Genomic DNA, 144,179 nt, shown 5'->3' with positions numbered 1-144,179 from the left:
CGCTTGAGAAACGTGTGAAAATGAAGTCAAATCGTCCTCAAGGGGGTTAGTTCTGGGTCGGTATTGGTATGCACCTAGTCTCCATTTCGAGTGTTAGGATTGTTAACCTTTTGTGTAGCAAAAAAGAGAACACCGATCAAATTGTTTGTTTGATGTTTGTACGTTCTGGACTACTACTGCTACAATCTACCCCTCAGTCCATATGGGCATTGGTTTGATCTAAGGGCATATTTGACAGCTTCATATCTCAAATTGTTGAGAAAATCTGAGGTTTTATAAGCTGCGGATTTCATACATATTTATGGACTTATGCTTATCATAATTGGCAAACTATCGGCCTGACTCGAGAATCGCTCAAACCAGCTCGGATCACTTACAAATCTCGCAACTAGTCAAGGTTTAGGCGAGATAGAACCTGACTCGCTCCTCACTCAATTCGACTCACCCGAAATTGTTGCTTCGGCTGCAGTAAAAGTACATTATAGTTATTTGAATACTCGGCCTAAGTCGATGAGTCAACTCGCTGACTCAATGACCGGACGAGTTTGAGTCACAAGTTTGCTGCTTCTGATTTGTGCTTCTGATTTGTAAAGATATATGAAGTCAGATCTCAGGGTTTAACAAGGGGCGGACCTCGTAACCATGACAAAGGGTATGAAATTGTAAGGAAGTCGGGCTCCCCAGATTCGTCTAGGAGATTCTTGTAGGAAGGCATGGCAGAGCCCTTGTCTCCAGATAACATGCAGCGAGCACAGTGGGAGAAATAGCCGGCAAGAGTCCGGTGAACTGATCGGAATATATGATGCCCCTAACTAAGATTCGAGGTAATCAAACAGACGCTTAAGTCCTTGAGTTCTAAAATTCATATTTGTACAACAAGCCTTGTCCTCTTTAATTTTAGACACAGCTGGTTGACTGTTATGTCCTAACAAAGAACAATGTGCTATCAATTACAAATGACAAAAAGAACTTTGTTAATTAAATGAAAGATTCATCTTCCTATAAGAGTAAATTGATTTTTTAAAAAATATATATATTTAAAATTACCAAAATGTCCCTTTGATAAATCACTGGAACATATCTTCTCATGTTAAGGTGAGTTTTAGATATTTGATATTTGTATTTTTGAAACACTATGAATTATTGTGGTTATATGGACCACCATGGTACACAATTATATGTGAATAAGGATGTGAGGATATGGCAGAAGTGACTAAAATATAGATTTTCTTTACTAGTGCGTATTTGTTTTATGCATGGTTGTTTTGTTATGCTTTTTTACTAAGCTTGGGTACCGTGTCGGGCTGCTGCTGATTACCTGGTACTTAGTCCGATTCGAGGCCGGTCTCGTAAAAAAGAAACTCGGGGTGGCCTGATAATTTATCGGGCGGGCCTGGGTGGGCTCCGTAATGAGTTTTATAATTTTTATTAATTTTTATTTTTATTTATAATATTTTATTATACTTAATTATATTTATATATATTTTTTATTTAAAATTATTTTTAAATTTAATCAACTCGAATTTTTCAAGCCAAACCAGATCCAAACCCAACTCATTATGAGGCCGGGCCGGTCCGACTTAAATGCACCGGCCACATGAAATGCACTCCAATACACCCCTGGCATTCATGCAGATCCTTGTTACAAATAATTTTTTTTCCAACAAAAGATGACAGTTTTCTGGTGAATATCTCACAAAAGAAGCACTTATTAATCATTTAACGTTTATTGTGGGTTTATTTTGTTGACAACAGCTGTACCCAAGCTCCCACTTTTTTATGTTGTGACGTTGTCGCTGAACTGGCTTGCACGAGCACCAGGCCCTGCATTTCATTTGGCTCCTTCGTTTAATATGGATTCATCAAAAGCCACCCAGGCTAAGCAGAAATTCCTCAGGCAAGTAACTAAAACTTGGATTCACATCCAGCAAAGTCGACATTGGAAGCCGAACAAGATGTTCCGGTTCACAAACCGATACGGGTCGCAATGACAAAACAGGAATAGGCCCGTATCGGAGTTCTTTTTTTTTTTTTTGAAAAACAAAAAAAGATCATTAAAGAGAAATTCAAACTATTTAGAAAACGAAAAGATATTTTTTTTCTTTAAACTAATAGCATTTTGAGGACGGAGCGATCCACACGATTGCGGGCTTGAAATTTCTTGTTTATGTTGGACTTTAGATTTCAGGAACAAGAGTCTATGAAAGCCATATTTGAGTGCTTAATTGGATTTGAATGTCTTTTATTGGAATTGTGGAGCTAAGTCAGTCTGTCTTTTTGCGTCCTTGCGCTTAGATTGAGGATGCGACTGAGTCCATAAGTTTGAATTGAGTTTGGTGATCCATACGGTCAAGGGTGTGCAGGCATGATATGGACGATTGCCGATAGAGGCGCACAAAAAACTCTTCGAAACTTCATTGCAGTTTTCTTTCATTCATTTATATACAGATACCATTGTATAAATAGTGTCCCTTAGCCAGAATTTTCTGTCTCTACCCTACATATGACATATGATATCCATAGTTGGGACACTCCGGAATTGGAATCGGATTGGCAGCCAATCGGGTCAGTGGATCGACTCGGTGACTCGGCTGAGTCAAGTGCTAAAAATTGGATTATCGACATGCAATCGAGTTGTCAGACTGTAGCTCTATTTTTTTTTTTTCCGGAATGATCTAATTAACTACTCAATGGTTAAAGACTTGTGAAATCACTAAAGTGTAAAAAAAAAAAAAGTTATGTTTTGTGTTGGGACGACCACCTTCGATGCATCAAAGAGAGAAAGAGAGAGAGATCAATGGCCAGACTGGTTTAGGATCTTGAGCTTGCTGAAAAGGCAAAAACCCCCAACAAATGGGTCTAACTTTCATTGTAAAGGATATATATATATATATATATATATATATATATATATATATATATATATATATATATATATATATATATATATATATAGAGAGAGAGAGAGAGAGAGAGAGGGGCAGCGAATTCGGCCGCCTCCTCTTTTTTCTTTTTTTTTTTGTTTTTTCATTCTGATTCAAAAGAAAAAGATTAAATTAAATTTTTATCATTAATTTAACTTTTTATCACCAAAACTCACATGGTGTTTGATTTGGTTGAGTCAATCGAGTTTTGGCCGAGTCAACCAAGTCAGCTGATTCTCGGCCAAGTCAGCCGAGTCTTGGCCGTGTCTCATGTGGATCACTAGGCTCCTAACCCCTGACTTAGTAAAGGAATAATCTCGATCCCACACGAACGATTCCCGAGTCAGATCACCGGGTTTGCCAACTGTGATGATATCTGCTAATAAGTATCGGCTTCCTATCAGATTTTTTTTTTTTTTAATTTTCAAATCTGGCATTTTTCTTTATACATGCTCAAGTGAATTTGCTCTCCTTTTGAATATTCTACCACAGCTGGACCACATATTGCTTTGGGGTTTGGATACTTGGATTGACTCAAAAAGTATGGGGTTAAATATTATTTTATGCCTACAAATAGACTCACATCTACATGATGGTTTTGCCAGTCTTCTATTGTATCCATTCTAATTTGAATTTTGACTTCTAATGCATTCACCTTTCCTATATCCCACAATTTTTTGTGTTTGAATATTTATAATCAAGTTAGAGGAAGTAGCACAATACTCCAAAACAAAAGGGACTTGGGGGACCTCTGGACCTCTTTTTTGGATGGTTTATTGTTTTTTCTTTGGAGCATAGCTAGAAATGTTTTTTTCATGGGCTACTAAATATATAGTTAACAAATTTTCAATTGACTATGGGGCAGCGACTCGAATCTCGTAGGGCTACCCTATATTCCTAGACTCAGGTTCACTTAACATTCAATACTAAATTAACTTGAGTGGGTGCCCCATGCCCCATTGAGACCCCACCTGCCTATCCCTTGTTGTCTCCTACTCACTTGGAAGTTAAAGGAAGTAAAGCCTATGGTTGTATGTTGCACCTCACAACTTGGGCTATGTATCACTTTTAAGTTACTTGTATCATCTAAAGGCATTAGAAAAACAAATTTTAATTACATGTACATATTTCCCCACAACTTGGACTATGTATCTCGTCATGCTAAGTTATGAGTGTCTGCATGATAAACTGTTATCAACTGCTCCATAAGTCTTTGTTTCTATTTTTATGGGCACTATATACACAACAAGGACCTCATTAGCCAAGGCTAAGCCTCGGCTGGGCCAGCCAAGCCCAATAAGGAGTCGGCCCAGGCTGGCCAGAGACTTAAAACCCGAGTCCAGCCTGGGCTCGGTTTGATTAAATTAAAAAATATATATTTAATATAAAATAATATATAAATATACTAAATCGTAATAAAATATTATAATTGTATATAAGATTAATAAAATATATATTCAAAAAATATTATGGGGCCCGCTTGAGCCTGGGTTGGGCCCGAGTTAGGTCGATTACCAGGAACTGCCGAAGGCCCGGTGCCCAGGCTTAGCCAAGGCTGTGATGAAGTTGGTTAAGCCATGAGAAGCAACCCAAAAGCCTCCAACAAACGCTCTTACTAACGCAGCTCTTGATGGTGGTGGTGGCGGCGGCTTGCGGCTGTGTTGAAAAGCATTCTAGAGACTTGAAATGCAATTTCTCCACTAAATGCAAAATGAACATGACAATCAACGTCTGCCTGATCGCCTATCTGCAATTACCAATCAATGGCACACTAGTGCTCCAATTTTTCTCTCCCTAAAGGAGAAGAATTAAGAGTAGATGATAAAAGGATGAACAACTCTCTTGTTCCTGTTAAGTCAAAGGCTAAGTTTGAGGCGAGAGTGTCTGATAAAGATAATGAGTTGGAAAAGGATAACAATATCAAGGCTCATGTGAAAGATATTGCTGCCAAGGACAGCATATCTTCTCATAAATAGAAATACCAGATTTTTCTCTATTTTGTAACTGCAAAGCCCGACGGAACGTATATGTAATCCTGATCACAATCCTTGTATATAACAAAAATACATGTAACAAAAATTTTGCTATACTATTTATCTGTGTTCTCCTTTTTTATTGTATCAGAGCCTTGTTATAGTCTCTCGCAGACCGTCAATTAGGCATGGCGTCGTCTTCTTCCACGACTCAGTGGAATGCCGTAGCAGCACTGGCATGGGAGGGAGAACTAAATACTGTGGAGGAGTCAGCAATGCTGTCGTAGGATCTCCGCAAGTATGTTGACAGTATGCTGCCTGCTACAATAGAATCAGTGACCAAAGACGGGAAGACAGAACTCAACCCTTAGTTCACCTCTTGGCGAAAGTCGGATCAGCTAGCCCATAGTTGGACCAAAACGACGGTGTCAGATGCTGTTCTTGGGCAGATTGTGTGCTTAAAATCTGCGCAGGAAGCATGATCAGTCTTGGGAAAATCTTACGGCTCTCAGTCTCCTTTGAGAGTTATGTTGTTAAGAAGGGAACTTCATTTTACCAAAAAGGAAGAGTTGAATATAAAAAAGCAAGCTTATCTGGAGAGAAGTAAATATCTTTCGGACACTACTGATGTTGCTGAACATCACACAGATGACAAAGACTTGGTTCAAATTGCCTTAAATGGTCTATCACTGGATTATGAAAGCTTTGTCACCTCAATGGTAACTATTCAAATGCTGCCTTCTTAACTTTCATTGAAGTTTATGATCTTCTTCTCACTCAATAAAAGAGGCTAGAAATTCTTAAGCCTAAGGCACAAAAGATACTAATGAGATTCAACCAACCAGCATTGTGTCTAATCAAACTGCCTTCAACACCTTTAGAGGTAGAGGCAGAGGCAGAGATTGCATTTATTATCGAGGGCGTAGTGGCAGAGGTCAAGGTCGTGGGAACCAGCAACAGTTGGAGCAGAAATCTAATAACAACAACAACAATGGTGGTCGACATCCTCCCATTGAATGTCGATATTATGGCCGCAATGGCCACCCTATACGAGGACCTGCTATGATATTCCTCGGGTGTTTTCTGCTATGTCGTTTCAAGAAGCCGGAAAAGAATATTGGTACACTGACACCATTGCTACCAATACTATTTTCAATAGTGACGAGAAGATGGAATCAAAGGCATCATATAATGGTGCTTATGGGTCTCGACTTCACATTAGTCATACTAGAAATTTATGCGTTCAATCTAATGGCAGCCGTTATTAATATTTGCAATGTGTTACTTATGCTTAATATCACTCACAACTTTCTCTCTGTGGAAAAGTTTCCTCATGACAACGATTGCACTTTTGAATTTTTTGCCTCTGAATTTATGGTGAACGATCAGGACGGACAAGTGCTTCTTTGGGGGCCAAAGACGTGTGGTGAATTATAACCAATCAAAGCATCTAGAGCTGATGGAATAGGAGATCGAGTAGCTTTCAGTTGCTGGTTTACCGAAAATAAAGGGCATGGTGCATCCTTCGATGATTGGCAACGGTGAGTAGGGAATGCTAACAAGAAGATGGTTTCTTTTCTTAGTTTTAGCAATTTTTTTCAATAGAATCTCCAGTAAATAAAGGAGTATGTGAATCATGTTTCGTAAGGAAAGCTCATAGACTGCCTTTTCCGAGTTCTAATTTTATTGCTTCTTTGGTACTTGAATGTTACATATGCTACCTCTAGAGAGGGGTATAAATTTTTCTACTTAATTGTTGATAAATATCTAGAGAGGGGTATAATTTCTCTCGTTTCGGGGCTAAGAAGAAGTGTATGAATGTTTTTAAAGTATTGGTTAAACAAAATTTGATAAATCTTTATCAAAGCTATCCAATCAGACAACAGAGGAGAGTTTTGCAATCTAGCTCTCAACTCCTTTTGTGAAGACAATGACATTGTGAATCGGTTTTCTTGCTCCTACACTTGGGAGCAGAACGAAATAGTGGAACACAAAAATTGGCATGTCGTGGAGATTGGTTTGTCTATGCTTCATGATGCTCGGCTTCCTTATTCTTTTTGGGCTGATGCGCTTCACATAGTGGTTTACATTTAAATCGGTTGCCAACTCTCAAATTGAAGAGAATATATTCGAAATGGTTTTTTCTAATGCTCCAAACTATGACCATATGCTCATCTTTAGGCTCTAAATGCTATCCGTTGCTCATTCTCTCTAATTTGTCAAAATTGGAGCCCAAGAGCAAGCATCTATATATTTCTAGGCATGTTATTTTTAATGAAGTCTTGGAGGAAATTGGAAAAGAACAACCTATCGATGAGATTAAAAGATTTGCAGATGGTGTTCGGTTATGGTCTTCCATCTCTAGTCTACCCTTAAATGATGAAGGAGATTATTCTTCAAAGTCTAGATTTAGTTGATTTATTTCAACAGCTGAGTCCACCCCAACATCTCCACCATTAATGCCACAAAAACGTGTCTAATGGCATGCATTTTATTAATGATTCTTTGAAGACCATCATTCTTCCAAGGATGTGGTGCCATCTCACTCTTCAAATCATTCTATTGATACCACACATTAGGTATGCTCCTTCAATACCCTTCTTTACATATGGAGGATAGATCAAGTGAGATTGCACTGCCTCAAGTTGAAGAAGGCGTGGATCGGTCCTCTCACCATGTTCATATGTTTACACGTTCAATAACTAGGTCGCTTAAACCTAGTGCTTTTGCAGTCAATTTTGGTAGAACCTATTTTTTTTCAAAAGGCCATGTCTAACAATTTTTGAAAATAAGCGATGCAGCGAGAGTTCAACTCCTCTTCAACAAAACCAGGCTTGGCATCTTGTTCTGTGGGATCTAGGTAGGGCCGCACATGAGCGGAGCCGAGCCCGAGCTTGGCCAGCTCGAGCTCGACTCGGCTAAAAATACTTGAGCTTGAGCTCAGCTCGCGAGCCGAGCTTCTTATAACAGGCTCGAGCTTGATTCGACTACACAAAATCAAGCTCGAGCTTGATCATTTAGCTCGTTTAGGCATTTAACTCATTTAGCTTGTTTTTTGGTTCACATTGCTAATTGTTTGATGCTCAATTTGCAGTTTCTTTAGCCATATTACAATGGGATGCAAGGGTCAATATATTAGTTTGGAAATGGATTTAGACAGCACGAATGCAGCATACTCACAAATTTGCAGATTCATGCTTAGAAAATGCTGAATCTCCCTGCTCAGTGTTTGTCTTATTGGCGTTGTTTTCGTACTCGGACAGCAGATCCATGAACTCATTGAGAAGTTGCTGCACTTTTCTGCTTGATGCCATTGTTGAAAGGATGTCTTCTCTAAGGAGTTTGGGCTTTTTCATTCCCTTCATTCACAACAGCAAAAGCATCAAGTAGGCTGTAGTTCTAGAAAACTTGCATCCTGTTGCATACATGTGCATGTCTGCACCTGTTCATGTGTGCCTATATGTGTCTGTGAATGCCTTGCCACATGTGCACATGCATACATGTTTGATAGGAGACACATAAACAGAAATATTGGTGAATGATGTTTTACAAGCACAACAGGATCCCATGCAGGGTTTTGCAGTATAGAAGTACAGAATCAACCATGCTAGCGGGAGGACCAAGAAATTTCTCACATACTTCTCTCAATCGTGACTCATCTGCTTCCCTGTTTGAAAAAAAAAAAAGCCATAAACAAAAGAAGTGCAGAACGTTCCCCAAACTTTTCCTCTTTCTGTTAGAAAAGCAATTCTCTTGTAACAAAATCAAGATGGAATAAAGCTAAGCAAGTAAAAATTCTATGAAACATAAGCACCTTTAGGCCTTTCACACACATCCATCTGTAATGTAAGATATCAAAAGATGAAGGTTAAAAAAAGAGGCAGGAAGGACATACAATGAAAACCAGTCTCTCCACTTAGGAAACTAATGGAAAACATCTAATAGGCAGAATACATCCACAACTAAAGCAAAGCATTGCACAAGAGAGGTCCAAGATATAGAAAAGACAACTTGAATGATCTGCACTAATAAAAAGCCTACCATCCTTTGGCAGATACTAGCAAATCACTACCAATGCAATAGAGGTATAACAATGGTCACACCTTTTCTTTGTAAGACCACAACCCAAGCCAGAGTTTGCAGTATGCAGAATATCATTAAGAAAATATAAAGTTAAACCAAGCCACACGATATTCTTTTGTTACCATCTTGTGAGCAACAAATAATTATGCTCTGATCTTAGAAAATATAAGCACATCTCTTGAGAAAAACAATCATCCAACCACTTGTCCTCCAGCAATCTATTTTTATTTTTTAAAAAAAGTAAGAATCATGGACATTTGAAGGGGACCACGGCACAAGTAGCTTTGTCAAGACGAAATTCATTTTAATCCTGCAGTAAGATATACGCAAAGAAAGTTAGAAGCATCGATAACATCCTTCGATAGTTATACAAAAGTTTGAGGGTACCAATTTGGTAAGAGTGACTAGGAAAGGATAACAAGAACAACCACCAGATGATCTAATGCATGAAAAAGGGTGTACCTTTACATGAAAAGAAACATTCAAAATATAAAAATGGATAACAAAGTAATAACCTCGCAAGAAATCAGATATAGGAGAGGAGGCATTGGCAATACTCATTAGGTGATTTCAAAGCTAAGGAAGATGCAAGTGTGCTTCCAGGTGTGCCCTGGTCTGCACACCATCATCGGTCAAAGTTTTGTAACAATCATTTCATATCATATAGATATCAAAATCTGATGTTAAGTAGGGAGTCTCTAGACTATCTATATTGTACACACATTGCTAACAAGATCACCATAGAGACAAAGCCATTAATCAACGACATCAACTAAATAACAGGATACAGGAATATAGTAGTAACATAAAAGACAATATTTGGCGCTTATAAACCCTTCCTCTTCCCAAATGCAGCTCATAAGACAGCAAAAACAGAAACCAAAGCACTCGATCTTACCTCCGGAATGCCGGTGGGCTGGTGGCCGGATGCGGGATGCCAGATGGTGGTGTTGCCTTGCTTGTGCAGGCCATGTGGGGGTGAGCAGGTGAAGAGCCTAGAAAGGTGGTCATCTGGTTGATGGAAGAGGGAAGACCCCAGACGGGAAGGAAGATGGTAGACGGGAAGAGACTAGAGATGGAACATGGAAGACCAAAGGCGAAGGATTGTCGTCTCTCGTCTGGTCGTTGTGGTCGACAGAAGAGGGAAGATGAGAAGTCGAGAAGAGAAAGAGCAAACGGAAGGGAGAGATTAGTTTGAAAGACGGAAGATAAAGACGTATATATATGTTGGCCCTCGGCAAACAGTTTCAACCCTAAGCCGGTGAACCGATTTGAGAAACCGGTTTATACGATTCAGTTAAATAACGAGTCGAGTCGAGTTGCAAGTTTGTAGTTTCAAATTTAAGTGTGAGCTCAAACTCGACTCATTTATAAATGAGTCGAGCTTGAGCTGAGCTTTCTCGAGCGAGTTCGGGTCGAGCCCGAGTTGGCTCGACTCGTTGTGCAGCCCTAGATCTAGGACTTAATGTAATCAGCTCTAAGTGGGTTTACAAGTTGAAGCATAACACTGATGGGACTATCGCTTGGCATAAGCAGGATTAGTTGCCTAAGGATTTCTTCAAGAGCCCATAATTGATTACAGTGAGTCGTTTAGTCCCACAGTTAAGCCAACAATGGTTTGTGTATTGCTTGCTCTATCTACATAAAATGGATGGCCTCTCCATCAGTTGGATTTTGACTGTGCATTTCTAAATGGCTTTTTGAAGATGTATATTTGTCCCAACCTCAAGGATTTATTGATTCTAGATTTTCAAACTACGTGTGCAAACTTGACAAGGCCATTTATGATCTCAAACAAGTGCCTCAGGCATGGTACCATTGACTAAGTTGACATCTTCAAAATCTCAGGTTTTACATATCTCAGATGCATCCAGGGGCGGAGGGAGGGGGGCGCTGCCTAGGCCATGGCCCCATCCCAATGAATTAAAAAAAAATTACATTGAAAAAATTGAAAATTTTTAATTGTGCTGGTATTGGGTTCAGTTTGGCATCACCCAGATCCAGAGGTTGGATTGTTTGGCCTGCCCCTGAAAAAAATTCTAGCTCCGCCCCTGGATGCATCCTTGTTTATATACTCTTCAGGGGCTCACATCATATATCCTCTTGTGTATGTTGATAATCTTATTATTACAAGAACGTCTTTTGGAATAATGCAACATATTATTGATCAACTCCATTTGGCAATTTCTATCAAAGATCTTGGAAACTCATCATACTTTTTAGGGGTTGAAGTTCATTGGCAAGACAATGAAATTGCTCTTTGCCAACAAACATTCTTCAAAGAGCTCACATACAAGACACCAAACCCACTTCTACTCCCATGCGCATGTCAAGATGTGACAACTTGTCACCACTATCGTTTGAGGACCCATCTTTATATCGAAGCATGGTGGGGGTGCTTCAATATGCCACGCTTACTCGTCTAGATATTATGTTTTGCCATCAATCGAGCATGCTAGTTTTGCATTCTTGTAGTGTCGCTCATTGGGGAATGGTCAAAAGGATACTAAGATATTTAAATGGCAGTAGTCACTATGGTCTTCATTTTGAAGTTTCTCTTTCATTGCAGTTACGTGCCTTTGCTTATACAGATTGGGTGGGTAGCTCGAAAGATAGGTAGTTGACAGGACGTTTTGTGACTTTTCTAGGTAATAATATTGTATCATGGAGTTCACAGAAGCAGAAAAAGGTTGCTCAGTTCAGTACCAAAGTAGAATATAAATGTCTAGCATGCACAACAACATAACTCTTATGGCTAAAATCACAACTGCAAGAACATATACTGTCGGTTTCTAGTGCATCGGTACCATGGTGCGACAATATTGGTTCTTTGTATCTAGTTGCTAATCATGTCTTCCATCCTGGCACCAAACATATAGAGATGAATTTCCATTTTGTTAGAGATCATGTTCATAGAGGAGATATTCAAGTCAAGACTATATGATCTTCCGAGCAAATAGATGCCGGTATGACCAAACCCTCTGGAACTAGTTCATTCATGTTCTTGAGAGACAAGCTTCATGTGGAAAAACCCACATCAAGCTTGAGGGAGTGTGTTAAGTCAAAGGCTATGGTTGATGAGAGAGTGTCAGATAAAGATAACGAGTTGCAAAAGGATACCAATGTCAAGGCTCACATCAAGGATATTGTTGTCAAATAAAGCATATCTTCTCATAAACAAAAAGATCACATTTTCCTCTATTTTATAATTGTAAGATAATCTCTTTGATTTCTTTCTTTATCTGTTGCACTTGATGTAACGTATATGTGATCCTAATCAACAATTTTTGTATATAACCATTGTCATACTACTGAATACATGTAGCAAAAGTTTCTTTCCACTCTTTATCTTCATTCTCTTTTTTAGTTCCCACTATTATTGGACCTCACTACAAAATTGAAGCCCAAAGGTCTATAGTGATGGATCAATGCTTCACAATTGAAGGCATTTTTTTCTGGCACAGATGGAAACCTGCCGCTAGAAAATGGCAATTTTTGGCATTTGTGTAGTAGCCACCATAGTAGTTTGGGGAGTTTGACACTCATTGTGTGCCATTGAAGAGGCACAATACATGTGATGAGAAACAAACACCATTGAAGAAAGCATTAACACCAATAGTAAATAAAAAAAAATGGCACTATAAACCTCTTTCTCAATCTTTTTCTCCCCACCTTCTTCAGCCTTCCTTTTGTTCAGAACCCGAACTATGCACACAATTTCATTTTCTTCAACTTCTTCTTCACTATGCCAAAGTGGACTATCACCAATGGGAGTAGCACGGTGGGAGAGAGGCTGGAAACCATCATAATTGAACATGATCAGGAGAGCACACATGTTTAGCTGCTGGACCCATGGTTGATAGTCAATGGAGCCCAAAGCATCCATAGAGGAGGACCTATACTAGGTTTATTAGGATTTCCTTGCCCATCTTTCCTCCTTCTAGGGATTTCCCTAGTTCAAAGTATGAGACTCATTGCTTATGTCTCTTCTTGGGCTTCTTTGATATAAAATTACTTTAATCAGCAACTCTTAGCTTATTTTCTATCAAAGTGATCATCGAGGCTACCATGATCCCATGGGTGTTCTTCTCTCCACCAAATCAATCCCTAGTTTACAGCTCCAATGGGTGGAACCCTCCTTTCCCTAGGTTCTATTTTCTCAGCAAAATGAACTACGCCTCTTTTCCCACTATTTTACCTTGTTTCTTTTTGAAGTTGTCATTTTATACTCATTTATGTTTGATTTGTTCGATAAGCTTTTTTCCCCTTTAGTTTGAGGATAAATGGTGAAATGACAAAGAAATTGTAGATTCTATAGTTGGTTTTGGATTGATTCTTGGATAGGACTGGTGCCTTTCTAAATTCTAATGTTCTTTAGGGATTGTTTTGATTTCATGTTGTTCTAAAAAATGACAATGGGTTACATTTGCTTTTGTTGAACTTCTATTAGTTTTTAAACATTCATTATTATTTCTTTTTCTAAAACTGAGCTGAAGACTTCTACATATTTGTTTCAACTTGGTCCTCATTCTTTTTTGCTTCTTTTTAGGTACTCTTGTGGCCGGAACTCCATATGGATTTTACATGATTTAAAACATTTGGATAATAGTCTTTTGTATGGATTCTTACATTGTTCAGCCATTCCAATGTTAACATTGATTCAGCTAATCAAGTTTTCAACTATTTAGAAGCTCCTCATCTCATATATCCATGGTTGGTTGGACTTTCTAGTTAGAATTTAGACAATACTTCTTTTCGTTGTGATAGCGGGTGTATTTTTTAGTGTTTCTCTATATTCTTATACAATGAGTTTTTCAACAAGAAGGTACAAGTTTTGTAAAATGTAAAGGTCGGATTGGTTGTAGGGAGATGCTGCTGCCACTTATTTATATAGAAAACTTGGAAACGAGCCTCCTTTTATATTCTTTTTCAAAACACCATCCTTATTCTATTTGATTTTTTTCATTGATGCTCATTTGGTTAGGAATCATAGTCTTTTTCTTCCATGTAAACACCAGCCACTTCATCTTCTCTCCAATAAATTCTAGATGACAAGCTCATTCTTAAAGGATTTATTTAATTTTTATTGCAGGTTGAAACCAACAACTGGGTACACAAATTTGACTCTCTTTATATACTCAATTTACTACTCATTCTATCTTCAATACAAAACTCATGATTGGAACTACTTCAGATATCTAAATTTGGTTTCATTTGTCTAGATAGTGTTAGAGGTGGTGGCTATATTAAATTCCTTAGGATGTGATTGTCTTTAGTTATTCAATCTATGTCTTGTTTTGCTTGTGTAGTATCCTAGCAAGACCAACTAATCAATTGCACGTGCTAAAAGTTTGATTCAAGGTTGAACACCATATTTGGTATCCATGTAGGCATTATGATCCTTTTTCAAGTAAGCCAATGTGACAATGTGCAAATAAAATACCAATAGAGGTGATATGTTCTGGTTGTAATACCACTTCTTACATAATTGAAGATTAATTGCAGATTTACAATGTTTTTGTTTTGCCAAATAGTTGGAACCAAACAATTAAGCACTCATGTATACTATGACAACTGGAATTTAGTCGGTACTCATGGTGAGGTGACTGAGTACACTAAGTCTAATTATTATCATTGGTTACCTATCCAATCTTTTAGTGTAAATTTGCTTGCTATATGATGACTATAGATATGACTGTTATAGGAAAGCCATGGTAAGACATAGGGATGGAGATTTCATGGGACATGATTCAGGCATTTTCAATTGATTAATTCATGTGAAGGTAGCTAGTACTCATGCATATGAGTTTCACTAGGTTAGCATATTGTTGGATTAGAAGGTGAACCATGTTTATCATTGGCATCATTTTTTGACAATATATGTTTGAACCCCTCTTCCTGAGTGAGAAAAAGGAAAATAATGATATGGATTAGGAATTTGGAAAATGATTTGATAAGAGATATTTAATGAGAAAAAGCATGTGATTTATCATTGCAATGTCAAGATTAGACAATGCTGTTTTGCATATGCAATAGATTACAATGTTTTCAGACTAGATTTTGATCCTTAAGTAAGGTTGACCAATGGACAGGTATCTTCCCACCATTTGGCATAATATGGACTTATGGCTGAACCAAGGACAAGGTAGATGTGAGTGAAATGCCCCTATTATTATTAGGCTAGGGTTTATGATCCATACCATTCTAGAGTATCTAGCTCATGCTCTACGATGATCTCTGCGGATTGGATCTCATGGACCTGCCTTTGTCGCTGCAAGAATTGATAGAGACAATGCTTTGGATGGTGCTACACTATGAAATAGGGTTTCAAGAGTAGGATCTTTCATTTTAAGAGTAGGAACTTTCATTTTAAAAGTAGGATCTTTCATTTCATTTAAGGAGATAGCACTCAATCTCTTTTTAGAGACAAGAGGCTATGCTTAAGTGCATTGGGAGCATGAAAAGATGAGAGGATCTTTCATTTCATGATTGAATCATGCTTTCTCTTTTATTAAATATGGCATCGTTTTCTTTTCTATATTTTCTCATCATCTTCATCTCCATATGGCTAAAGAAGGTAGCACTCAATCTCTTTAGAGACAAAAGGTTATGCTCAAGTGCACCAGGAGCATGGAAAGATGAGATGATCTTTCATTTTAATCATGTTCTTTCTTTTCATTAATACATTCTTGTTGTTCTTTTGCTTCCTCTTATTTTCTTCATCTTCATCTCCCTATGGCTAAAGGAGGTAGCACTCAATCTCTTTTTAGAGACAAGAGGTTATACTCAAGTGCACTGGGAATATGAGAAGATGAGGTGACATATCATTTCATAGTTACATCATGTCCTCCCTCCTAATTGAACCTTGCACTTTCCATCATCCTCTTTCTTTCTTTCCTTCCTTGAATGTTGTCTATATATTATCCATGCATAGTTGCTTGGTTTGCTACTTATATGTGAATGTATGGTGGGAATGAGAATGTGGTTTGTGGACTCTTTATTTTTATATTAATTTTTGAGGTTGGAACTTGTCCAACCCGGGATATACCCTCACGAAAATGTACATGTTAATATGTATTTGCATGTCATTTTGCGCTAGTTTCCTTCTTAATCATCTCATTAGGAACCCTAACGAGTGTCTCGTTATGTTGCTTGTTTTCTTCCATACCCAACGGTGGAAGAAATATATCCCTTATAACAAACTAAATAATAACATTCTATGCTTATATAAATCTTATTTTCCAAAACATTTTCAAATGGAACCTTCTAACATGGCCTTAGGGACTTAGCTTAGACTCTTGCATGAGTCCAAGCTCCCCTCCGGCCCACATTAAACTTAAAGTTGGTAATTTTAAGTTGTTCCTTGATTTCTAATCTTGTGAAGGTATGGATGTATATACATGTTATATACATCTATGCCAACATGATGACCCTCCATCTTTCTCTCTCTATGATTTCACTTTCCATTTTATAAATTTTGATATGTGCATGAATACATATGCACATATTTCCTCTCTTTCAAATATTTATTCTTCTTTTCAAAACAAATATCTTCTCTTATAAAATTTCTCATACCCATATATGCGTATGATATTTTTTTTTCCCTCTAAAATCTCTCTTTCTCTTCAAATCAATACATCTTGATCTCTTAAGCTTTCATATATGTATATATGTGATGGTATGTATACATGTATGCATGTCTTTCTCTATCTCTCTCTCTTTCTTTCATAAGAGTGTTTTATCTCTTGTATTCTTTTTAACATTCTCTTCTCACGAACTTTCTATTTACCAACTTCAATAAGACCACAAACCAAGTAATGACCTAATATTGGAATCATGCTTGATTGTCTACAATTTTTATCTTTTTTCAAAAACTTTTCCTTCTTATATACAATAATTATAACAACGAAATCTTAGATGTATGTTGTGGTAGGAATGACTTTAGATGAATGTTGTGGTAGGAATGTTTTACATTCTTTCAATCATATAGGGTAAATGCATTCATGCATTCTCACCCACTTTATTTCACTTATGATCACAAACACCTTTCCAAAAAAACTTAAGCAAGAAGGGATGTAGCTATAGCTAGGTGGTAACCGAATTAGAGCAAAATCTCAAACCTACTTAAAGTCTTAAGAGAACACTAAAGTGATTTCAAAATGATTTCACAAGTTTTTCAAATGATATTTACTAGTTCCACTTTTTCCGCAAAACATTTCACATTTTCAAGCAATTCTTCAAGAACCTTTTCAAAAGTTTGAAACTTCAAACTTTCAATATTTTCTACACCGCATATAGAATCAAAAAGATGTTTAAGTTAAAACGAAATGCATCAATGAAAAACATAGTCCTTGGGTGGATTACCCCTGGTAAAGGCGCCGGGAATGGTCGATCCTTGTACCGACGGGCGAGTCCCTTTCTTTCCTCTTTCAAAACAAAAACATCATTTTTCTAGAGCACTCCAAAACCAATGAAAATTTTGGGATGCAAACAGACATCAAAAGCCTTCAACGGTTTTTAGGATTAGTAAACTATGCTAGACCATTTATTAAAGATCTAGAAAAAATGGTTGGCCCATTATATAGTAAACTCGACCAAAATGGGGTTAAGACCTTTAATATAGAAGACATGAAACAAATAAAAAAAAGTTAAGGATGCAATAAAACACTTATCAGAAATGTGTCTACTCCTAACCTCAGATTTCGTAATAATTGAAACTGATGGATGTATTAACGGGTGGGGAGCAGTGTTAAAAAGGAAACCCAACAAGATGCTTCCAAAGTAACAAAAGTCGTCTGCAGATATAGCAGCGACCGATACAAGGAAAAGGGACTCTTTAGTAGTATAGATCAGGAAATTCTTGCAGTAGTATATGGGCTCAATAGTTTTCACTTATTTTTGCTAAATAAAGAAGAAATAATAGTTAGGACCGATTGTAATGCTATTGTAAAATTTTATGAAAATAAAAATTCTAAAAGAATAAAGCTAGAGAAGATGGATATCCTTTAAAGACACCCTCATGAACCAAAATTATAAAGTGACATTTGAACACATAAAAGGAGAAAACAATCGTCTAGCCGACATGCTAAGTAGACTTCTAAAAGATGAATAGAGACATTGATGTTTATGAATCCAAGATAAGAAGACTCAATAAAATTATAAGTTATCTTGACCAATCCAGAATAAGATTACATGACCTTGACCGTACTTTCTCCATCGAAATAAGAAAAGTTAGTGATAATCTTTTAGACATTGTTTTAGGTATGCAGTAGTTAGTTGCTGTCATGAAACAAGTAAGAGTTCGAGCATCTTCATCTCATTCTTCTCTCGATTTTAGATAACATCATTTGCACATAGACATTAGTCACGATAGACAAAATAGAATGTATTGTTTCACTTGATATTTTTCTTATTACAGGATAAGATGGCCTCTACAAACCAGTTGCCCTTTGACCCAAACTTAGGATTACCAATCTTCCCACCTCATTCAAAATTGGTCTTTCGAACTCTCCAGGCCTCATCCTTGATCTAAAAGATCATGTCCTTCTAGACAACCTCTGGCAAAACAAAAGAAATCCCTCATACCCAAAAATCCTTTCTTTGTTAGCCAGCCATCTAAACTTAAAGAACAGGCAATTTCAGTCCAAAACTCTGCCAGAACTCTCCATGGATCATATACCCTTCCGACCTCAAAGTTTGGATGTTTATCTGACCCTAGAAAGGAGCCTAAAAGCAACTCAAGCAGAAATAAGTTGGTGGAAAAACTGAAAAGAAGAGCTAAATGAACAAATACAAGCTCTAGAATCAGAAAACAGAATCCTCAGTGAACATGTTGAAAAAGAAATCAGAAAATTAAGAGAAAAAAGGGAGCAGTTCCCCCAAATATTCCATTAGCAAGGAAGATCTATCATTTGGTGATGAAAACAAAAAGAAAAGAACAAGTTGACATGCAGAATCTATTAAGGACAATGACACGAAATTCAAAAAGAGAAAGCCTGGCTTGGAATTCGCCCTACTGAGACACAGACACAACCACCATGAAGAAAATTCTTTCTGTGAATGTGAACAAGGATTTTCAATTATACAAGTCACCATTAACCTTAGAAAGTGGCAAGACCAAGAGATCCAGGAAATAAAACTTTCCCCCAAAACTCTTCCGGAACAAGGATTTTTAAAAAGAATCCTGATTACTAAAGAAGAGTAGGTAAAACATCTTGATTTCCATTGGCGATTGGCATAGACGTTAAGAAAGATGTTTAAACTTGGAGATATAAAGCCTTATAGCCATGTTAACTTAGACATTGAATCTATTCCTCCTTATCCTTATGAAGCAAAACAGGAGATCACGATCAACATATACACTTCACTCTTTCCCCTGCAAACCTGAATTCCTGAAGAAACTCTTAGAACTCTTTTAATTGAAGAAGATATATATTCACAACTGAAGCGTTGGAGAGCTTAAACAATTGTTGCAGACCAACATGTCCGGTGGATAAGAACTACTTGTATGGTAGCTGAAGATAGAAATACACAAATCTTCCTAGCAGATAGTTAGCTTAATGGGAAATTTTACATTCCTTTCCAAAGTATCTTACAGATAAACCCTGCCCTCTATGAACATTTCTACCAAATCCACGACAGTAATCCTACAGAATGGATAGGTGATGATCAAAATGTTGGAGCAGTCATTCATAGAGACGACAATGAAGATAAGTGGAATGTTGGTGATGACGGAGGATGGGATAATAATGAACAATACGAAGAAGAGATCATAGAAGAAATAGGAAACAACTGAAAGAAGTATGGACGAAGTTGCTGAGTCCTTAACCCTGCAGCCAAACGTTTGTCAAGATCGATAAAACTTGGCCCTTGCAAGTTATGGTTAAACTTCCCATAAGTATAGTGCTTTCCATGTAAAACTTAAGCATTATCCGTTTGAGAAGAAACGTGATAAATTTCTCTTCGAGAAAATCCCCCAAGTTAAAAATAAGATTTGCGTTGTAGATTATTGCCTCAAAATCTACCCTGGAAAAAACCCTCTAGGATAAATATGAGTTTTACGTTTGTAAATTTTTGGAATAAAAATTTACCCTATGATGCACCCCACAGGATAAGCACTGGGTCACATCCTGAGGCAAATCATCTCGATGAGCCTCTAGAAGATTAAATTTACCCTATGACGCACCCCACAGGATAAGCACTGGGACACATCCTGAGGCAAATCATCTCGATGAGCCTCTAGAAGATTGTTGTAGTTGCTGACTTTATTTATGTAATATAAAGCAACGTTGCGTGAAGACAAAAGAAATAAAGACGAAGGAATCTCACACGCGTCAAAAAAGTAAAAGTAGCAAGACACACGACTTCTCATTGAGAAAAAGCGAAGGCGGTTACTGTAGTAGTCACTGTAGCACTGTGGCGGACACTGTAGCACTGTGACAGACACTGTAGCGTACTGTAGCACTTTTTTTTGACTTTTTGGACACGATCGACTGCCACGTCATCCAACACACGACAACTGTCCACCTTCGAGTTCCTTCGATTGTAACTGCTTTTGTTTGTTAGTGTTTAGCTTGTTCGGGAAGGAATCATATTTCTTTTTCAATTTGTAATTTGTTTTGAAGTTCGACGCCTATATAAGCACCACCCCGGCGTTTGTATTCATCATCCTCTCGACCATCCTCTCACCCATCCACCACCGAGTACTTGTTTCTAAGTGCTTGAGTCCATCTCCCTTCCTCACTCCCCCTTCCTTTTTTTCTTCTCCACTCCTTTGCCTCCCATGTTGTTGTAAAAATGAACTGACGCTTTTGTGCTTAAATCCGGCCCCTTTTTTGTTTATGTCCAAACAAACAGGGTTTTGGGTAGGCTTGGGAAAGAGTTTGAGTTGGCTTTATGTAATTTGGTTTTGTGTATTCTTTGTGCTAAGGTAGGTTGCCATGATACTGAGGACTTTAGAGAAAATTGGTTCTTTTTATTGTGCCGGAGATTTATCTAGTAAAATATGGTCTTTTTGGCCAAGGGTCATGCCTGGCAATGTTAAGAATGTAAGATTGGAGTCCGAGAGGGGGGGGGATAGGCAGACCTAGGTTTAGGTCTATTTGGACAATATGGGTTTGGCTAAAAGAGGTCATGTTTTCTGAAACAAAATTTTGTGTTAGAAAAAAGAATGCATTCTACTTTGACTACAGTGGCTAATGTTTAAATCTATCCTATATGATCTACCAAACATTATTAGTCATCATTCATGTTATCTAACATATATTATAGGTTGGTTAAAGTGGAAATTTTATTTGGAATTCTTCACCATATTTTCTATTTGATTTGAGTATGTTATGGCTCATGCGACTATCACTACAAGGTCGGAATTATGATCATGAAATGATTCGTCTATAGAGACAATACTATAGATGCTTTCAGTATCGCTAATATATTCATCTAAAGCTAATACATCTTCATTTACACAGTCAACATGGATTGAAGCCTTATTGAAAAGATTTTTTCGTTTTGAACAGTCTCTGGCTAAATGTTCAGGACTGCCACAAGTGAAGTATGTTAATTTGTTTTTGTAATCCCTTTGGGTATTATATTTTCTAACATGTCTATGTTTGTCAAGATAGGGTTTTCTAGCATTAGATTTTCGAATGTAGTATCTTCGTCGTTTATCTTTATCTTTTATCTTATAAGTTTTTTGGCGTCTAGGTTCTTTATCATATCTTTGTGGTATATAAATTTGTTTACAAAAACTATATTCTCCTTTTAATTGTTTGGAAATGGTTATTTCAGTACATTTCTTTACTAACTCTTCAATAATGAATTGGATTCTTATGCTAATGTTATCTAATTGAGGTATAGTTTCTTTTTCTTTGTATTTTTTATGAATCTCAGAGCCCAATGGATCAGGTAACTTAAGAAATAGGCTTTCTCCTATTTCCTTATTATAAAAACATCCTGCTAAGGAATTATAATAAAAGAAATCCTGTAAAAAATGTTTTATATAACGTCAATCCTTAATTTGGAGTTGTTCTAATTTTCTAATCGAATTTTACTATTGTTTATCAAATCCTTCATCTAATAGATCTTTCCTGTCTAAGGTTTTTAAAGGCATCCTTCATCTCGCTCTTTATATTCTACGTAAAGTCTTTTAGGAAGTTGTCTAGGTGAATAGAATACTACGGGGGGAGTTGATGGGTGTTGGGTTTGTGGTTGATCTTGTGGTGATCTTCCAGTAGTAATCAAGGAGGATTCTGGAGCATCTATTTCCATAAGGTTTTTTGAGATATTCATAGGTTTCTGTATGTAATTATCTTCTAGCCTATTTATCCTAATATTTGGGATCTATATATTGGTTATCTTTTTCTTGAATTTTACCTTCTTCGACTAATTTTATTTCTAGTCTAAGGATGTCTTCTTATGATAAGTCAAATCCCTTAGGAAGTAGAATACAATAATGCGTTAAGCTTCCATCAGTCTTCTATTTGGTTATGAAATTCTTCAGATTCATTTTCTACATTAGGTTGTTTTTCCTTATAGTCTAGAAATCTCACAGTATAACTACCATCGGGGTTTTTAAACATTAAACTTTCTTTAGGAATTTTAATATTAGTATTTATTTCTAAATTTTTACTAATATTCCAGTCCAATCCTTCTAATTCTTCAGGATCAATAGCCATAGATTTAATCGTTCTTATACCTTTACTCGTCATAGATTGAATGATGGCTTTTGTATCGATTTTATACTTTGTAGTAGTATTATTTGTTAATTTTCCCAAAAATCCTACATTTATAAGTAAATTTGCTTTTCATGTAAATGTTTCATATCTTTTAGTTTGAATTCTTACGACAATATATTCTAGATCTCTTATGCTTAGCAAGAAATCAGGAGCACAATAGAATATTCTCTTGTTATTAGACATGTCAATTTCCATACTTGCTATAATAGCTTTTCTAACATCATTTGTTCATTTTTTGTCTAGTAAAGTAATTAAGACTTTTGTTCCTAGATTTCTTATAGCTAAACCCTTAATTCCTATGATTATTAGTCCAAGATGAATGAATCTATTATGGTTTCGTAATAATTGTTTAATACTATCTTGACTAACGATGTCAATGTTTTGGTGTTCAGTAGTTACACAAACTTCTTCTTCTCTACTTATCTTAACTAATTGTGGGTTTATACTCCAAAACTTTGTCCTATATAAAGTCCTAGGGTTTAACAAAGAGAGTTGATGATTATTGTAAATTTCTAAGTCCCTGTTTACATCTATTATTTCTTCCAATGTTCTAGGGGTAGGACTTTGGGTTCTGATCATTCTAGTTAATAGATTTTCATCTATTCGCCTTATTTCATTGGTATCACTGAGACTTCTACTGACTAGAAAAGGAACGCCTTACGGCCATTATCTTCTAGAAAAAGCTATACTTTTAGAAATAGGGGCAAGGGTAAGTTTGATCGCTCCATTTCCTATGTTTAGGTTGTCTGGGCTTGTTGTTAGTTCTTCTAAGTTTTTGCTGTGGTTCAGGTTTTTTGCCTATAGCTCGTTCGAGTTGGCTAATTCTTTGACTTAATTTTGTTATCATAATAATGATCATGTTTAGTTGTCGTACTATTATTTTATCAGAACTACTAGGTGGATCATATGTGCTAAGTCCTTCTGTATTTGGATAGTAGGTTCTTGTTTCTTTCAAACTTTGTATGTAGATGTCTTCTTTATCACTCATAGAATAAGTATAGTAGAAAAAGATATGTCTGTAAAGTTTGCTAGTTTTTAGGGTCTTATGTTTTGGGTCTATCTCAGGATTTAGATGTCCTAGTCTATGTATATAATAATATGAAAGAGAATAAAGTAAAGTAATAAAACTACTACTAATTTTGGCTAGTATAAGAGTATTAAATATTTTGGATTTTAAACAAATGCACTTTTTCGAAATCAAAGGAAGGGTCTTATGTTTTGGGTCTATCTCAGGATTTAGATGTCCTAGTCTATGTATATAATAATATGAAAGAGAATAAAGTAAAGTAATAAAACTACTACTAATTTTGGCTAGTATAAGAGTATTAAATATTTTGGATTTTAAACAAATGCACTTTTTCGAAATCAAAGGGTACAAGAAACAGTTTTTCGAAATCAAAAGTTTCTTGAGTCTACTAGGTACTCATCTCTTTTTATCCCGCAGTCCTATGTCATCATTCATACAACTTCACATTCTATTTATGAGTCTTTTGTTTTAGGTTGGAAAAATTCATTTCACAGGAATATGTTTCTACGAACAGATAACACATCTATTATAAAAAAGAACAAACTAGAACATGGTAAGCTTATGCAGGATAAATTTGTTCGTAGGCAGAAGAGTGGAAAAGAAGAAAAAGAAGGGGAGTGATGAAGGGAGATGGACTCAAGCATTTAGAAGCAAGTACTCGGTGGTGGATGGGTGAGAGGATGGTCAAGAGGATGATTAGTACAGACATCAGGGTGGTGCTTATATAGGCACCAAACTTCAAAACAAATTACAAATTGAAAAAGGAATAGGATTTCTTCCCGAACAAGCTAAACACTAGCAAACAAAAGCAGTTACAATCAAAGGAAGTCGAAGGTGGACAACTATCATGTGCTTGATGATGTGGTAGTCGATCGTGTCTAAAAAGCCAAAAAGTGTTACAGTACGCTACAGTGTCCGCCGCAGTGCTACAGTGACTGCTAAAGTAACCGCCTTCGTTTTTCTCAATGAGAAGCCGCGTGTCTTGCTACTTTTATTTTTTGATGCGTGTGAGATTCCTTCGTATTTATTTATTTGTCTTCATGCAACGTTGTTTTATATTACATAAAGAAAGCCGGCAATTACAATAATCTTCTAGAGGCTCCTCGAGATGGTTTGCCTCAGGATGTGACCCAGTGTTTATCCTGTGGGGTGCCTCACAGGGTAAATCATATTTATCTTAGAGGGTTTTTTTCATGATAGATTTTGAAGCGATAATCTATAACACAAATCCTATTTTTAACTTGGGGGATTTTTCCAAAGAGAAGTTTATCACGTTTCTTCTCAAACGGATGATGCTTAATTTTTTCATAGAAAGCACTATACCCATAAGAAATTTAACCATAACTTACAAGGGTCAAGTTTTACCGATTTTGACAAACGTTAGGCTACAGGATTAAGGACTCAGCAGTTTTATCCCAACCCATAATATATACGACTTATATACTTCCTTTTCAAAAAATAAGTTTTAAATTATATTGTAAGTGTTAAGATCTTGCAAAATCAGTAACCAATAATGGGCCGTTTTTTAATACTTGAAAATTTATTGTTTTTAAGGCCAACAAACATGTTTTAAAATGCGGGCAGTTCCACTAAATTACACAAGGTGTTGAACGGTTCGGGTCGTCCATATATCCAACCCGAACCTGTAACCATTCGCATTTTGCTCTGGTTTCTTGGCTCCAAAGAAAGAAGGGGAAAAGCAGACACTCGAAAGGCAACACAAGGGCGAAGACGGACATCTCCCTCTCTGTGTTTGTAGTTGTCTGCGAAGCAATGGCGCCGGTCGAAGTGGTGCAGCACGCGAACTGGAGTCCTTACGATAACAATGGAGGGTGATTACTGATTCTCCGTTTCGCCCTATTATTTCCTTTTGTCTGTTCTTCCGCGCGAGTTTGCGGGGCTCCATTTCATGGTGAGGTGATTCTGATCGATTTCAATCGTGCCCTATTTGATTTGTTCTTTGGCATGTCAGGACGTGTGTCGCGATCGCGGGATCGAATTACTGCGTGGTCGCTGCGGACACGAGGATGTCTACGGGCTATAGCATCCTCACCCGTGACTACTCCAAGATCTCCCAATTGTGCGTTCTCCACAAACCACTAACCTAGCTTCCTGTTGCTTCTACTTTCCATTAGGTCCCCATATTTTAACTAATTTCTGTTTTTTGAGTTATTCGTTTCTTGAATTTGTTGGTTATTCGCCTTCTCTGGTTTAGTTGCTTTCGGACTCTGTCATTTGACCGATTTGTTTAGATGTTTGAATGACATCCTCTGCGTTATTCCATGTTGAAATTGGAGCTGTGAGTGTTTGTCTTTCTGGCTTGACTAAGCGTGTATTAGCTAAATCTGATTTCTGTTCGTAAAGTTTTTGATCTTTGGCGTATGATCAGTACCGAAAAGGCAGTTCTCGGTGAAATTATTTTGGTTACTTACGGGGCAGGTGCTCCCGTTCAATGGCAAGTTGGTTCCTGTTGTTTTTCTTGTTTCTTTTTAGAGTAACTTTTCTCCCTTCCTTCTGATTTTAAACCAGTTCGGGTGCGTTTGGATACACCCTCACAACGAAGTTTGAGAAGAAAAACAGCATTTTGCTTCCCAAGTGTCATTGTGTGGGTCTTTTTCACCCAAAACGACGTTGTGGCTCACATGGAACTGTTAATCTCATTTTCGTTATTAGTACAATTTAAACAACCTTTTGTAAATCTTGTTATCGTTATGTTTTCTCATTAATGTATCATGGTTATCTATGCCATAAAGTTTAATGGTTGCCTATGCCATAAAGTTTAATGCATTTTAACATCGTGATTTTTAATTCCTTTCTTACTAAATTAATTCTCATATGTGTTTTATTGTTGTCTGAATATTTGAGATGGTTTTATATATGCCTCACAGCTTCAACTTCAATAGAAGATCAAGTTTTCTTTTGGCAAATAAATTATTCATGAACTAAGAACTATAAGTTGGACTGGCCCCTGGCTGCCCAAAATCTAACCAGCTGTAAGAGACCCAACCATTTTACAGAGTGGAATTTTTTTCTGGTTTATCATCGTTGTTCATTGCTCAATGCAAATGCTATTTGGCATGTCTGCTGCTTCAGTGAGCAATTCATGTCTCATGCGACTTGCAGATATTTGTCTGGTTAATGAGCCAAGTGCGTATCTAAACTCTGAGCTGTGTATAGTGCCTCTAGCATCAGTGTGGAACCTTTCAGCTCATTTTCATTTCTTTTATCCTTAAATGATAATAATGTAGACTATCTTATAGATAATATTTAATGGTCTTATATAGTTTTTAAAAGCACCATCTAAAACTCAGTTTTTGTCATACAAACAAAAACTAGGTTTTAGAAAGTGAAAACCTGGTTTTTATCATCTCATCCAAACAAGCCAGTTTTTCAAAACTCATTAAAAGAATTGGTTTTTACGAAACCAAGTTTTCTCAAATAACATTTTTTCAAGGTGCCATCCAAACAAAACTGAAGGTATTGGTTTTCTTTGCTTCTTCTCCGGTCTTGTTCTCCATGTCGTGTTTTACATACTTGGACTTCACTTCGCATGACAGAAAGAGCAACTCTACAACTTCATGTCCACAGAAAAGCTTGTGCCGAATGGTTTGCAGTTTTTCAAATTTATTTATTTTAAAATGATATTTGTTTATTTTTTCTGCCTGATTTATCATTTGAATTTCTTTGTCATGGTGATTTCAAAATCAATTTTCAATAATTAGCTTTTCATATATACATATATATATATATATATTGTTGAGCACAACATTGCCATAATACATGCTTATGTCTGTGTATGTCGAATGGTTAGCAGCTTGCTAATGCGTTTTTCTGCAACAACGTTTTATGCTGAGTACATAGAGTCTTGTAGAACGAAATATGATAAAAGTTTTGTATACAATGTAGAAAGCTGCAGAAAAGCATATTCTTAGTTTTTTTAAACAACCACTTACTTTAGAATACTAATCAACAAAACGATTTTCATTCTTTGATGCGATTGGTGGATACCTATTGGTCAGAATTCTTTCTGTCTGTCATCAGCTGGGGCACAAAATTTTTCATTGCAGTGTGGTTTAGAATAAGAATGTGGTATACAGGATATCTTGGATGTCTTCTGTCGCTTCGTATACAATGCATGCATGGGAATTATATATGTCCTTGTATGTGTTGACACACACCAACCCTGCACGTACAGAGGGAAAGGGCCCATCTGTATGATGGGCTGCACAAGGTATAGAAAGTTTAAATTATTTTTTCAACATATACTTTGTCCAGCCCTGCTGACAATGGTGCATCAACCAGATAAGAGTGTTCAGGCAACATGGACTGCACGGATGTGATGCCTTAGTTGTGATGTTGCTAGTGCTTCATTCTCTTGGCTGTATTGCTGTCCATGTGAATTTCATTTAGGTGATGGAATTAGAAGAGAAAGAAATAAGTATGAGTACCTACGGGATTTCTTTGTTTAAGTTATTTGCATCTTGCTGGCTTTTCTCATTCAGCCTATTCTGTTGGTTCAGAAGTGCAGATGATTGCATATTGTTATGGAAGAGTAAACTTATGAATGGAATAATCCTTTTCCCTGTACTTCTAAATTTCTCAAGAAAGACCAGCAGGGATTTTAGCAGCTAAGAATTATTGTTTAAAATCTGGTGATTTTTTGAATCAGATAGTCTGCTTTGAATTGTTGATAAAGGATTTTATATTTCACAAGTACAGATCTTGATCGAGGTGTTTCAGTTTGCCCCATCAATTGGTTGCAGATTACTGTTGTACAATAAGGATGTGTTCTTCATTGGATTAGTAAAACTGATAAGCGGTACTTGCTGTGTTATAATTTACTATTTGTCTCCTGATGAGCATTTTGCAAAGGTTAACATCGGCATTTTTTCAAATCAATAGGCATTTATTTTTTAGTATCATCAATTATGTATCTTTCCCTTTCTTCAGAAAGGCACCAAAGTCAACTCATTAGTTCTAATTTAGTGTGAGTGCATGCCTTCTGCTTAAATTGAAGCAATAATTGTTATGTGTCCTTTATATTCCAAGTATGAGTGAGCAGAATCCCTACAATCATCTTTCCTGGGCTAAGACATATAGGCAAAAACTTTATAAATCTTTCATATGCATTTGTAATCTACAGGTTAGTTTGTACACATCCATGCTTCTGTAGTGGATTAAAACAGCCTCCTAAAACTTGGTAGTTGATGTAGAATAGCATGGTTTTCATTTTATGTTCAAAATGACTCCATGATGGTTTCTTTTGTTATTTCCTAAGAGGTGCAACTGATATTGATTTCTATAGAATAAGTTAATTTACGGAAGAAGATCTTTACAATGGGAGGTGATTCTTTTATAGAATAACTAGTGCTCTTTTGCTACTGCAGAGCAGAAAAAAGTGTGATGGCCTCCTCTGGATTCCAGGCTGATGTTAAAGCTCTTCAGAAGAACTTGGCTGCTAGACACTTGGTCAGTAATTAGAAATGCATTGTTTCTTCCGTGGATGGAAACTAATTATTTTGACATTCATTGCTAGATATGCATCAGTTGAAGATTTAGGACTGTGACTAGGTCTGTTGCATCCAAGCCTATGTTACAGGAATGTGGCTGAAGATACAAAGATACCACCATTTTGTCAAGTTTCTGATGTGATTTTCACATAAGGGGATATGGAGGATGGGTGAAAATAAAGAATCTCTGTGACATAAAAAATCTGACCTTACGTGATATCTAGAGCCAACCTCACCTGTCCCTGTCTGTCCTTATCCCATGATTTGTCACCTTATCCTGCTGTTGACTTATTAATTCTATGTTTCATGGGCATTGTCATGAATGTCTTTATCCGACACTTTACATGAGTGCCGGACATGGCAAAGACTAAACAATACGCTTAGAGCCAATCTGAACCAACTCAACCTGTCCTGATCTTGAGCCCTTGATTTTGCAACTTTATCCCAGTTAGTTTGTTCGCTTATTTCCAATGTGGACACTGATACGAGTGTTGATATCTGATGCTATGTGACATGGCAAATACTGCAATTGCAGGCACATAGACAGAGCTATAGTCACACACCCACACATATGTGTATAAACACACACACACACACACACACATTGGCAAATATGACGAGAATAAAAGAAAAGAAAAATTTGTATATTCTTTCTTCCATTTATGTAACCAAAAAGGAGTTAAGGAGAGGTCCCACACCAACCCATGCCTTCTATTTTTTTCTAATTTGGTAGAAAAGGAAGAGCATCCTTTTGTGTAAAAAAAAAGAAAAGAAAAAGAAGGCACAGTCGTTAAGATGTTTGAAGTTGTTTATATGTCTAGAAGTATTGGACAATTCTTCATGCTTGTGGAAGTGTCCATGTGACAGTTATTTCATTTTATTTTGAAAAAAAAATTCATATGCTACAAAGGCCCCGAGATGGAACTTTAAGCTGTAATTGTTGTGATTTGTCATTGTTCTACTAGGACAATCTTCTCAACTAAGAGTGTAGGTCAGGCTACCCAGTTTCGGAGCTTAACCATGTGAAAGATCACCAAGACCACATGATTCTTAGTTGGTGAACTATCATCAGTACATAGAGAAGCCTGCCAGCAGCATATGTTGGTCCTCACTGCATGTTGTATCAAACATCAAACGACTTGAACTCAATTCCTCAAGAAGCCATTACTGCTGATCCTCTTAAGGTCTGGTAGTTATTGGAAAATCTGATAGGGTTAGCAAGTCTCACAGACTCACAGTATATGCTCAAGTTATTGTTAAATCAGTGCCTATCTTTGAAATCACCTGCCATACTTTCTACAGCATGCCTGTTTGAAATTAAGGAAGCGAGAACTGATCTTCAGGTTCATTATTTTGCTCATATACTTTGCCCTTTATTTTCTGGTTGATTTGCTTTCATTGCATCTGGGTATGTTCCATGACTCCATCTAACTTGGGTACACTGGAAAGAAATTTCAGTTCTTTACAGACAATTAATTTTTACACTGAGGAATATGTGGTTCGTTAGACAAATGCTGTTTGGTTAAATGTCTGTAGATTTCTCTTTTTTGTCAACTTTAAGTATTTGGCTGTAGTATGTGCTTTCATTTTCAGGACAATAGTAGGAAAAAAATTTCAGAAAGTTCCTGGAGAAAAATAGTGAAAGAGGAGGAAGGTCCATCTCTGAAATCAAGCTTGGATTTCTGGAAAAATAATAAAAAAGTTTTGTTAATGGTTATCCTCAAAAATCTTGAATGACTTTAAGGCTGTGGTTATCACTTTTTGTTTGTTTGCCTTTTTTTTTTTGTGTGTGTGTATGTGTATGTCAACTCACTTTAGAGATCACCAGCTTCCAGAATATCATGATTTCCTTGTGATGCAAACACTTTTATATTTGATACTTTTCTACTGCTAAGATTATTTTCTGTTTCATTTCCATGTCTTCATGAAATATACATGCACACTGATGTAGCATCCAAGTTTTATAGTATGTTCCATGTTTGCCCAATTTATATATAGTAGTTTCCCTTGTCCTTCCCGCCTTATGGTACTCATGTCATGCGTGACTAATTACATTGTGACTAATTACATTACAGTATGTGCTATGTGCATATTTTACAGGATATCAAAGATGTTTGAGAAGAAGAATCCTCTCCTTTTTGTTATGGAGATGCATGTTTGCTGTTGCTAGCATTTTTTTGGTTACCCTTTCTATGTTTGTTTTGACATTTCTGGAAGTTTGAGATGCATGAGTTTTCCTATATCAAAGTTTTGGTTTTCTCTTACCCTTTCCACTCTACTGCAGATATATCAACATCAACATAACAAGCAAATGAGTTGTCCCGCAATGGCTCAGCTTTTATCTAACACACTTTATTACAAGCGTTTCTTCCCTTACTATGCATTTAATGTCTTGGGTGGCCTTGATAATGAAGGTAATGCTTTTTTATGGTGGAAGTTTAAGACATATGACCGCTTTGTCAGCATTTCCTTTCCATGTAAATGTCTATTCATACCTGCAGGAAAAGGCTGTGTCTTCACGTATGATGCTGTTGGTTCTTATGAACGAGTTGGATATAGTGCCCAAGGTTCTGGCTCAACTCTTGTAATTCCCGTTCTGGATAACCAGTTGAGGTCTCCTAGTCCTCTGTTGTTGCCTCCAAGGGTGAGAAAATTCAAGCCTTCCTTTACAGCTTTTTCCCTAGTGCTGCTTTTTTATGGGAATAGAGACCTTAGATATTGTGTTGGCACAGGATGCTGTGACCCCTCTAACAGAGTCTGAGGCAGTTGATCTAGTGAAAGATGTTTTTGCTTCTGCAGCTGAAAGGGATATCTACACTGTGCGTCTCTCTCTCTCTCTCTCTCTCTCTCTCTCTCTCTCTCTCTCTCTCTGATGTTCATGCACACGCAAATAGATTTGCAATTATGGCCATATGTTGCAAGAGATTACCTTTCGTGCATCGAAGTACACCAACATTATTAGTAAAGTTCTAAGCTTCTGTTTTCCAAGCGCCTTGTTTGCTCCTAGCTAATTAGACTGTGATGTGCAGGGTGACCGTGTGGAGATTGTTGTCATAAATGCAGGAGGCATTCACAGGGAATATATTGAACTTAGAAAAGATTAGCTGCTAGAGATTGTTCATTTGAGCGTTTATCCCCATGTATTCTCTTGTTCGGTTTAGCATTTTCACTTTTCTGCGGCGTATTGGTGATTATGCTATTGTCACTTTCATTGAAGACTGAGACCTCTTTTCAAGAATCATGCCCGGGAGAACTCTTGTTTTTATTTCCAAGTGAGGTTTCCTGGTTTCACCAGGGCCAGCACATCCACTTTGGATGGGGTTGTCCACCAGCATTTCTTAGGGGATCTACATACCCACGTAAGGTGACTTATCATATTATTAATAGGTATTTTATTCTTAAACGCAACTGAGAGCCGAATTCTGTCGAGGGATGTTTGGCTGCGAGATAATTTGTCCCTGCATAAGGTGTCTACATTTCGAAAGTGAAATGTCTTATCCCTTCTTTTTAAGGACAAGTGGATTAGGTACACATTTTGGAGGTATATATCTTCCTTTTGACCAAGCGGAGAGAAGAACCCCAGGAGGGCTGCGATTTATCTTGGAGGGCCTCTCTCCCACTGGACACTGTTGATTTTGGCACAGTTGGAAGAGGGTTGTCCCTACGTTTTGTAGACCCTACGTTTTGTAGATGGCTCGTTGATGCGGGAGTACTAACTCAGTTGACTCTACCTATCTAAATTGAAGTCGACCCCCAGTTGGCTCTACATTTATAGATGGAGATGGAGACACCTTGAAGAGGTCGAAGACATTCCCTCTTGAGTTCAGGCACTGCATTAGGATCTGGAGGGATCTAGATAACAAACGAAACAGTCGTGTTGCTATTTGTAAATGGCTTGAACTTGGGAGTGAAGAACTTCATTTTTTTGTTTTTTATTGTTAGTATGCATAACCTGAAGCCGTTTGCTATTACAATGAAGGGGGGATTGGACTGGTGCGCGAGTTCAGAGTTTTGTTGTTTACCTTTAATATGGTACAAGGCCCCTGTCATGCTTGGCTGCGCGAACGTTCCTGGCATTTTAAGATAAAAGGCCACCAGGTGGGAGTTTCATGCTAGAGATCGTAGATGTAACGAGCGAGCTTGGTTGCCCATTGGCCGGAAATTATTTGCTACTTTCTTTGGGGTACATGTACAGCTCCCAAACGAAAGTTTGAGAAGCAACCAGATGCATGCATTTCCCTACTGAAAGTAAATAGTTTTGTGCCTGATAAATAAAGTTTCTTCCAATCAAGTGGTTGATCGAAAAGTCCTAAACCCCAGGGCCGATGGAAACAAATAACTGCTTCTTTCTCTCGAGACAAATAAATGGCTCCATTTACCAAAGCAGATTTCGGGAAACCACTACATTCATGTTCTAGATGAGGAAGTAAATAGCTCGAGCCTGTGCTGAACAAGTTACTAAGAAATTAATTAGCTGAAGCCGGTGATGAATGAGGTTTCTACCTTGAAGCGGTTCACTGAAACCAAGTTTGGAAGGATATTAAGACTGCATATGCCTGAGTATCAATCTGAATTCCAATCTATTTAATTGGGTCTGCTAAAGAAATTTGGATTTCATTATTAACTGCATTCGAATTCAGTATGCAAGGATTGAAGATATTAGTGCATGACATGTTAACAACCAACAATCCTGTCCCAAAACTGTTGAAATAACACCCTCAGCTGAACTATCAACGCCATTAGGAGAGTAGCACCTACAGTAATCAAACAAAAGACGTGCTCGATGCGTGCCTCCTGCTTACCAGCTGTGCTATATTTTAGGTGGGCTCACCAGTTGGTTTTGCCTATAGGAATCAAACAAGAGATACCCCTGATATTCACCTCCTGCCATCCAGCTATGCTACAATTTGGGCTTCACCACTTGATTTTTAGATTGGAAACTCTCGGAAGGTCATGGTTTTTCCGAACTATTCTTTGTCAAGTGACTTTCATGTCTAGAAACTCGGGAAAATTTTGGTACTGCCGCTTGCTGGGAAGAACAAAAGATATTGCAGCCATTAAATACTCTTCTGTTAATTGGGGTACAACTATAATAAAAAAAAAAAAAAAAAAAATTGAATTAGGAGTTTCAGATTTAACCATGCTTAACAGGTCATGCATTCCGGGACACGGTACTTGATTATCTCACCAAAAGATTGAATGGCAACTGAAAAATTACGAGATAGATGATGATGCAAAACCATTATATGATAGTTCTGGTCCATTAAAATTCTAAGATGCATCTAATGGTGTAGAATTATGCTGCTATGCTGTGCATACGCCAACTTATATGTTCTGCAGCTATTGCTGTGCATAGGCGGACTGGGCTGAGTGAAGGGGCCAACCAGTCTAGAACCGTCATAGTACATAGATTTTGACCTTAAATTCCCGGGTAAACTCACCCAACCTCAAAATTTTAATGCGAAATGTCAACAATTATTTCTTGCATTTGTATCATTATTTATAGGGAAATTAAGTATCATAAATTTAATATACTTTGCCAAAAATATCCGTAGAAACAAGAAAGCTAACCCAAAGAGCTCAATCATGATTCATTCTTGCTTACGCTTAACTAAAATTGTTAACAAGTAGGATCTCCGCAGTAGGATTTCAAGAATGTGGATGCCCAACTCACTCTGTTTCATACTTGAAAGGGAGCATGTGATGAACTCAGTGATGATGATCCCAACTTTCCAAAAGATAATTCTCAGGAACCACAGAAAATAGACACACACACACACACACACACACAGAGAGAGAGAGAGAGAGAGAGAGAGGAGAGAGAGAGAGAGAGAGAGAGAGAGAGAGAGTGGTAACTATTAAGTATTCAAGATCCAATTGTATTTGACAGACATTACAAGGGAAGCATGTATGTATAGGTGGAGGAAATTAACAGAGACGGACATTGGAGGAAGAAGAGAACAAAGTAAGAAGTGGGGCAAACACTTTCACACGCAAAAACATAACGAGAAACACTAAGAAATATATATGAATATAAGAGCGGATGTGGACGATCGATAACGGCAACCGAAGATCTTGTAGAGATCACATGATGGTGCACCAGCCGGAGCTGCTGTCCTGTTGCTGCTTCTTGCTGGCACGGAGGTTTCTGAAGTAGGAGCCAGGGTCTTCCTCAAACTTGTTCCTCGGGATCATGTGTCCACCGGAATTTCCCGGTGCCTTCATCATTTTTGAATCACCGGCCGAATTGCTTAATACGCCGCCCATGCCTACGATGTACACGGCTGTTCTCTCTTTTTCTCTCTCGTTCTCCCTCTTTCCCCTCTGGTAAGTCGCTTAGAGCGTCTGATCAAGCCTTTTTATAGATGAGTCGGCCAATCAGAAATTTCGGTGAAAGAGCAACAACATGCAATTTTCTTAATTGAAAAATTCGACGTTGAAAATGGCAAACCTTTGCTATTTTTTTTCAAATTTTTACGCTTTTTTCATGTTACTGCACACATTTTCTTAAATGTCTGAGAAATTGCACAACATTTTTATTTTTGTATTTTTACACTGTCTATCGTAAAAATGTAAAAAAAAAGTAATAAAATATTTTGACATCTCACAAAGGTAAAAATTCGAAAAAGAAAATTTGTGCAAGTTATATGAAGAAAACGTAAAAATTCGAAAAAGAAACAAAGTTTTGTCAAAGGAAAACAAAGTCCTTCACGAGAAGGTGATTTTGGTACCATGGAAAAGCGTAAATAGAGCTTTCCTTAGTGACATGCAAGCCCCTCCGCCCAAGGATAGACACAAAAAAAGAGGAACAATACTAAAAAAAAGTTTGTTCTTCATATAATCTTCTGTCTTCTAGAAAAAATGACATTTTAAATAATTCCATTTTCTTTTTAACTTTCCACAGTTAACCTTTACATATTAGTGTTCCCTTTATGCCCGCTGATCTTCTACTTACAATGTAACCTGCCGGAGTTCCAAATGTATCAAGTGCTTTTATTTTTAGATTTTTTGAGCTAAAAAATAAAGATAAAAAGTATTTATCAAGTCCTTTTATTGTTAGAGTTTGGAGCTAAAAAACCAAGTTTTGAACCTGGGTTTTGCCTTGTCATTCAAACATGCAAACCAGGTTGTGAAAATTCATTAAAAGACCAATGTTTAACGAAACCAGGCTTTGCGAGAGTGTCAACCAAACGCCCTTTTAGGAACGTCATTTGTAGTTTCTAAACTTGTTTCATAAAAGAAATCGAGCGGTCGAACGGCACCCGACGCACAGGGGAATCATCCTGATATCAATCTGTCAATAAAGGTTTCACGAGAACAATGTCCAACTTGAGGTAAAGATGTCAAAATTAACTTTATTTCATTCCTTCTTCTCCTCCCCTTTCTTTCCTGTGTATAGGAATCTATGCTTGGGACGATACTGACTTGCCTCACACTGTTCGTCTTAAAAGAAGAGAACCAACGGGAATATCGACTGTCCTTTTTCTCTAAAGTTGCAAGATTTTCGAAGCCAGCTAGGTGCTCTCTTCAATTCACGCCTCTCACGCCCCGGGCTTCTGGGTAGATTTCTCTTGTGCAAGGACTGCCTCTTGCCATTCCAGCTTGCACTCTACAAATGGGGAACTACATTGACTCTAGAGCTACCAGGTTGCGAGCTACTTCCGACGCTACTCATTGCAATCATGCCTCCCCTCCTCCTTGTAAAGCAGGCCTTCAGTTATAGGACGTTTTCTAAACATTGAACGTCTCTCTATCTCCAGATATTGTGTTGCAAAAAGAGTAGTTCCTTACTGATAGATGTGCCTCCATATCTGCAACCTTGTGCACCTCTCCATTCATTTGTTCTTCCTCCTAGTCGGTCTGGTCTACCCACATCTTTCTGCACCTAACTCACAAATCCTCCAGAGTTAAGAAGCCCAAAATTATGTTGGACTGAGCCATAAAATTAGACTACTGGAACATCAGGGGCTTAAATTCTATGCACAAGCAGATGTTCCTTGCAAGATGGATCAAGCAACAAGGCATCCATATTATGGCTATTGCGGAAACAAAAAGTGGAGTCTATGGAATTAAACACAGTTAATCACATCTGTCACATTTTGTTTCAAAGTAGCAGATGGGCATATGTCGGTGAGATTCTTGTTTAATCAAAGCCAGATCTGGTCGTTCAGTGAGTCGACATTGGCATGCACTCTATCACAGTCCAGTGTCTGTAAAAGTTTCGCAAACAGGCATCTTCACTACGGTCTGTTGGTCCTGTCTATGACTCCAGATGTCCTTTTTGGAATGGGTTTTTCTGACATTTCCCAGCTTCCATATAATAGTGCGTGATTTTAGTGTTTATTATTTGCAGCTTACTTTCACCAGGAGGCCCACCCCAACTTGTTCATGCTCACTTTCCAAGAGTTCATTGCATCCCATCGTCTCTGTCCACTTACCATGGTCGATCGAATGGTAGGATCATTCCATCCTTGCAGCTACTTGACCGCATTTTAGTCACCATGGATGTTATGAATGTCATTCCTCTTATCTTGGCATCCATTTCTACCAGGTCTATTTCAGACCACAACATGTTTCTCATCTCATGGCATTTTAGTGTTCATCGTCACCCACTGCTTCTTTTCTGAGTTGTGGTGGTTGCAGGTACATGAATTCAAGGAGTTATTTGTGACTGTCTGGAACACTGAACCTAAGGATAAGTGGGTTGCCATGAAAATAATTCAGAGATCCAGGCATTAGCAACTCAAGTGATGGCTTGGGTTAGGTGCAAGAGGCTTAATAAATTCGACCAGCCCTGCACTTGGGAAGCAGAATTGTTGCATCTTTCCTGTCTACAAGCTGAGGACATCAACCTCTCTCCAATGCATTGCTGTGATTTGGCAAGACACATGACTAATCTTTCCTCGATGATTCAGGAGTGGTGCACCTCGGGGATGAAATTTCTTGGCACACGAGATCCTGTGTGACTTGGCTATGCCGGCAACAACCAATTCTTCCATGTCATGGCCTACACGCATCACAAGAAGAATATTGTCAAGGAGTTTATCGTTGATGGTGTTAGGTATAGGGGCGAGCATGGACTGCATATTGCCACAAGTTACTTCAAACAACTACACTCCGAGCCCATATTGGTAAACTCAGCTCTATGAATTATTCTTCTCTCTCCTTACAGTGGTCTCTTGCCTTGCAGGTCCCATTCATGGAGGACAAAGTTATGACGACGTTAAAGGACTTGTTGAGCTGGATGATGGCAACTCTTGAGGGGGGGTGCATGAGGATGTGTTCCGGATTTTTTTGGGACACCATTTGTGCTGATATGTTGCAGTCTTTTTTTTTTTTAGAGTTTCATGGTAATGAATGTCTGCGACCTTCTTTAAATGTTTTACTCATCACCTTTATTCTAAATCCTTGGAATCTGGGGATATATCTTCTTTCTGGCCTATCGCTATTTGGTATCTTTGTACCCTATTTGAACCAAGGTGCTTCCTACCCGTCTTGTACCCCTCATGTCCAATATAATTTCTACTCAATTTGCCTTTATAAAAAGGTCGACGAATTCAGCAATGGATGCTAGTTTTCATTCTTAAGGTGCACTTTGCAAAGGTGTACAACTCTGTTTGATGGCAATTTATTTTCCAATCATTGTAGTACATGGTATTCAAAATAGATAGAGAAATTGGATTCGGGAACTTGTGACTAAAACATAGGCATGTATCTCTATTAATGGACATATTGGAAGCCGATTTCAATGCTACCAAGGCTGTGCTCTCATTTCTCATGCAATGGTGTTCTACACCCATTCAAGTGCACGGCTTCAACGGTACTTTGATAAAGTATTACACATCTTGCTACTTGGCTTTGCCACTCACCAGTAAATGAGGATGCTCCGTGGACAAATTCGCACATTCTCCTCACTATTTAGTGAGTATGACGAGATCATAAATGGTGATGAAGATCTCCTTCAGGCAGCCGAGTCCATATTTAAGCATTGCAGTGAGCTGCATGCTAAGTATTTAGGTCTACCTTTGCAACTTGGCCCCATCGCCGGAATAGCTTAGTCCCCAATTATTGAGAAGATTCATAAAAACTGCAAAGTTGGAAGAGTAATTATTTGTCCCGTGCTGGCTGCCCTCCTCATGCAACATGTTCTTGCAATGATTCCAACATTTTTTTATGTCGGTTCACATTATCCTAGCTAGCATTGAGAAAAGGATTAACATTATTATTTGAAGATTCTTATGATTTAACAAAGTTGAAAACAATTTGGTGGTCTTGCCGTTCCAGCCTTACGGGAGTTTAATGCAGTTTCAGGTGTGGTTACACTTCCTTATTGTTACTAGGTGTTCAGATATTATGCACTTTGAGGCATGAGTTCTAGATCAAGATCAAGTACCTAGCTAGTGTTGATATTCTAGAAAATTTCTTTGAAATCAATTAGTGTTTCATTGAAACCTTAAATAGGTTTGAGATATTGCTCTAATTCAATTATTATCTAGTTAAACCTCCATTCCATCTTAAGTTCACTAAGGAAGAACTTGTGATCATTGTGAATTCTATAAGTGACTATGAGTACATGAAATACATTAATTCTATATGCTTGAAAATAAATTATTCATTTATACCGTAATATTTATTTAAGATCATTTAGACCATCACATACATCTAAATTTCCCATACTTGCTTATATATTTTCTATCATTTTATCATAAATATTTTTGTAAAGAACAAAAAAGTTTTTTTAAGTATAATGAGGTTGTAGACCATCAAACATGAAATTTTGGAAAGAAAGAAAGATTTTGAAAAGATAGATATACACATATGTATATATGTATATAAATAACATGTGTGCAAAGAGAAAGGGAGAGAAAAGATCTTCGAGAAATATTCATGTACATATATATGTGTATATATTCATATACTTATATGAAATTTAAAATCAAGAGATAACTTGAAGCACTTTGAACTTCGATTTTTCTATGTAAGGCAAAGAAGACTTTGCGCTTATGCAAGAGCATAAGATAAGTCTCCAATGCTTTATTAAAGAGGGTTATTATTTTTGAATTATATGAACATGTAAAACCATATGTATTTCTTATATAATAAGGAAACATATTTCTCCCACTATTGGGTATGGTTGAAAATCAACTATCCATGAAATAAGAATTTAATAATGGAAGAAAGTTTTCCTTGAGTTTTCTAATCGGATGATTAATTGAAATACTAAATGTAAGAATGTCATGAAGATGCATTATTAACATGTATTATTTGTGAGGGTTTTTTCAGGTTAGACAAATTTCAACCTTAAAAATTAACATAATAACAAAGAAATCTCAACCCAATCACTCGTTCTTGCCATTCATTTACATTTAATTAGAAAATCCAATCAACTTATGCATGAACATCATCTCAAATGTAAACAATGCACACATTCAATGAGCAAAGAAAATAAAGAAATATATTTGATCCTAAAAATAAAAATGACATTTTATTTCACCTTGCTTATGTTCATGTTGCACTCAAGAGTACCTCTTGACTCTGAGAAGAGATTTTAGAGTTACTTTGTATGGCCATAAGAAGATGAATAAGAGAGAAACAAAGAAAAAGAAAATGATAGAGATATTGACTACATACTTCCAAATAAACCTCCAAGGTATTGAGGATGTCTCCCCAAGAGGCCTCCTCATGTTCCATTGGAGAGTAGAAGTTGAAGAAGAAGAAGAATGAGAGAATGAGAAGAAGAGAATTTGAGAGAATTGAGGGAAGAACTTCCAAAATCTTAAATGGAAAAACTCTAAAAGTTCTCCACTGGTTAGCTCATACCCGAAAGAGAAGATGTGGAGAGTATTTATAGGGTGTTTTGAAGCGAAAACTCAAAATTTGATTTTTTTTTTTAATTTACAATGTTTTCATGTGAATTTCTTTTTTTTTTTTTGTTAATTAATTGACCAAAGGGGATTAGCCCTTAGCCATGCGAACACCCTTTACGGGGTATTGGAAGGGCTAGAGCCCACTCAACAAGCCAAAACCACCCATTTAAAGCTGTTTTTAGCCAAAACAACCCTTCCTCAGTCGCCCCAGGGTGCGCACAACAGCACTCGGTGTTGGCGCACCAGGGCTGTGCATGGCTGTGCCTAGCATTGTAAAACAAGGGCATCACGCGCGACAGCACAAGGCCACGGTGAGCATAAGGTGCAGGCCAGCTACCACACACGAGAGGGGCAAAATGCCCCCTCCCCCTCCTATTGGCTCAAAAATAGGCCAAGAAGGGCAGATATTGCCTCCCTCGCCTCCCAAGGTGGCTCCCAACTTACACATATATATATATATATATATATATATATATATATATATATATATATATATAAAAGGGCAAAATTGGTTTTTTTATAAAAAAATGGATCCAGCTTCGTTTTGAGTGGTTTCGGGTTCATTTGGTCGTGGAAGCATTCCATTCAACACCCAAGACTCGGATAAAGTGTTAGATCGGTATTTTGGGCTCAAACCATATTTTTAAAAGTTTGGGCGCAAGGTTAACATGAAAAACAAAATGGAGATTTGCTTGTGCACGCGGGGCGCTAAAGAGTGTTGAAGATTGTTCTTTTGGCCTTAACTTTGGATTTTAAGTTGAAATTCGTAATTTGGATCCAAAATTTAGTTTTGGATCTAATTTTGATATGAGAGTGACTTTCTAGGTCCATTTTCCTAATTCAGACTTGATTTCACTTGTTGGGTTCAATTACGGACTTTAGCTTCGTATTTCGGATTAAGGTGTGATTTTTTATTTAGGATGTGGATTTAGATCCAAATATAGATCTAAAGTTGGATTTTGAATGTTAACCTCTCATTTGGATTTGGATACGGGTCTAGTGGTCTGTTTCAAATCTAAGATCAAGATTTGTATTTGGACATAGATCTAAAGGTCTGTTTGGTCAAGATTTTGGATTTGGATATGAAACTAGAGGTCTGTTTTGGAGTGAGATTGGGCCCAAGGTCCGAAATTAGATCCAAATCGCTATCAAAGCGATTGAAATTACTGAAATATGTTTGAAAAAAATGGAGTACAGTCTTTTGAAAAAAATTGGGGTGATAAGAGAGTGTCTTATGAATCTACCTTAAATATTAGAGCATATTGATGAAACACTAGATTGTTTGTCCATAAATCTGCCCCAATTCTTTAAGCAAGTTCATGGGGCACTGACAAAGTATACCATTTGCTAAACAGCCCAAGGATGACAATCGAAGATCCTTGGATAAATTTTTAAGTAGAAATTGTCCTTGGCATGTTGCAGGCTTGGACAAACACAATTATTGAAGTTTTCTTTGTGATTTTTATGTTATCTTGTTTGGATTGGTTGTATTTAGTGGATAATGTGCTTCTCTTTTGATTCATAAGTTGATTTTTGTTTTACATCTTTTCAATCCGACGCCAGTCCTCGTTGAATCTGACATGGCCATGTAAATTTCTAGCAAGAAGTCGGGCAACGGTCCAGCTGTTTGTCGGTAAACAAATTTTTTCGACATCCAGCAGGTGACCGTCGGTGATGCCTCTACACTGACGGGTTGCTCCGAGATGTCGGTTACGGTTTTTACCGGCACTCTCTTCACCAACAATCACCACAAGCTTGGAAAAACCTTTACCGACGCCTGCTCATGCTTCACCAACATTTTTCAGACGCCAATAATTCATCGGTTTTTCTGTAGTGCAGGCTAAGGCTGCATTTGTAATTCACTTAGCAACAAAGTTTTATAGGATGCCAACAGAACACATGGTCCTGTGTTGGGTGGCCAACATGCATCAGACCCTCCTACAAAATATCTCTATAGTTTTTCATGGTATCAAGGAGTCCGACCTGATAGACCTCTCAAATAATAGCATGGCATAAGAATCAAAAGTACATGAATGACATAACCCTCAACCAATGTGGCCCCCTCAAGACTGTTTCAAGAATAAATGAGCCCAAATGCGAAAACAACATGATGCCCTTCCTTCCCTTTATCCCTCACATTTATTGTCCCTCTCCCCTATTATATTCTCTTTCTCCTCTTATAAGGTCATTTTCCATCATTCCTTCTCTGTTGTCTAATAGTTGGCATCCAAATACGTGATACAACATTGTCTGAAAATTTTTGGTAGCACGATGTGTCAAGCAAGATTTGAGAATATTTTACACAACTCCGATTACTTAGCATATATTAGAAGACTTCGATTAATTTCACATCATTGTTTAATCATGAATTTGACCTGAAATTCCCAAGTAAACTCAACAAATATAGAATAAGTTATCCTTTGGTGTGTATATATATATATAGTTACTTCGGAATGAGGGTGTTTCCTATAAAAACATATGGTTTTCCATAAAATGAAAAACTTTTGTAGGGTAGAAACTGAAACAACTAAAGGGTAGGTTGCGATCTGTCAAACTGAAAGCCTGGTATGAAAGTGAACTGGGTTGTTACAACTCTGGCTCGGGTGTCGATATATGGAAAAAGAGAGTGGGGAGGGGGCTTTCATGCCGGACCCTGTTTCAATGCATCAAATCCATTTATTTTTATAGTTGTGAAGCCCCAAAAACAAAAGAAAAGATATTTTAGAGGACGACTGTTTTTGTTTTTCAAAAGTTTTAAGGGGGTTCATTTATAGTTTCTAAATTTGTTAATGGAAATTGAGTAGCGGAACACAAGGGAATCCTCCTAATCTTAACTTGCCAATAACTGTAATCACAATAATAATTTCCAACTTGATGGTTTTTTCCTCTAGTGGTCATTGGTCAAAATATTATATGCATGGATAGAGTAAACATAATTACAAAATCCACATGGAAAATAAGATATTATCGCCTATCGGTGACTTTTAAAGCTCAATAAATAGGAGAAAAAATTCGCCTCCAATATGAGATTCAAGGCTGATTTCAAATTCAGGTTAGATTAAATCCATTGTTTTAACAAACACTGGTGTGCTACAACATTGGTAAACATAAGTAAAGTACATGACAAAGTTATTATTATTATTATTTTCATTCCTTCGCCTCCACCCCTTCCTTCTTTCATTGACATAGGAATCTATGCTTTGGATGATACTGACATGCTTTAACCAATGAGAATCTCGACGGTTCATTTTCAAACAAGATGACCAAGATGGACGTTCACGGCTCAATTCAAAAATCCACACATTGGTGTAGCGTTTACATTAAACACCTCGCTTTCCTCTCTTTGGAAACCCCCACCGCCCCCTCGTCCCCACCATTGTTCCAACGCCTTTTGAGATTCTTCGCTTCTATAACTTTAACTTTCCTCGGGGTTCTGCTAGTAGGGACCTGCTTTTGATCATTTCTTTTATTGCCTTTATGTCTTTTTTGGAGTACGGTCAGTATTATACATCCAAAGCACAGTCCACGACGGCGGCTTCCGCCTACCAAGTGCGCAAGATGTATACAGGCCTTCATTAGTTCATCTTCTCGTGGTGGCCAAACTTACAAATCATAGGCCACCTTTCAGATGTAAATACAAATACATGCGTTATGTTTTGTATTTTTCAAAATGAGGCATCTCCTTAGAAGCCCGTTTGGTGTTACAGGCCACCAAGAGAGGGCTACCGGTGGAATCAAAATTTTGGCTGGTAGAAAACTAATTCAATAACCTTAGGTGTGTGTGTGTATATATATATATATGTGTGTGTGTGTGTGAACACATACTTCGTGAGGCTTTGTGGCTAGAGATGTCATAAGACCGGATTTGAATTAGGTATATCCTTAGCCATATTCATTTTTTTGGATATTCATATGTTCATATTCGAATACAAACAAAGAAAAGTTATATCGAATCCAAATCCAAAATCTGATTTCACAATTTGAATCTGATTTTTACATTCATATCTGAATCTGAATTTGAATTTCAAAATGTAAGAGCATTTGTTTAAAAATAAATCCGATCTAAATCTGTATCCAAATCTAAATCCGATGGGATGTTTCTAAAAGTCAAATTCAATCCGATTTTGTAAACAAATGAATTTTTTTTCATATCTAATTTTTTCGAAACGGTTCGATTGGATAACTAACAAATCAGATATACTGACATATATATATATATGTGGTTTGGCTTTTGGAGAGGGCATGAAATGTGCCAGTGCCGAGGGGGTCCATGTGCTGACTAGAGTTCGAGCTTGAGCTGGCCCAACTCAAGCTCGACTCGGCTTGTCTGCAGCCCTAACACTAGCTTGTCCTACATCTTGGCTGTCTAGTGACCAAATGTCAGCTGAATTAAGGTCATTTTGTTCTGGATTTTAATCGCTTTCCAAAAGATTGTTTTCCTAAGTTTTCCCTTCTAAAACCGTTCAAGGGCAAAATTTTCTTGGTTTGAAACCATTCATATTTTAAAATTCTGGAGGAATTTTTCAACTCTATAAAAGAGATATGGTTCTTGAACATGCCATCTTTGGAACAAGACTACTTTTGCAGAATTGGGCATGCTTTGACTTCAGAAACTGTCTGTTTTCAGAAACCTATCCAGAAGCTTATTCACACTATATTAGATGTATTGTTATCTTTTTAGTTACCTTGTTCTTTTGTCTATTTCTTTTATTTTTACAATTTAGATATGTCTATTTTAGAGTCTGATGTTAGGATCAATTATGTTTGATTTGTTTCATATTTATTGTAGTATTTTCATAGTTAATCGGATTTTTAAATAGGCTACGAGGTTGGATTAGAGACAGATTATGGAACACTATGTGGCTGTTCCAGCTGCCAAATGATACCTACATGTCAAGGTGCTACCTAAGGAGGACAATTGCAGATCATTGGATGAATTTAAAAGTTAAAATTGCTTTTGGCATGTTGGAGGCTTGATCGAACACGATTATTGGCAGTTTTCTTTGAGATTTTTATTGAAACTTCTCTTTTCGATCAATAAATTGAAATTTCTTTGAGATGTTGGATTTAGATATGATCTCATTCCCTGTGGATTGAGTTGGCTCATCACTGTTGAGGAAGTCGATTTTTATTATTTGGTGTCCAATTTCTACATGCTTTATTGAAAATGTCTTTTTGAAAATTTATAAGCCAAATAAATGTACACAAATGTACACTAGTGTTCTTGCCGACGACAGTGCCGAGGTAAAGAGGGTTTGTTTTGTTTAGTTCAATCTGAAGGATGGTCCGATTGAATCTGACTTGGATCATGTGAATTTATAGCAAGAAGGCTCGGTAAGGGTCAGCAGAGACTACCGAGCATGAGCACCTGGTAGCAGAAACAAGCATTGCCTGTAACCCGAGGAATGTGCAACCCACATCCATTGATTTGGATGTGTGAATTTTTTTTCTTAGATAATATTCTAAGGCTGCATTTGTAATTCACTCAGCAATCAAGTTTTACAGGATGCCAACAGAACAGACGGTCATGTGTTGGGTGCCCAACATGCAGCAGACCTTTGTTGGGTGCCCAACATGCAGCAGACCTTCCTACAAAATATCCCTATAGTTGTTCATGTTGGCAAGGAGTCGACCTGATAGAAACCTTGCTAGATCTCTCAAATAATGGCATGACATAAGAATCAAAAGTGCAGGAAGACACAACCCTTAACCAATGTGCCCTCCTCAAGTCAGTATCAAGAATAAATGAGCCTATGATGCCATGACTAGAGAACCAATGTGGCCTCCTCCATCCCTTCATCCATCACATTTCCTGTGTCTCTCCCATGATCTCTTGCACCTCTTTGAAAGCCATCTTCCATCATTCCTCCTCTGTTGTCCAATAGTTCACATCCAGAAACCTGATATACCGGTATCCATATGAAAATACAGATTTACAAAAAATGTGTCAAACAATATTTGAGAATGTTTTACACAACTCAGAATACTTTGTACCATACAAGACTTCGATTAATTTCAAATATCATTGGCTAATCTTCGTTTGCATCTTGTTTTCTTAATTTGCTTTATTTCTATTTTAAAAATTCTGTAAGAAATTTAAACAATTCAAGCATAAAATTTGGGAGTTACTGAAGTTAATTTATTCCTGTAACTTATGTAATTTTTCAAATGAGTTCTTTGCAAAACTGTTAACATTTGAACGTCTAAAATATAGCTTCCATAAACTTCTGCACACATCCAGCTTTGCCTTTGGACATGTGGCTGGTCAACAAAAGCCGAGAGTAATCAGGTTATTGGGGATAAAATTTTGAGGCCAAAGAAAGCCTTTTTCAATTTATCCAGATCAATTTAGCAGGTCAAGAGGAGAATGTTGCAAATTGAATTGTGAACTAAACCTTCTTCAACTAGAAAGTAGAATGATAACTTTCCTGTCAAATTAACTCAAATAATCAGAATAATACACATGGACAAATAATATTCTTATGTCGATAGAAAGGTAGAACAACCCGACAGCTACATTCTAGATACTTGGCAGTCTGAAACCTAGAACAAGAGGTTGGTACATTTTAGGAGGTTTGACAAATTAGGCTTCAAACAATGAATCCACCACATAATTGTCTACATGTGCACTCAGATGTTCTCATAATTTCAGCTAAAGTCATTGTTTCAAGTGCATTTCTTTCCGACAATGCACCAGTATTTGCTTGTCAAGTTTGAGATCATTTTGCGGAAAAGGATACATGGTCATAGATGGTTTCATCAGTAATGTAATTTAAATTTGGCTGGTCTAATCAAGATTGGATGGATGGATACCAAATGATTAAGATAGAACATGTAAAAGAAAAAAAAAAATTGCAGGAGACAACAACAAGCAAGCCATACTATTAACCAGCATTTTCAACTGCTTTGATACAGTCAAGAACAGATGATTTTGAAGACATCGCTGAAACTAGAGCTTCAAGAGCTGCTTTATTGTTTTTCAAAAGAGAAGCTGCAAGCAAAACCTGCAGGGAAGTTAGTCAATTTAGAATGTTCCCTCAATATGACCATGAATGAAAAAATATATAAAGAGTAAACACTTAATTTGCTGATCATTTTAAGAAACAGCCCTTGAGAATGCAGACTTATTTTCTACTTACAGCCCATCTAGTCAGATTTTGCTGCTGCTCTTTGCTTAACTGTGGTTTGCTCCGATTTATGAATCGCTGTAATGAAGAGTCCAATTAACCACAAGTTTCTTATGTATCCATCTATTTGGTTAAGGGTATGAATGGCCAACCTGAAGAGAGAAAAGATCAGCCGATTGACCTACAACTTTTTCATATTTTAATCCTTCTGCTGCCAGTCCTGCCATTGATATGACGGCTAACCTGAAAAGACCTTTCATTAACTTCCCTATCTTAATTTTAGGAACTCCAAAATAGAAAGAAAAGAAAATTCTGGGGATTAATTTAGTTTTGGTTGTGCACAATAATATTTAGATTCCATGAACAGAAAAGCTTCATTTCAACTAAGCTACATTTGAGCAATTGAAAATCAAAAGCTGGAAAATTAGTTAATGATACTTTTAGGGTAACCGACATGATGCCATATTTTATTGCTCCCAACAAAGTCCATAGTCACAAAAAACGCGTTATTTTTGAAAAAAACACGAAAAAATGTGAGAAAATGAAATGCCATTTAAAACTTAAAAAACACATTTTTTTGAAAAAAATGTAAAAATCATGTTTTTTTCGTTTTTTCATTTTTTTAATGCCAAACAGTTTTTTTTTTCATTTTCTATTTTTTATTTGTTGCAAATCTACTTATCTTTTAATGTTTGTGTTATTATGTTCTCACTTATTTTATTTGCCCTCCATTTTTAGTTTTTTTATTTTAAAAAAAAACCATTTTTTCCGTTTTTTTCTTGTATTTTTCAAGTCCGCCGTATTATACCCGAGAAAAACCTCGCCATTTAAAATTCCGAAACATTATTTGTGACTATGCAACAAACACACATGTAAGAAGAACATATTATTAAAAATGTAGATTCTCGAACATGGAAGTGGCTTGGGTTTGTATCATTAAAAATTTGAAAAGGATTAATAGCTGCACCATATGGAAATGCATCTTTCAAATACTAAGAATGCACCACAATTACAGACTTATAACAGCCTTAAAATATCTTACAAGGAGGGAGACTCTCATGGCAAGATTGACATCATTCAACAAGTGCAACAGGGCACTAAAAACAGACAAAGAACCAATTGGAATGCCAAACTGTTTGAGAAAAACAATACCTAAGAGGGAATAATCCCTCTCATATATATAAAAGGGCGCATTGGAACTAGCTGTTGTGCCAGTTCAGCCCAGTAAAAGGATGTGTTTATCGAAACAACCAAAAAGCTAAATACAAAGAGATATACAAAAGAACTATAGATAAAATTTATCCTATATACATGACACTTTTCAAATATATATATATACATTCCAGGGGTGGCGCTCTTTTTTTTTTTGGGGTATGCGGCCACTGTGTAATTCCAAATTCTTATATGGGCCAAATGAAAATTTTGAAAATTTTACATAGTAAACTTTTATTTTTCAAATACTTGGGGGTGATATGACCTCTGCCATCCCCTGGCTCCACTCCTACATACACACTCACATCCACAGGCTTGTACACAGAGAAATATGTATGTATTTACATATATTCTTAAACCATCTGTCAAGATTACAATTTTATCACTGAGAATTTTTTAAGAAGGAAATTAAATCTTAAGAAGCAAAGAGCTTTGGTGAAAGTTGATATTCTATGGCCACTTATGGAAGTTTAATTGTATTTGATAAGAACTCTTTGCTCTTAGCCATCTGGCAGCATCCGGCACATGGCAGCATGCGTGTGTGCACTAAGCTGAAATGTGTAAGTACAGAAATCAATGCTACACTCAAATCCATGAAAATAATAGATAAACCAAATTGCTCCAAGCCATTTATCCATATGATATTTTATAGATTGAACCAAAAAAAAACTGAAACCTAGAAAGGAAGAGCCAGGAGAACCAATAGAGAACCAGGGGGTTTACCAGCTGGACTGACTGCACCGAGTATAAATGTAAACATTCTAGAGGGAATGGAGGAACTGAAGCATATTGAATGAGAAACAGCTCAAAGCATGAAACCCTTTACCTTGTCTTTCAGTGAAGACAAAATCCGAATAAAGTGAGAGAAGATAACGAGTGTAAGTTCTACCTGTCTAGTTCCTTTTCATCAAGCTGACCACTGTAAATTAATTTCTGAAGCCTTTCATCTATCAGGTTCACATGTTCTTTACCAATGTCCAAAGAGTAGCCAAGTACTGGGTGACCAAGCAAGTACGCAACTGAAAGAAAAAGGTAAGAATATATTGAAAATATGCATGTAGAAAGTAAAAGTATCTAGAAATCTGATCATCTGTAATAAACTTGGGTTTGCATCTTGAAGACAAAATTACGAATTTACGTATAACTTTCACAATTCACTGTAAGAAACAGAACTGACGTGCATACATTGGAAGAGCAGTAGAAGGCACTAAGGGAGGATTTTCTTTCTGTTATGCAGCAACAAAAGCTTTAGATTTAATGTCTCTCTTCTTTTCTCCCTCTTAAGAGAGATTAATTTCTAATTAGGGTACTAGAAGACAAAAAAGCCATTTTTACAACTGGATCTATACTGAAACATAACACCAGAAACATCAATACAAAACACATCTTAATAGCCTCCCTCAAGTTCTGCATTTCTGTAGATCCTTCACCCATTATGCTCGATCACTGAATATATGTATATGTAGGGAAACTCATAATATATATAGGGTTGAATCATGTACTCTTGTATTCTTATTTTCTGTTTATGTAATTTTTGTTCCCTTTTTCTGTATTTTGTATTCCTTCAGTTTTTTTATCAAGGATAGCCCTTGACTGTCCATTGACTAGCCAACGGCCAGTTTCTAGCTATTGGCTAGCACAATGGAAGACTTGGCCATCATTTATTATATAAATACAGGATTTTCCACTTGTATAAGCCATGGCTTTTTTCAGCCATCTCGCCTTCAATAATAGTGAATATTTCTGTGTTGTTCCTTAGTGCACATTGACAGGGTTTGTTTGCAAATACCTTTCCAACTTTTCATATTAATTTTGAGCTTTGATGCTTATTGGATTTTGTTGTTTTTCAAGGCAATGTAGGTCATTATTAGTTGCTGAAGAATATAGTATCAGAGCCAAGTTCAATCCTGGGACCTGTCAGCTATAGGGCCATCACCCAGAAAGATATGGCCCATTAATATTATCTCCAAGAAAAAATTAAAAATACCAAACAATGAGATAAAAGTGTTAGAAAATAGGTGGAATTATCATCCGTTTAGAATAAATTTTCTCAACTTGAACAATGATGAGAGGAAATTTTCCTTATGAAATAAGAAGAGCTGAAGGATTTTCAACTTTCTTACAAGGTATGAAATCTGACTTTAAACAAGGACCAATCCCATGTCTCCTCCTTCTCCTCCACTCATTCGTCAAATTCACTTCTACAGACACATAGCAAGTTAAAAAAACATGACCAATCGACTCTCTGATCATTTACTTTAAGATCATCAAATCTACTTTCATTTTCCATAAAACTAATATTTCTTGAGACGATAGATCTATTAGTTTTGATAGCATTGCACACATATTCTTTTTGAGTTTCGAACTGCATCTCCTTTGTCATTTAGTACATAGCATTTGCATCCCAAAATTCTTAATCATTTCAAAAGTTTTCAAGAGCGTTATATTTGATAATGACTCATATGGCACTCTATGGATGAGACTCATGAGACATACTGAAGTTAGAGTACCTTCAGCCCAAATATCCTTAGGAATTCTTCTGGAGATAAGAAGAGTATCTGGGTTATAATCATATGTTTATGTTTTCTTTCAGATAGTCCATTTTTGTTAGGTGCTTATGGATAAGACCTTTGGTGAATAATTCTATTGAATTCTACGTTATTTTTGGATCATTTGATAGATATTCTCCTTCAAAAATTTTTTTAACATCTTTGTGGAAATAGATTTGAGGAAACGAAAAAAAAGTAATTCATTACACCCAATATCTATTGATTCTATTTAAACAAAGAATAATGAGAAATTACATGGAGGTCCTACTTATTACAACTTATTACATAAAATAATAAAAAGCCTGATGTTATACCCTTCAAATTTATGGATATTTCTGTTACCAAAGGTCAAGTTCCAAGACAAGATGTTGATGTTGTCATCATAGTCTTCAAAATTTTGAATATCTTTGGCAAACCTAATGGGCTATGATACCATAGGGCCTTTATGTACTCCCAGAGGCTAAGTGTAGAAAAAGTGAGGAGCATGCAGGCGGATTTTATTTGTTTCTGAATCGGTCTTTCTTTGAGGGGATGGAAAAAGCTTCACATAACAAGAGAACAGTTCTCTTTAAGTATAGCCTCACAATGATGTTATTTCCATCTTATTATCAGATCTACCCTCCTGTGCTATTCCAAGATTCAGACTTATAGAAAAGCAAATTCTGACATTGCTTCTCTCTGATGCTGGTCCATCCACCTGTAGATTCCAGGAGACAAGTTTATGTCCATGACAAAACCAGTTAGATAGGGAGGTTAGAGTCCTGCTCCATGATGCCAAGCATACAAACTCCTGAGATAGCATGGTAAAAAATCTAGTTCTGTTTGCCTATTTCTGGTGCTGTGTGTTTTTCTATGTGGGCCAATAATATCAGTATCAATGTGTATTGGCCCTGATACACATTGTGCCAGCTGCTCACCAAAGCATGACAGGGAAACATGGACCTTGCTATCATTCTTAATTTTCGATATTATAATTTGCCTAACTTATTTTTGAGTTATTTTTAATTTATAAAAATAGAAAATAAGCAAATTCCCCATATATGACATGGCCTAACTGGTATTGTCCTGTCAATCAGTTCATCCCCAATACCTATATGGACAACATCAGTGTCTGAGACACCATAGTCATAATTTTTATGATTTACCAAGCAATTAGTCATTCTTTTTGCTATCACTTTGCCTCGAATTACACGCTCGGAACTGGCAATAGGGAACCAAAAAAACTGTAATAACCATTTCCTTGAAACAATTATGCATCAAAAAACTTACAATCACAAGATTTAAGAATTTAACTGAACAAGCACCAAATTAAGCAAGATTTACCTAGAAAATGAGCAGCTTCATGGCCAGTGACCCTCTCTTGGTAATCAGGGAAAATTGATGAAAATCCACTTATACCAGCTTGAAGAAGGCTAATAAAAGAAACATGTTTGTATATTAGCAATTATGAGAATTCTCTTCTTCAACTACAGTTTCACATTGTGAAACGAAGATAATTTTTTAGCATTCTGTAAAGAAATAAATGTTGCTGTAGAACCAGCGATCATAGCCCCGGCAAAATCAGTTTTTCAGATGAAAGGGCTGCCAATTTTGCCAAATCATTCTGCTTATGATATTCTTGAATTTTTATTTTCATCGAGACACATTTGAAGCATTTTTTTTCCTCCAGCAGATGTACACCTTCAGGAAAATCAGGCATCAAAACATTCATTCATGTGTCAGATTTATCAACGTCACCAGCTACGGGGCAAACGATCCATAGGAAATGAATGTCTGGACTAGGCTGTGCACATTTTTTGTCTTATATTTCCTGGATGTTGGTTAACCTTGCTTGATCTAGCGATTGTCACAAATATTAGATATACTCAGAACATAGTAATAATATTTCAAAAAACCAAAAAATAGAAAGAAAACCCCGACCCTCAAAAATATTTTTATTCAGATAATACCATGATGTGTTTCCCTTTTAGGAAAACAAGTATGTGGTAACTCTCTCGCTTTCTTTTGTGACCCTTCATCTCCTAATCCATCAGATTTGTTGGGGTGAGAGAGAAAGAGAGTTAAAACTTGACTTCAAAAACAAGAACATAGGAATAAACTATTGGCTCTAAGGTCAGAAGTAGAAGAACACAAAACAGAATAAAGAAAACTGTATAAAACGAAAGTAAACTGCTTCCAAGAAGCATATCTTACAAAAGGACACAAGTGGGCTTTAAATAACCAAAAGAATGTAACTGTTCGAAAGTCCAATGGCTAGAAAACTAGCTACAAATTGCAGCATTTGTGCTGCACACGACAATAATAAAAGAGAAAAAATTACAAAAAGGAAAAAAATAAGCAAGAAAATCTTATATAAATGACATGCGCGCACACACACACACAAAGGCATATATATATCTCAACAGGAAGCTTCCATGCATACATATCTCTCTCTCTCTCTCTTCCTCTTCCTCTCCCTCTTTCCCCCCACCTCCTCTGATTCTCTGAAATATAAGAAACTAGTATGAATGTTTTCCAACACTTTCTATAACAAATTTAGAAACCCATAATTTGAAAAAACTTCTATTATCCTTTATATATTTTGAATCTCCTTTTTTTGGAGAAAAACAAAATTCTAAAAAATTACTACACTTTGCTGATAAAACTTAGAACACTATCCATGACACTGGATGTAGTAGCCCCATATTACTTGGACAGTCTCGGCTAAATAACAGCTGTTGGAATACTCTTGTCTAGCATGAATTGGATTTAAATTTTTTCAAGGTCACAAATTCGAATCATGTCTATGTACTCCAGCCAGCTATGCATGGAGTCCAAGTGTTCATGTTGCCTGGCTTTGCAAATCAAATTGAACAGCCTCTATAAAGCTGAGTTATGCAGTAGGTTAAAGCAGATAATTTGTTCTTGCAAGAACAAGCATTTTTTTCTAACTGTGGCTATAATTCATGACACCATGTAAAATATAATACTTCATGAATTGACAGGTTCAAGGTCGGGGTTTGGAACTTCTTACCCAGGAGAGATACTTCCCACTGCCAGAACAATCAATGAAATGCTACCAATCAAATAAGGCACAAAAAATCCCCAATCCTGTGAAAAAATCAATAGTGACTTGTAAGACACCAAAATGAATTTGATATAAAGAGAAAAATATCAAGTGGATACTGGAAGGTAAAAGGTCCTTGCTTTGATCCATTCACCTTCCTTGACATAATTAGGAAACCTATGCAGAGGACCCTTACGCACACTGATTTACTAGGCAACAGGAATCATATACATCATGGTCAAGGTCAGGACAACACCTCGTTGAATGCATATACCACAAAACAAAAAAGAAAAGTAATTAACCATTTAATCATAATTTAAATGGTGAAGAAGATCATTAACTATAAATATGTCTCATAAAAGGGATAATTAACTATAACACATACAAGATACAACTGGGTGAATATGAATGAAGGAAACTCAAAGTATGTGCTAAATGCCTTTTTATCATCTCTTAAGGTCATTCTATACATCACCTCAGTCTTCTTTAGTTCCTCAGCCTCCGTTTTCCCCGATCGAGCACTTTAAATCTCTTAATACTATTTTTTTCTTGGAAAAACAGAGAAAGTAGAAACCTTCTAACACGGACCTTCCTATGGGCTTATTACTTAAGACTTCTCAATATAAGTATTAAGGAACACCCTACAAATGTTTCACAGCTTGCGGCCACTGCTACTAGTAGTTTCTCTATCTTCCAAGTTTGAAAATGGCATAGGTAATAATTTCTTCAAGTTAGCCTTGCAAGAAGAGATTGGAACATTCATAGGGGGTTTACTTGAATGTATGGGTGGACACTTACAGATATATTCTCCACGGCTATGTTACAGGACTTGATAAAAGGGTCAGTTCTTCCAGGTCAACAAGGCATGAATGTAGCTTTATGTGTGGTGAAATGAATGTAAGCAGTGTCATGTGTAGTCTTGGTCTAATCCACTCAAGCTGTCGGGTTTGTCAATATCTAGATGCATATTGTACTCAGACTTTAGTGTAGTTAAAACTGCCAGAGTATGGACCGGGTTAGTTTTGTCCTAAAAATAAAATTTGTTGACATTGACCCGGTTTGGCTTTATCCTTTTGTATTAAAAGGTCAAAGAAAAGAAAATAAATGAAAAGAAAAGGATTAGGACATGTCAAAGACTGCTTTTTCCGAAGCCTCTCTCTCTCTCTATCTTTCTCTCTCTCTCTCCCAAAAACATCTGCCCCAAGTTCTTTTAGGAAATAGAACAGTGCCACTTGTGCATTAGCAGCTGCACTTATGTGACAGGCAAAAGTACAGGGCATCCTACCACTAAAAGAAACTTCAGACGCTCTCTGCCTTGTTATTATGAAAAGGGACTTGGGTAAAGCAAACTCTTTCATTGATAAACACTTTGAGCTTCGGTGCTTCGGTGCTTCGTCCCCAGACTTCCTTGTTTTGTTATTTTTTTCAAAGTCATACTGTTGCTTTTTTCTTCATGCCTTATTTTTTAACTAATCAATTTGAGGCTTTCTCATGTTTTCAATGTTATTAACTTCCTCGTAAGGCTACTGCTGTACAAATTTCCCTCATGAAAAAATGAACCATGAAAAAAGTCTTCTGGAGATTCACGATTTCTTTATCAAATGGAACTCAAATTCATTCCTAGCTACATTTTCCCAATAAGCTTGGGTTAACATACCACACCACAAACAGAAAGAGTCCATATCTGATGGCAACAAGTCATTAATGTTATTAGCACTTACTCCAGGAAGCTGACCAGCAAGCACCGCCACGAAACTTGTTGTTCCGACCACGGTGAAAAGAAAAGCTGCCTGTGTGATTCAGCTATCAGGAGTTGAGAATCTGGAGACAATTCTTGGTGGTGGCTAATTGAAAAGGGAATCACTCAAGAAATATAAATTTAGCAAACCTTGGAATTCGATAGTGTTTTACCAGAAAGAGAGTTTTCGGTTATGCTTGTTTTAGAAAGACTGATTTGAACATACTTACATCATTTCTAACACTTGGTATTGCAAGTTTTTCTGCATTCCTTATACCGAGTGCTGTTAGCTCACGCAAGGATGTCTGTCACAATGTAACATACAGGAAAATGGTTCATTAGATGTGAAAGCTTCTGAGAGATTGAAGTGAAATTGTCTATCTTGCAGCCAACTTACTGGTCGACGTGACACATATGGCTGTGATCTCCATTTCTTTGCCCATCCAACCTCATTCAACTGATCTAGTGCACTCCTTACAGCATCAGTGTTTTTCTGCCACAATAATTATACCACGGTTATATCTTGATCAAGGATATGCACTTCATTACCGTGATAACGGAAGCGACAGCTCAGTGCCTCTAATTGTTTAAAATCCAGGATGCTAAGAAATCAATTAATATCTCGGAAACAGAGAATTACAGAGAAAGAAATCGGGTAGTTGATAATGGTGTACAAGGCTAAATGTCAAAGGCCTCTGAGTTAGAAGGGAACGCCATTGGAGTTGGATAGAAATGTTTTATCTAAACTATAATTGACGTGCCAAATAATAAGGGAATGAACTTCAATTTTCATAAAGATAAACCACCATTTTTGTCAACTCAACAAGTAGTTGCTCAAACAATGAATCATAAAACACTTCAAATGTTGCTAGCAGAGCGACTTCATTAGTTGGGCATAAAATTCTAGAAGTAGAATCAGTTACCAACGTCTCTCATACGCATGCAAGCAGAAAAAAGTTGAGTAAACATTTGCTGATGTTACAGGCCGTTCTTCAAATGGCACGAAAAGTGCTTGGTTGAAGACCAATTAGAATTAGTAACACTAAGGAACTAAAAGACGAGTAAAGAGAAGCTGCAGATTCTAAACTCCCGAATTGCTTTGTAACTAATGATTCTAGTTCCACTGATTTATATACCGCATGAAAATACAATGGGAAAGAACAGATATCCTAACCACCATCCACCATTCAATAGTTGTTACGTGCAAACAAACTAAATCCTACAGGAACTATAATAAAGCAGAAAATTAGTCATAAGAAATACAAATCAATGAAACTTACTGACTGAATAGCAGTCTCCAAGGCCTTCAGATCGATTTCTTGTACAGATGTAAGGGTAGCTCTGACCCTTCCAGGAATTCGGCTGTTGAGCACGCACCCTCGATTAGCTGGGCATACCAATGGTGATGTCCCGAGGTTCATTATCTCCGCCCCAGCTCTCTCAGTAGTACTACAGCATAAGGAATTAAGGGTGGAACTAAGAAGTCAATTGAGCTAGAAACGTGAAGTCAGTTTTCACCCGTTCACGTGTGGGCAGAATTGCTTTACGTAGCCTTCCAAGTTAAGTGGTGGGGAATGGAACATCAGAGCAGCGAAAACATCTAAAACATCTAGCGAGATTTTGGGACGGTAGTAATTATATTTTGGGCATCTTTAAGTTGACCGCACAACGAGTAAGCCAATTCGGTCTCGATTCGATTCGAACTCATCAAATTTATGATCGAAATGTTAAACAAGGTCGATAGAGTGGTAAAAACTGGACTGGTTTGATTATATAATCAAATATATCATGAATGAATGAGAGATTTTTGTTGCCAAGTTTTTTCTTTGAGGGATGTTTGGATACAAGTACATATGCTTATTTTTTCTTTGAATTTTTTATTAGATAACCATTTATAGTTGAATTAGTTAAAAGAAACCACTTAATCAAGTTAAAAGAAACAAAGACATGTTAAGTTAACAAAAACACATTAAGCGCATCAAGGTTGAGCTGGACGATGTATCATTGAATTGAGCTCGAGCTTGTTCAATGGAGCTCAACTCGTCGAGTCCAGCTCGAGCTGGCCCAGCTTGATCTGGACTCAACTCATGTAAATCCCTATCTGTAAGTCAGATGGTTTAACTCATATGGTGTTGTGTTTTCCTTTATTAGGTTTGAAAGTGAAGACATGGGCAGTAACCTTGTGCGGCCGCAGGTTGGAGCCAAGGAGGGGTATTGGCCTCCCTTCAAAAATCGGATATTGTAAGCAGTTTAACATCCGATTAAGAAAATCAGATCGGATTTGAATTTAAAAAATAACATCCGATCGGATTGAGTTTTAAATAAATATTCGATCGAATACTAACTATCTTAACAAGTATATCCGAATTTGGACTAACATGTTATCCGTAGAGTTGTATATAATATTAGCCTTATAATTACCATATACATCATTTAACTTAAAATGTTTAAAATTATATCATATAAAACTAATTAATTAATAATTTATTTAATTAAACATTTTTTTTAATCAAACTAAGCAACATATCTTAAATAATTTATTTATTTAATTAAAAATAATAAAAAAACTTCAATCAAGAAATTCAACAAAATGAGAATTTTTTAAAATATGAAAAAAACACTTTTAGAGCTATAAATTTTTTAATGGACCGTTATGTCAATTTGGTTACAAGAATAGCTATATTATATATTTAAAAAATAACAGGTTTAAAAAAATATTGCCATGTACGTCACATGTGAAAAAAAGTTGATAGCAAAAAATATATTTTTTTGAAAAACCAACTTAAAAAATATGTTTTATAAAAAATAAAAATCTTAAACACATTATGATATTCATTTAAAATTGAAAGCATCTTCATTGTGCATAATTTCAAATAAATATATTTAATATGAAAAAAATGCTAAACTCATAAAAAAGTTTTATTTATCAAATTATCAATTCACTTATTTAATCAATCAAGTAAATTATTTTGTATAATCATATAATTCATTCAAAAGTCTTAGGCATTTGATATATAACACATAATTCACAAATTTGAAAACAAAGCCTTTAACTAATAAGAAAAAAACAAATTTTTTTATTTAATAAACTACCTTATATATCATTGGAGTAATTATACAATTTTATATAAAAAAACTATTGTAATAAAAGTAAGAGAATTAATAAATTATATGATATACTATTGAACACTCTTTTTACAGATGTAATACAAATTATTTCAATTAACTCAATGAAATGAGAAAAGTTCATTACATAATGTCTTTTTAATGAAAAATAATATGGGTCACCTGATTTAATAATTCACAATAAGCGTCATCATGAAATTATAGTTTATTCAATTAAAATATGTTATTAATTAAAAATAAACCAATTAACGTTCAATATGCACAATTATTATGAAGAAAGTATGAAAATCAAGTATATTAGTAAAAAAAAGAGAGACAGACTCTTAGGTGTTTGACCCATTAAGAATTATCTTAACCGTTGATTTGGCCCATACAAATAAAGGAAAAAAATAAAATAAAGTATTTTAGTCATTTACTCTTAATTGACATGCTTCTATCATCTCTTTTCTTCAATTACCAACATTGACAAAATCAACACCTCATAAAAAGTTGTTTTGAAAGAATTGGATATGTGAAAAAATAGTTTTTAATTAGTTTGAATAATTAGTTCAATGTTTAGATGACAAACTTAAACTCATTTCTTTAAATACATAGGAGTAAGGGTTGATTAAGAAATAAGTCAAACTATAGTTTCAAAATTTTAAGTGAATCCAAAACATAATTTTTTAATTTTTTTTTGTATACCATAGTTGTTTTGTTGCAAGAGTCAAACTATAGTTTTAAAATTTTAAGCGAAACCAAAACCTAATTTTTTTAACTTTTTTTATATACGATAAACTTACCAATTGTTTTGAAAGTACAACAATTAAGATATAAATTTATAAAATGAAATTAAATAATGACTACATCTGTCAACTAGCTTTAGGTTCGACATGAAATTAAAATTAGAAAACCATGGTTTTTCCCTTTATGCCTGATTTAAGTGAAGCCAAAACCTTTTTTTTTACCTGATTCAAACAAAAAATAAAGGTTTCTGCCCATTCTTTTTTGTTTCTAAAACAAATTATTTTTATTGGCTATTAAAGGAGGTTATTTTTCTGTCGGTGGTCTGCTCTATTCACAGAATTTGTCTTGCAGTCACCATTTTCTGTGATGGATTGGTGGACTCGCTTTTGGTTCCATCGAGGAACATATCATGCATCTGGTTGACAGGATTTTTTTTTTAGTGGTACTCACACGGCTATTCCCTTTGTTTGAAAAGGGCCTTCGACACGTTCTCAGTTGGATCTCTTGGAACAGTTGACGGGAAACAGCTCTGTAGACACAGATATCACCCTTGTGCAGCTCATTTGAAACATAGGTATCAACCATAACTCCTCATTTATTTCTATGCTAACTCAACAACTTTTCATTCCACGGTCAGGTCCCGTTAGTAACGGGAAGTGGAGATGGCAACGATACGTGACCAGCTTCTCCAAATAGTTGACGGCAGAGAAGGTGATTTCAGTCTTCCGTTGGGTAAAGAGCTGAGCAGCTTCTGCAAATAGAGCTTTGTTGTTGCCATTAATTAAACTGATATGGTATGATTATCTTTGTATGTTGTACGCATTAATGGTTTTAATGTTAGAGGTTGCCATTCATCCAATTTCATTATACTCTTCTTTAAGTAACATGGGTATGGGTTCAATCATAGATATGGAAAAGCAAGTAAGTGTACAATAATTTTTTAAAAAAATTGAGTATGAATGCATGACAGTGTTCATATGGAAATAATATATATATATATATATATATATATATATGATTTATTTACTACCTTTAGAAGTTTCACTGAGTAAGTGACTTTTTTTTTCATTTTCAAACAATTAAAAGATGAACATTAATGGAAAGCAGTGAGAAATGTAACATGACAAAGACAAATTACTAAAGGTGAACGGATTATATGGCAGAAATGAATTAAATTTCTCGTGCATATGAAGCATGGGTCATTAAAATGCTACCTAAATAATCTAGCAGTTCTTTATTTTCTTGATTTGCAAAGAAAAATAAATAACAAAGATCCATAAAAAGACAATTATCTAAAAAGTTGCAGGCACATAAATTTTCATTTACATATTAAAGAATTATGATTCTTCGATTTTTATGTTTCTGTACTAGCGATAGTAAGCCAAAGCGAAGCGAGTGTGCTTATCTTCCGTATGGTATTTGCTAGAACTACTAGTTGCTGCCTTGTTTTGATTCTCAACATACTTAGCCTAACCAGGAGCTCTTCGCATTGATGCAGTGTTGTAAAATATAACTAAGTCCTATTTAGAAGGCTATATTGTTGCTTTAGCTAACAGATGACATGTTTATTGCAGTTAAAACAAACACAGTTGGATATTGAAATGATTAGTATGGTGTGAAAGAAAAATTCATATGTACTACTAATTCAATTAAAACAAATCTTTAGTAGTCAAATTAAGTCACATATCTTTAATGGTTTAGTCAAAGTTTTCTATTTTATATGTATGCAGATTATGAATTCTACAACTAGTGCCAATGCTTCTAGTTTTGTCTCTGCTAACAATATAGAAGTTGACATGATTCTATGAAAACCAAGTCATTAAGATCAGTTGTATGGAAGGAGTTTAGCAAGATAATAAACGAATCAGGTATTCAACATGTTGTTTGTCAACACTGTAAAGTATCTATGAATTGCAATAGTACGATGGGCACCACACCTTTAAAGAATCATTTAAATGTATGTTCTAAAAGGCCTAACTTAGAATTAGTCCAACAACGTCTGGTCATTGGTGAAAAGGCTAGTGATGGAAATTGTATTGTTAGTACTTTCAAGTTTGATTCAGATAAAAGCTGACTTGATTCAGCCAATATGATTATTCTTCATGAATTCAGCCAATATGATTAATCGTCATGAATATCCATTTTGTATAGTTGGTCATTCAGGCTTTCAGAAGTTTATTAAACGATTACAAACACAGTTCAAGTTATTATAACGTAACATTGTTACAAAATTAGTAATATTTTGGAGAAGACTAATTGAAGGATTAGTCTCACATTTAACATGTGGACTTCGTCTTATTAAAAATGTGGTTATTTATGTTTGATTGCACGTTATATTAATACTAGTTGAGAAATAAAAAAGAAAGTTCTCAACTTTGTTATGGTTGAAACACCTCATATAGGAAAAAAACTTGCATCAGCCATCAAAGATTGTTTACTAAAATGGAACATTGATCGCAATTTATTTTCAATTACATTAGATAATTGTTCGACAAATAATATCGTGATTACAAAATCGATAGTGGATTTTGAAAGGGATGCACTTGTTTGTAATGGAAAATTTTTTCAAGTTGGATGTGCTACTCATATTCTTAATTTTTGTGCAAGATGGTGTCAAAGAAATAAGTTATGTGATTGACAAGATGAGAAAAAGTATAAAATATATTAGGGCATCTCCAACTCGATGTGAATTTTTTGATCGAGCAGTGCGTCATGTCAAAGTTACTTGTGAGAAAAAGTTATAATGTCTTGATGTTTCAACTAGATGGAACTTAATATTTTTTATGTTTGATATAACTTTACAATATAAAAAAAACTTTTGGCCGTTTTCAAGAACTTGATCGTCACTATCATTTGACACCGACTAAGGACGAGTGGAAGAAGTATAATATTATTCATAACAGTTTAAAAATATTTTATGATGCTACTAATGTCATTTCTGCAGTCAAGTATCCAACTTCTAATATCTTCTTTAAAGAATTTTGTGAGATAAAGATGGAAATTGAAAAAATGTGTTCACGTTCAGATATTTGCTTTTAAAATATGGCAATGAGGATGAAAACAAAGTTTGACAAATATTAGGATATATGCAATTTAATTTCAGTAGTTGCAGTAGTATTTGATCCTCATTATAAGATTAATTGAGTTTTATTATAGACAGTTTTATAAAGATAAATCATATGAACATGTCTCTGCGGTTAAGAGCTACCTTTGTGATCGTTATGATGAATATAAAGCTACTTATACATTAAAGACGCTTTTTACTAGTGCTGGTTATATTATTGACGCCGAGAAGGATAGTGATGTATCTAGCTTTACTTCTTTGATTGAATTTTCTTCTAGAAAGAAGCCTAAAACAAGTGCACTAGAGAAAGAAGAATCATCACAAAGCCAACGCATAAAATTATATTTGGAGTTGTATTTGGAAGAGCTCATTTACCCAAAAAACAATCTAATTGACATTTTGACATGGTGGAAGGTCAATGCACCTAAATACTCTATGTTATCTAAAATGATATGTAATATTTTAGTTATTCCTATATCAATTGTTGCATCAGAACCAACATTTAATACAAGTGGATGTATTCTTAATTTATACAGAAGTAGATAAGGTACAAAGACCGTGAAGGCTTTGATTTGTGCACAAGATTGGTTGCAAGATCAGACTAAAGGTAATTTACTTAATATTAATGCTTTTAAGCATATTTTGTGTTGTTTATTTTATTCTTTGTTAGATGATTTCGATTTGTCTACACCTTCACCTAAAGAGGAAGCACCATTTGCATCTATATACATTGAAACTGAATCATAAATTAGAGGTATATATTCGTTTGTATTTATCCTTTTTCATTACATCAATGAAAACCAGGTCAATTTGATAGCAGTATCATCATGACCTTAATATAGTATCAACATGGTTGAAGTATATATCTAAACAGAAAGATCATATCCTTTGTAGCAAATGGAGGCATTGAAAGAAAATTTTTGCAAGCTTTGACTATATAGTGATTTTTTTTTTTATTATTGAAGTTGTCAAGGATGACTCATCTAGTTTCTTGTTGCATCAATGACAACAGTCAAGTATAATTTTTAAAAATTTAATTTTGTATGATATAGAGAAAGAAGTTTGACACTCAAGTTTGAGCTTGTGTGATGTTAAGATTGAGTTTCATAGTTCATTTAGTGTTTACTATATATTTTTAGTACATAAATTGAATTTGAAGAAGTTTACATATGGCTTAAAAGTCATAAACTAGAATCAGATGGATTCGGATATAACTTAAAAGTCTGATTCGGATTAGATTCGGATTGGATTCGGATATAACTTAAAAGTTGGATTCAGATCGGATTCGGATCGAGTTCAAGTATAACTTAAAAATCGGATTCGAATCGGATTCGGATATAACTTAAAATTCATATTCGGATCGAATTCAAGTATAATTTAAAAATTGGATTTGAATTGGTTTCGGATATAGATTTTAAAGTCGGATTTGGATATGGTCTAAACTTTTTTCATCTGAATTAGAATCCTAATCAGAATCCTAATATATGAATATCCGAAAAAATGGATATGGTAAAAGGTATATTTGATCTGAATCTGATCCGTTGACATCCCTACTGGGTGCTGGTAGGTGGTCAATCACTGTTTCAAATTCTCATATCATCAACTCTCCATGCAAAAAGAGTGGGGGTGAAAGGAGTTGGCATCACTCAAGTTAAAATGGAGCATGAATGAAACCTCTAAGCACCAAAGCATGTCATGTACCATAAAAAGATGAGGGAGTGGGTGGTGGCTTTGGCCTTCTACTAGGTGTTGGGAAATCCCACTCACCAAGAATCACCTATACATCTCGACTTTATTCTGACCACCATTAGCATCAATGGTGCCCTGTATCAAACCGTGTTCTTCAACAACCATTGAACTCATCCCGAAGGAGGTTGGTACAATGGTTGGGATGGGGCTTGATAGATAGTCGGTTCTTGTTTCAAATCTACAAGGCTGCAACTCTCTGTGCTGCTGCAAATGAAAAGCACATGTATTAGGAGCATACTTCCGAAGTACCAAAAGCAAACCTTGTATCCCATAAAGAAAACAAGTTGGGTGGAGCTTCAGAACTCTTCTGGGATGTCGGATGAAATAAGTCATTGCTTACCCAAAAACAACCATCGATCCTTTTTGCAATAACCGTGACCATGTTCACCGTTCTTCTTGTGTCAGTGCCCTTGCATGCACTCCCTGATAAAAAAACTAGGGATGTCAACGGATCAGATTTGGATGGAATATACTTTTTACCATATCTGATTTTTCATATATTCATATATTCGGATTCAGATTAGGATTCGAATTTAGATGAAAAAAAGTTTATACCATATTTGAATCCGACTTTAAAATCTACATCCAAAACCGATCCGAAATTGATTTTTAAGTCATACTTGAATCCGATCCGAATCCGAATTTTAAGTTATATCCGAATCTAATCCAAATCCGACTTTTAAGTTATATCTGAATCCATCAGAATCCAATTTATGACTTTCAAGCCACATGTAAATTTGATCCAAATCGAAAAAAATATATAGTAAACACTAAATGAACTATTAAACTCAATATGTATATCACACTAGCCCAAACTTGATTGTCTAACTTCATTCTATAGAGCAAGCAAATTTAAATTTCCAAAAATTGTACTTGAATATTGTTCCTTGATGCAACAAGAGACTAGATGAGTCATCCCTAACAACTTCAATAATAAAAAATAAATCACCATATAGTCCAAACTTGCAAAATTTTTCTTCTAATGCCTTCATTTGCGATAATGGATATGATCTTTATGTTTGGATATATACTTCAACCATGTTCATTACTATGTTAAGGTCCTAAAGATAATGCTATCAAATTAATCTGCATTATGCAAATGAAAATTTTAATTAAATAAACATCTTAAACACACATAACTGTAGGTTTTATGATGTAATGAAACAAATAAGTACAAAAAAATATATACTTCTAATTTATGATTCAGTTTTTTTGTATGTAGATGCAAATGGTGCTTCCTCTTCATGTAAAGGTATAGGCAAATCAAAATCATTTAACAAAAGAATAAAATAAGCAACACAAAAATATGCTTAAAAACATTAATAATAAGTAAATTACTTTCAGTCTAATTTCGCAACCAATCTTCTACACAAATCAAATCATCCACGATCTTTGTACCTAATATCCTTCTGTATGAAACAAGAATACGTCCACTTGTACTAAATGTTGACTCAGATGCAATAGTTGTAACAACCAAAATATCATATACCATTTTAGATAACACAGGGTATTTATGTACATTGACTTTCCATCATGTCAAAATGTCAATTGCATTGTTTTTTGAGTAAATGGACTCTTCTAAATACAACTTTAAATCTAATTTTGTGCATTGGCTTTGTGATGATTCTTCAAGGAAGTTATGTAGTGCATTTGTTTGAGGCTTCTTATTAAAAGAAATCAATCAAAGAAGTAAGCTAGATGCATCACTATCATTCTCAACATCAATAATATAACCATCACCAGTAGAGAGTGTCTTCAATGTAGAAGCAACTTTATATTCATTATAAATATCACAAAGGTTCTTAATTGCAGAGACATATTCATATGTTTCATCTTTATAAAATTGTCTATAATAAAACTCAATTATTTTCATTTTATAATGAGAATCAAATACCACTCCAACTCTTAAAATTAAATTGCATATATCCCAATACTTGTCAAACTTTGTTTTCATTCTTATTGCCATATTTGAAAGGCAGACATATGAACTTGAACACATTTTTCAATTTTCATCTTTATCTCACAAAACTCTTTAAAGAAAATATTAGAAGTTGGATCCTTGACTACAGAAATGGCATTAGTAGCATTATAAAATATTTTTAAATTGTTATAAATAATAGTAGCCTTCTTCCACTTGTTCTTAGTCTGTGTCAAATGATAGTGTCGATCAAGTTCTTGGAAATGACCAAAAGCTTCTTTATATTGTAAAGCTACATTAAGCATAAGAACTGTTGAGTTTCATGTAGTTGGAACATCAAGACATTTAAATTTTTCTTACAAGTAACTTTGACATGACGCATTGTTCGATCAAAAAATTCACATCGAGCTGAAGATGTCTTAATATATTTTATGTTTTCTTTGATCTTGTTAATCACATCGTTTATTTCTTTAACACCATCTTGCATAACAAAATTAAGAATATGAGTAGCACATCTAACTTGAAAAAATTTTCCATTACAAATAAGTGCATCCTTTTCAAGAAGCTACTCTAACAATTTTTTAACCATGATATCATTTGTCGAACAATTATCTAATGTAATTGAAAATAACTTGCGATCAATGTTTCATTTTAGTAAACAATTTTGATGATTGATATAAGTTTTTCTCCTGTATGAGGTGTTTCAACCATAACAAAATTAATTTTTTTTTATTTCTCAACTATTATCAATATAATATGCAGTCAAACATAAATAACCACATTTCTGATAAAACAAAGTCCACATGTCACATGTAAAGACTAATCTTTCCATTAGTCTTCTCCAAATTATTACATAATTTTGTCATTTCACTTTTATAAATGTGCATGCAATTTGATCTAAGAGTATTATGTGACATTAACTTGAACTGTGGTTGTAATCCTTTAATAAACTTCTGAAATCCAGAATGACAAAATTAGTAGTTCTGCAAAACTTACCATTAATGCAGGAGTTGTGGAGTGAAAATGAAAACCGAACAAATGAAATTTGGAAATTAGCTCGATACAGCTTAGCACCCTATACATAGAATAAAAAACTGAACAAGCTAGTCAAGTTACTAACTTCAGTTCCAATTCTTGGCATTTTCTTAAGCCCGGTCTGAGATAGGAATAGAATTGGTTGAAGTGGCACTCTATCTTTAAGTTTGCCCCTTCAAGGTTAGAATAACGTCTGAAAAGCAGGAAAGAAAAACCAAACAAGCCAAATTAGCAAAGCACCATCATTAGAGATCAACATCTATGTGGACTTGTGGAACTTATGACTTATAAATCTATGTGTTTTTTACGAAGAACATATTATTCTTATTTTTTTACTGATTTTTTATGAATTTTTTTCCTATTTTTTTATTTATTTAAAAAAAACGATACGATTACAATATGTGATGATATTTTACGATACAGCGTATCTTAAAGCCAGATCGATATGGCTTACGATACGCTTTTTACAACATTGTTTATGTCATCTCACAGCTTAGCAATAAATGAGCTAAAACATATGTATATTTATGTAAATTTCCTTAAAGAAGTACTTGAAAAAGAAAACCTAGTGCAAAAGGATTTCATCAAGTTCCAAATATGATATACAAGGAAAATAAATCTCACGTTGACTAAAGCATGTATCCTGATTAATAAGATGGTAGTACGAAGGTCAGCCTTGGAGAGGTCACAAGTGAATTGTGACTTCAAAGGAGCTCTGCCACTGGCTAGAGAGAGAGAGAGAGAGAGAGAGAGAGAGAGAGAGTTGTAGTTACTAAAATAACATGGCCAATCGTGGTCGAAGGATGCATGAGCATTACAAGTTCTAGAAAATTCAAAAGTGAAGAATTGCAGCACGAACCTGCAAGTGTGCAGTACGAAGGGCAGCCTTGGAGAGGTCACAGCTCATCAAGCATGCATCTGCAAAAATGATGGGCAATGATACACAAATTCTCATCAGCTTTAATACACAGACAAGGCTACACAAGCTCCTTCAGAGTCGCATATCTAACTCAGTCTGTTAGACGGAAAAGACGGACAAGAAAAAAAAAAATCCTTAGTGCTTTATGTGCATAACATTTTTCAGGTTCATGCCAACGACAGAGTAGCTCGGTGAGTTCAAAATCCAGAAAGAGGTTGTGCTGATATCCACATATAGGAGAGTGCGTTAATCTTCCGTACCTGTAATAAGTGAAGGATAGTGTTCTTCAACATTTGACCATGAATGGCACATGACCATGAATATCATGTGCCTGAGACAAGGATATTTACGAGCTGCCAGAATCAGCTAGAAAAGCCAGAAAGAACAGATGTAAAGCGGACTAATCATCCAAATTAACACAGAAGCATTCTTCCACATATAGCTCAGAATTCAGTATGTGGAATTGTATAACCCGCAGTCTCCATGTCGAGGCCAAATCAATCAGTAATGAAGACTGCGGGTTATACAATTCCATAATATATGCATACCACAGAAGCATTCTTCCACATATAGCTCAGAATTCAGTATGTGGACTTGTATAACCCGCAGTCTCCATGTCGAGGCCAAATCAATCAGTAATGAAGACTGCGGGTTATACAATTCCATAACATATGCATACCACAGAAACAGTGATGAGCATCAGTTACATGATAAAGAATTTGAAAAGAAAAATGACAGGCGGTTGTTGCCATCAATTCCATCCCATGCTATTAAACTAGGAAAGATAATTCCCGTTCAATGTTTCCAAACTATCAAACTATACCAAAATTCATGAAATTCTGTTATTGAGGCAAATCAGATTCCAAGAAATAGGTATAAGAAGTCTATATATTTAGGAAAAGAATCTGGAGATCATATCAAGGATCCATTCATGGCGTTTGGAGTCAAATAGCTACCATAGGCATCTATCAACATGTGTTGATACAGGAACCGTCCACCAAATGATAGCCCCTAGAGACATCAGCTTGGACCTTGCAACAAATATCTACCCTACAATTCTAGCCAATTTCTACGACCAATCCTCTGGGTATTAAAAAAAAAGAAATCTACACTTTTCTGCAATTGCAGTTTTCCAGGCACAAGTCCCTACTCAGTGATACTGAAACACTCAAACAGCCCGGCCATCATAAGTACCTATTATCGCTATTATCCCAGTTGCAGTGCTAGAAATTGCCAACCAATTCACCAATCGTCAACGCAATTAAATAAGACCTGAGAAATTTCCACTCAAAGGAAAGGACTTCCATCTGTCTATCTATTGTTGGCGAGGAACTGATTGATTTTGCCTCAGACATTGAGACTGCGGTTCCATTTCCACATATTGCTTCTGTTATATATGCAAATAATATGTGCCATTGAGACTGCAGGTTATACAATTCCATAATATATGGATAGCAAGTGCAGCTCGTTTGGAAGCTACATCGTGCCTGCAAGCACATCCTCTCACTCTCAGTAATGAAGACTGGCGTCTAGAACAACTTTCGGCTCTGGTTGGGTGCCTTGTGTTTAGATGAAAGTACGGCCTCCATGTATTGGCTGTGGAGAGAATCACGAATATAGCAGCCATTGAAGGGGTGCACTTCCGGCAGATTGGGCATGATCTATGCAACTTGAAGATGAAGGCGATTGGGGCAAAACATAAGAACGAAAAACACAAAAAGGAAAAATCAAATGAGACGGAGGAGGAATCAGGAGGAAAAGGGAGTGGGAAAGAGTTTGGTTACTGTTAGTGCTACTGATCGGCAAAAGGTTGAGAGGGAGCTTTCCCTGTAGTTGCTCTCTAGAAAATCGCTATCTGCTGCAACGATTGCAATCAAACCAGGATTTTGAAGCTCCAAGTCGGTCTCTCGGAGAATGAGGCTCGCCCCTCATAATCATATTCTTTCCATTGTCAATGGGACTGCCCACGAACTCAATATATACTTTTTTTTGCTTTCCTTCTTGACAACCTCAAAACGTGTAAGCAGAGAAAGAACAACATCTAGACCCCATTCGTGGAAGAGAGAAAGAAAGGGAGGGGCCAAAAAAAGGTGACCGAGGAGGAACTAGGAAGAGCAAATTTGCTTGCCAAAATCAAATAAAGAAAGAATTCATGGGAGAGAGGAAGAGAAAGAAGATGAAAGGGTTTCTTTAGCATTGAAGAATGACAGAGAATGCAACAAAAGTATAGCAAAATCAAATGAAAAAACTGAAACTGTGTCCGTGCATGAAAGAGAGAGGGAGAAGAAAACAGGGGAGGAATGGGAAGGGTCACCAAGAATTTTTTGGTTCGTTCCACCGGACAAGAGCAGGGAAGGAAGAACGTCGAACAGGTTTTCCTTCTTTTTTTTTTTTTGGTTGGGTGGTGTAACCGTGCGAAAGAAGAAACGACAGCTAATCATCTTCATATCCTCTTTAAACAGCCAATTAAAATAAACTTTTTTACAAACAAAAAAAAATAGGCGGGAAGTTTTGGTCAACTGCCATGGTTTTTTAATTTCGTCTAACCTAAAGCTCAAGCTAGTTGAAAAATTATAATCATTATTTAATTTTCATCTTATAAATTTATATCTTAATAGTTGTATTCTCAAAACAATTGGTAAATTTATCGTATATAAAAAAATTAAAAAATTATGATTTGGTTTCACTTAAAATTTTAAAACTATAGTTTAATTCTTACAACAAAACAACATGTAAGTATATCGTACATAAAAAAAACTATTGTTTGATGAAGATCACTTATTGCAAATCATTAAATTAGGTGACACATATTATTTCTCATAAAAAAACATTATTTAATGATTTGTGCTCATTTCATTGAGTTAATTAAAATATTTTGTGTTACATCCGTAAAAAGAGTGTTTAATGATATATCAAATAATTTAATGAAGTGAACAATTTGTTATTTTGTTACTAGTTAAAAAAGTAATTATATTATTGTATAAAAATTATTTGATAAATAAAACTTTTTTTATGAGTTCTGTAGTTTTTTTCATATTAAATATATTTATTTGAGATTATATACACTCAAGAAGCTTTCAACTTAAAATGAATAACATAATGTGTTCAAGATTTTTTATTTATTATAAAACATATTTTCTTTTAAATTGGTTTTTAAAAAATTTGCTCTAAACTTTTTTTTCATACGTGACATATATGTCAATCGTTTTTCATGACACCTTTCATTTTTTAAATATATAATATAGCTATTCTTGAAACCAATTTGACATAACTCTTCATTAAAATTTATAGTTTTAAAAAATATTTTTCTCATATTTTTAAAAAGTATCATATTTTTGAATTCTTTGATTGAGGTTTTCTTTATTATTTTCAATTAAATAAATATATTACTTAAGATTTCCTGCTAAAATACAAAGTGATTTTTTTATAATAATTGTGCATATTGAATATTAATGGGTTTACTTTTAATTAATAACATATTTTAATTGAATAAACTATTATTTCATGGTGATCACTTATTGTGAATTATTAAATTATGTGACGAATATTATTTTTCATTAAAAAGATATTATTTAATTGAAATAATTTACGTTACACCCATAAAAAGTGTGTTCAATAATATATTAGATAATTTATTAATCATCTTACCTTTATTACATAAAATTATATAATTACTCAAATCATATATAAGATAGGTTATTAAATTGAATAATTTGTTGTCTTTCTACTAGTTAAAGGCTTTTGTTTTCAAATTTGTGAATTATGTATTATAAATCAAATATATAAGACTTTTGAACATATTATATGATTATACAAAATGATTTACTTGATTGATTAAATAAATAATTGATAATTTGATAAACAAAAACTATTTTTATGAGTTCAACAGTTTTTTCTTATTAAATATATATATTTGCGATTAATTTTCATATATATATAAATATTCATTTTATTGAAATTTCTTGAAAAAATTTTGTTATTATTTATTTTTAATTAAATAAATACATTATTTAAGATATCTTGTCTAGTTGATGTCTTAAATATAATAGTTTGCTTGTTTACACAAAAACGTTTAGTTAAATACAATATTAATTATTTAATTAATTAGTTTTATATGATATAGTTTTAAATATTTTAAGTTAAATTGTGTATATAATAATAATATGACTATTATTATATGTAACTTCATAAAAATCATTAGCTCTTAATTAGATTATACCTTCATATACAATTTATATTCTTCGTATGTCATAACTTTAAGTTGGTGTGTTTGGTTAAACTTTTTTCCCAATCATTCATAGGTCGCAATTATGTCAGCACTTGCGTTTCAGATTCGGATATCAATTCACGGTTCGGATTTTGATATCAAGATGTAATTCGGATTTGGATATCAACTTAGGATTCAAATATACTTGTTAAGATGGTTAAGTATCCGATCGGATATTTACTTAAAACCGAATCTAAATCTATATCAGATCGGATGTTATTTCTTAAATCTGAATTCGATCCGATTTTCTTATTGGGATGTTAAATTGCTTACCATATACAATTTTTTAAACGTAATGCAAACTGATATCTGATCCATTGACATCCCTATGATGGGCTCTTTCTTTCTTTCTTTTTTGCTTTTCGAATAAGGCCAAAACAATATTTGATAGTCTTAGTTTGGCCATTTAGCATGGAATGTGGCTGTTAATTGATCTTATCACATTTAAAAGTTGTATCTCCCACTTTAAAATTTTATACACATTTTCCATCTATATATACAATCATAATGCAATAAGAATTCAATACATGCGCCCTGAGTAGGGATAATATCTGAATAAGAAGTCGGACCGGATTTGGATTTAATAAATAGCGTCCGACCAGATTTGGATTCAGATATACAAAAATATCCGATGAGATTCGAAACGGAATTATTTTAGACAAACATTCTGCATATAATGCTATTAAATTATGAAAATTGGCAAAATCCGATTCAAAGTTTGGATCCAGATTCAGATATAAATATAAAAATCAGATTTTGGATTTGGATTCAGATACGACTTTTCTGTATTCAAATTCAAATCTGCATATGTGAATATCCGAAAAAGCAGATGTGATTAATGATATATCTGATCTTAATCTGATCCGTTGACATCTCTAGCATTGAGCAGTGAAGCATAGCTAATTGGGCTGCTAGATGGTGGAAACCTAGTCTCACAAGGCTACTCTCAAGTTGAACGGAGTAGCCATAAGGTCATCCAGGTCGGTCGAGAAGTAGTCCCGAATCCCAAGTGTGAGGGAAAGGAAGGAAGGGTTTGAGCCTCTTGGGAGTAACAATGTTCCTCTACATGTGGTGCAGGCGTTTGGCCAATACTTGAACAAACCATGGAAGTTAGGTTTATGATCTAGCACTAACATGCCTAAACCTGGTTCTCAGCTCAGGATTCAACTATCTTATTGGCCCTTCATTCTATGCAAAGTGTGTGTGGATGGGCTAAACATTAGATATGCTTTTTCAACCCAGGACTCATGATCTGACCTCCATTAGGTCATGTTCTTTTATCTTTTTTTTTTTCTTTTTCATCAAATCGGATCAGATTCGAATTTAAAAAATAACACTTAATTGAATTCAGATTCAGTAACTATCCAATGGAATTCAGATTAGGGTCGGATTTACTTTTAAATGAATATCTTATATCTAACATCTTGAGTTTTGAAAATCGTCTTATTTGGTTCAAAATTCAGACTTAGATTCCAATGTGAATATAAAAATGAGACTCGGAATTGCATTGCGAATGTGAAATTGGATTCTGGTTGTGGATTTGGATATGAATATGAATGTCTTCATTCATATTTAAATTCAAATATATGAATATAAAAAAAAAAAAAGAGGTTAACAGTATATCCTATTTGAGTCTGATCTATCGAGAGTACACAAATTTGAAATACTACCGGCATGTCTAGCTTAAAGAAGAGTATATTTTTCACGGAAATAATCACTCTTGGAGAGGATAAATCAATTTTCACTTCAACGGTTTGTCGAAAACGAATATATGAACAAAATACATTTCAAAATATAAAAAAATTGAGGATAAAAAATACCCTTTACGCAACGAATGATAGCGTTAGAAGGCATGCCAACATGACATATCCAAGAAGCCTTGCTCGATCATCAAAGCAATATCATCGCCGACATTAGCGATGGTTGACCGGCACTTTTTGGCGACACTTTTTTCTCATTAGAAGTAGTGATCTTCGACAAAAATGAAAGAAACACAATGAATTTTTCGGGAAAGCTAGCGAAACCATATTGAGTCAAAACTTTGAATTATTGTCACAAAAAACTTGTATGAAAAGATGAGTATAATACAACAAAGTTGTACATCTCATGAATAAAATAAGAAAATCTCAATAACTTTTTAAAAAATTTAAAACATTTAATAAATCCTAAAAATTAAAAAAAATATATAAAAAATATGAAAACGAAAAAAAAACGAATATAATACTCAGATAATACACATTTTATACGTGTTTTTTATTTTCTGATGTTTTAAAAAAAAAACTAAAATAAAACGAGTATTATACAGCTGGCTATGTTTTGTCATATTACACGTGTCTTTTTTCAATAAGATGCATTTTATGTGATAGTTTGAATTAATGCAAGTTGGAGCGGAGCGGGGGCCTCAACTTTTTTTTTTTTTTTAATTTTAAAACTATAATTTAGACCTGTTATGCAAACTTTCTTTCTCTGCCCTCCTATACAAGGATCGTCTATGTATAGATGAGAAGAACATAAGAAGAAAAAGCATGATGTCCTTACCTAACTAAGCTGGCAAGTAAAATATCTCCTTCCTTCATAATCTTCCCAATCGATACAATTTACAAAAAAGGTTATAAACTTGTTTTGATTTCAACATAAAAGCTCGATGGACATTACCACACAAGTCTAAATGCGGTTCCAACTTCTGCACCAGTAATATAATTTCAATATACGCTCTGCCTCGTTTTATTTTTATGAAATTGCTTTTGGAAATTAAGCCATGTCCGTACCCCAGGGACATCTAAGGCCCTGTTTGATATCTAGGAAAATTTTCGTCCCAAGAAAAAGTTTTTGTCACAGGTGGTGGGTTGCTCATTGTTTCCTAACGTTCTCTCGAAAGAAGCTGGACTTTTGCATCTCGGAAAAATATTTACAGTTTCGGCCTTAGGCAAAACTTTTTCCGGGTCAAAGAGGAGCGGAAAAGTTTTACCTAAACCCATCTTGGGCACACAGTCCAAGACAAAATTTTAACAAAGCTTTTCTTCGAGCTTCGGCACCCGAGTAAGACTCTACCGAGAGAATCATGTACGAATTTAATCCATTATGTGTTTGGCTGATCCAAAATTAATTCCAAATTTTCAGTGAATCGGAAACTCGAGTTTGAAATATGTCCACGTAAATGAAATGGTGCACCCAACTGGGAACCGGTTCCAGACTAATCTGGATCCGTGATTGTCCAGTTCTAGATAAGTGGTTCTGATCTCGGCCAACTTATGGATGGGGCCGAACCGAACTGCACCATCTGGATCCAACCAATTGTAGACAAAGCGCCAAAGAAGAAGAATAAAAGGAAGAGGAAAAAGAAGAGCCTTTTAACAACACAAGTTCGAAACCACATGCTCCCAAATATTAAATAATAAATATATTTAAAACAGAAAAAGGAAAATGAGGAACTTAAATTAGAATCCCAAGTCCAACCGCCGCCACAAGGACGTGAGCAGCACGTTCAAGTTGTTCCCCAAGAGCACCTTGGAATTTTCTGGATACTTTGTGTGTGTCAAATGGATTTCTCATTTGAGAACAAGAGAGTCCAGTTAAGTACGGGTTTGGATCAAATAGCGATCCACAAAAACAGGAGAAGAAAAAGATTAGTACATTTTATTATGTTTATAAATCCTAATTCAACATAAAAAAAATGTTTTAATTCAAATTATTTATAAGAGAAACACTTATTTTTCTACTACCAAAAATTTGGTTTCATCTACGGGCTTCAAGTCTCACTTGGATCTACCAATTACTGATGATCGTGTTCCATTTAAGTGATGGATCGGGAGCCAGATCTAAGATGTGAAAGAGAATCCCGATCAAGTTGGGGCGACAGGGTTTCCACTGCCGGTTTTGACTTGAAGCACACGTGTGAGGTTTTCTGGATCCTTAGTTGTCATTCTCAAAGTGGGTCCTGACATTCCTGCTGGATCCAATTAACTCCAACCTCAGTCATGCTGTAAACGGAGATCCAAACCAGTCAGTGCCCGGCAGAACAATACAACAGATACAGTTGGACATGGAGATCCATATTCTTAGCACAACAAACACTTATTGGCCGATCCGAACCACATTTGGATCCGGCCTCCCATACTTTATGTTACGACTAACGGACCATTATAATATTTAAAACGATTATCAAAAGTGCATGAAATATTTAAAACGATTATCAAAAGTGCATGAATATCGGGGTTTTAAAATAAAAGTAGGTGGAATTTGCTTTTTAATAAGGAATTTTTTTGTTTTTGTTTTTGTTTTTGTTTTTGTTTTTTTAAAGGCGCTGTCTTCGTAAGGCTTGTTAATCCGGTCTCCCACTTGCCATTAGGACAAAAGGAAAGAAAAACCGTGTTTTTAAAGGATTAGTTGAAGATATCGTGAAGTTAACGAGAAGTTTCCTGCCGCTTTCTTGCTGCCTTGGGAAAGGAGAAGGCAAAGCATGAAGGGCTGAAGCGTAATATTATGGCATAGGGTGCGTCATGGAAACTGTCATGAAATGAAAAGGAAAGGGCAGCCATGGCCTTCTAAATCGTGTTCTCTCGCAATTGAGAGAGAGAGAGAGAGAGAGCGACGTCGGAGTAGAGCTCTCCTTTTCTTCTTCTTCGTCGTCGTCATCGGCGAACAATGTGTCGGAACTTCAGGGCGAGGTTTTCGTCGTGGTGCCTGAACAGGATCTCAACCCAGGCGACGGTGGCGGTGAGGCCGGCCTCGGGAGCGGACCCCAAAGCCAGGCTGAGGTCAGCCGAGGACGGCGAGACGAAGGAGACACCGTTGTCGGAGGGAGATCCGAAGGAGAAGGCGAGTTCGAGAGGATGGACGGGAGTGGGAAGGAGGATCGTGATCGTGGTGGATCCGGCGACCACGGCGGCCGAGACGAGGTCGGCCATTCAGTGGGCCCTCACGCACGCCGTCCAACCCAACGACACCCTCCTCCTCCTCTGCGTCTGCAAGCCGACCGCCGGCGGGAACGCAGGTGAGATGAGAGAGAAAGTCTTTCTTTTTTTTCTCCTTGACAGATTTGCCCTCGATCACATCGCTTCCCTCTCTTTCTATCTATCGGAAAACAAACGGTAAGCCGAATTGCTAAGCTTTGAAAAAAACACACACACACACACTAAATCGAAAAGAAGAGTTCAATTTTCATGAATATCATTCCCCATGAATACTATTTCCCTTTGACTCTAAATAGAAGAATTGGCGTAGTAAAATACCAATTTTCATGAATTATTAATACTCTTCCCCTTATATTCTAAACAGTAGTAGAATTTTGAGTGTAATCGGGAAATACATGAGAAAATAATTAAATATCTCGTTACTTTCAAATTATGGGGCATTTGATTTTATCAACTTAGTAACTATTTTTTTCCTTTTTATTTTCGTAATTGTCGTTTGCACGCTTTCTGTGTGTTCTAACAAGGCGAACGGCAATTTACAGTGGCCTAGAAAATACTTATAAATAACGATATTTTGGAATCGTTATAACGATGATTTTGGTAGCTAAGCTATGTTGGTAGAAGCTCTTCGAGAGTGGCAACCGCATGCTGCCAGCCTGCTAGTAGTAGCAAGGTCAGTCACACGGGTTTGGTTCAGATATCTAACTGAATCCAGATCCGTTTTTATATTAGTTTTGGTATTTGTATGCCTTTAAATAGTTTTAGATCTTGAATCTGTATCTTGTTAACATCAAAATCATCAGTTGGTTCATGGTTGGACTAGCTAATCGAATCTAGATACATTCATTATTAACTAGTTAATTTGAATTTGTCAATGGGTAAAACCTTTAATTTATCCTGATCAGTTGGTGGTAATTTCAAAGATTGAGACAAATTTATATAACATTGGATTCTAGTGTTTTACAAATGCATCCTACTTTGTATTCATGGAACACTGTGATTTTAATGAATAGATTCAAATTGAATATACTTTGGCATATATGCTTTTTCATATAACTATTTATTATTATTCTAATTTTGAGGCAGAAAAGTCCATAGCATATCTGAATATGAAATAAAAATTCATAATCCAAATTCAATCTAAATCCTATTGTAAATTAAGATCTGAATCTAGACATTGAGTATAGGATATTTATTTAAAACTATATCTGATCTCAATCCAAATTCAGCCAAATGTACTTAAATCCGAATTTGGTCAGATGCCGAATCGGATCCGGATTCTTAAACAGATGCCAATATTTTTCATATCCTACCTTGGATATCATGTCTAAATCAGATTTATGAACATCCTATATATTAGTATCCTTACTGTCAAACACGTGTACAACATTCTCAGAAACAGGATACGGAATTGTTAAGCCTGCTAGAAGACCCGATCCAAATAAAATTTTACTTGTATACATGTAGAGTACCAATCCCATCTTGATTGGGCCGGGTTGCGTTTGTTTTCGGAACAGCCTTATAGGATATGATTCTATTCGGGTCCAAGAAATCCAAATCCGTATCGGATATCATAGTAAGATTTTGGATCTGAGCTCCGGTTTCTTTCAATTAGTGACCAGTCGGGTTTAGGCAGAGTCCTAACGGGCATTGGAATCACCTTTATTAGATCTAATACTATAGAAATAGCAATATCTTTATTCATATGTGTCGATCAAATTTAAATAAATCCCTGTCCGGTAGTACTTGCTCATCTCCGATCCAGCATATACTTTATAAAAATGTAAAATACATCAAGGTTTTTTCTGTCTTCCCCTCTATATAGTATATATTGAAGCCTCTAAGGTCTAATTTGTTGTTGTTGTTGTTTTTTTTTTCCCCTGTTCTAATGTTTTTATGAGAGCAGGACCGAAAAGATCGATAGCTAAGGTCCACGCCAAGGAGAAGGATCTGCTGCAATCGATGAAAAATCTCTGCCGTGCACGCAATCCACAGGTAAAAAACCTAAACATTTATGTGTTCCTTATTCGTATTGAACCCAAGCCAGCCGTCGTCATTTATTTTTTGATATTATTTTTTATTAGAAATGGAAAATAGGGCGATACTGCCCGTATCGGCTGATAAGATGGATTGGCGCCCGCACCCTTTTTAACAATACTGGTTAAAACCGATGGAGCAGGGTTTTGTCAAGCTCAAGCCCGAACGGGTTGGGTATGACCACTCACTCAAGGCAGGATCATAACTTACAAGACAAGATTTAGGAAGTCTTGAGATAAAGGTAGGTTGAGTCCCTGTTTTTAGCATTATTTGTGGATACCGAGTGTGCTTAGTAGCAAATATGACACTCAAGTTGACGAGTATATCGCACTTAGGTTTATTGAAAATCGCTCACAATATATTTTAATTAACTATAAACTGAAACAGACTAAACTCGTTAACATGATTACCTCTTGAAATTGGAGCTCCTTTGGAAAACTTTATGACTAGATTTTCTCTTTGGTAATTACAGATTAAAAGAAGTATGGTTGTTACTTTTCATTTTTGCGAAATAAAAGTTTACATTATTTGTTGTATTCCTTTTATCTTTTCACAAAGCAAGCATGAAATCTTGGTTACCAAATATTGATTTTTATTTTTCATTTCTTTTTCTTTCCTTAATCTATTTTATTACCTGCCCTTTTAAATTTACCTTTTAGTATTTTCTATATTTTGAATGCAAGTCCAATTATTTCTCCATGCTAAGGAGTCGAGAACACCAATATAATGTTTTGTAAATTTATCTCAAATTGTTGCTATCCAATGTAATAGCCCTCAAAAATTAAAGCAAAATCATGAAACCAATAGTCTTTTATGAATCTACTAAGTAGACTCACTGGACAGTAACAATATGTCAAGGGTGTCAAACAATTACTCAATAATGTTCTTACTGCCAAATGTTCCCTTCACGCATACGAACAAACCAATTGTTGGAAAGTGCAACTGTCAAACCCTAAATCAAAGTGTCAACAATTACTGTTGGCTTTTCATATATCAATTTCAGGATTTTCTTAATCATTGTCTGTCTAAAAAGCGCCTAAAGAAAATAATCTCAGAGAAAAGTAAAGAAAACAAGAAAAGAAAAGGGAACTAGACGCTTTTTTATTCTTCTTTTCTTTAATTTGGGGTGCAAAGTGCTTTACTGCCCAATAATTATGATTATGCAACCTACCCATCCTTAATTAAAATTGCATGTATTATGAGAAAATCTCAATCCACCTCCATACGAACTGTGGACGGCATATAAAATACAAACTTACATCCGAATCGTGCCAAGTCTTTACTGATCAAACTATTTAGAGAAGACCAATTAATAAATAACCCGACCAAATCTGGAATTAGTTCCAGTATATTTAGATCGTCCATGTTTAGATCACTTATGCATCTTAATAAGTTGTTCTTAAGATTGTTTCAGTAATTTGAATCAGTCAAAAGGTCGTTCCCTGTCTTTTCGTACTATTCGAGGGACCTTTTCATGGCACATCCTCATCTTTCGTTTCATCATCCCTTAGAAACTTATAATTGGAGCGAGGAAAAATACAGATCAAGAAAAGCAAAAGAAGATTAGGAATAAGGCATGATTTTGTCCAGCTTTTGGACGTCACTTTGTTTTCGCCAAACAGGGGAAGAGACCACTTCAGTCTTCATTATGTCCCCTAAAGAAAGTGTTCGTGGGCCAATTTATTTGTTCCCTTTTGGTCGTTGCAAATGAAAAAGAAAAAGAAGAGAAAGAGGTTGTAAAAGCATTAACTTTATTTCTTGCCGGGTTTTGAATGGGGTTTAACATTTATTGTCGTATTTACTGCATATTTTATTTGCATTACTTTAAAAAAAAATTGTACTTTTATTAGACAATACCAGCTTATGGATATATTGTTGGTCTTTCTTTTGTCGAATTTTGTCCTTTTGTGCATTTTAATTGCCTTTTTTTTTTTTTTGAAGAAAGTACAAGGTGCACAGCTAGAATAAATAGTACCAATTTGACCACACATTGGCCCGTCTAAAAGATGGATGATTCCCTTCACATGGGGTTGATTATGAACTGCCAGCATGCGTTTGTGCTTTTGATCAACGTTAGTTCAGCTGACAAAACACAAGGCAGCATGTCATTATCATGAGCACCATGGATACATAGATCATGCTTTCTTTGCTTCAATATTTTTGTTATTTTTTGTTTTTATGCAATGGGTATCTCTTCTCCCTCAAGCTAAAGCTGGGGTGGGGTGTATATATATATATGCACACACACACACTTAGCCTACAATAGATACATTAATTAGGAATCACAATGCAAAACAAATGCCTCATATTGTAACAGAAAACCTCAAACTTGGATCATTTGCTTCTGCAAATCAACTTCGGAATAATTTCTCCATGTCTTCCGAATGATTCTTTGGAACACATTCAAATACCAAATGCTGTGGCTTTCCATTTTCCATGTAACAATGCATAAATATTGCCAACCATTCAAGTAGTTGTGGCCTTTCCAGTCTGTCCCACTTGTTCCTTTCATGGATTTGGGTGCCATCTATGCACATAGAGATAATAAGTGGCTTCTAACTATTCAAAAAAAAAAAAAAAATCCTTGTTGCTGATTAAAAATGCTGCACAATTGTGTCTCAACTTCATAAGTTCATAAAAGCTCTTGAAAAGTTTTGAGTTGAACACGGGCGACAAGTCAACCGACACACGTATCCTTGTGACATAGCCCGAAATCAACAGAAATTTCCAATTCATGAATCTGCAATATATATATATATATATAATCATGGATTGGACATAAGAAAACTGTGTGTGGCTAATGAAAGATGTTGGGATGCACATACAGGTAGAGGTGCAGACTTCACTGGTGGAAGGGAAAGAGAAGGGCCCTACCATAGTAGGGGAGGCAAGGAAAGAAGAGGCATCCCTTCTGATCCTTGGGCAGAGGAAGAGGTCGCTCACATGGAGACTGCTCATGACATGGGCAGGGGAAAGGGGTAGCAGTAGTGGCAATGGTGGGTTTGTGGAATACTGCATACAGCATGCACATTGCATGACCTTGGCTGTCAGGAAGAAAGGAGGGAATGTGGGAGGCTACCTTCTGACCACCAAGAAGCACAAGGACTTCTGGCTCTTAGCTTGAGAATCAAAAACTAACTTGCTGCATTTTTTTTTTTTCCTTTACTTCATTTTTTTTGTGTTTATTTGTGTGGGTCTGTCTTGTGCCTTTGTGCTTGAGATTGATTCTTGTATCCTTCTGTGTACATGAGCAATTGCATATAGATGCACATGAGTAGATTGGCTAGTTAGGGACTTGTCACAAATATCAAATCTTACAATTTGTTATTCAAGGGGCCTTTTGGTAAGTTTATTGAATACCGTGCTTTATGAATCTGCCCCAATTTTTGAAGTCCATTTATGAAATAGTAACAAACAACCCCCAAATATTGGTTAGTTAGAGGAAATTGTCACACGCAAACACAAACAGACATGCACATTGGACTCTTTATAAAAGCTGTACACAACACAAACTATTTCAATATGAAAAACTTCAATTTGAAGATTATAAGCAAGCTTCTTATAAGCAGTGATCAGAAGTGCTTCATGGTTTCTCGGGTATCCTACCATCAGGGGACAGAGCCAAAAGATATGGGGTCAGAGGCTGCATCTGAATATTCAAAAAAATATAACTTTACATTGAATATATTCTCTAAAGTGCGTTAAAAATACGAAGAGGTATTAAATATGTTCTCTAAAAAATGTTAAACATGAAGAGGCCAATCTTAAGAATTCTACGTAAATTTTGCATCTAAATCACTTTTGAAGCGAAAGCAGATCACCTCTTCTAACTAAAAGGTTGAGATGAGGTCCTTCTAGATTTCGATTCTAAACTAGGGACAAAGCCAAAGATCTTTTGGCCAAGGGACATTTATCTAAAATTTTTTTGACATAATAAAATGATTAAGGGTTACTAACCAACTAATTAAAGGGCATAAAGTATATGAATAAACAAATTATTGGAGGTCGTTAATGTGAAAATAAGTGAATACTTGTGGGGACTGTGTGAGCAACTGCCCACACATGCCCACATATGGTTCCGCCCCTGTTCCAAACTTGTCCAGATCTGAATTGGGTTCCCCCTCTATTAATTATAAAAGAAATGAAGAATTTGAACATTAAATTTGTTTGCTTGCAAAAGAAACAATACGTGAACTTTATGATCTGTATGGTGTAAAATGATAAACCAAACATTTATCTTTGGGTTGGTGAGCTCATTTTATTAGTTTAAGTAACATATAAACATCTTAATATATTTATAAAAAGTATTTTGGTATGAAACATACTTTGATTCAAGTTGTTTTTATAAAAGAAAATGTGGATTTTTTATTATCAAATGTTGAAGCTATGTGGGCCACTCATTTTCTCTTATTATAAAAAACAATATTAAAGTCTAACAAATGATCAACTTAATATATGTTTTGCATCAAAATATTCTGAAGTTCATACTAATAAGGTTAGTTTGCAAAAAAAAAAAAAAAGAATATCAAAATTAAAAACCTTTTTTTTATCCCTGACCTAACTGTCTGGTTTCTACTAATTTTTTTCTCTCTCTCTCTATCTCTCTCTTTCTATATATATATATATATATATATATATATATATATATATATATATATATATAATTTTTATAGAAGTTAAACAATTTTTTTTAGAATTTATATGTAAAATTTTGAATTTATGAAAATCTCAAGGGGGGTCAAGGCTCCTCCGCTTCTGTAAACATATGAGAGTTTAAGTCTCACATGTCAATCATGGTACCAAGTTGAAGGGACAATGTTCAAAGGAGAAAAGTTACTTTAGAGATGACGAGCTCCGTTTTTTCTTTCTAGGAGCTTACATCAATGAGAAGGTTTGAACTCTTCGCCACTTGAAGCAAGGGGTTTAAAGCAGTATGTCAGTTAGGTTTAGAATATCATCTACAAAATAAACTCATTGGTCAAATATGTATGTGACTATGATGTATATTGTTGAGCTATGCATCTCTTTTATTTGGATTATTATTACCCATCGCTCCCTTTTGTTTGATCTTTAGAGTTGCATATGTTTCAAGTGAATAGGAGTATTTCATCGTACTGCTTGGTTGAATAAGAGGAGTATTGTGAGTTGATGTTTCTATTGTGCTTCAACTTGCTTATCGGTGCCTTTTTTTTGTAGTATTGAAAGTTAATAAATACCATGAGAGCTTAATACAAAAACCGACAGCCTACCACCCTCTGTCCCGTCAGTTGCGCGACCCCCTCAGGAATTAACATTGTACTTGATCAATTCACCAATTGTTATATGAAAATATTTGGCGCAGCTCCTTCTCAATGTCTACTTTAATTTAAGGATATGATTATGATTCCAAGAGTGATATTTAAAGTAAATTAAAAGGTGGATACTTATGGATAGGAGGACCTGGATTCAAGCTTAGATTATGAAGTGTAGCTGGCCTATGATTTTAGATTATGTTCAAAATTATGGGTGTCAATAAACTTGATTTAGATTAGATATATGACAAATTACTCAAAAAAGCTCTAGTTGATATATGATCAAGAAGTTGGATTGGATTCAGATTTAAAAAGTGGTGTTTGGTTGGATTTGGATTCAGATGAATATCCAATTAGATTCAGACTCGGATCAGATATAGTTTTAGATTAATATCATATAAACGATGTCCATACATTTTGAAGTTGTGCCTTAAGATATCACAATGTGGTTTCGATTTGATTCAAAAGTTGGATTCATATGTTATCCAGATTGCAGAATGGTTTCCGATTTTTGAATTCAGATTCTGATTTGACTATGGTATAAAATTATTCTCATTATTATAATTCAAATCCGAATACATGAACATCCGAGAATGCAGATATATATTCTAATCCAGTCTATTAACAGGTGTCAACATGTTCTGTTACTAACAATAATGCTACTCTACTCTTCCCCTCTCTCACACATTTTTCTTTTGTCTTTATTATGTCATGATGACGCCATTTCAGTATAAAAATCTTGGATTACTGAAAGAAGATGAAAGAGGAACACTACAAGGAGGAAAAGCCCATATCAACCCTGACCATCTAGCCTGGTGAGGAAATGCTTAGACATCAGAAAACACACACACACATATATATATATATATATCACAGCCCAGAGTTATAGCTGTATTTCTTTGTTTCTGCTCTTAAAGCGGCCCATACCATAAGGTCTTAATTCTTTTTGTTCTAGCAGATATATAACTCTGTATCCATATGTTCTTGAGTGAGTGAAAGATATCTGAAGAAAGGCCTAAGTCCTCTTATATGTTCTTGAGTGAGTAAAAGATATATGAAGAAAGGCCTAAGTCCTCTTACTTCTGTATGCACAAAAGGACAAATAAAAAATACTTAAAACGTTATAGCTGACAAAATATCTTAACACTTACGCCAGACAAGGTGACAGTGACATCTATATATTGTATATATGAGCCAAATAAAATATTAGTACACTCCACCAAATGATTATTTTTCCTCTTGAAAATCTATCGGATAACTTCCTGTAGATCTTTGTCCATATATCAATTAAGGATATTAAAAGATGAATCTTCCGTACAAGAGGTCACTAGGCTTTTTAATTTTTTCATGACTGCTGATGACATATATATATATATATATATATATATATAAATCAGCTGGTTAATGTCCATTACTAGATGAGTTTTATTATATATTTTTGCAAAGTTTAAAACTGTCACAAATGGTTCATTATGTGGCTAAAAACAATTGCCAATGAAATGTTATTACAGAATGCACAATTCACGATAGTTTTTAGAATCACAAAATGTAAAAAACTTATTTGATAATGGGTGCTGATGTTATATATATATAATATATTTTAAACAGTGTAGATTAGTTGACATGCGAATCACAATACCATCGTCAACATGGTGGGTTTTGCCACGGGATGGGCGCCAGTGAAAATTATTATTTGGAGCAGAACAAATTTATGACTGTCATGTTCCTTTAAGCTTTAATAGGATCTCTAGCTATTTTGGCAGCATAAATATAACACAAGCGAAGGTGCGTTGTTGTCAGCAGGTCCAAACTCCATTAATTGTAGTCTCTTCTTACTATATTCTATTTTAAAGCTTAAATTATATTGTCAGCTGCTCGGTCAAACCAACTCAGTCAGATCCCTCGGGTTAGTTTCTCCTTTCTTAGTGAGAAAAAAAAAAAAAAAAAGTTTCCAGGATAGAAGAGACGCGGCGTATCTTTGTGAAACAACTATTGGAACTTAGTCAATAATGAATGACAAAATCGGTTTGTCTTCTTCTTTATTATTATTTTTCTTTCCAATGGCTAAGCCGAGCCATAATTTTCTGGTTAAGGATCACTCTAAGTTTAATTTCAAATTTTAAGAAGCATTCATGTATGAAAAAAAAAACTGAAAAATTAATGAATTATATGTAAATAAAATAAACTTAGTAGCTACACATTATATTTTAGTGGCTAAACATTCGGCGAGCCATATTTGTTTATAGCTAAAATCATGTCTATCCATCTCACCTTGTTCAAAAATTAAGTTAAATAAATTCATCTTATATATATATATATATAAGATCTTCGGCACCTGCAGACATTTACAAAAAAGTCTATTCTTTCATAAATAATAAAATTTCTTATTCATTTAATTTTACAAATATGTTCTACATTTATTTTCAAGGGAAAAATAAGTTCCGTGTCATGTTATTCTAACATGAATATATACATACTTTCATATATTAAAAAATCAACAAACCTACAATTTGTCAATTTACTACTAAGAAGTAAAACACCTTTATATCCACCAAACAAAGTAGGGTAAATTACAATAACTTATGTTGGATGTATATACACAAGTTGATTCCAAGAAAGGAACTTTGAAATATGGTTTTTGTAATGTGGATCCATATGGCGTCACTCAATGACAGCCGAATCGGATTTTGTCGGCAGATATATTAGCAAAATAAATACTAATATATTCATTTGATATTTGTTATCGGCCGATACAGAACCACAAGACCGATTCATATCCTCTACGCGTATCGTTTTAAGGATTCTATTGTATTGAACGGAGATTCTGCAGAGAAAGAGACGGAGAGATAGACGTCCGAGGGCACAATGGTAATCAGGCACCGCACTACGGCATCTTCATCATTAATGATGACCCGTCACCCTCCCATATTTTCTCTCTCAAGGTCTCTCGTTTGTGCCAAAGCAAGAAGGAAAGAAACATCCTAAAAATCGGATTCTCTCTGTCTTTCTCCCCTTCCTCTCTGCTGGTTCCCCTTAAAATTTACATATATAGTTCTATTTCTATTCTGTTTCTATATTTGTAGCTTCAGTTTGGATTGAAGATACCACCAACTAACGCCTCTCAAAAACCCTCCACCCCCACCTCCCCTGTTTCTGGCCGGCAGGAAATTCACCGTCCTCTCGATCCTTTTCTTCCAATTTTTCCTTTTGGGCTGGCGATCATCGATGCCCAGAAGGTGCCTTCTTCTCCTTCGCGCATCTTCCTTTCGTTTCATTGTGGTGTTCGAGGACTTGTTTTCTTCTTCTTCTGATTGTCGCCTCTAATCATCGGGTTTTTAGTTGAGACGCTACGTTTTTTGGCCGTTTTTGGTCCATTGGGGTACTATAGTTTTCCTCTTTCTTTTCATATTTTGGGTGGTGATGTTTTGATTTTCCTTTTTTTTTTTCCTTAATGAATTCTCGTGTGTATCCTGTAGTGGATTGTTCTTGTCCCAATGTTGGGGAAGTTGGAGGTTTATGTGGGATCTTAATTTCTCAAAATATATTCTGAATTTCTAGACATGCCCTTTGCCTGTCCTATTTGATGGTAAATCATCCTTTTGTTGGTTATGCCATTAAGGGTAGCTCTTATCTGAAATTGGTTACAACCATGGGCAATTTTCTTCGATTTTTTTATTCTCTTCTGAAATTTTGCTAATGTAAGGGTTATTTTGCTTTATATATATACATTGTTGTTAAACATGTTTTTTGTTGATATTTCATTTGTCAGTTCATGCTAAACAACTGCCGATTGACATAGTCCGCTTTAACTGAGACAGGTAAAATTGGAGAAATCGAATTACTTTTTGTGTAGTGTGTGGGTGTTAAACCTGGCGCACTAATCCAGTGCTGGGGCTTAGTCTTTTCTGTGCTTGATGGAGGAAGTACTAGTCTGCAAGGTCTGGTTTTGGTTGAAAAGGCAATGATCTCCACTAATATCTGGTAATTCGTTTTATTCTAGCACATATATGATAAGTAAAAAGTTATTTGCAAATACCGATGGAAAAGTGATTTCGATTTTGTTAGAGGATCTTCAGGAGTATCAATATTGTCAGAGTATATATTTGAAGCAACTTCAGTATGGGTGCTGTATGTTGCTGTTTACATCTGGAAGATTTTGAGGACCTGGCCTACACTAATGGATCAGTTTACAGAAATTGTATGTGCGTGAGATGCTTCATTCACCAGCTTTTACGTGCGGTATGTTTCTGATGGTAAAGGCGTTCTTTTGTTCGAGCTAGATACTACTCAGATTTCATTGTTTCGTCTGTTAGATATTGTGTGATAGACTCTGGAATTACTTGTCAATTGCCAATTCTTTGGCTAGTGCTTTATCCTTCAGGGTTTAAGTTATACATCCATGTGTCTACTCTTGCTTGTCTTCCATATTCTTGCGTGTTAGAAGTAATTGAGCACATTCAGTTGCCACAGTAATTGTGGCAACCCGGAAGGGACAGAAGGTTTTCAGTATGTGACATCAAAAGCTTGCTGTTTCCAAGAAGTGGCATTTCCTTTACACCATGGCCATCTTAGCCTTCTTAGGCCATCTAGGTAGTCCTTACTGGCAGGCTGACAATAATTTATGGATGTAACTGAATAATCTTTCAGCTGGGCTATCAGAAATGTTACCATGAAGAATACGGAGCTTTGTGTTTTAATAAAGTTATGAATCCCATGCATCTAAGTTAGCTAGAAAATTGGTTATTCCATGGTTAGCTTCATAACCTTACTTAAATATCTCTGTTAAATGTTAATTTCCTTTTTATAATCATGTTGAATAGTGTTGTCTTGGCGTTAATTCACGATTAGGTACTTCTAAATGCATCATTCTGACATGTGGAGGTTTGTGCAATGTTCTGCTTAAGCGTAATGCAAGGGCTTAAGTAGCACATGTGTCAAACTGATCATACCGTAAGATGTAAATATAGTCAAAAGGAAACAATTATATAAAACTAAATTACTTTTTGCAACATTTTGACTGCAAACAGTGAAAAGGAAAAAAATGCCTAAGCATAATGGAAACAGCAAAATTGCAGCATAAGAAGATGCTTGCTTAGGAAATGATTAAATACAAATGAGTATCAGATGTTGAAAATACATAACAAAAGCAGTGACCTGAAACATTGTTAGAATGGTTAAAAGAAGGCACACTGCTGTGAACCATAAATGACTGCATAAACGGAATTCATATGAATTATGTTAGTTCCAGAAATCAAGTAAAGCTGGAATTGCATTGAATTATCAATAAAGGAAAGAAGAAAAATCCTTGAGTGTCATTTTAGGTGTGATCTTATTCCACCTTTTGGTTTTTCAGCAATCATTAAATTGATATGAAGAATTTCCTTCTTCAGAATAGTCTTGTTTTTCTCCTAATACTCTAGCATGAGTTCCATAAAATTGATATGAAGAATTTCCTTCTTCAGAATAGTCTTGTTTTTCTCCTAATACTCTAGCATGAGTTCCATAAAATGGTTAGCAACTTAGCATTCTCTACATCTTACACCTCCATTTAGCTTTCAATTGCATTTGGTTGACATAAATAATCTACGCTTTTCCTAAATAAGTTCAGTACCTTCATATTAAGCTCGTATAGTATAGATTCATGTGTGTATATGTTATGCACACATATTCATACAAAAGGAATTCATGAACTATAAAGTTAACCTCTATCAAGGATGTTATATAATATATTCCTTTCTTCAGTATGGATGCAATTGAGACATTTCTATTTTGTCTTGCATTGGTTGGATGTTTTCTTTCTCTTTTTTTTTTTTTTTTTTTTTTTTTGCATAAGCTAATAAAGGAGTACTCAAGGATCATAGCATTTGACATTTGCAATAAATATGTACCTCAACTACATATCAAGGATTATTTAATCAACTGTTTTGTGACAGTTTGTGCAATACATTAATCTTTTCACAGAAAACGTTGACCCAACATTCTTTACTTTTCTGTACTATGCATATAAGTGGTTCTCAGTTCACAGCCTGGTTTGGTTCTTGTTTTTCATGAACAATGCATCTGAATTACCATTTTACCTTAATATGGAAATTTTTTAACCTTTTTATTGTTGCTCTAAATTGTTGTATTGGATATAATAAATCTCTTTTCCTTTGTAGGGCCCACAGAGAAAATTTTGTCTAGCACATTTTAAGGATAAAATGTGATTATCCAAATTTTCTTTTTTTTTTTTGGTCCAGTACACCTCATTATTCCAGCAAGGAGAAATTCGTGCTGTCACTTCAGCTCCTCAAGGGGTAACACCTTTGGCAGCACCTGGTCAAGTTTCACCCTTGGTTGATAATTCTTTACTGGACATGTACCGTTCACCTCCAAGACCATTGCCCTATGATGTGGATTCTAGATATTCTCGTTTACAACGTGATGGCTTGATATCAAGGAGAGAGAAGGCATCTAGCCATTTCCATGATGAATCTGAACCTCTTCAAAGAAATAGCAGTAGTAGTGGTCTAGATTCTCTTTCAGAGAAGTGGAAGAGAACAGAATATGATGGGCAATCAAAAAATGGCCTCTCAGATTCCTCTAGCAAGCACTTATTGTCAAAAGTGTCAAGTGAAGTGGCATATACATTTCCATCATCAGAAGATGAGGATGTATGCCCTACATGCCTTGAAGGTGAGCCTGAATCATGTAGGTACAGATTAGTTACGTCTGTTAGGTGTTCTTTGATGTGTTAGAGTCCTGATTGACATTTCTATGTACTTGTTTTTTGCATGGCCTCCTTTCTGGTTTATATGGAAATGCGTAGATTGTCAATTATGTCGTTTGTGTAAAATTACAAGTGTCTTTGTCATAAACTTGCACAATAAATATTGTCATTGTGGCTAGTATTTTCAGCAGTTTTTTGCCTTTTGTATTTATCAAGCTGTTTTCCCATATCTTTCATGTTTGGCTTTGCTAAACAAAAAGCTGATGCCTGAGTTTTGTTTCTGCTCCTAGTAGTTGTGGGCCATTTTCCGAGTAAAAAAAATATCCAAATGTAAATTGATTGTCAATTAAATTATCTTATTGAAACTGAACATCATGTAGTTCATTCATGTGATATTCCCATGTGAAAAGAAAAGTTTGCAGCATACGTGATGTCATCTAATTGACTTGAACATTTCTTACTTTTCTGGCTGATGGGATGGACTAAGTTATACATTCAGGATATCCGTTACTAGTATTGCAATTCGATCAACTTACCATGCACGCATGAATATACACCTATAAAGTACCTTTTTCTTTTCCAAACAACAGGAACATGTGTCAATTGTCAAATACACTTTCTTTCCACAGTAAGTTTATTTGTTAGAATACAAATATAATTTTCTCAATGTGCTTAATTTTTCACTCGAAGATCATGTAAAATGACTCTTGTCCTTGTATTATGCATGTCACATCCACATTGTTTCCTCTGGTCATATGAGCCTCACTGGCAGGACTAGAAGTATCTATTATTAACTGCATCTTGTTTTATTCTTAATTGTTGGTTGCTATGTACTCTTACACCATTATACATAATTCAGACATTGAATATTTAATTGTTAATTTGCTACTTGATATGTGAAACATTTTAAATTTAATATATTGATATACTATATATACGTGTGTAGCAAGAACCACATACGCAACTGGTCATGTGGTTACTCCTATACCTGTTATGCCCCAGTCCTGTCCATGACTAATTGACTATGTGACGTTGTTTCAACTAACAGACGTTGACATTAAGAAATGTTTTCTTTTGCAGAATATACTCCTGAAGATCCTAAGATAATCACCCAGTGCTCTCACCATTTCCATCTTGGTTGTATATATGAGTGGATGGAAAGAAGTGAAAGCTGTCCTGTGTGTGGAAAGGTTAGTGATTTTTTTTTTGTGGTTTATTTTCACTCCTTTTAACTTTCTTAGCTTTAGGTAATTTTCATATTCAAAGCTTCCTACTTGTTTGTTTTCTCTTGCTCTCCTTGTCTAGGAATTGCTGTTTTCTGAAGTGATTTTGTGATATTCATTGTTAAGTAGGGTGACATCCTCATAAGAGCCAAATTTCTGAAAAGACCACATTACAAATTCTGTCTGACTACTTATTGTTCTCTGGATGATGGTTCTGGGGGATGTCAATGGGTTTGTAAGATCCAATTATTCGACCCAAAATGAATTCAATTTAGTCAGATCCATTAAAGGTAAATTGGATCGAAAATATGTTGACTTGGATTAAACATTCAAAATGCGATATGTGCATAAATTCAGATCTTACCCTTAATGGATCCTGATTTTGTTTTAAACTTACATGTCTGGATCCAAGTCTGACTTTGAATTAATTAAGATATGGTAAATGATGGATCCAGTCTCAGTCCAAATATGTGACTCAGAAATTGATGTGACGGAGTAGGGTATTTTTTAGAAGATCCTTTGATAATTAGCTTGGTATTTTCATTTCCTTTGGGTGGGCAATATGTGTTTATATGTGCATACATGTTTCTTTCTGTCCGTGTAGATACACACACCCTCACCTGGTTCCACTACTTTCAGTGCTTCTGAAATGGCAATCTGTGTTGCAAGTGTGGTGGTGTATCCAGCATAGGCTACAGGACATACTGTTCTTGTACATAAAGTTGAAGAGAAAACCCCTGAATTCCGTTTGGGATGTATATTGAGCATATATTGGGTTGGTTGCAGTATGACACAAATTTTTTTTCTTTTCTTTTGTTGAGCTCATGCTAGAGAAAGGCACCCATCATCCTTGTGATTTTGGTAGTGATGGTCATCACGACAGTGAAATACAACTTTGTTTTTTTATTAATCTAATTGCATGCACTATTATGATTTCCTGACTTTTTTGTTTAGTTTTCTTGTTTACGTTCATAGCATTTCATAATTTGCATTTTCTTTGTAGTGATATGCATGCCATTCATAGCATATTTTCTAATTATGTAGCTCGTACTAATATTTTGTAGATAGTATCATAATTTCTTGCATTATGAGTTTATAGGAAATTTTATATTTCTTTATTCTTAATTAATAAATCTAGTGTTATGTTTCTTATTCTTGGACTGATGACAGCAGATGTGGGCAGACCTTTTACAACCTTGAGGACGAGGACTTATATAATATGCCAAATTCTATTCTCTAATAAATTGATTCATGACACAACACATAGGTATTAGTGTGCCCATAGCACGACACAACATGGGATACAAGTGAGGAACTCAGTGTAGGAACATATTTGAAGCAGGAAAATGTGTTTACAAACATGATGTAATATGTTGGATTATGGTCTCCAATAATCTTGACTGCTAGCTATTTCCCTGCTTTATATTATGATATGAAATTGATACAAAAATTGGGTAAGTTTGCTGAATATCAGTAGTGGAAAATATGATTATAGTGGGGAAATATGTTTATAATAGTGTTAATTATCAGCAATTGTTAGACAATATCATACTTTTATTGTTAAAATGGCAGAAATGCTTTTAAACGGGAAAGCCCATGATTTTCTCGTAATGTCACAAATGAATATTTCTCAAAATAATAACGCGATATTTTCCCCTTTTTTTTAAAAACCCTTTCTAATGTATTCTCAGTGCTTATTTCCACTTATTTGTTTATTTCAAAATTGAAAACCTATTTGAACCATTATCAGCATATTTGTAAGAAGATCAGTATTAAACTCTTAATTGTTATAACATTTTCAAGTTATTGTTGTTTTTTTATTATCTATAACCTTTTGAATTTCTGAGATTTTCCCAACAACAACTTTGCCAAAAAATACCTGAGGATTATGTTTATAATTATGGATTGTAAACAGTTAAATAAACGGAACAAATGAAGTGAATATAAAAATAATAAAAAAATATAATATATAAAAAGTGGAAAAAATTAAAACAAAATATGCATACTGAGATTTCAAAGCAACATTGGTTTAAAGAATGAGAACAAATTGAAAGAAAACCCTTATAATTGAACCATTGAACACCACATATGTCATGGGTTTTTAAAAAATCAAGTAAGAAAAATAGAAGAAAATGCTGAAGTGCATTCACCCAGTAATTGCCTGGATTCCTAGGCAGTCCAGGGTGTGAGACTTGCACCTAACGTGTTGTGCAGATTTGGTTGTGCCTAGGCAGGGACTCTGTCTCTTTTGCTAATGGCACTCTTTGTACATCTGAATTCTTCTATATACCTCATGTACTAATGATTTTAAAATTATAGAAGTGTGTTTATCCCAGTTCTGCAACTGTATACATATGACATGGTTCATTTATTTTGGCAAATAGCAGAAAAATGTAATCTTACTGTTCCCACCTTTTGTTATTCCCCTGTTTCTGGCAAGGGGTTGATAAGTGATGTGAAAAGGAGCTGTTAGTGCATTGCGTGAGCATTTCCATCATAAAAAAGATTATGTAAGCACCCTTAGTAGTCTTTCTTGCTTCTTGGATCGATGTCCAGGCTCATGAACTAGTATGGAATTTTGGGCAGAACTATGTAAAGGTTTTCCTGAAGATGGGCTGGGAAATTTATGAATGTGAGAGAGCTTATCAAGCTTTTGTGAAACTAACAAAAGGGAAGAGTTGCATGATATATGCCAATATAGATCATTTTGTGTTGTCAAAATGTGAGATGCAGAGGCTATAACTAGTGGCAGTGAACTATGTGTCAGTTTGGTGTACCCACTAGATAGAAGGAGTCAATTAGGTTTATAGATTGTCAGTGATCATGAAGCGTGTACCTGAGGATCAAGGAAAAGACTGCTGCTTGAAGGGAGGGAGTTGTGCTTCAAATGCTTTAGAATCACTAACATGTAGTTGTAGGGGCTTTAATTGTTAAGATGTATACACTTGGACCTGGTCATGTTGAAGAAGGAAGACTTATTGTATACTGTCTTGTTTATTTGTATTGGATGTCTTTAGTATTTGGACTTCAAAGTATCATGTTAGTTATGAAAATGAAAATATTTATAGTTAGAAGCTGAACATATTAAGTCACATCCTTAACTTGGGAGATATGGCCATTGGGTGCCGGGTTCGTCTTCTTGATCTTCTTGTAAGTATTGTGACTTAAATAGAAAATTGAGTATTAACTGCTAGCCAGGGCTTCTAAACCTTGATTGCGGCTTTTGCACATATCTAAAGTTAAGTTTTTTCAATTAAATGACAATCTTCTGTCCTTAAATAGAGTTTCAATAAAGGTATAACTTTTCTGCCATTCTAAAGTCCGTTATGGAAAACAATGGTTTCTTATTTAAAAAAATGATAGAATTTTATGAAAAATTGAAATTGTTTATAGCTTCCCAAAAGCCTGCCTCTTGCTGACTCTAGGTTGTATTAATACTCATGTTGATGTTAGCTTGTTGTATATGGAACTAGGCCGTAGGTTTGAGTAAGTTAGCATGCCTAGTTTCAGTGGTAGCCTGTTGATACGTTTGATCAGTTCAGTTAACATGCTTATGTAAACAATGACATGCGCTGGAAGATGTACTCTGTCTCTCTCTCTCTGACACTTGAATGTTCAGAATACGGCATTTGCACTATGTCCCAATAACTTGAAAATATTGTTGATTTGGTTAGCTCTTGCAGTGTTGTAATAATCCTTATTTTTCTTCTCATTTATTTAGGAAATGATTTTCAATGAAAGCCCATGAAATGGTCATTGACGTCTACAATGCACTATGAAGGTGATGGGAAACTGGAACATATCTGTGGATATTGGTGAATCACATCCAGGATGAATCCCTTTTTTTCTTTTCTTCTAAATTGTGCAGGTTGCTGTAACTATTACCCATACTTTCACCTTGAGTATCATTTAATATAGACATACTAACAAATGGGAGAACGATATGAATGGGTGTTGGAGAAGCTGCTGGTTGCCAGATGAGGGTCTTCATGCATGCAACAATTTCCTTTGCATACAATGATTTTCTATTGGAAGATCTCTTTGAGATCCTACTGGAAGAAAAGACCAGATGCCCTTGTACATAGTTCAAACTTTGAATATAATGGGATTATTGAGTATTTCTACCTTGTCTTCATGCATGTTTTTTTTGAAGAAAAAGATTGGTGATGGTGGGGCTATGTTTAAGATTGTAGGGATATGGTCAGGTTTAGAATAGCACCTTCTCAACCACTATACATGATGGGCCACTAGTGGGGATTGGCTTTGCATTGGTTATGACTGAGAAGGCTGGCTTTCTACGATTCACAAACAAGCAGCTCTTACTTTTTGGGTAAGAATTTGCATCTGGATCTATTACAGCAAAACTATGTTTGACTGGTGCCCTTTGAAAAATAATCAATTCGATCAGTGTAAGAAAATCCCGATGTGAGGTTACGGAAACTGCTTTGCTAATCCTTCCCTGTTGTCTGGAAAAACCTTGTAAATTTGCTAGGTGCCCACGTCCCTCCAAAACGACTTGAAAGAAACACTACAATCTAGCCGCTTTCACCAACTCCAGCCCTAGTTAGGTTATTTATATGTCGAGGCCGGAGGAATTGGGGCTTAAGAGAATTGCATTTGTAACTACAGCCCTAGTCAGGTCATTTACACATCTTGTATGTCGAGACCGGAGGAATTGGGGCACAAAAGAATTGCATTTGATTTGATGGAAAATCAGATTGATACGGCCCATAACTGCAAAAGCTTTCACTTTGTTTGCTGCTCTTTGTTTTCCTTGGAGTATAAGTTTGCGTTTCAGTAATACGAGATCCATATGAGCATCTCAAGGTGGGTGTGAGTTCAAATGGATGTCCTTGCAGAACTTAGTTTGAATATGGATTAACATATGCACTTCCATTTAAGATTATCTAAAAGTTTGGAATTAGTTCCTAAACAAAACCAGGAGAAACGTTATTCTAATGTCTACCAAAATGTATTAAGAATAGTTTTTTTGTAGGCAAACCCTTCATTATTTTTTCTTTCCACAACTCTCTCTCTCTCTCTTTCTCTGTCGATTGGCAAGATGGGGCTAGGCAGACCTCAATTACAAACGCTTGCAAAACTAGTCCACAGGTTTGTCCTTCGCAAATTTTGATTCCCATTGTCAATCCAACCCCTGCAAGCTTCCCACAATGCCATTCTGGCCTCTCTTGCTAACAACGCATTTAACGTGCTGGTATTAGCCAGGTAACCTGCAATCGCCTTTTTGAAAAAACTGAAGTTCCCTTGCCCTTCTGCAAAATTCAAGCCGTTTGAGTTCATCCGTAAGCCAGAATAGAAAATCAACAAAATCAAGCTCGCCCCATCGACGGACGGATAGTGATTAGCCAAATTCACAAATGTTTTATATACAAACACCAATTAATATGAACCAATGACTGAAAAGATACACGTTAACAAGGCTACAAAGGCCAAACGAGGGCAACCAACACTTTTTCATACCTGGGTCATTTGTACAAACAACCCGAGTTTATTTGAGAATAAAATTCAACTCTGCGAGTAACGCTGGTGAGCTTTCATTGCCAAGAGAGGTCATTCCTTTGTTTGGCAAGTACAGCCATCCAACACGAACAAGCACCACCACTACCTCTCACATTCTCTCCATAGCAGCAGAGCTGATCTGCAGGACACCGGCTGGAGATGCAATTGCATCCACATGAATATCAGTTGGAGTTACAGGAATAGGATCATCAACTATCTGGATGGAGTATGCAAGTGCAACTGCAAAAAAAAGAAAATGTTAATTGTGCAATAATGCTAGAAAAACTTATTACAGCATACATTAGAGTAGTCAAGTACCAAGAAGAGGCTGCCGCCAGCCTTTCCTTGAAGCAAGCTCCATGTAATTTGCAAGAAAACAATCATAGTAGCTGCAGTGAAAGATTACGAACATTACTTGATGTAGTATAACATCACAAATATCATGCAAAATCCTCTGGAAAGACCACAAGGCAAAGGTAAGATTCATCAGCTCTTGATTGAAATAAACAGTTCAAGCAGAAGTTTTAGTCGTTAAAGTCTTCATATGAGCATTACCCTCCTCCACGTCCCAGCCGTCTTCCAGATCTATCAAAAGCATATCCTGCAAACAACATTTAGCATATAATATCAGAATCTTGAATCCGAGTTAGAGATTCTGCTCCATGTAGATTCACAAGAACCGCTCACCAGGTAATATGAAAAGGTCAACTGGGTGTTTGGCCTGCATAACTGTAAAATAGCAAACAGCAAAGGCTTAAACATCCTCATTATATGTCAACGATTTTCAGAAAAAGAGAAACATCAAGCCAACCCAGAAATATGCTGCTTAAATGAGAGCCAAGACTAAAATTTCTCAAGCTTGTTCCAACAACCAAAAGTACATCACAAGCAATTCATCCATAATCAAGTCACAGAGTTCCACAAAAAATAGCTGTTCAGTCAACAAGGTGGAAAATCACCAAAAAAACATGGCACCCTTCTCTCTCCCCGACTCTTTCTCTCTCTCTCTCTCAGAAAGACAGACCAATGTGGATTTAGGTCTTTAATTCCTCATTTTTCTCCAACGTTATTTTATGGTTTGACACATTGCAGACACATTTGTTAATTTTTCTGATGTGCATATAGACCTTGAAAAGGGTTTATCAACACTAAGTCCTGCACATTTTATCACTTGTGAAAGAAGTTCCTGAAGAAGGATCCACAACTATATGGAAAGAATTGAAGCAAGAATAACTCAGCCTTAAATGAGCTAATAAAGCATTTCTGTTATCTAAAATATGATAAAAATTGAGCAATGCTCCAAACAGTTACGGGCAGTAATCAAATCATTTTGTTTGAACAAAATTTCATAAATATGTATATATGTTCGTCTCTGGAACTTTTTAACACAATGGCATAATTACCATCCTGTCGCTCAATGCCAGAACTATCAATTGCTGACGGTTCCAAAATATTCATGGAATTCGCAATTAGATCTTCTCTATTTGTAATTTTCAGCATCCGCATAAAGCTTTTTTTGTTCTCCACACGTGGCACATATAGGCTCTTCTGCATATGAGAATTTTGATCTGCAAATAGAGTAAGATATCAAGTGAGCATACTGGTCATTATACTATATGAATCTAGATGCTTGAAGTTACACCAAAGCAATATACACAACTGCTACATATCCAGGTGAAAATGCGTTTGTGTGTTTATGCAGCCAAAAGTGCAAGCAATGGGCCATCAAAAAGAACTAGACAAGAAAAACAAGTAAGAACAAGTAGCATGAAAAAAACAAGAGTTGTACCAATGCACAATAACTATATTCAAATATTCAAGCATCAAATGCATATAGATAATACGTACACTGGTACCTATACAATAAAAACAGAATATATGTATACAACATATTCCAACAGTAAATATAACAGCAAACAAATATATAATAATAACATAACAAAAAAATATATGACAACGACAGTAACAGAATATATGCAAACTGCAAAGTAACAGTATATATGTTCCAAATATTATAAAGGCAGTAATAAGGGCAGCAAAGGCCAAATCTTTTGTCTTCTATAACAAATTAGTAAATGACATGTTCACGCCACAAATCTGCAAGATCATTTTGCTATTTTTTCATACAAATTCAAAATCGCCCTTATGTTTCATTACATGGCAGACATGTAAATAGTTTTTTTTTTCCTTTCTACGATTAATTATATTTATCTACATATTTATATAAAGATAATGTTAAAAAATAAGTATCTCTTTCTCTCTCCACCTTAATGAGATATAGTGAAAGATTAATCTAATGTCCATTACGTAATAAGTATTTATCACTTGCATACTTACCTAAAAAATCTTAATTATCTTCTATTAATTAAGGTTGATCCTTTTTTTTTGTTTATAATGAGATATTCATTACTATTGTTGAGAGCCAGCCTTCTTTATCTCTAGCAACCAATAAGTTCTAAAACAATAGTTAGCAAGTTTTTGTTGCTAATTGAGTATTGAGAGTCATTATTATAACATGGAGGGGCCTTTTGTAATTTATCAAAGTCGTACGAGACTTTCTTATTTTCTTGTTTTGTTCAGGACCTCTTTTGTAATTGTTCTAGTCGCCTTCAGTCCATATTAACGTGGATTAGGGCTAATAAAAATTACGTTTCTGTTTTCTCCTCCAAAACTCTTGTAACATGGTGTCAAAGCCCTCTAACCCTAGAAGAGTTCGACATTAAAAACTACACCAGAATCTGGATTTACATGAAGTTGCATAAATTTGTGAGTTGGCATTGAAAGTTTAGACCAGAATGTGGTTGGGTTCTTGTTCAGATCAGGTCCTGAATATAGATTTCTCTGGTTGTAGTTGTTATATATCTACACACACACTGTCTCTTGATTGATCAGCCCTTTTTTTTTTCATGGCTATTGTGGGTGATTTCAGCTGGTGTTATATATATCAATATACTGTTTGGTATTTGATCTTTCTCACTGACCTGCAATCACTATGTGTTCTAAGTGTATGCTTGAAGATAAGAATCATGAAAGCAACTCCAAATCTGATCTTGCGGCAGAATGTAAAGCATTTGCAAATCCTTTTTCTCATGGGTCGGTTGTTAAATTAGATGACACCAACTCTGAAAGATGGTAGTGCATGCTTATGATGTCAGTTGTTGGACATAAGAAAGATCACATTATTTTTGAAGAGGAGCCTAAGGAGAAGGTGAGAAAATATGCTACAAAGAAAGAGGAATTGTATAGTTATGACTTGGATTATGAATAGTATTGAGACGCATATGGTTCATGGTCCTATCTACTATACTACTGCTAAGCAAATGTGGGAGTTTTTGAGGGAAACATGTTCACATGATAAAAATGTGATCTGGATTTTGCAGGTTGAACAAGAGATCTTTCAGCTTCAGCATGGAGAACAGAGTCTAGCTCTGTATTTGCTTCTATTAAGTTTGCCTAGGAAAGACTGACTTCAGTCCATCCCCCGTGCAAGGCTTGCATCAAAACTCACCAGAAGCAGACTATGGTGCCTAGATTCCTACCTGGATTATCCTATGCGTATGCAGCTGCCAAGGTTCAGAGTTCACAAGCACAGAAATTCTTATTGTTGTCGATGTATATAATCAGTTGAGTCGTCTGACTGACACTTTTCGTCAACCCCCAAGCATCTAGTGATTCTCCTGTCTCAGCATTGGTGGACACAGGTGAACCGGGACGTGGCTCACCCATGTTTACTCGTGGCAGGGGTAGCGGTAGCGGTGGTGGCGGTCATGGCAAACTTCAGTGCACATAATATGGCAGGCAAGGCCAGCTTGAGGACATGTATTGGGATAAGCATGGTCATGCCCCTTCCTCTACTCCTCCTACCAAGGTGATGGCTCAGATTGCTTCTCCTGCTGTAGAGCACATTACTCTTGCTACTGTAGACACTTCCACTTTTAGTGTCAATTGTACCGAGTACAAGTAGCAAGGGTATATACATATAAAAATTTTATTATTATTATCAATATATATATATATATATATATTACTTTTATCATTGTAACTAAAGAAAGAGAGGGAGAGAGAGAGGAAAAAGAAGAAAAAAAAATTAAAGGGAAAAACATAGGGTGCAGTTGGGGTGCAAGTCAAAGCTGCACCCGCACTCACGTCGGCATGACGCGATTGTCACACCAGTGTAGGTGCAACACGGTTGCCACGCCCTTTTTGAAGAGTCTGTGTGACATAGGATACAACTTTCTTTGTAAGTAGTACAATGAATGAGAAAGGTGATGCATGGATTATTGACTCTAGAGCCTCTCAACATTTTTATAGATAATAGCCTCATAGTTTTTCGACTTTACACTTACCTCCATGTCATGTCATGTCATGTCATGTCATGTCAAGCTGGAAGATGATAGATTTTTTCCTATCTAGGGGCAAGGGGACGTTCAGTTGTCCCCTTCAATGGATAGTCAACAGGTTTTTCATACCCCGAAGTTTCCTAACAATCTCTCATCCGTGAGCCAGCTTACTAAGGATTATTGCCAAGGTACATTTGACCTAGTTCTTGCTGTTTCAAGAGTTATCAACAGGGAAGAGGATTGGTAGAGGCTATGAGGAAGGAGGGGTCTACTACCTATCACGACCAAATGAAGTTGTTGCATCATCAGTAGAATTGAGTACCAGTCCTTTATGGTGAAACCTCTGGCTAGGTCATCCCTCTCTTTCTAAGTTTCTTCATGTGATCAAATTCATTCTATAACATACTTTCAACGTGAAGCTTGTTAGCTTGGGAAGCATTCCCCTAGTTTGTTTCCTTCTAGTCAAAGTCCATCTAGTCAAAATCCATTTGATCTCATTCATGTCGATGTGTAGGGACCTAGTAAGTCTTAGTCAATGCCACAACTTTCGTTTTTGGGTTTAAAATGGCAAAGTTTTATCAAGTCTAATATGACAAAATTGAAAACCTTGGTAAAATCTCAGCAAGCTTTGAAAAAGTTAAACAACTAAAAATAAAATGTGAAAATAAAAATTTGGAAATTTAAAAATGTAAAAAGGGAAAAAAAAGCTAAAAGGAAAAAAAAAGAAAAAAGGCGAATAAAACGAAAAAATGAATAATAAATGTTTTTACGGTTTTTCTTTTCATTTTGGTGTGTTTTTTTTTTTTAAAAAAAACATATTTTCCCCTTCTTTTGATTGACTTGTTTTTAATGTTTTCTTTTTGCGTTTTTTCCAAATAAAATGTGTTTTTCTGTGACAATGGTCTCACTTTAGAATTTAGATATTACCTTGTTCTTGCTCATAATTATTTCAGAGTGCCTTTGGTTTTCTTGTTAAAAGAAAAGTAAGAAGTCATTTGCATTCTCAAAACATTTATTCTTGAAATAAAAACTCAACTTTGTTTTATAATTAAATGTGTTTGCATTGACAATGCTTTGGAGTTTAAATCTCTCCAATCATTATACTTCTACAAAGAGCATGTTCTCAATTTATATGTGCTCATCTCAACAGAATAAGGTTGCAGAAAGAAAACACGACATCTCCTAAATGTAGTTCGGACTTTTATGATTCAAAATCATGTCTCATCATACTTTATGGGGGCTGCAGTTGTCCGCCTATTATCTTATAAATCGAATGTCATCCTCATCCATTGATGACCAAATACCTATCTAGATGTTTTATCTTGGTTGCACCTTATTTTACCTTGCTTCCAAAGTTTTCGGGTGTGTGTGTGTGTTTTGTGCACATATTGGAACCCAATAAAGAGAAATTCTTAGCTTAAGCCAATAAGTTGTGGTTGCCTAAAATTCAAAAGGGATATAAATGCTTTGATCCTGTCTCCCAAAAAGAGTATGTTAGTGCAAACAACACCTTCTTTGAGTCACAGCCTTTCTTTTCTGATCCATGCGTATTGTGAATACCAAGATGTCCCAATCCTTTTCCCTTCCTGTTCTTCTATTTACATTAGAGTCTGTTCCATGTGGCCCTCCTTCAAATTCTATGCAGTCATTACTCAATTTCATGATCCTCCATTGTTATACATTTAGCAATAAACTTCCCCTCATGACTCCTCATTGTTGCCTTCTCAAGAGGTAAGTATCCCTGATATCCCCTGATGAGTCTCATGTTGATCTTGGAAGCTCTATAGATTCCCCAACAATGGAAGACAGTCTCTCAATTGCTTTGTGGCAAGGAAAGAAATAATATACTTTTCATCCTATTTCTTAGTTCATGTCTACCAATAGGCTTGGCAAACATATACAAAGTTTTATATTTGCCTTCATTCTCGTTAATCCTCAACACTCAATAGACTCTTTTGGATCCCAAGTGGAAAGATGCTATGCAGGATGAAACAAATGCTTTGATGTCATGAAGAACCTAAAAACTTGTTGATTCACCATCTAAGAGTTACATTGTCAGTTCCAAGTGGGTGTTCACAATCAAATATCATGTTGATGGCTTAGTGGAACAATACAAGGTTCAATTGGTGGATAAGGGATACATACAAATGTCACTCCAATAGTTTTCTTTGAGACATTTCCTCCTGTAGCCAGGTTGGATACCATGAAAATGGGCATTTCCATAGTGGTTTATTATGGTTGAAGCATGTCCCAACGTGATGTTAAAAATGCATTCTTGTATGGTGATCTGTTTGATACAATCTATATGCAGCAGCCACTTGGGTTCGAGCAATAGGAGGGGTATGGAAAGGTGTGTAAACTCAAGCGAGCTGTGTATATGGTTTGAAGCAGAGGTCACATGCTTGGCTCCACAAATTGTTTGAGGTACTTTCTAGGGATAGAAGTTGCGAGGAGTAAGAAAGGTGTAGTTCTCTCGTAGAGAAAATATATACTTGACCTATTTCAGGAAAAAAGAACATTGGCTGCTAACCTAGTTAATATTGCTATGAATTTTATACTACATCTTAATGATGACTAGTCTGAATCTATAGACAACAAATCTTATGGGTTGTTGATGGGGAAACATCTTGATGTAACAGTAACCAGGCAGGACATATCCCTTGCTGTTGGCAAATTAAGTCAGTCCATGGCCAAGCCTAAGAAGCTACACTGGGATGTAACGATGATGGTTCTCAAATATCTAAGTCCCCACCCCCAAAGTAAAGGACTATTATTTAAACTAGGAACATCCTTGGATGTAGAGGCTTATCCAAATGCAAATTATGTGGGTTCCATTGATGATAGGAACTCTACAATGGGCTTCTGTCTTTTTGTTGGTGGGAACTTGGTACCTTGGAGGAGCAAAAAAACAAGTTGTGATGGCTAGATCCACTGCTAAAAGAAACTATAGGGCCATGGCTCAGACTACTGCTGAGATGACATGGATAAAGTCCATACTCACAGGTTTGGGTGTTCCCATTAATTGATAATAAGGTTGCCACCTACATTGCCAACAAACCATTATTCTATAAGAGAACCAAGCACATAGAAGTGGGTTATGATTATATTCAAGACATAGCATAAGCATGAGCAATAGCAATGGTTCATGTCTATTTTGAAGATCAAGTGACTGATGTATTTACAAAGCCACTGCCCATAACTGAGTTTGCTGAGCTAAGCATGATTGATACATATGCTCCAGCTTGAGGGGAAGTGTTGAGAGTCATTGTTATAACATAGAGGTGTTTCTTGTAATTTATCAAAGTCATAGGCAATGTTATCTGTATCGTACGATACGGACGCATATCGTACGATACGTATCGTATAGGTCGAAGAAACCTATACGCTACGCACTCGATACGCAATACGCGTGCGTATCGTATGCGTATCGCACGTATCGTACGATACACCCCCGTATCACACGATACGAGAGAAAAATAAAAAAGGGGCTGTCGGGTCCCTTTTTCGCGTGTTGTTTTAAAACCGACGCTCCTCTCTCCCTCTTTTATTGTTTGTAAACACTGCAAGAGACGTGGGAGGGAGAAATTTTCTCTATTTGCATCATGTTTTGCCAGTGAAGAAGCTTTCTTTCTCATTGTGGGGAGTCCAGGGACAGTGGGAAGCTTGGAGAAAGAGGGTTTTTTATTTTTTCAACAGAAAGAAGGTAAGAAATAACTCATTTTCACCATTGAATCATTCATTTCTCTTATTTCCTACATTTATTTGTATGTTTTTACTTGTTTTGTGAAGATATAATGTCGGATCTTGCATGAAAGTGGTGTGAAAGGGTGAATCCCAAAGATAGGTTAAAAGTTAAGTGCAATTATTGTAAGCAAATCATATCAGGAGGGATCTCTCGCTTTAAACACCATATAGCTGGTACACACAACGATGTGGCTCAATGCAACGGCGCCCCCCTAGAGAACCCATTGCCAGCCTATGTAAGACACCAATGTTTGGAGCTTATTAATGTCGTGAAAGCAAGCAGAATTGAAAAGGAAATGCAAGATGCAGATGTAGGATATGGGGACCCATATGAAGAGGAAGGAAGCGAAGGTGATGATGTTGAACTCGAAGAAGAAGATGTTGGTGTCAGTTTGGGAACAACTAAAGGGAAAGACATCATGCATACAGGTGGTTCTTCTTCAACTGCAACAAAAAAAAGAAGAGGTGCAAATACAGTTTTACGAGGACGTGGCAAGAGTGGGGGTCGTACTGGTGGTGGTAGAGTACCTACTATGAAGTCGAGTAATATGTCTGGTTTGATCAAAAATTTTTCCCCCAATTATACTACTGCTGGTGCTCAGCATGAGATTTCTATAACCATGTGTTCAAAGGATATTGTTGAAGCAGTAGATGAAACCATAGGAAGGTGGTTCTATGACGTATCCATTCCCTTCAATGCAGCAAACTCTTTTCATTTTCAGGCTATAGCAGATGCGATTGCTACTGTAGGCCGAGGGTATAAAATGCCATCTTTTCATAAATTGCGAGGTAAAATTCTCAATAATGTAGTTAGAGATGTCAAGGCATATTGTGATAAACTGAAATTGAGCTGGAAACAAACAGGATGCAGTGTAATGGCTGATGGGTGGACAAACATCAAGAACAGAACATTGGTAAACTTCCTTGTATATTGCCCCTTTGGTACAATGTTCTTAAAATCTGTTGATTTGTCTGATACTCCTAAGACTGCTGATGTTTTGTTTGAGGTTTTTGATAAAGTTATACAAGAAGTTGGGCCGCAAAATGTCGTGCAATTTATCACTGATAATGCAACAAATTATAAAGCTGCAGACGAAATGTTAGCAGCACGATATAGGACATTTTATTGAAGCCCATGTGCTGCTCACTGTGTAAATCTAATGCTTCAAGATCTTGGTAAAAGAGATGATATGAAGTTTACAGTTCAAAGATGCCAAGAAATCACAAAGTTTATTTATAATCATGCTTATGTCTTGAATTTGATGAGGAAATTCACAAATGGGGCTGAATTGATTCGACCTACACAAACACGGTTTACTACAAATGTTTTGACTGTGCAGGGTATAGTCAAGCAAAGAAATCCTCTCAGGCAGATGTTTTCAAGTGATGATTGAGCTGCATATCCACATGCCTATAAAAGAAAGGCTACGATAGTTGTGGATACCATATTCAATGCTGACTTTTGGGAATCATGCGTGAACTTATTGAAGATTTGTGTACCTCTAGTGAAAGTCCAAAGATTAATTGATAGTGAAGATAGACCTTCTGTTGGATATTTATATGAGGCTATGGATAGAGCATAGGACGCCATTAGAGATAATATGAAGGGAAAAAAGAAGTTGTACATGCCTATATGGAAGATTATAGATGAAAGGTGGTCTGGACAACTTCATCGCCCACTTCATGCAGCAGCCTACTACCTAAATCCTGCTATTAGATTTCTTCATAATTTTAAGAAGGACAGAGAGGTCGAGTATGGCATATTAGATTGTATTGAGGTATTAGTAAGTGATTATAAAAAACAAGAAGCTATCCATATGTCGATCAACAAATATGATACTAGTTCTGGTACCATGGGGAGAGACACAACAATGAGATGCAGATCATCTATGCGTCCAGGTATTAGAAAAAGGGACATTATACTTTTTTGTTGTTATTTCATTTGTTTTTTATAGCTTCTACCTTCTCATATAATTATTCTATTTCGTTTTTACTTTCCATCTGTTATTAGATTTGTGGTGAGACAGGTTTGGGGTTGATTGCCCAGAATTAAAGAAGCTTGCAATTAGAATCTCAGTCAAACATGTAGTGCAACTGGATGTGAAAGAAATTAGAGTGTATTTCAACACATCCATAGTAAGAAGAGGAATAGACTGGAACATAAAAGGTTGAATGACCTTGTTTACGTTCGTTATAATATGAAGTTGAGACAAAGGTAAACATTTGTTATGCAAAATAGCAAATTCTAATGCATATTTTTACTTCTAACAATTTGTTAATTTGTTCTCTTGTTTGGCAACTAGAAACAACATCTATGAGGAAGCATCACACTCAATATGATCCTATCAACATTGATCATTTTGATATATTAGTTTCTTGGGTTGAAAAAGAACAATCTCCAATACTTGATGAGGACGATCTTGATTTTTTGAACCTTGAAGGAGCAGGCTGCAGCAGAGATTATTGAAGAAGAAGAGGCTAGGGAGCAATGGAATGTTGGTGACATTCTATTTCCAGCAGAGGGGATAGAAGCACTTAATGAAGAAAATGAAGATGATGATGCAGATGACGATTGACAAGGATTGTTGTTGAATGAATCATGATAACTATATGTTTTGACTTTTGAACTTATGAATTGTGATGTAATCGAATTCTCTTCGGCTGCTTATTATGTTATTTTGAATGTCTAATTTCTTATTTTGGAATGTGTTGTTCATACTTCATATACATGAATGATGAATGTTCCTTTAGGCTTTAAATACATTTTTCTTGACTTTTTCTGATTTTTTCTTGTGTTTTCGGTTTTTTTTTGGAATTTTTATGATTTTTTTCAATTTTTTATGATTTTTTAATATTTTTTAAAAATTAATTTTACGATACGTTACGATATGTTTACGAAACGTTACGATACGGCGCATAGGTCGGCCCGACCGATACGCGATATGCTACGCCAGTGATAACATTGGTCATAGGAGTCTCTATTACTTTCCTATTTTGTTGAGGACATTTTTGGTAATTATTCTAGTCGCACACAATCCATATTAACCTGGATTAGGTCTAATGGGAATTACTTTTCTATTTTTTCTCCAAACCTCCATATATATATATATATATATAAGTTTTAGGAATTCAAACAATTTCAAAATCTTAAACAAAAGAAAAACTTTCAAAAAATTTGAGTTTCTTATTGATTTTCTAACAAAAAATTTGATTCAAAGTCAAAATAATTACTAAAATATTAAAAGAAAAATTAAATCTTAAAAGCATTTTTTATGTGAAAAGAGGAAAAACATGACTAAAACACAAAATTTCTATTTGCCTTTTTCTTCAAAGCATCACAATTTTTCATGTTTTTTGTCTTCCTTTATCAAGGTTCTTTGAGAAAAGATGATATTTGTGAAATCCACAAATTATATATATATATAGTAAATGCGATATGTGAATTAGGGTACACAACTAGTCAAACTACTCAAGCTCATCTCAACTTGACTCGAGCTCCACTTATTTATTAGTGTAGAAACACACACCAAGATGGAGAGAAAGAGAAGGAACACACAATATACGTGGAAAACCTCAAAGAGAGGTGAAAAACCACGGAGAAGCTCTAACCTAGGTGCACAACCGCAACCCTAGGAGAGAGAAAATGTTATTCCACATAATTCAACACTTACACATAAGGACAATATATAGAGGGAGAGAGGAGAAGCCGCCTAGGGTACCGAGCCCGCCTTGGTACCCGCGCCCCATAAAACCGGGTCCAGATATGGACCCGGTTCCCACAACAACATATTCTAACACTCCCCCTCAAGCTTGGCATACATGTCAAACATGCCAAGCTTGCTAACATTTTTTCCGAATGAAGAAGTACAAAGCCCTTTAGTTAGGACGTCTGCAACTTGATCTTCAGACTTCATATATGGCAGAATCAGCTCCTTTGAGTCAATGCGTTCCCGGATAAAGTGACGGTCAATCTCCACATGTTTGGTCCTGTCATGTAGAACTGGATTATTGACAAGATTAATCGCAGACTTGTTGTCACAGTACATCTTCATTTTATCTTCCAGTTCCACACCAATATCAGTCAAAAGGATCTTCAGCCACAGCATCTCTGTAACTCCCATTGCAACAGCCCTGTACTCAGCCTCAGCACTAGACCTCGAACACACTTCTTGCCTCTTGCTTCTCCAAACAACTAGGTTACCTCCAAGAAAGATACAATACCCTGTAGTGGACCTCCTTGTGTCAGTGCAACCTGCCCAATCTGCATCTGAGTAGCCCTCAATAGTAAGTTTGTCTTGTCGAGTATACAGCAGTCCTTTTCCTGGGTCATTCTTTAGATATCCCAACACTCTTTCTGCACTCTTCCAGTGACAATCCGTGGGAGCATGCATAAATTGACTTAGCACATTTACCGCATACGTGATATCAGGGCGAGTAAGAGTAAGATAGATAAGCTTACCTACTAGCCTCTGATATCGCCCTTTTCCTTCCTCATCCAGAATAGTGCCTGTCTTGATACTTATCTTAGTCCCCGATTCCATAGGAGTAAGATAGGGCCGACAACCAAGTTTACCTGTCTCCTTTAGTAAGTCAAGAGTGTACTTCCTTTGATTCATAACCAGCCCTGTCTCTGATCGAGCAATCTCTATCCCCAGAAAGTATCTCAGTTTACCCAGATCCTTGAGGTCGAATTCTTTAGCTAATCTCTCCTTCATCTTCCTGTTTTCTTCCTCATCACTGCCAGTGACAATCATATCATCAACGTAGACAAGGAGAAGACTCACCAGACCATCTCTCTGCTTTATGAATAGGGTATGATCTCCATTTCCTTGCTTGTACCCAGTAGACTTCATAACGATCCTTAGTCTCTCAAACCAAGCTCTCGGCGACTGCTTCAAGCCATACAAAGCTTTTTTGAGGTGACAACATTTTCCCTCTTGAACATACCCGGGAGGCATGCTCATATAGACTTCTTCCTCCAGATGGCCGTTCAAGAATGCATTTTTAACATCAAGCTGGTCCATGCGCCACTTCCTGTGCACAGCAAGAGCAAGAATAACCCTCACGGTCTTCAACTTTGCAACAGGGGCAAAGGTCTCAAGATAGTCAATCCCATACTTCTGGCTGAACCCCTTTGCAACCAGACGAGCTTTATATCGATCTACAGTGCCATCAGGTTTATACTTCACGTTGTACACCCACTTAGAGCCAACTAAGTGTGTCCCTTTAGGGATATCAACCACTTCCCATGTTTTGTTCTTAGCTAACGCACCCATCTCCTCCGTCATAGCATGTAACCACTTGGGATCATCCTTAGCATCATCCACCGACCTGGGAATAACAACTTTGGATAAGGTTGTGATAAAACATTTGTAATTTGTACTGAGCTTAGCATAAGAAACAAATCTCTGAATAGGGTGAGAAGTACATGACCTGGTGCCTTTGCGCAAAGCAATGGGGAGCTCTCCATTCGATGGACTTGGGTCATCCAGGGAGATCACGGGATTGGGATTGGTTCTATCCTCATCACCAACATCTTCCACTGTAGCTTTCTCCTTTCTGACATAAACCTGGCCAAACAAGTGATCCCTGGCAACAGTGGGCTGAGCATCCACCGTGACCCCTTCCATATAACTGCCCTTCTCATTACTGACCGTGACCGTGTCAATCACACTGGGACTAACCTTGTAGTCCAAAAACTCCATAAACTGAATCAGCTGATTAGAGGAATACTCTTCCCCTTTGTGCCCAAGACACTCCCCCTGAAGAGGATTCACCGGAAAATACGACTCATGTTCATGAAATGTGACATCCCTCGAAACATACACTTTGGAAGTAGTGGGATCCACACATTTGTACCCCTTCTGAGTGGAAGAGTACCCCAAGAACACTCCTTTAATAGACCGGGGATCAAGCTTTTTGAGAGTAGGGCTATGATTATGCACAAAACAACTGCACCCAAAGACACGAGGAGTAAGAGGCCACGGATTCTGAGTGGGCCACAGGGTAGAATAAGGAGACTGACCATCCAACACCCTAGTAGGCATACGGTTAATGAGGTGTGCACTAGTGAGAAGTGCATCACCCCAATACCGCTTCGGGACATGGCGTTGGAACATAATGGCCCGGGTAACATTCAAAAGGTGACGATTTTTACGTTCAGCTATACCATTTTGAGGAGGGGTATAACTACAAGAGGTTTCATGAACAATACCCTTGCCTTTCAAGAAATCATCAAGGGATTGAGAGACATATTCCCTAGCATTATCCGTACGGAAAGCTTGAACAGTCGTATGGAATTGAGTCTCAACAAAGGCAACAAAGCTTTTCACAACTGCTGGAACCTGACTACGGTCTCGCAATAAGTACACGAACGTACATCTAGAGTAATCATCAATAAGCGTCAAAAAATAGTGACAACCACCACACGTGGGTATTCCAGAAGGACCCCAAACATCGGAATGAACTAAGGCAAATGGATGAGTGGTTTTATTCAATGAGATAGGGTACGAAGCCCTGACATGTTTAGCCAATTGACACACTTCACAAGCGAAGGAGTCAATGGAAACAGAAGCAAACAAATGAGGAAACAACTTCTTTATTAACTGAAATGGGAGATGGCCAAGACGCTCGTGCCATCGCAGAACAGTAGATCTATCATTCACACCAGACAAGTGACCACTCGTGGCAGAAATCAATGCTGAAGCAACTTGTACCGGCAATCTGTAGAGCCCGTCAGTAACCGAACCAATCCCAATCTTCTTCCCCGTCACCAAGTCCTGCAGGGAACAATGATCAGCAGAGAAAATTAGATTACAGTTTAATTCTTTAGTAATACTGCTGACAGAGAGTAGGTTCACAGGAATATTTGGAACATGCAAGGCATTGTGGAGACGGTATTTGTTCAACAGGGACAAGCTCCCTTTCCCAGCCACAGAGATAGAAGACCCATCTGCCATAGACACGCGTTGCTTGCCAGAGGAAAGTTGATATTCTTGAAAGAGTTTAGAGTCCCCTGTCATGTGGTGAGTGGCTCCACTATCAACAATCCAATCACCAAGAGAAGGGTTACCTTGATCAGTCGAGGCAACGAGGGCTTGGGCTAGCTGAGCCCCTTCAGACGTGGAGGACTCCTCAGGGGTAGTAGATAGGCGGCTGATGTACGCCTGTAGCTCCTTGAGTTGAGCAGGGGACAGCTTGGACTTTGCACCACTAGAAGAATTGCTCTGACTGGAATCAGACACAGAAGGGCTACGCTTGCCAGAGGGAGGACGACCTCTGACCAGTCTCTTCTCGGGATGAAGATCCCAACAGAAATCCACCGAATGCCCCAACTTGTTGCAATGAGTGCAATGCCGGGCAGGACGCTGCCCAGTCCCAGAGGCACGGCTGACAAAGGCAGAAGGGCCATGACCGGTGTCAAGATGCATCACCTGGCGACGTTGTTCTTCAGACTCAACTCGGGCATATACTTCCTCTATCCCCGGAATTTCATCACCATTAAGAATTTGGCTACGAATAGACTCAAATTCATCCCGCAGGCCTCCCAGAAACAAAAACGTACGGTCCTTCCATTCCTTTTCCCAGTAGAGGGAATGATCTGAACCGCACTTCCACTCATCAGTCACATGATAATCTAGCTCCTCCCATTTGGTCTTCAGGGCAGCATAGAAGGCAGCAACAGACAAATCACCCTGTGTCAGAGAGTAAATACTGCGTTTAATCTGATAGGTACGCAGATGTCTCTTCTTGCGACCATACATCTTCGCAAGCACAGTCCACATATCAAAAGAGGTCGGCTTCCGCAGAATGAGGGGCTGGATATCGGAGGACACGGAGCTGATAATCCAGACCTTCACTTGGCTGTCCTCCAACGCCCACGTTGCCCAATGATGATCAGATTTGATGGGCGCAGGTTTGTCGCCAGTGATGTAAGAGAGACGCCCACGGCTAGTAATCCCAATCTCGAGAGCGGCAGACCAAGATAGGTAATTGTCCTTGGTCAGACGGATGGAGGTGACCTCGAGAGCGGCAGACCAAGAGAGGTGAAAAACCACGGAGAAGCTCTAACCTAGGTGCACAACCGCAACCCTAGGAGAGAGAAAATGTTATTCCACATAATTCAACACTTACACATAAGGACAATATATAGAGGGAGAGAGGAGAAGCCGCCTAGGGTACCGAGCCCGCCTCGGTACCCGCGCCCCATAAAACCGGGTCCAGATATGGACCCGGTTCCCACAACAACATATTCTAACAATTAGACAAGACTAGTTTCAATGAAAATTAAAATCGCCTTCTTCAATGCGTCGAACTCGAACACATAATCAGTTCAGATAGCTTTTACATTTACTCAATCTACAAATTTGATGTACAATATATGTATACATTCAGGTTAAAATATTTATGAAATTTCTTAGCTACTGCTTTTCAAATATTTACAGAAACATATGTGCATAAAATGAGCAAGCCAAGGCAAAGAGTTGACTCCTATAAGCCAATCATGTAGATCACATCTGTAATGTTACTCCAGAAAAATAGATAACCATGGCATATACATCAGTTGTCATATTAAATTGTCCATATGTATTATATATATATATATATATGGAAGTTGATAATAGTTATCATACAGTGCTATGAGATAAAAAGGACTGAATTACAAAAATCAAACCCTACTGAGATAGCAACCACGTGGAAATGCTTATGAGGATGTATCAATGCTTACCAGCATAAGATGAGAGAACTTCGGATATAATTTGTGATGTGTCAACTTCAAATAAGCTTGCACAGCTTATATATGCGCACAAACTAGTAGAAGATTTAAACCATGGGGAGTCCAATACTATCTTCTGGATAGCACAATCTGCAATGATATGATTGAGTTTAATTACAGAAAGCACAACTAATGGCCAATAAACTATTAGAAAAAACCATGAGATCTCATTTAGAATGTCAATCAAAATAAAGAGTCAAGGTACACAGAAAGTGTGTATCATATTTAAGCACAACAATTACACCACAAAGAGTGATGTGTTACATGGGTGCAGGGTTCAGTTGCAGATGTGACAAGAGTATACTTAGATGGACAAGCACAAACACACATACAAGGGAAACCAGATCCTACAGCCCTGGCTATTGTGCTTATCTCCCTTTTCATGTGATATTCTCTTTTTAATGTTTAATGAAGAGAGATAAGGGCATAGTGGTAAAAATTGTATTCTCAGGAAGGCCTTCTCTGATAGTTTTTCTTTTTCACTATGAGATATTGTCAGAAAAATATCTGGGAAACATTAAAAGATTTAAAACTTAAAATATATGCCCAAAAGAACAAAGTTATGAGAATATAAGTTACATAAATGTTTATGTAAAAGAAGTTTACATGCACATATATAAAAGAATTACATGTAATTAAGTCACAATAATGGAGTATATACAGCATCTATGTTTGCTGCACCCACATTGCATCGATGCAGGTGCAGCAGCCCAAGTGCCACATAGTGGTTTCAGATATAAAAATTCAAATACTTGGGTAACAGAGATATTATCTTCCATGCAGTTTCTTTAGATGTGTACACCTCAGTGCAGGAGGTGAACCCTTTTGGATCAAAATCCACCTCCAAAGCCCCGACACACTAAGGTGAAGCACACAGATTGAGAAAGCATATTCATGCAGTAAGGTGCACATCTCTTTTCAAAACTGGCTCAAAAGAAAGGTGTGCACCTTTAGACTTTTTTGTTTCAAGTCCAATGGGTACCACTCAAACAAAAGAAGGGAAAAGAAAACAAGAAAGTGAGACAGGAACCCTCATTGTCTTCTTTAACTGTTTCTCAAGTTATGAAACTGAAACAGTCCAGAGAAAATAAAAACAAAATATAATTCAGAACAAATAAAAGAAATGAAAAAGAAGGAAAAACAGAAATAGGGGGTGAAAATGGCCTCCTACTACTGCTGCCAGTGGTCACCTTTGATATTCTCCACTCAATGAGAGTCAAAGAGAAAGCTCGAGTGACAAAAAGACAAAAGAGACAAGAAGGAGGGAGACAGAGAGAGCCTTAAAAACTAAGCATCTGATCCTGCTAGGAAATTCTTTTGCAATTTTTACATTTTTTAAAACAACCTCAAAAATTTGTAAATGAGAAATATAGATAATTAAATTTTACATAATATTCTAATATTGAATAATAAAAAAAGGTGTTTTTTTGCAAATGTATGGCAGTGGTCAAGGTCAATTTTGTTATATCTAGGATTGGAGTTTACCAAGAGAACAGGTTTCATCACGTACATATAAGAGTTTTTTTTAACATGATATCACAAGCTTTATAGAAAATACAAACATGTACGTCATAGTGCACATGCACATATCGATACAATGTACATTTGTTACTGCCTTTAATCTTTTTCTTGATCAACTTGATTTATCTTCCAGAAAGGTATAATGTGCTGAAAATGGTGTGTTAATAATATGCTGAAAATGGTGTGTTATCATGTTTGTGGAAGGTTCTTTTGGGACTAGGTTGTTGCTTGTTGTGTACATTTGTATTGTTCAATTTCCTAGTTTTATGTATTTCAGATGGCCTCATAACATGTAATAACAAGCTCTAATTGTGTTTTCAGTTATTTGGGCAATTCATGAGCAAGGCCTTGCCAATTATCTCCAATTTATAATAAGGGAATGATGGACTACAGGTCAAGTGAAATTGGTGTTGTTAGTCTTTGGGGATAATTTTCATGTTTTTTCATACTATATTGGCTTAGATTTGTGTACTTCAGTTATCTGTTGATTTTTTTAATTTTTTTTGTTTAGGTTACATGCATTTAGTTCATTTGGTCATGAAGCTTATGCAGCTATGCTCCAACGTCTTGAAGCTGATCTCTTGCTTCATAAGCACCCAAATGCTTCACCATGCCTCAATGGTCCGACAACAATGTTTCCATCAAGAAGCAGCATTGCTTTTCCGTATTTATTTCCCTCATTCCTTCTTGAAAATAATTAAGAACCATAAGCTCAGTTCTTGTTCTTAGAGATAAAGCACTTTCGATATTTTTGACATCATAAGAAGCAGGGCCCAATGCCTGTTAAACATGAAAATTGCTACCCTTCTACCTCCGTATTCTTTTGTAACATTCTTTCACTTTGATCAATGACTTATCATTCTCCTTTCTCATTTCTAATTTGCCCAAGAAAGGAATTTTACTTTTCACTCCATCTTACTTAACATTTTGCTAGTTTTCTGCACTACTTTACCTTTTCTAGGAGCAATCTTCACCAATTCCTGACAACACTAATAACCATGCAATTTCTTTTTTAACTGATTAGAAATAGTTAACCTTTATCAGGAATGATAAACAACAACTTGACCATGCTACTAAACAATAACAATAGGTACTTTGTCAACTAAACGAGCACCCAGATTTTTTGAATCTTGGTTTTTCTTAACGACTCAACTTCACATGAATATTGTTTGTGAATTATGAAGCATAAAGTAAACACAGGCTAAAACAATTAATAAGTATCATAAAAGTGCATATCACACGAGTATCCAAAGAGGAAAAAAGCACTTGCATCATGTCCTTGAAAAATAGTGAACAAATGAGGACAATCAGCTAACCACATATCATTAATCCTTAGGCAAGTATCCTCCATTTTCGATTTCAAAATGTGCATTGATTCTTGGATGTGGAATGGTTTTATGACAGGAAGGATTTTGTGGTATTAAATACCAAATAGGCATAAATTAGCCCGAAGAAGAAGATATCCTAGTTTTGATAAGTAAAACTGAATCTCATCACACTAATGGACGTTGAATTGCTCGTATATGTGTCATGCTGGTCATATTTCCTGCATTATTATCTGATCAACCTTGCAAAAGTACTAAACTGCTAAACTAACAAAAAATTGTCAGAACGGATTTCCTCCATTGATCTAATGAACCTTGCAAAAGTACTCAACTGCTAAGCTAACAAAAAATTATCAGAATGTCCATGGCATCCATCAACGTCTTCTAACAATAAGATTAATCAGATGTATTTGTGATTATCCAGGACATGACCATGCAAAGGGAAAAGAAACATCATAAATAAATAAACACAATGGAATCACCATCTAACATTTCCGATAGTTTTCCAACCAGTTGAAAATCAACATTTATTTCACTATTTTCTTTCCATCCTTTCAGAGATAAAAATATATTTTCCAGTTTGTATATGCATGTGCTTAGAAAATGGTAGAAAGAACAAGAACAAGAAGGAGAATGCAAGAACAAGATACTTAGATATAAAATGATGGCAGGAATCATATAATAGTTCTCATACAGATGGGAGAAAAAACTAATCCACAAGCTTAATATATTTGACAACATTAGCCTTCAATTAAAGCATAAATTTGCATATAGATTCCAACAAGTTTGTCAAATTGAATCAAGCATGAAAATAAGGAAATAATACTAAAGCCTAACCTTCTTCATGTCTTAATGAAGGGTTCATAGCCCTCAACTGCCTTCTCAATTTGGACCGAATAGCGCTTTTCTGTTGGAAAAGATCATCTGCATTGATATTCACCTTTTCTTGTTGGTATCCTGATTCTGCTGGTTGTGTTTTGATGGAAATCATTGCCTTCTTCATTTTCAAGGAGAGAGTGCAACCGCGATAACAAGTAGGGAAAGATAAACGGGAAGCAGCTAGCAATGATAATCCTGCCATCGACATCTCATTAGTTCATAAACTTGACATTAGTACTTGTATGCTGCCCGTGAGACACATGCTATTCGGCCAAGGTGACTAAGCAAAAACCTACAAAATAACCAAATACAACAAAGAAAGAAAAATAAAAAATCATAGCTCCAACTACATGCACCCATGTCAAGACAACTTAGAAAATATCGCAATAAATTATTATGGAGAAAGAGCTGTGAATTTTCAATGAGAAAAAATATCCAAGGACTTGAAAGGATTACAAAAAATCGATTGATCTGAACTTCTACTGTGAAAGTCACTTACATAAGACATATTAATTGACCCGAACTTCTAAGGCAAAATTCACTTACGCAATTACCAACAGAAAGACAAACTAATTATTTGAAGTTTTGAACAAATAAAGCAGCCGCTACAGAACTCCCAACTCTGTTGATGATGTTGTCTAAGAGAACACCGATTAAAAGAAAAAAAATCCACTGAAACCAACTTAGATAATATGCCTGCTTATGGCTTCACCCAGTGTTTTAATGACATCACTAGTTCGTAAATAAGGCCATGAAGATAGGAATCTTCTGAAACAATGTTCTAATCCTGCAACTTATAATTTCAAAATGTTTAAGTCCTCGTTACTATAGCAAACCAACCTGCACGCAGATAATGTTTCACTCATGAGAAGGGCAACATTTATTTAACGAGGACACGCTTATTCTACAATCTTATGGGGCATAAATATTCTGTTCGTTGTGTGCGTGTGAGTGAAAGGGAGACAGAAAAGGGCAAAATTGATATGTAAAAGCACACAAGATGCTGCTGTATTACGTCATAGAAGACTGAATCACAAAAAAGTTAGAATCAGGGGATGGGGGATTCTGCGACGCCAGGCCAAGATCATCAGCCCCAATATGAGACCCAAGTTACTCTTTTATACGTGTGAAATCAAACGACTAAACACACGATGAAGTATTAACAGGTAAAACAGAGACCTTCGTGCCGTTGATGGCAGCGGGAGGAGAGTGTACAGGAAGGGAGAGAGAGGAAGGCCACCAGAGAGAAGAGAGTGTCAACGGGACGAGGGTCGGGTTTTCATTCCGGCCGGAATGAAACTTCTGTGATAGTCCCAAGAATTCGGATGCATTTTCAGAAAAACGGAGATGAAAATGCCACAATTCCTGACATTGCACGGATTGCCCAAAATCACATAAATCTAATATGATAAATATCATATTCCCAGTCCCATAAATCATACAAAAAACTTGGAAAATTCCAGCTATCAAGCAGGCGAATTGAGGTTAATAAACGACCGCCTTTTGAACCTTTTCTGAAACAATAATATAAACTACTAGCGTTGTCACATAAAATACGTTTTACTTAAAAACCGTGAAAAAAAATGTTAAAAATAGTTCAGTCAGAAAACAAGGGAAAACGTGTTTTTAACCTGTTTTTTCTATAAAAAAAAAGGTCTTTATTTTATTCTGGTTTTTTATATTTTTTATACTTTTAGTTATCAGGTATTTACTTCCATATTCTCTTTTTGGTTTTTTTCTTCTGAATTTTTCTAAAACTTATCTAATTTTCCCAAAATGTTCTCGAGGAAAACAACTCTACTATATGAAAAGTAGAGTGCATGTTTGTCAAAATCAAGGGGGCGTTTGGATGACATCTTTCTCTTACCCAATTTGCAAAAATTAAGTTTTTATAAAACCAAGTTTATTTAATGAGCCTTGAAAAACCTTGTTTCTTTGTTTGGGTGACACATCAAAACTTTGTTTTTAAATTAAATAAAGGGAACCAGGTTTTTCTCTCCTTTTTACAAAACCAGGTTTTGTTAAAACTGGGTGTTGACACTTCAGAAAAGCAAAACTAGGGTTTTCCTCCAAAAACTGGTTTTGAAGTGTCACTCAAACACCTTCTAAAAGTGAGGCGGTTATTGTTAGGTGGTGTTTAGTAATTTTTGTTAAATCATATGGGACGACAAACATATTCAGTCAACTTGAGGGCTTTCCGCCAAAACCATGAGTTTGGGTTTTTGGATGGACATAGTTTTTTGAACTTAGGTCTGTGTGGTTCTCCTCCTCTCTTAGCCATATGGGCATTTTTTCAATCTACTTATGGGCTTCCCACCAGAATCATGGGTTTTGGATAGGCATAACTTTTAGAAATTGGGTGATTGGGGTTCTCTCTCTTGCGTATTTCGATTTTCCTCTATTGTGAAATTAAGCGCATGATGGTATCGATCCCCTTTAAGTCCTTGGCCTTCGTCAGTGCACTTCAAATATACACTCAATTTCTCCATTTTCCCAAAAGAAGTGTGCTTCCTAATCGCTACTGCTATTCCTTGATTCGTGATCACTTTTTAAGGGCTGGCCTGCTTGACAGGACAACCATTAAGAAGTTCATTTGTGACATGTCCACTTGATTTGGGTGCGTATATAGGGCTTCCAAGTTCAAGCAGATCAAAAAAGTCTGAACTTAAGTTTTTCATGTTGAAGCATATCAAAAGTACTGCATTTTTTGACATAAATATGCAAGAGTATGATATATAAATGTTACCTCTTGCATTCATCCCATCCCTCTTGGGAGAGGATCTCCGTGACGTGTGTAGGCGTTTTGATTGAAAGAGTCAATCGCCTTATATTCAATGCACTAAACTGCTTCTAGCATACCTCGGGGTGTGTTTGGTGGTAGAAACACTAACACTTTAATATTCCACATCTTTGAGGCATGTTTGCATAATATTGTTTTAGTGTTCCTACTGTCAAATGTCCCCTTCTGTTTTTCGTTTTTTCACTTCTGTTGTCCTTTTTCCCAATGAATGTGAGTCTTATTTACAAAATAACAAATGTTTCATATAGTGTTCTTGTTATATGACAAGTGAAAACCATTGCAGTGTAATGGTGAATTGTTAAAATGTGATGTGTAGGTCATATGTGATAATGCATCCTTGGCAACAATTTAACAATATTTATATGACATAGTTAACAAGTCACTTCAAGGAATGACATGCTTTATAACCAAGCAATATACGCGCTTATTGCAAGCTAACCATAATTGTACCTTCAACCAAATCACTGGACTAATTGTACCTTCAACCAAGTCCAACTAATTGTACCTTCAACCAAGTCACTGGACTTAAGTCTTCAATCATAGTTGTATAGGCTCCCCAAATTACCTTCTTTTCTAATGACTTTGTCGCCATTTTTCTTTTTGTTCTTCTTTCCAGGGCTTCTTTGGATGCTCATGGATGTGACTCCCTTTCATAGCAACACTTGCATGCCTGCCTTTCGATCGCAAGGCTTTTGAGATACTGCTGGCTGCATTTTAGACAATTGTCCTCTTCTTCACCTAGTGATTCATGTTTCTTAAATCTATTGTCTGGCTTCATTTTACATATATCCTCTTGAATTGTCATATCCTAGTCATTATCTTGTTTGCATCATGTTTTTTCCTAACCAGTAAGCAAGATTCCAAATTCATCAAGCTGTGTGACCATATGTTTGCATCCCAAAATTTTCATTGGTTTTGGAGTGCTCCAGAAAAATAAGGTTTTTGTTTTGAAAGAGGAAAGAAAGGGACTCGCCCGTCGGTACGAGGATCGACCGTTCTCGGCGCCTTTACCGGGGGTAATCAACCCAAGGACTATGTTTATCATTGATGCATTTCGTTTTAACTTAAACATCTTTTTGATTCTATATGCGGTGTAGAAAATATTGAAAGTTTGGAGTTTCAAACTTTTGAAAGGGTTCTTGAAGAATTGCTTGAAAATGTGAAATGTTTTGAGGAAAAAGTGAAACTAGTAAATATCATTTGAAAAACTTGTGAAAACATTTTGAAATCACTTTAGTGTTCTCTTAAGACTTTAAGTAGGTTTGAGATTTTGCTCTAATTCGGTTACCACTTAGCTAGAGCTCTATTCCTTCTTGTTTAAGTTCCTTTGGAGAAGTGCTTGTGATCATAAATGAAATAAAGTGGGTGAGAATGCATGGATGCATTTACCCTATATGATTGAAAAAAATGTAAAACATTCATACCACAACATTCATCTAATGTCATTCCTACCACAACATACATCTAAGATTTCGTTATTATAATTATTGTATATAAGAAAGAAAAGTTTTTGAAAAGGGATAGAGATTGTAGACCATCAAGCATGATTCCAATATTGGGTCATTACTTAGTTTGTGGTCTTATTGAAGTTGGTAAATAGAAAGTTCATGAGGTGAGAATGTTAAAAAGAATACAAGAGATAAAACACTCTTATGAAAGGAAAGAGAGATATAAAGAAAGACATGCATACATGTGTACATACCATCACATATACACATATATGAAAGTTTAAGAGAAAAAGATGTATTGATTCGAAGAGAAATAGAGATTTTAGAGGAAAAGAAAAATATCATACGCATATATGGGTATGAGAAATGTTATAAGAGAAGATATTTGTCTTGAAAAGAGGAATAAATATTTGAAAGAGAGGAGATGGAGCACATGTACATACGTATTCATGCACATATGAAAATTTATAAAATAGAAAGTGAAAGCATAGAGAGAGAAATATGGGGGTCATCATGTTGGCACAAATGTATATAACATGTGTATACATCCATACCTTCACAAGATTAGAAAAATCAAGGAACAACTTAAAACTACAAACTTCAAATTTAATGTGGGCCGGAGGGGAGTTTGGACTCATGCAAGAGTCTAAGCTAAGTCCTTAAGGCCATGTTAGAAGGTTCTTTTTGAAAATGTTTTAGAAAATATGATTTATATAAGCATAGAATGTTATTATTTGGTTTGTTGTAAGGGATATATTTCTTCCACCGTTGGGTATGGAAGAAAACAAGCAACATAACGAGGCACTCGTTAGGGTTCCTAATGTGATGATTAAGAAGGAAACTAGCGCAAAATGATATGAAAATGCATATTAACATGTACATTTTCGTGAGGGTTTATCCCGTGTTGGACAAGTCCCAACCTCAAAGATTAATATGAAAATAAAGAGTCCCCAAACCACACTCTCATTCCCGACATGCATTCACATGTAAGTAAAGAACCAAGCAACTATGCATGCATAATATATAGATAACTTTCAAGGAAGGAAAGAAAGAAAGAGGATGATGAAAAAAAGCAAAGTTCAATTAGGAGGGAAGACATGATGTAACTATGAATTGATATACCACCTCATTTTTTCATGTTCCCGGTGCACTTGAGTATAGCCTCTTGACTCTAAAATAGAGATTGAGAGCTATCTCTTTTGGCCATGGAGAAATGAGGAAGAGAGGAAAATAAGAAGAAACAAAAGAACAATAAGAATGTATTCATGAAAAGAAAGAATATGATTAAAATGAAAGATCATCTCATCTTTCCATGCTCCCGGTGCACTTTGATTATAGCCTCTTGTCTCTAAAAAGAGATTGAGAGCTACCTTCTTTAGCTGTGGGGAGATGAAGATGAGGAGAAAATGTAGAAAGAAAAACAATAACGAAGAAATGAAATAACAAGAATAAGACTATATTGAAGAAATGAAATAACAATAACAACAAAAATATATTCATTAAGGAAAAGAATAACAACAACAAGAATATATATTGAAGAGAAGAAAGAGCAAGAAGATATTGATAAAGAGAAAGAACAAGAACAACAAGAATACTTGAAAGAGCATGATTTAATCATAAAATAAAATATCATCTCATCTTCTCATGCTCCCGGTGCATTTGAGCATAGCCTCTTGTCTCTAAAAAGAGGTTGAGTGCTATCTCCTTTGGCCATGGGGAGATAAAGATGTGAAGAGAAAATGAAAACAACAACAAGACTATATTTAAGAAAAAGAAATAACATAATAATAAGAATATTAATGAAAAGAAAGAAGAGAGAAATGAGAGGAATGAAGATTACATACCTCTAATGGGAAATGACCTAAGAAAGATGAACACCTTCACTTGAAGATCTCCTTTTGAATGAAACTCCAAGAGTGCTTGATCTAAGTTGGAGAAGGAAATGGAAAGAGGAAGAGGAAGAGAGAGAGAGCTCAAGAGAAACTCTAAGTCTTCAAGTGAGAATACATTAGAGTTTCTCCCAAGGACCAATCTTGCCCAAGAGGGAGGATATGGGGGGGGTATTTATAGAGGATTTTGGAGCCAAAACCCAAAATTTGAATTTTTTGACCTAAAAAGACTAAAATCACCCTCCAAAAAGAGATTTTTTTGGCCAAAAGGAATGGCAAATCGGTCTTGTCCACCCAAAAAGACTAAAATTACCCTCTAAAAGGATGTTTTTTTGTCAAAAGGAGGGGTAAATTGGTCTTGTTTACCAAAAAGACTAAAATCATCCTCTAAAAGGAGGTTTTTTGGTCAAAAGGAGGGGCAAATCGGTCTTGTTTGAAAAAGACTAAAATCACCCTCTAAAAGGAGGTTTTTTTATCAAAAGGAGGGGCAAATCGGTCTTGTTTAAAAAAAGACTAAAATCCTCTAAAAGGAGATTTTTTTATCAAAAGGAGGGGCAAATCGGTCTTGTTTAAAAAAGACTAAAATCACCCTCTAAAAGGAGGTTTTTGGTCAAAAGAAATGACAAATTAGTCTTAAATGATTGATTTGGATCTGAACTTGGGTTTTGAATCTAAAATTAGTATTTTGGATTTAATTTGGATCTGAAAGTTCTATTTTGGATTTAATTTGGATCTGAGAGTAGTATTTTGGATTTAATTTGGATCTGAAAGTTGTTTTTTGAAAATCTTGTGCCTAAATTTGAATTTCGCACTTGGATAAAACATCATAGTCCTTTAGAAAAATTTGGGGTGATTACACCATATCAATAGCAATTTCCAAGTAGTCATGGTGGTTAAGTGCATGACTCGACTTCTTTGTGCATAACCCTATTGACGTGGGTTCAAGCCCTACGTGCCGCACCAGCATGCATCGCCATTGCTGAAAGAAGCACCCATGCAAAATGGAGTTAGAGACAATCAGAACAAAAATGAAAATGACTAGATATGAGTATGATCCATTTATGAGGGAGATTTCTTTGGTAATGTCAAACATCACATTGACGTCTAGCCAATACCAGCTGAGAATTTAGGAACACAAAACCCTCTTAAAATTTCTATGAAACCACCACATGTAAGTAGGGACCTACCAATGTTCACTAACATTCTGCCTGTGGAATTTTTCATAACGGAACCTTGCTGCAAGGAGGTGGCAATTTTGCACAAGGAGAGAGGATCACAACTAGGAAAACCACCATGGTTGTAGTTTATGGAAAATTTGTTGGTGGGAGGTTTGGCAACAAGTTCAGCTAACAGGGATCATTTGGTAACAACTGGAGAATGTGAGAATCACTGCTGCATTAGGCAAGGGTTTTCACTTGCTGGTCATTGTTTTGGAAATCATTTGAGGCATAAATATTGATTCAACTTTGAAACTAATAGACGATTCATTGCAAAATTCTTCTTCAATGAAGGGATATGGTAGAGATTGTCGTTTGGGTGCTTAATTGCTTATGGTATGCTTACTAGATCTAGTTGGTAAGTTCAAGTGTGGAGTTCGAATAACAAAATTTCCACAATAGAGGAGTTTATCAGTTTTTTTATTTCACTTGCTGATAAAGAAATGTTACTCACATGAACCATTTGCTTCAATTATTCTGGGTTGCAAGCCTCCACCTATAGTAGATGAGGTTGAGAAAGCAGTCAATAATAATAATAACAAAAAAACAGATGCACTATATCCTATCAAGTTAAGAGAGAGCCTTGGCAGTATGGTGCAAATTATTGCCTTCAGCTTTCTCTTCTAATAACTTGTTGACTTCAGGCTGCACACCTTCTCTAGTTCCATGCTTAAAGGAAAGAACCTTTTGTCAACTCGAATGCATAGTGTGGCCTGGAGCCTGGTATGATTTTGACAGCGTTTCGTTGTTCAACCTAAAGACGACATGCATAAACACATCATCAGTGGTGAAGCTAGAAAAGTTTTCTGGAGGGGGCACCCATTCATAGATTTTCACATACGAAGGGGCACTCACATATAGGACAAAGCAAATATTTGAAGATACTAATGTAAAAATAAACAAACATTGAGGGATGTTTGGCGAAGCTTTGATCTCCTCATTCGTCAAGTGCGATTCAGATCGCCAAACAAAAATCCTTCATAAATTAGACAAATTTGAAAACTGAGATTCACTACTGGAAAAATCATATACGTTAAGTGCTATCAGATTCACCGCTTCCTCTTAAGTTCCTACAAATAGTTAAGAAAAGAAACAAAGAAGCATAGCAGGAGCAGCAAAGGCAGAGGAGACGGAAGCGAAGAGCTGCACCGAAACAGAGAGATTAATTTAGTGAAAGCGGGCTGGAGGCAGAGGAAAGTGGTGGGGCGCGACCCAAGTCGAAGGTATCGGGTTCTATCGAACTCGTCCTCATGAAAGAGTAGAAGCAAAGCATGTGTTGTCGAGCACAGAGAACACATCAGAAGACAGAGATTAACATGACATGCCTTTTCAGATGCACAGTCGAGATCTTTTTCTTTTTCTCTTATGAAAGTAATCGTAGATTCATAAATAAATAAGTGGCGAACTCAGAAAATTTTTGGTTGTAGGGCACTAATATATACTGATTCAAATTTTAGATCATGGAAATTAAAGATCTTATAGTCGAGATTCGAGAGGCACCAACATGTAACAAAGTAAATCAAGTGACTGTTCTAACATGTAAATGGACTAAATGCTTGGCTCCTTCACTGTCATAATGGTGTTCACGTTTTCTTAGTTAACCTGTATTGTAAATCTAAAATTTGAAATAGATCTTGAAAATCAAATTAGGCACGATTAAGGCATCTAAAGCTTGACATGAGAACAACAAAAGCATATTGAAAAAAAAAAAGACTAAGTAATGCGTAAACGAATATAAAGAAAATCATATAAAGAGCAAAAAATAATTAGAACAATTGAACAAACATAAAATAAAACTAGTGAAATTCAAACATATATATGAATCTATATATATCTATCTTGGGCTGGCGTGGGCAAGCGCCCACGCCAGCCCCACGCTGGCTCTGCCACTGCCTGGAGGACACTCTTTTCTTGGATGTTCCTCTTGAGAAAGATGGGGTCGCTTTCAATGATTCTAATCAAACCCTTAGGAAGTGTAGAAAGCATAGTCCCACAAAGCAAATCCTCACCAAGCGTCTTGATTTAGCAATTTTGAATTGGATTTTGCTCTTTTGACGACATCTCATGACTTTGATGATGACTCTTCACATTATTAGGGCTACAAACTTAAGAGTGCGGATGAGGCGACATTTGCGGTGCTTGCAGGGCTGTTCACTTAAGAGATGAATCAAGGTCTAATGTTATTTGTGCCATCAGTTACATTGATGTTTTGTGGTGGTAGCATCTTCATCAAGTGGCTTCGTATGTACACTATTATTTGTTTCAATTAGCATTGCAACAAGCTTGAAAAATAAAAATAAAAAGCCTACACCTAGATTTGAACTATTGTGGCATCCTAATACTACTATGAAGAATTGTGATAAGGTTATCACAAATGATATACATCATGGTAAGAAAGTTGTTGAGCACCATCCACATAATCTTCTTTTAACAGGGCCAAGCATGGGAGCCGAAATTACTATTCCACATGGCTAGACAAGATGCTGGCAATTCTGATGATGAACAAGGACATCTCAAGCTGCTGGCATCATTTATTCTGATCTTGGAAAATATTTAATTTGCACCAAGGTGATGAAGTTTGAAGAATTCAAAGAAATTGGCAGTGCTTATGAACTGGGAGTTTGGGTTGCCTTGGTATGAGAGAGTTGGAATGTGTATAATTTTTGAGTCCTCCATGTGAGTCGGCATGCTTATACGCTCTTGGTGTGATGAATATGGAGGCAAGAAAGAAGTTCTGAAGAGATCCTCGGCACTTTTAAAAGTGACTTTGAATCGGCTCTTTAGGCCCAATATCAAGGTTAATTCCTTTTTCAACTATGCTTTTGCTACCACAAATTGTCAACGATATTTTTTTCCATTTAAGATGGTGCAATTGAGAAGCATCCTTGGACATTGATACAAAAAAAGTTGAGTGAGGTAAATAGTGAGAAAAGAATCAAGGATCAGCACATGCTGGCCTCATTCATCCAGTAGTTAATGAAAAAATTTGGGGGATCTAACATTTATGTTGTGGACGAGAAAAACCATCTAGCAAGATTATGGTGCATAACCTTGGTGGAAATGAACCTTAACTTGTGGAAGCTGCACAGGTAAATCATTTACCATTCTATCACAACTATTCGAACCAAACAATGAAGCCTTCCTTGGACTTGCAAATGAACTTCTTAAAACCTTTAACACAACAAAAAAGGGCTTCACAAATAGTGGTTCCAAAGTTAATGATTCTCAAGTGAAGCTGGAATATAATACAAATGCATTAGGAAGAATGCCAAAGGTGTTCATTCCAACACAAAAGGCACATTATGGATCGACATTTTTTGCTGTTTGAAGACTTACACCATCACATACAAAAGTTAAGCTCCCCGCACTGTTGCATCCTAAATGTCTAAACTACTGAACCTACCATTTACCAAGTCAATATGAGGAATTCTCCACAAGATTCACAAATCATTTTGCAGAACCTTATCTTGAAGGAGGGACCTGAGAAATTTGTAGCATTTGTTGTGGAGCCAATGATGGGGGCAGGAGGCGTCATTACATTTCTTGCTTCATACTGTGAGAAGGTCCAAGCCGTTGTAAAGAAAAATGATACTTTGTTCACAGCTGTCTGTGCCTTTGGAAGGTTGGGTGCAATGCTTGGATACCAAAAATACAACATTAAGAGAGACCTAGTATCCATGGTGTAGAAAGATGGAAAAGAAACAAGTAAACAAATTTATCGTGGAAAACCCCCAACACGAGGGAAAAAACCATAGAGGAGAAATCTGGCGCTCACTAGCAGCCAGACGTTCTCTCTCATTCAAATTTTATTTACACACCAAAAAAAAAGGTTACACGGGTATAAATAGAACCCAACAAAACCACAGAGGAGATCAGATCCAAACTCAGATCTAAAGATCCAAAACAACCAAACACATCAACGCTCCCCCTCAAGTTGGGCATACATATCAAACATGCCTAACTTGGATACATTTCTCTCAAACAAGGTCAAGGACAAGGCTTTAGTTAGAACATATGTTGTCTAATTTTTGAACTTCATGTATGGTAGGACCAGTTCTTTAGCATCAATTCTCTCCCTGATAAAGTGACGGTCAATCTCAACATGTTTTGTTTTGTCATGTAATACTGGGTTGTTGGCCAAGTTGATAGCTGACTTGTTATCACAATACATCTTCATTGACCCTTCAATCTATGTCACTTGAGTGTGGGGTGCGGGTGCCGGTGCGGCATATCTCAAAAAATTTAGGTGCGGCAGTGCGGTGAGATCAAAGTTATTAAATAACAAGATCAAAATTGCAATTTGCTAATCATGATATCATTATCAATCATCAATTCAAAATTCAACAACAAATATATATCATCAATTCAACATTCAACAAGAAATATATATCATCAATTCAACATTCAACAAGAAATATATATCATCAATTTAACATTTAACAACAAATGTACTCTAGTTTTGAGTTCACAAAAAACACAGATCAATACATATTCTTCATCATCAAACGCCTCCATAGTTCATACATCAATACATATTAGATATTACATCATCATTCATAAACCAGAGTTACGTTCCACTTCCACTTCCACCAATATCTTGATTTTCTTGAATACTTGGAACAATATCATCATCATCAAATGCCTTAGAAGGAATAGCACGATCAGAAAAATCCATGTTAGCAACATATAAGTTGCGTTCTCCATCAAAATCAAATTCATCTGGATTTACATCCCAATATTGTGATGATCCACATCTGCATTTATTAAAGACGAAAATTAAACATTTAAAAATATGTACCACAAAAATATAAAAAAACTAATACAACACAACAAAATATGTACCACAAAGATAATTTCCCTTAGTGAGACGAATGGTGCTGAACAAGTATATTTTCAGTTCTAGGGGCCCCAACCTCTGCCTGGTCAGTATTAACAATAGAAGAGGCTAATTTTGCCATCCCAAAGCAGTAACTTAACAGTCAATGAGCAAAGAGAATATGCCAGTGACATACAACAACATAGCAACAGACAACCAACAACTGTGACAGAGAATAATATGAGAGAGAGATCGGGCGGCAACTTAGACGGATAGTGTTTGCAAGCACTGGCAGCTCAGGCGGTGGACAACAACCAGACGCCATGCAGCAGGCGAAAGCTGAGAAGAAGGCGGAGGTTTGGAAGATACTACCATCGACCAGAGCAGGGGCCTCACTGATCAGGTGATAGAAGACCCCGCGCCACAGCAGAGAGCAGCAACAACAGGAAGTGGCGATGGCAGGGAGTAGCGGCAGCGGTAGACGATGAACGTGGCGTCGACAGAAAAGCAGAAACAACAAACGACGCATGGGACGCATGGCAGTGCTCCATGATCGACGCACCTGAACCTCACGGCTGAAATGAGTGATGGCAGAGCTCGAGCGACTTGATGATGGCAACCACCTTGAGTCGAGCAACCACTTCGAGCGATAGCCCAGAAAGAGCACCGACAACAACCTCAACATCTGTTTTGGGAGGAATCCGCCTGACGTTTGGTGAGTATCAGTGGTGAGCAGTGGCGCAGATGGCAGGCAAACTAGACCACTGCAACCGTCGATGGACTGTCACTAGAAATCCCCGACAATGGTCAACAAAGCTCCACCGAAACTCGCAACAAAACTTCAATAGTCCAAATCAACACACAAAAAAAAAAAAACAGAACCTAGTCAGCTCTGATACCATGTAGAAAGATGGAAAAGAAACGAGAAAACAAATTTATTTTGGAAAACCCTCAACACGAGGGAAAAAACCATAGAGGAGAAATTTGGTGCTCACTAGCAGCCAGACATTCTCTCTCATTCAAATTTTATTCACACACCAAAAAAAAGGTTACACGGGTATAAATAGGACCCAACAAAACCACAGAGTGGATCAGATCCAAACCCAAATCCGAAGATCCAAAACAACCAAACACGTCAACACATGGCAAAGGCCATTTTACTTGCTTGCATGCCTGTTGTTGTTGTTCTTGTCAGCACAAAAATTTTAAAGGTGATATGTACTCAGAGCAACAAACTTGGTCCACCTAGCCATGGAATTACATATTTTGGCCATTCAATTGCTTGTGTAGTTCCGTTAGAAGCACTAAAGATTTACAAGGTAAGAGATGATACTTCTCAGTTAGCAGCCATTTTCCATGTTCACATCTTGATGACAAGAGAGAGAGAGAGAGAGAGTGAAAGATGAAGAGTATTGGTGGTAACTAGGGATTGGGTCATGGATCGGGTCCATGGGCTGACCTAAATAACTACAAATAAGGCTGGGCAGCTGCGCTTGGGGTTATCACGAAATTTGAGTGGTACTTTTCATTGTACCAGCGACTGAGGTAGCATTCATAGACATGCAAAAGACTATTTTTGATCCAAACTGGTGAATTGGATAATGTAGTGATGCTTACTCATGTACTTTTGTTGTAATTTTATGAAATCTTGCAATCACTCTTCACAAGCAAAGGGAAAGGCATTGGTTAATGAATGTCGTAGGACTTCCATCTCAACTTCCTTTAGGCAAATTTGACCTCCTTCTAGGCATGTCATTCTTCTCCATTGCCCTTCAATGCATAAGTATTATATTGGACCTTTTATCCTTATGCACATACGAATTGTTTCTCCCAATCCCCAAAGCTCTACTGGTTTTACTGCAATTCAAAGGCCATGAACCAGAGTTTAGGACATGCTCCTCCATAGGTTGAAAGCTCTATGAGAAATGAGATTATGGACATAGTAAAGTCCTCTAATAGCTTCTTCTTTAGTTGTAGTAGTGGTAAAGTAGTTTCCGATCGAAAGTAATGATGGTATAGTAGTTTAGTTCAATTCACTTTATCTTATCTTAGATATTGAGTGCTGCTTGAGCCAGGGCCTCATAATCTTGTTTTGCAGCATGTTAAGTGCTTCTGGACGCATTTGATCGGCAATTAGTGTTAGAATTGCATTCTTCGGGGATAGCTCCTCTAGCGAGTAGGTTTAGTAAGTTATGATCTATTTTTGTTTCTTTTTTGAAATTGTGGTTAACGGCAGATGTTGCAGGCCAAAGATATTGATTTCTGAGGCATGTCACGTCCAAAACAGCATACAACCAATGTACTTTTAGTAAAAAAAACTTATTTTTAATTGAGTTTTTAGGACCAGCTTGCTTAGAGGAGATGATTTAGTGCTTTCTAATAGTGCAATTAGGATTTTAGCAGTCAATGTAGAGTAATTTCTTGATTATATGTTACTTCTAATTTTCTTGTGTTTTTTTGTGTTTGATTGTGTCCTTGGGTTGCTATACATGTCCAAGTCTGCAGCAGTCATAGGTTTAGAAATTGATGTCATTTGTATGATATATTTTAGACAATCTCTAGTTAGGTTATACAATTGATAGATGCGTGATTAGTGGGCAAAAATCATTAATGCTGCAATGACCAATGCTCCAATTGCAGTACAAGTGATCTTAGAAACCAATCCCGTTCTAGGAAAAGATCTCAATATCGCATTTGTTTAGTTGTTTTTCATGCCGGCAAATATGTAGTTATGTTTTCTTTGATTCCTATAGTTGGTTTGCACCCCCAACATGATCTTCTATAATTTGATCAATTTGGACCATATAATTCATGCTAGAATTCATTGATTGTTGTGAGTGAGTGGGAGAAACAGGCTTGTACAGGTTGTAGTTGCTACTGGCCATTTGCAGTGGCACATAGTCAGGTTTAATATGCTTGCTTAATGCATTTCAGATCTTGTTCTCACACATGTCTATACCGCATGCATGTAAAAAATTTAAGTTTTTTGTCAAGTTTTAGGTTTCAAACCTGTCTTAGAAGCATAACTGTATACTTGCCACATGTTTCTTGGTATACAATGCATATTAGTTGCATAAATTTCATGTTGTTCATTAACTTTGCATCTTATACTACATACTATTCATGATATGTTCCTATTTGTGCTCCATGGTCCTGCCAGCCATGGAGGAAACTAGAGGTCTTTTAGTATCATTTGGGATCAGAAAGATTGCTCAAGGCATTCTTAGAAAAACTAAGACCAAATCTTGCCCAAAAATTAGGTGTCATATTTCCTAAGTCTAGGGATACGATAGAGTCTCGCTAGGAATGTTTTTCTATGAGGATTTCAATGGTGCACATGTGGATCAAATGTTCAAATAAGTCAGATATAGAAAAAATTTTAAATCCCACTCCCAGTAAGAAATTGAATTGGATTCGGTCGTAAAAAATGACATCCAATCATATTCAAATACGGATTCAGTTCTAAGTAAATATCTAATTGGACAACTGAAAAAACTACCTAAGTATACAACCAAAAAAGCATGTATTTTTATCTAAATATTAATTCTTACAACAAAAGCTATGTATCTTGAGTTAAGACAACAATTTCTATTACTTAAATCAATAAACCTTAATATTTTTAGTAGTGCGAACAATTTAGTGCATACTTGACTAAGCACCAGAACTGAATGCCGATTAAAGTCTTACATTGATGCATTGCCACAAGTCCTATTGAGCTGTTTTTTATGATGGTGTTAATATCAAAGAAAATATGAGGAAGACAAAAGGAGAAAAGAGGGGCAACTTCCTAATGTCTTTTCATTAACACTAATTGAGGAGTTAAATTTCCTAAAACCATAATTTATTTTGCATTATAAGTACCATTTATTGCATACAAAGTATCCCATTGTTGGTTATTTGTAAGATGTTTCTATGCATGTTTAATGTTGATTTTGTTCAGATTATACAAAATAAACGTTGCATTTTTATGGCACAATAACAACATAAAGATGTTTGAGATGGCAGTCATCTACATAGTATAGTTTCAATTTTTTCCTTTTTCTTTTTCCATCATAGTGAATGAAACTAAAACTATTTCAATAAACTTTATACATTATACAAAACAAAATGGTTGTCCGTCCAGTGGCAAGGTATGCCTTGATTCTCCAAACTTTATAGGATGTGAATTATATTTGATACCTGATTTTGTGATTGGGATCTAGCCAAGTAAGGTTTATCTCACTTGGTGAGCATAGGATCCCTTAACATCAATACTTGGTCGACATTGGTGAGCCAACTTTGGTTGTTGCTTTGGGTTTGCAAGGGCAGAAAGATAGCCTAGATAAGAATGCTTATTGTCCAATGTCAAACAAAAATATGGATTCTTAATTTAGTTACTTAAAGAATGCCCAGCAAACCACGATATAACAACATTTATGTGAGAGCCATGACCATATTTATGTCCATCTGGAGAAAATTATACTTTTTGTGTTCCATCTCTTAAATGGAATAATCAACTCAAAATTCTGGATATGTAACCCCATGAAGGTAAAACCACAACCATTTCCATAACCACATCATTTACAACATGGTGATAGCATCCGTAATAAAAGTGTCACACTATTTTTTCTTTTTTCCACAATCTCACCTTGATGTTTTTCATGAAATGATAATATATGCTATCTAACCTTATTGTTATGATCTTAAGAACGGATTGATGCAAAACATATACTAAGTTGATCATTTGTTAGATTTTAATGGTATTTTTATAAGAAAAAAATAAACAGCCAAATAATCAACATTTTCATTAAAACATCTTGAATAAAAAAATGTTCTATATCAAAATAGTCTTTATAAACATATTAAGATGTTTATATTATATTTAAGATAGTTTTTTTAAAAAAGTCAATGGGTCTAGTTTTTATCCCTGACCTAAGTGTCTGCCTTATCTATATATATATATATATATATATATATATATATATATATATATATATATATATATATATATATATATATATATATATATATATAAGTCAATGGGTCTAGTTTTCATCCCTGACCTAAGTGTCGGCCTTATATATATATATATACATACATACATACATACATACATACATATATATATATATATATATATATATATATATATATATATATATATATATATATATATATATATATATCACTTGTTTGAGACGTAGATCACTCATTTCCAGCCAACATCATGTATTTGTCTCTTTTAGTAAAGTTGGTGTACTCAAAACTTACAAGCTAGTGATAAAAAAGAAGCTCAATTGTGCACAAGAAGTATCTTGATTAAACTATATTACAATGTGTTTTCTATACAAAATTCATCTAATAGTTTGCACTGAGTCAAGCTCTTGTGTGATAGCAGGTCAGAGAAGCTGGGGTGGCCGCTAGCTATTGATCGTGGTGGGGCTGCATGTAGCGTCCCCAGCCACAGTCAAGACTACTAAGTTCGAGTGCTCAATGTGGCAATTTGCCCTGTTGAAGTGTTCCGGCCACTGTTTTTCTGCTGTGGCCGACATAGGCAAGGCCAAGGGGCAAGAAAGTAGATGCATTCCAAGGCGCGCAAGGAAGTAGATATATGCCAAGGCAGGCTGCATCACTTGGTGAGCATAGGATTCCTTAACATCTTTAGTTGGTTTATATTGGTAAGCCAACATGGTCCCAAATGTGGTTATTGTTGCTTTGGGTTTAATTGCAAGGGCAGTAGATAGCTAAATAAATGTTTTTTGTCAAACATCATACCAAAAAGTATATAATGGCGTTTATGTAAGATTCACAACCATATTTATGTCAATTGGGGGTGAAATATATTGTTTATCTCTTAAATGAAATATTCAACTCAAAATTTTGGATTTGTAGCCCCATAAATGTAAAACTGAAACCCTTCCACAGCTACATCATTTACACCATGGTGATAGCATATGCAACAAAAGTGTCACTTTTTTTTCTTTTTTCCATTGTCTCACCTAAACATTTTCATGAAGTGATAATATATGCTAAAATTGTCAGTTCCAGGCAATGTTAATATTTGAAGAAGAAGAGTTGCTGCTAGTAATTAGAAATTATCAACAGCCCAGTCAACTGTGCAATGGAGCATACCTTAGTCAACCGATGGATTTGATGTGGAATCTTACTGACAGTAGATGGTACCCTAATGATTCATTAAAAATTGAAGATGACTTCAAATTCCCTTTGTGAATTTGTCTTCCAAGGCTTCTACCCATTTTTTGGAATCATAAAGTGTTTAGGGTATTACTGCCACTTTGTGAGAAGAGTTTTTGGATCTACTTATGCTTTCCTTTCTCATTTAGGATTTGTGCATGTATGCATTATTGTCCCCTTACAGTTTACTCCTAAATCGGTGATACAGATGGAAGTTGGAGGAAACAAGCTTTTTCAAGGAGTCATTCATGAAGGTAGTATCAAATATTGTGCTCAATATAAGTAGAACATTCACTTGACCGAGCACTGCCATTTGGAAAAGGATGAAGTCAATTGTAATACCAAAATGGATAATGTGGCAAGTGGCTGGCCTAATTTGAAAATTGCAAGAAGAGCATCAAAGGAGACAGTTAATCTTGACCGCAATCATGCAAAAACTATCACCAAACTAAAGATAGGAATCTCAAAAGACAAAGGTTGCTGTAATGATCAGCTTCAACAGGTGAATAGATTCTCTTTACTTACTATAGAGGTCGTGGGAATGGATGTTCAACTTATTTGTGTGGCTTACCCTATTCAAATTGCTATATAGCATCACAACGAAGCCCATGAATCCTTGACAAAGATGGCTCTACCTTACTATATAGGACTTCTCCTAATATCATGGAAGAAGTTCATGTTGTCTTGTTGCAGACTTGCAAATCCCACTAGTCAGCAAGAGTCCATATCGAATCCATCAAGTGACCAAGGTATGTCTCATTGCGCAGTTGACTTGCCTATTGATAATTTGCTAATTATTAGCTGCAACTCTTCTTTTTTGAATATTAACATGCCTACAACTAATAATGTTTCAAAGGAGCCCCACCTAGTTTTCCAATTATAAGGAACAAGTGCCATCAATCAATCACACACAAAATTCTCCTATGTCACAATCGAACATGCTGAATGCTAAATCAAGGCCTAGAACTAGATGTTTAGGTAAACATGAGAGAAGGAAAGTAAAGACTTAGGCCCTTACACCCATACATGAAACATGAAAGTCAACATCTTTGGAAGGACTATGCTCATACTGATGAGGGTGTTAAGTGATGGAAACACATGCATATTGCAGCCATTCAAAAGATACAAGTAAACAAACTGCAAGACCTATTCTACTCGTCCATCCTAGCTGAAAACATTGAAGGAAAACCACTCAAATCAACCAGAGCATGCATGACTTTAGCAAGCTACACTCGGTTTTAGAAAGAAAACAAGCGCCAACCAAGGCAAAATCAAAACCCTAATATATATGATGCAAAACAACAAAAACCACGTGAAAACTATATCCAATGCTGAAAATTGTAAAACCCTGCCTAAAACAAGGGATTAGTCCCCTTGAATTCCGATTTTGGCAGCAACCATCACTTAGAATCCTCCTCTTGCATCTTGTTCTCGTTTCTGAGCTTGAGTCTAACAATTTAGAGAAGAATAAAGGGAAGAAGGGGGCACATGTTGAAGAACACAAGCTTGAGAGCGGCATAACTTGGGAGGAGCTTTGGTTGTTTCTTGCTCCATTGGGAATCACGAAGGAAGGATACAGAGAGAGAGGAGGCCGGTTGGGGTTCCCTTTTCTCATGAGGTAGGGTGCCTACCCAACTGAAGATTAAAAAAAAAAACAAAAACAAAAATGTGATTTTCAAATGAACTCTTCCCTAACTTCCTTTTGTTTTTCCAAATAGTGTTACCCAATTTCCTTCTTCACTAAATAACTCATCCTAATTTTATTAAACGTAAATAATTTGCAACAAGTCAAGAGTCACAGGTTTTGGCTCGTCCAAAAGTTGAGATCCCTTGTGAGCCAAATGTCACTGTTTAAAGCACAATTTCTTCAATTTGGGTCCATTTTCATTCAAATTGGAATGATGTGGACTCTGCATAAGCACAAACATGGAGGTTTAAACAATAAACGCCATAAAAATGCATGAAAGTATTGTTAAAAGTTAATGCATTTCATGCATTATTATTAAGTTTACTACTAATGAGGGTCTTTTCTACAATAGTGATGTTCACATTTCCACCATTCATAAAGTAATTGAGAAGCTGTCTAATGAAGATAGATTGAATGATTAGAAATTGCCTGAGATGCATCTCAATCACAAGTCTTGGCAACAGTTTTTATCATCACATCCAACTTATGTGTTCGTCATAGATGCATGGAACTAGTAGAGGAAACATAAATTTAAAGCCATTTTAGTTAAGAAGTTCTAGACGCTAGTGCTTCCTATCGGAGTTTGGTACTTGAGCAAATTTCTGGACCAGAGTCAATGTCCACCTGATCCAATTTTAATTTCAAGTCTAGGAACCACTTGTAAAGATTCAAGGAATTGCAAAAAAAAAAAAATTAGGACTATTGTCAAATTTAGGGAAAATGCCAAGATTAAGTTTAAACTTGATACAAATAAAGATCTAAAACTTAAAATTTCAATCAATAAAACTCTCATTAATGTGGATAAAAATCTTATTCCAACAACGAAAAGAGAAAAATAAGTCGACGTGACTTTCTCTCTTTCTCTTTCTCTCTCTAAAGTATCTAGGAATGAATCATCTAGAGTGACGATTTCTTCAAATTTTCTAAAAAGTATTTAAGAAAATAATTCATAAGGATCCTAATCTGAATTTAACTCGGATCAGACCCGATCGAGTTAATCCATTCCCAATTCAAACGTGTTAAAGAAAAATTTCAACCTCGATGTGCCATGATAAAATGCTTGAGACTAGATCAGCCATGATCTAGACCAATCAAATAAAGGGTGGCTCAAGCGAGCATACTCTATTCAAAAAATTTTCAAATTAACTAATTGGTTTTTCGAAATAGTGAAAAACCAAAAAGGCATTCCAAGAATAAATCTTTCTTTATCTTCATCAAGAATTTCTGAAAATGCAAGAAGAAAAATCCAAAAAGACTTGCCTCTTTCACTAGCTTCAAATTTCGAGAGAATTGAACTAGTGTTTTGAAAAACCAAAAAATGGGACAGCCCATTTGAACGCCCCTCCCCTAGCTGGCTCCAAGGATGGAACCAGAAAATTCTGGTTTAGTTGGAAGCAGAACTAGCCATTAAAGATGTTCCCCCGTTCCTCTTCTTTCCCACTTGAATCCTAATCAGCTGGTCAAGGACCAAATCTCCATGGTTGACATGAAGAGACAACCCCTCCATGCTTGCTTGATTTTCAAGCTAAGCAAGGAAGACAAGGAAGCCCAAACGGAAAAACTGATTGGCAAGGGATAAGGTGCCCCTTAAATGCAGCCCTTGCTTCCTCTCTATGCCAAAATCATGGAGATTTCTCCACGATTCCTTGGCTTTCCAAAAAATCTGTATAGCACCTAGTCATCATGACTTGGTGCCTGTATAAACTTACACATAGGAGCAGCTAAGGGCTGGACATCTTTCTCAAGGTCACTCAAGCTCCCACGCCACTCCCTATGGCATTTTCTCTCAAGCTTTCCCAAGTTCTCACACCCCTATCTTCTAACTCCCAAGCTCTCTTCCAAACTCTCTTGCTCCAGGCAAGAGACTTTTGGTACCTTAGATACAACACCCATCAAGAGGAGGTCATCAGCCTTGGACGCAGTTTGCTTGGCATCAACTTGATGCTCGCCCAAGGTGCCATCAGCCATGCATCTCAAGCAGCTCCAATTCTCCAGCTGGTCACTCCGACCAAGGCGTGCCCAAGGTAGGCCTTACCGATCTGATTTTAACTCATTTCAAGACACCAACTAGATGCCCTATTTGGTACGCCCTAGCCTAGCCTAGCCAAGCCTAGACATCTCCTCCAATCAAGGCGACTCAGCCTAGTCACTCCCCCATCCTTGGCATTTCAGCCTAGTTGACACCTACTCAAGGCATCTCAGCCTAGTCGGCTCCCTCCCTAGGTCGACTCAGCTCAAAGCGTCTTCAAATCGGACTCCACCAACCAAGCTACTCAGCTCACCATCTGTCCTTTGTTCGAGCCGACTCCAGCCACAACACTAAGTTCAACCTGGCACCCTTGTTCTGCCCTGTTTTGGACAGCAGTCCAAGCTCAACTTCACCTCAAGATCTCCAACAAATCAGCATTACGTTGCTGGAAATGATGGACATTCTATGGAGGCCTCTTCATGCGAATGACAAATGAATCATGGGTTTGGGCTAAGATTTCTACTATTATTTTAAAGCTCAGAATGATGTCCAGCTGGGTAAATATGAAGATAATGTACATGTTAATGCATATGTGCATGCATTGCCTTGATCGTGTAAACTTATTTGAGTCAAATTCTGTTTTTCCTAAAATCAAAAAATGATGTTTTGAAAATCTGTTTTAGAAAGATCCAATTCGTGCAATATTGGAGGAATACTACCATGGTTTGGGCAAGAATGCCATCCTTTCATCTATGTTGTTGGATGAATGAATGCAAAGAAAGAGAGAGGAATGAAACATGGATGTTCTCTTGGATGTATGATGGATGGGATCTCATAAAACGGTTCCAGCAAGGATTGGATCTACTCAATCCATGAGTATGATCCAACTTAAAATGGAACAAGTCAAACAAAATGGGGTCCTTTCAACTTATCGCATTTCTGAAAATTTCAGAAATATCTGTGATTTTGAAAATCAATTATTAACAAGTTCATTTGGTTGTGTTCTAAAAGAAGCTCCTAGATCCAAAACAAATGTTTTGGTCAAATCCAAAACCCATAGAATCAATAATTATTTGGAAAAAATGAATTTCCCAACATCCCACCATTTTCGAATAAATTATACAAAAACCAAGCTATTTTCAGCTCAAAAGCATTCTTACCAAAATGCCAATATAGAGAAATTCATAAAAATTTTCTAGACCCGATGCCAAAAATTTTCAAAAGTTAGGTTCTTAGAAACCTACCTTGCCAACACTTTATGCCAAAAAATCAGCTTGTCCAAACCCAATCCCATTTAAAAAAAAAAAAACTAAAAACAAATAATAAGTAAGAGCCAATGCTATATTCTAGAGGAATTTCCAAAATTTCCTAACCCAAAAAGAAGTTTTTCTCAAATTCCCTAAAATTCCCAAACGATAAGTTTGGATCATTGAAGCTCGTACCCCAATTCCAAAATCAAAATTTCTAAAATTAAATCCATGGACATAACTTCTAAAAAGCTTTTCTTGTTATTAAGAATAAGCTTGGAAGACATCCTACATTTCCACTTTAAAGTAGACCAAGAAATCAAGTAAAGCATGAATAAACATATAGGTTATTTTCTGCATGCATAGATACACTCACTTCACCAACGTACCCACTCACTTTCGCAAAATCTAAGTAAGTCAAGTCGGAGTCACTACCATGACCAAGTCATATTGTGATAAAAACTTGAACGCTTCACTTACTTTGTCGTGAAAACACAAAATTTCTAAAATGATTGTAATACCTACATTTTTATAAATCAATTTCAAATTCATGATTGGATTTTCTCCAAAATCAAACCAATTTTCAAACCTAATTTCAGCAAATTTTCACGACCTTATCCAAAATCAAGTTTCCCAAAACAAGACAATCCTAGACTCCAATTTTTCAAACTCACCAATCGAGTGAAATCAATTTTTCCCAAGACTTAAAAAAAATCAAGTTCAAAATCCCAAAATATTGGTCCATTTCCTGCTCATCCCAAAGTTAGAAATTTCAATCTCTAAGATCTAAATCCAATTTTTTGAAAACCTACATTTGGTTTCAAAACCTAAATTCAATTCAAAAGTTCAATTTCAAATTCCAATCCAATTCATAAATCCAATTCTATTTTGATCTCCAATACAATCTTCAATTCTATTCATTTTCAATCATATCTGAACTCTCAAAACTCCATTTTTTCACCTCAAAACTCCATTTTTTCACCAAACCAACGATCAACCTGGGTTAAATTCAAAAATCCTATACAATTTTCCGATCTCCCTATTTCCAAAACTATAGAGAT

General features: G+C 36.1%; 6 protein-coding genes, 1 long non-coding RNA gene and 1 pseudogene across 15 annotated transcripts; 5 read left to right on the top strand and 3 right to left on the bottom strand.

The window, feature by feature from the left end:
- Positions 1-25,418: 25,418 nt before the first annotated feature.
- Positions 25,419-32,658, top strand: LOC116259649 (proteasome subunit beta type-1). Its single transcript, XM_031637508.2, has 7 exons — positions 25,419-25,572; positions 25,713-25,820; positions 29,128-29,209; positions 31,535-31,664; positions 31,752-31,894; positions 31,983-32,069; positions 32,280-32,658. The coding sequence occupies exons 1-7, from the start codon at positions 25,514-25,516 to the stop codon at positions 32,352-32,354; spliced, it is 684 nt and encodes a 227-aa protein (XP_031493368.1). The 5' UTR covers positions 25,419-25,513; the 3' UTR covers positions 32,355-32,658.
- A 2,635-nt stretch (positions 32,659-35,293) lies between these two features.
- Positions 35,294-38,837, top strand: LOC126410330 (uncharacterized). Its single transcript, XM_050079347.1, has 4 exons — positions 35,294-35,344; positions 36,705-36,897; positions 37,604-37,704; positions 37,894-38,837. Exons 1-4 carry the CDS (start codon positions 35,294-35,296, stop codon positions 37,987-37,989), a joined length of 441 nt encoding a protein of 146 aa, XP_049935304.1. The 3' UTR covers positions 37,990-38,837.
- A 7,735-nt stretch (positions 38,838-46,572) lies between these two features.
- Positions 46,573-58,328, bottom strand: LOC116259204 (uncharacterized). Of its 5 annotated transcripts, none has more exons than XR_007574108.1 (11): positions 58,070-58,325; positions 57,187-57,282; positions 57,020-57,094; positions 56,773-56,841; positions 55,019-55,095; positions 53,329-53,417; positions 50,346-50,475; positions 48,397-48,487; positions 48,257-48,322; positions 48,000-48,108; positions 46,876-47,017 (listed from the first exon to the last, which is right to left on the bottom strand). XR_007574108.1 is itself a non-coding variant. In XM_031636896.2 (11 exons), exons 1-10 carry the CDS (start codon positions 58,208-58,210, stop codon positions 48,002-48,004), a joined length of 954 nt encoding a protein of 317 aa, XP_031492756.1. In that variant the 5' UTR covers positions 58,211-58,325; the 3' UTR covers positions 46,876-47,017; positions 48,000-48,001. The 5 variants fall into 5 exon arrangements, 4 of the variants coding, with proteins under 4 accessions (XP_031492755.1, XP_031492756.1, XP_031492757.1 ...); XM_031636896.2 differs by having other exon boundaries at positions 48,000-48,121; XM_031636895.2 differs by lacking the exon at positions 48,000-48,108 and having other exon boundaries at positions 46,573-47,017; positions 58,070-58,328.
- Positions 58,329-65,212: 6,884 nt separating this feature from the next.
- Positions 65,213-71,710, bottom strand: LOC116259260 (uncharacterized). Of its 2 annotated transcripts, XR_007574095.1 has the most exons (4): positions 69,267-71,710; positions 68,493-68,600; positions 65,795-65,877; positions 65,213-65,658 (listed from the first exon to the last, which is right to left on the bottom strand). It is a non-coding gene; the product is annotated as an uncharacterized LOC116259260 (long non-coding RNA). The 2 variants fall into 2 exon arrangements; XR_004173894.2 differs by lacking the exon at positions 68,493-68,600.
- A 6,412-nt stretch (positions 71,711-78,122) lies between these two features.
- On the top strand, positions 78,123-83,870 carry LOC116259231 (uncharacterized). Its single transcript, XM_031636947.2, has 3 exons — positions 78,123-78,586; positions 80,413-80,501; positions 83,371-83,870. Exons 1-3 carry the CDS (start codon positions 78,238-78,240, stop codon positions 83,665-83,667), a joined length of 735 nt encoding a protein of 244 aa, XP_031492807.1. The 5' UTR covers positions 78,123-78,237; the 3' UTR covers positions 83,668-83,870.
- Positions 83,871-88,767: 4,897 nt separating this feature from the next.
- On the top strand, positions 88,768-97,890 carry LOC116258956 (E3 ubiquitin-protein ligase At3g02290-like). Of its 3 annotated transcripts, XM_031636486.2 has the most exons (7): positions 88,768-89,070; positions 89,653-89,815; positions 89,911-90,073; positions 92,074-92,509; positions 93,624-93,733; positions 97,488-97,547; positions 97,635-97,890. In XM_031636486.2, the coding sequence occupies exons 3-6, from the start codon at positions 89,954-89,956 to the stop codon at positions 97,512-97,514; spliced, it is 693 nt and encodes a 230-aa protein (XP_031492346.1). In that variant the 5' UTR covers positions 88,768-89,070; positions 89,653-89,815; positions 89,911-89,953; the 3' UTR covers positions 97,515-97,547; positions 97,635-97,890. The 3 variants fall into 3 exon arrangements, with proteins under 3 accessions (XP_031492346.1, XP_031492344.1, XP_031492345.1); XM_031636484.2 differs by having other exon boundaries at positions 97,488-97,890; XM_031636485.2 differs by having other exon boundaries at positions 89,900-90,073; positions 97,488-97,890.
- A 1,192-nt stretch (positions 97,891-99,082) lies between these two features.
- Positions 99,083-121,259, bottom strand: LOC116258458 (5-formyltetrahydrofolate cyclo-ligase, mitochondrial-like). Of its 2 annotated transcripts, none has more exons than XM_031635621.2 (8): positions 121,051-121,259; positions 119,830-120,163; positions 116,099-116,236; positions 100,690-100,854; positions 99,974-100,015; positions 99,842-99,887; positions 99,605-99,675; positions 99,083-99,526 (listed from the first exon to the last, which is right to left on the bottom strand). In XM_031635621.2, the coding sequence occupies exons 2-8, from the start codon at positions 120,077-120,079 to the stop codon at positions 99,396-99,398; spliced, it is 843 nt and encodes a 280-aa protein (XP_031491481.1). In that variant the 5' UTR covers positions 120,080-120,163; positions 121,051-121,259; the 3' UTR covers positions 99,083-99,395. The 2 variants fall into 2 exon arrangements, with proteins under 2 accessions (XP_031491481.1, XP_031491482.1); XM_031635622.2 differs by having other exon boundaries at positions 119,830-120,066; positions 121,051-121,257.
- Positions 121,260-130,201: 8,942 nt separating this feature from the next.
- LOC116259510 (vanillin aminotransferase-like) lies at positions 130,202-134,307 on the top strand (annotated as a pseudogene).
- The last annotated feature ends 9,872 nt before the right edge of the window (positions 134,308-144,179 follow it).

This window comes from Nymphaea colorata, chromosome 8, assembly GCF_008831285.2.
Source record: "Nymphaea colorata isolate Beijing-Zhang1983 chromosome 8, ASM883128v2, whole genome shotgun sequence".
Taxonomy (NCBI): domain Eukaryota; kingdom Viridiplantae; phylum Streptophyta; class Magnoliopsida; order Nymphaeales; family Nymphaeaceae; genus Nymphaea; species Nymphaea colorata.
This window is presented reverse-complemented; position numbering and strand designations above follow the sequence as displayed.

Bases quoted from the DNA above. Each gene is read 5' to 3' on its own strand.
- LOC116259231 (XM_031636947.2), top strand. From the start codon at position 78,238: ATGTGTCGGAACTTCAGGGCGAGGTTTTCGTCGTGGTGCCTGAACAGG. The intron at 78,587-80,412 runs GTGAGATGAGAG...TTATGAGAGCAG, and splicing joins GACCGCCGGCGGGAACGCAG to GACCGAAAAGATCGATAGCT. The intron at 80,502-83,370 runs GTAAAAAACCTA...ATGCACATACAG, and splicing joins GCCGTGCACGCAATCCACAG to GTAGAGGTGCAGACTTCACT.
- LOC126410330 (XM_050079347.1), top strand. From the start codon at position 35,294: ATGTGGACGATCGATAACGGCAACCGAAGATCTTGTAGAGATCACATG. The intron at 35,345-36,704 runs GTGCACCAGCCG...TCTTAAAAGAAG, and splicing joins CTTGTAGAGATCACATGATG to AGAACCAACGGGAATATCGA. The intron at 37,705-37,893 runs GTAGGATCATTC...TGGTGGTTGCAG, and splicing joins TTACCATGGTCGATCGAATG to GTACATGAATTCAAGGAGTT.
- LOC116258956 (XM_031636486.2), top strand. From the start codon at position 89,954: ATGGGTGCTGTATGTTGCTGTTTACATCTGGAAGATTTTGAGGACCTG. The intron at 90,074-92,073 runs GTATGTTTCTGA...TTTTTGGTCCAG, and splicing joins TTCACCAGCTTTTACGTGCG to TACACCTCATTATTCCAGCA. The intron at 92,510-93,623 runs GTGAGCCTGAAT...TTTCTTTTGCAG, and splicing joins ATGCCCTACATGCCTTGAAG to AATATACTCCTGAAGATCCT.
- LOC116258458 (XM_031635621.2), bottom strand. From the start codon at position 120,079: ATGTCGATGGCAGGATTATCATTGCTAGCTGCTTCCCGTTTATCTTTC. The intron at 100,855-116,098 runs GTAAGCATTGAT...CTCTATTTGCAG, and splicing joins AGTTCTCTCATCTTATGCTG to ATCAAAATTCTCATATGCAG. The intron at 99,676-99,841 runs GTAATGCTCATA...CTTTCACTGCAG, and splicing joins CGGCTGGGACGTGGAGGAGG to CTACTATGATTGTTTTCTTG.
- LOC116259204 (XM_031636895.2), bottom strand. From the start codon at position 58,210: ATGAACCTCGGGACATCACCATTGGTATGCCCAGCTAATCGAGGGTGC. The intron at 56,842-57,019 runs GTAAGTATGTTC...TGAATCACACAG, and splicing joins TACCAAGTGTTAGAAATGAT to GCAGCTTTTCTTTTCACCGT. The intron at 53,418-55,018 runs GTAAGAAGTTCC...TTCTTTTATTAG, and splicing joins GTGGGAAGTATCTCTCCTGG to CCTTCTTCAAGCTGGTATAA.
- LOC116259649 (XM_031637508.2), top strand. From the start codon at position 25,514: ATGGCGCCGGTCGAAGTGGTGCAGCACGCGAACTGGAGTCCTTACGAT. The intron at 25,573-25,712 runs GTGATTACTGAT...TTGGCATGTCAG, and splicing joins CCTTACGATAACAATGGAGG to GACGTGTGTCGCGATCGCGG. The intron at 29,210-31,534 runs GTCAGTAATTAG...ACTCTACTGCAG, and splicing joins ACTTGGCTGCTAGACACTTG to ATATATCAACATCAACATAA.